Source organism: Chionomys nivalis, chromosome X (genome assembly GCF_950005125.1).
Source record: "Chionomys nivalis chromosome X, mChiNiv1.1, whole genome shotgun sequence".
NCBI classification, from domain to species: Eukaryota; Metazoa; Chordata; class Mammalia; order Rodentia; family Cricetidae; genus Chionomys; species Chionomys nivalis.
Window position 1 is genome coordinate 21,171,272 of NC_080112.1, and position 142,968 is coordinate 21,314,239.

Here is a 142,968-nt window from a genome sequence, read left to right on the forward strand (position 1 = left end):
CTCTAGTTCCATCATGTGGACCTTAGGGACCGAACTCAGGTCATCAAGCATGGCGGCAATTGATTTTATTCATTGAACCTCTAAAGGGCCCTCAACTGTAGATTCTCTCTCTTCCTCCCCCTTTCCTCCTCCCTTCAGTTCTCCCTATTTCTCTCTCCCTCTTTTTTTCGGCTATGCTCCCTAAGTCCTCGGCTCCAGGTTCAAATTTAATTATCAGGATTTACTGCGGTAAGTGGCGTCATCTTTCACTGACAGAATTTTCGACTGTTCTGGTCTTGCTGCCAGGTCAGCAGAAAACGAATCTGCGTTCCCAGAATTGGTTTTTGGCTCGTTCTGCCTGGCGACGTCTGCCGAGCGATTGGGCTGCCTGGGAGCCACGTGATCCAAACGGATGATGGCGGGCGAGGCAGAAGACATGCGAGAGCTCTTCGGAGCTGCTGTTCGAGCGGCTCTAGATGCTTGGCCTGCTTTGCAGGTGAGTGGGGCCACGGCGGGGGGTCACGATCAGGGCTGGGGCAGAACAGGAGCTGGCCGGGCGAGGCGCCAGAGCCTCGGCTGGGCGGCGTAGGCGGCAGCCTCCTAGGCCAGGGCAGACCACGCCACTCCGGTTTCCATGCCGTCATGGTTGGCTTGGGCCTGTGTTCACAGATCGCTGTGGAGAATGGCTTCGGGGGCGTGCACAGCCAGGAGAAGGCCGAGTGGCTGGGGGGTGCAGTGGAGGATTACTTCATCGCCAATGGTGAGTGAGTGAGACGTTGCTGTCTGTCTGTCTGTCTGTCTGTGGGGGTTTGGAGCGGTGAGGCCTCGTCCTAGAGAGCCCGCGCTTTCTCATGTCGAATGAATGGTGACTTTGGAATCAGAATCGTACGTTTTGAGAGTGCTTTACAGGCAATGACACTGAATAGTGCTATGTTCCTGGACAACACATTTTACCTTCCAGAAGGTTCCAGAGTTCCTAAAATGGTTGTGAAAATATCCGACTAATAGAAATGTGCGATGTTATGTGTTCCACCCATATCGTGTAACTTAAGATTGCTGATCAGGGGAGGGGAGAGTGGCTCCATGGGCAAAGATCGGCAAGCATAATGATCCGAATTTGATAGATGGGACCGCATGGAAAGAACTGAGTCACTTAAGATGGCTTCCTCTCCACAAGTAAACACCGTCATGAAATTGTGTGAGGAGTTGTAGCCCACTTTCTTAGCATGTGCATGATTCTGGGCTCTGTCCCTAGCACCACCAAACCTAAAAAGCAGTACCTCTGATAAAATAAAAGGCAGCCAGGCCATGTGGCGCAGTCCTGTAATCTCAGTTCCTCCTGAGGCGAAAGGACCCCAGTTCCATACTAGCCTGATCCACGACCTTGGCTCGTAATAAAAAATAAACAGTTGGGTATCTAGCTCTGTGGAGTGCTTACCTACTACTACATGTGAGACTCTAGGTCCAATCCCCCACTACTACGAATGAATGAATGAATAAATGAATGAAAGAAGCAAATATAGTAGTATTAAATTCACATCCAAAGCTTAGCATGTGGGCCATGTTTGTAATTCTAGCACTAGGCAGACTGAGTTAGGAAAACTGCTCTGAGTTTGAAGTCGGCCTTGGCTACATAACCGGAACTTGTCTTTAAAAGAAGGGGCTGGGCCTGGAGGGATGGCTCAGCCGTTAAAGGCTAGGCTCACAACCAAAAATATAAAAGAAGGGGCTGGAGAGATGCTTAGCTTCCTGCTCTTCCAGAGGACATGAATTAGGTTTCTAGCACCCATGTCTGGTAGCTCACAACCACCTGTAACTCCAGAGAATCCAAAGTCATCTTCATCTGCACACATGTGCATATACACATAATTAACAAGTAAAACACAGCTGGAAAGATGGCTCAGCATTTAAGAGCATTTGTTCTTACAGAGGACCTGAGTTCAGTTCCCAGTACCCACATGGTGACTCATAACTGTAATTCCAGTTCCAGGGGATCTGACACCATCTTGTGTCCTCTGTGGGCACCAGACACATACATAGTGAGTGCATAAGGCATGCATGCAAGAAAAACATCATATATATATATATATATATATATATATATATATATATATATGAAAAAAATTCTCATCCAAAATCTCGGTGTGTCATAGAATTAAGCATTTAAGCCGGGCAGTGGTGGTGCACGCCTTTAATCCCAGCACTCGGAAGGCAGAGACAAAGCAGATCTGTGAGTTTGAGGCCAGCCTGGTCTACAAGAGCTAGTTCTAGGACAGGCTCCAAAACCACAGAGAAACCCTGTCTCCAAAACAAAAAAGAATTAAACATTTAACACATTTTTAGAATTAAATTTTTACAATCTGGACTTTTAAAGGTCTTAATGGGCACTTCTTGAGTCTCGCAACATTTCAAGTGCCTGTACTTGGTAACTCCATATGGCTACTTCTACAGCAAAGATGTACAGCCTTCATTTTGCCTTGGTGGGGAATAAGAACAAGAGGACCTAGTAGGAGTATTATATGCTGTAGTTTTTATAAAACCCTCCATTAATAGCCTAGTTTTGAGGGGGTGTATCTAGTGGGTGGTTTCAGATAAGCAAGTGTATAGTTAAAAGTACTGGATGGTAAGCGTTGCGATAAGAAGTGCTCAGAATTCACAAGTTATCTGAGCCTGAGGAGAAGCCTCTTTTGTTTGTTTTTTGAGACAGGGTTTCTCTGTGTGGCCCTGGCTGTCCTTGAATTCAGTCTATAGACCAGGCTGGCAGCCCCGTTTTTTTTTTTTTTTTTTATTTTTATTTTTTTTGCCTTCGTAAGAGTAGTGATTAGGGGTGGGTATTAATAAAAAGGGTGAACTAGGTAAGGACATAATGCACACTTAAAGAAGTTGGGATAGCGTTGTTTTCTGAAAGGTCCCCTGTATTGTAGTAAGGGAATGGAAGAGTGGTAGAGCATGCATGTGCGTTTACAAAGACACCCTAACCCTAAAGGGTAAGAGATGGGAGGCCTTATGTGCCTTGACTGTAGCCTTTAGGCTAGTGTTGGTACAATTCAAGCTATAGACCTGTCCAGTTAGATGTCCAATGCAGAAAGTTTCACCGGTCAAATTACACATGCTTTTTCCAAGCTGATGTTTTTATTATTATTATTAATAGTAATTGAGAAGAGTATCTGCTTTTGTACTGCAGACTGTTTTGGAATTAATGTTCCTCCTGCTTTGTTTTCCTGGGTGCAGAGATTACAAGGTGTGTGCTTGATCCTGGCTTTGTTTTTCATGAAATCCTCGTTAAAACTCAGCGAAATTGAGCTGGAATGCGGCTCAGTTGCTAGAGTACTTGCCTGACATGTAAGAGACCCTGGTTTCAATCCCCAGAGCCGCATTAATCAGGCATGGTGGTTCATGCTTGTAATCTTAGCATTAAGGAGGTGAAGGCAGGGGGATTGCCAATCACCAGGAGTTCTAGGCTAGCCTTGGACTGCATAGTTTGATGCTAGCCTGGGCCTACATGATACCTGTAGCAAAAACAAAACAACCCCTTAAACTCAGTAGAATATTTATCAAAGGTGAACTTCACAATTGGTAATAAAATTCCTGAGCAGGTTCTAAGGTAAGTAATGGATGGTGTTTGCTAGCTAGAAAATTCAGAAAGTAGGTAGTGTAGAATATGAGAAGGAAACACTCATGAGAAGGCTGTTTTGGTCTAGAAAAGAAGGTCTAAAATAGGGCAGTGGGAGTGGTCAAGAAAAAGGGTACTTGTCCATAGAGCAGGTTGGGGAAAGAGACAGATTTGTGATGAGTGGCAGGGTAGATTAGGAAACTTCCATTAGATAGAGGGCTCTTGGAGGATAAGATGCTGGTGTGGAAGGCAGGATAATAAATGTGGCTTTGGATATGGGGACTTGAGGCACCTGTCTAACATCTGGCTAGATAATTAGCCTGACGGGAAGAGAGATGTGAACACAAGTGTGGAAGATTATGTCTGGAAGAGAAAGTTAGTCTTTTTCAGAAAAGGCAGAGCATGGGCCCGTAAGATAACAGGCCCAGTGAACAGGGCTTAGCCGGAGTCACGAAGTTTAAAGATGGTTATTACAGTTATGATGATTTCATTTTTTAAAGTAGCGGTGTAGTTCTGTGGTTGAGTGTTTGCTCAGCAGGTGCCGGACCCTGAGGTTGAGCCCCAGCACTGAAACAAACAAAGCAAACAATCACGTACCGTGTTTTTTCTTAACCAGCACCCTTGAGTCTCTGGACTCCTGTATTCGTGGAGCCCCAGCTGTGAAGGGTCTCTATATTTCAAATACTTCAACTCTGAAGTGATGCAAATTATTATTAGGGTCTCATCTCCCTCATGCCAAGCCAAGCTTGTGTTGGAGGAGTCCTCCTAACAGACCCCTAGGGGGTCCCATTTGCCTCTCTTTAGAAATGAGAAATTGGAGGCTCAAGGCTATTTCAAGGTCACCTAAGGCTGAGGTCGGTTAGGACAGGCAAGGTGAAAAGAGGGTGTTTTAGTGAATAACGGCTCACCATACCTTTACCTAGGAACCAGGTATAGCAGGCAAGTATCAAAGAATATAGCAGGCAGTGCTGATGATGTTGGTCTTTGACTAAAGGGGCCTATCGTTTCCTGTTTAGCTGACTTAGAGCTGGAAGAGGTGGAAGATTTCCTTGGGGAGCTGATGACCACTGAGTTTGATACAGTTGTGGAAGATGGGAGCTTGCCCCAGGTGAGCATATGAAGACAGCCGTCAACCCCCTGCCTGCTCGCTCTTCTGTTTGGGACAAGATTCTTGGTTGTAACCATTCTTTTCTTGAGGCATAGACAAGATTCCCTATTGCATTTTTAAATATTACCTTTATTTCTCTTTAGATCATTCTCAACCAGGTATTTTCCCCACATGCCACAAGCAGGGCCAGATCAAATTCCATTCCTATTCTGATTAACACTGCTCACCCTGGTGAGATTATCATTCATTTGCATCTTTTTTCCCTTTTTCTTTGAGACAGTGTATTACTCTCTAGCTATGTAGCCCAGGCCAACCTCAAATTCATAGCAGTCATCCTGCCTCAGCCTCCCAAGTACTCGGATTATAGGTGTGAAATTCTAGTACCTTCTCTTCCAGGAGGCCCTCACATCTTCACCCAAGCCCTTGATTTGTGGTTGCTCCACTAGACTTTGTTGTTGCTTTATTTTTTGAGACAGGGTTTTACTATGTTGCCCTGGCTGGCCTGAAACTTTCTATGTAGACCAGGCTGGCCTTGACCTCAAAGAACTCTGCTTGCCTCTGCGCTCTGAGTGCTGGGATTAGACACATACGCCACCACTCTCAGCTGTTACTTTATTTTGACAGTGTCTACCTCAAACTCACAATTGTGCCTCAGAGGCCTCCCCATTATATGCATTCACCACTCTGCCTAGCTGCCTGGATGAACTTCTTAGGGAATTTTTTTTCTGGAAAATTCCAACCCCCTCTCTACTCTGTTGTAAGCAGAGGCTGGTTTTATAGTAGATTGTCTGAAAGCTCCAAACTGATTGGATGTTTCCTTGGCAGGTGAGTCAGCAGCTACAGACCATGTTCTACCACTTCCAGAAGGGTGATGGAGCTGCTCTGCAGGAGCTGACCTCTGAGATCGACCAAAAGAAGTGCAAAGTCACTGCTACTCCAGGACAGACAGCCAGAGAAACTGATGTGGATGAAGATGAAGTAGACAGTGTGGAAGAAATGGAGGTAAAAGAGGTGCCTGTGTGTGGGTGCAAATGTTAAATGCTAAATTTTTGGAAGAGAACTAGATTCCCAGAGAAGTGGCGATAGTTATAGCTGCTAGTGGTGTTATTATCAAGAAAGATAGTTCACATAGACGTGGGAAAGTCGGGAGCAGAGCATGAGTAATTACTTAGTGCTCTCTCTTATATTTTCCTTCCAGGTGACAGCTACAAATGATGGGGCCACGATGGATGGGATCTGCCCCCAGCCTCAACCGCCTGAGCCAGACTCCCAGACTATTAAGGAAGAGGATATAGTGGAAGACGGTTGGACCATTGTCCGGAGAAAGAAATGAGTAGGGCAGTAAATGGCTTGGGTATTATGAGAGAGTTATAGGGGCTGTTTTGGAGGGTTATACACCTCTATCCTGATAACCATAATCCTACCTTGTTCCCCTGTCCTTCCCTCCAGGGGAAGAAAAGCCTTGGTTGTGTTGATGGGACCTATTCCAGTCCCTTGAACCTTAAGGTACCATATGAGAGATAAGACCAGGTTTCCCAGCACAGTGACTCGTAGGTGCTGTGAATGTCAAGATGGGTGATGAGTATGGCTGTGGTTGGAGTGGAAGCCAGACTTGTGGACAGTAGGCAGGTACATTTGTGGAAAGGACGAGTATCCACAGTGGGAGGCTGGCTGGATTGGGAATGGTAAGATAAACATATGGCTGGAAGAGTAAGTGTGGCACCTCCCCAGTATCCCCACCCCAGCCTCCCATGGAGCAGCTCTTTACCCTGCCCAGAACTTGCATCCTCCTGTGAATGCTCCCATCCTGAATACTGTTGAGTTTGGAGGGCTTGACTAAGTGGTGAACTTGAGAAAGTTGGGCTGTTTTAAGTCCAGGGATGAGGCTAAGACCTTAATAACATAACACCATCTTGTTTAATCCATGACTTAACCTTGGAATTGGTCTTCTGAGAGCTGAGCTTCAGAGTTCAGTGAGAGAATAGTTTCTGCATCCACCCCACCCCCAGTGACTTTGAACAAACGGAAGGACCATAGCAGTGCTCTGAAAGTTACTGTAAGCCTGAAATAAACTGTATTTTTCTTTAAAAAACAGTATCCATTGTCCTCCCCCCCTCCCATTCCCGTCCTGCCCAGTGGCCCTGCCATGGGTCTGGACGATAAAATACTGGATTGCTTTGGGGCTAGGTAGAAGCTATAAGCCATGGGAAAGGCAGGAAGGGCCTAGTCACCACCCCATGTAAAGTCATACATGTGAAGACACTGGCTGAGGGGACAAGGGTAGGTTGGGGTTCCAGGGTCAGTAGCAGAGCTGGGACTTGAATCCAGGTCTCCTGCCACTGGTACTTTTGGGGGGAACTGGGTGGAAGTAGGATCTGGGGTATTGGGAGGAAACAGCCTAATTCAAGTGAGTCTAGCAATTAGCTCCTGCCCTCCCTGGGGACAAGGATTTAAAAAATTAACAACAATGTAGGAATAGTTTTTTTAAAAGCCCACATTTTGTGAAAAGATGAATTAAAAAACCCAAGACCCAGCATTCGGGATTGAAAGTGCCCGTGATGGGAATTCAAGTATTGACTGCATTGGGAGTGGGCTGGAGCCCCCAATTGAACATGGGCATCTGGAGTGTGGGGCAGGAGTTTCCAGTTCCGCCCAAACCCTCTAGGTCTTGTCTCGGGTCTGGGAGGCTTCAGGAGGTTCAGCAGTGGCTCCTGAGGCTGCCACTGGTGTCTCCTCCATCTCCTTGTCCTCAGACAGTGTGGGCCCTGGGCAGAATGTGTCCCCACGGCCCGCCCTGCCAAGCACAGCCATCCAGCGCCGCTGGAGTTCTTCTGTCTCTGGGCTGAAGTACCAGCTTAGGTGGCTTTGTGTGATCTTGAAGACGTGCCTCCTGTCAGGACGTTCCCCTGCCTCAGGAGGCCCCACCTCAAAGCCAATGAGGGGCAGGCTGCGCTGGGCTTTCACGTCCTGGGGAGGAGGGACAGAACTAGTGTCATCCAGGGGCTGGACTGTGCCCTCTGCCCAATGAAACAACTCTGTTTTCTTGTTTCCTCGCTTTGAAGTGGCTGAACTAGGACTAGAAGGCAGGCTGGTTTCCATATCTGTTTCCTCCCATGCCCAAACCAACTGCTAGTCTTCACTATTATAGACTCAGGTCTATACTCTTGCCTTTGTCTGCACACTCTTCTCTAAAGTCAGGCCTAGAAGTGCTTGTCTCCCCTTCTGTTTTCTCCACAAAGCTAGACTTCTCACCCTACCCTCATTTTCCCTCCAGACCTTGGCCTCTAAACACTTGTCTCTACATACTCTATCACAAAAGGATAGGGGTTTGATTTTTCCCTTTGCTAGGCTCACTCTGTCCCTAGAGGACAAAGCACACAAAGGAGGGGCAGTGTGGCTTTGTCAGATGGGTGGGAAAAACTGAAGGAGTGGGATGCACACCTGAGGGGCTCCATAGATGTACAGCACCAAGGGTTCATTCTCGGGAACCACAAACCATGCCTTGTGCCATCCTTTCCCACCCTTCTCCATGTAGTGCAGGAAGCTGCAGATGACGCTGTTCTCAGCAGCCACCGAGGCCTGTTTCTGTGATCAGAGACACGGTACATCAGTGTTGACAGAAGGCTTTGCTCTTGGTTTAATCAGCCCCATAGCATATGGACTATGTCTCAGACAAAGGTAGCAAAGCATATGTAGCAGAAATGATTTAGCCTTTGTCACCCAGGTAAACAATGGCTACTGCCTCTTAACAGCTAGTGGAAGGGGTATGCAGACCTCAGTGGGGGCATGGAAATGCTGGCCAGACACTCTACAGACTAAGTGACATTCATAGCTAACCTTTTCATCTTTCATTATATACTCGTTACCTGCTCTGAGAAAGTCCTTCTAACATCGTGATTAAAGGGATGAGTTGGTGGTTAACACCATCTGTCCCAGAATCCTAACAATAGATGAACTGCAGGACTTGTGAGAAGAGCACAGAGGGTGTTTGAGATCTCAGCATAAACAAAGCATTTAAAATAGTCCTAGTACAGAGAAAGCTCCCTTATATTTGGAATACCTTGATTTATTTAAAAAACAGTCACCCTAAATTGTGTATATTCATGGTCCTAGAAAGATAAGAAACATCAATATTGACAGTGGCATCTTCTGGGTTAAGTAATACATCTTTTTTATGTTGTATTACTTATCCTAGTTCATAATTTAAGAAAAGTCAATTGAGTATTTAAAAAAAAATCCTATAGACTGAGGCAGAAGAATTGGAAATTCAAAGCCAGCCTAGGCTATGCAGTGAGATTTTTGTCTCAGATAGAACCTAGCAGTGTTTTTCTGGCTGTGCAGTCTAGCCAAATACCCTCTATGGGCTTCAGTTTTTCCTCATATGTAAATGAAGCATGAGTACGGGTTGACTAGTTACTGTGAAGGTTAAATGTGTAGAGTACTTTAATAAAAATCACTTTTAACCCTTATATTCATTTTCCTTGTCTCGAGCCTGGATCACCTGATTAGTGAGTGCACACAGCACCCTGTTGTCTAAGAGATGTTCAGACCTCAAGCAGCTGGGGTACACTTTTGTTATTGTGGTTAGGAACTCTTACCTCTAAGATGGACCTCCTGCGCTGCGGTGTATGCTGGCTACAGGCTGGACTGCTCCCAGGTGCTCCATGCAAGGCCACATAGCAATCAGTGCACACACGGTTGGAACGGTTGTTGTCATAGATGAGGCGGGCCCGAAACTCAGAGCATTTTCCACAGACCACCTGGGGCAGCAAGTGGGCAAGAACAGCCTAATTGCCTTTGGCTTTTCCCTTTTATCAAGTACCACAGCCAACCTGCAACCTCCTTCTCGGAGGGTACCCAATCAGAAGTGGGCTTTTAGGCTGTCAGCTGCCCCCACCTTAGCTCTGCCCCTGCCTCCCAACACTCACATGCCCACAGGCCTTGCAGTGGTGTCTGCGTTTGGTGATGGAATTGAAGGGCTCCTGGCAGCGCATGCACATGGTGACTTCCTTTTCCCGGATAGGCGTAGGTGCCCTCTTCCCAAGGTCCACGTTCTAGGGGGAGGGTTAGGTCCTGGGTCAGAGACAGCTCCTCAGCCCAGTTCAGCCACTGCTCCATGGCTTGAATTGTCACAGGGTTGGGGAGCACACATATATATGGAAGGTCTGGCTCTGCCCCACCACACTGGAGGCAAGTCAATTTACTTTCTGGGGTACAGTCTCTGCAGCCCTACCAGCAGAAGACTGCTTTTAGGGGCCTGCAATATCTCTCTAGTCCTTATTTTCTGAGAAAAGATCATCTCAAGGGAAGGTAGAACATGCAGCCTCAAAGGGATCCCAGTACTGGGGGGGGATAGTAGGGCTCTTACTGGAGAGTTAGGGGGAGTATCTTCATCATCCCTGTTTGTTGAGTTCAACAGTTTGAAAGTCTCCAGGGTCTGTTCGTGCTTCAGGAGGGTAGAGTTGATAGCCTGGTGAAGAGGCGTGAGGAATGAGAGGTCAGATCACGCCGCAAGATACCCATCTCCACCCTCACCACACCTTCCTAGCTATGCCTTAGTTCTAGACCCAGCTCTGCCCCAACATACTCATATGAGTGAGAAAATCCCTCCCTAAATCCAGGTCTACATCTGGTAATTATAAGATGTGGACAGGGGAGTGGTGGCTGGAAAACTCAGACGGCCTTCCCGGCTGCTGCTTAGGTGTAAGCTTTTATAAAGCCTGATGCAGAGGAGCTGGCTTTTTTCAAAGAATGTCTCTATCTGACCTCAGGACTTTAGCTGTCTGTCTGTAAGAGTGTGCTAATAGCATCTGCTGTCTAGGCCCATCTGCTTAGGTAGTTTGAAGGAAAAGTCTAAGAGCCCCTAAGGGACTTACTAATACCCTTCCATACCCCTCCCACAAAACCCTGGGTGTTACCTGGACCCAGTCTTTCTTCTCCTCTTCAGTCCTTGTAGGGGAGAAAAGAAAGGCATTGGGTTAGGCAGGTCAACAAAAGGCAACTGGGATGGTATTTTAGAGTTAGAGGACCTAGGTTTGATTCTACCTCTTCACTTAAGATTAGGTAACCTCAGACAAGTTGTGTAACCTTTTTCATTCAACAATGTCTTCCAGATGCCAGTACTAGGAACTTGGGCCTCAGAGAAATCCCTGCCCTCAAGGAGCTCATGGTGCACTAGAGGAGACACAGGGACCACGTCCAGGGGATCTGTGCTGAGACTAGATGAGAAAGACTGAGGAGTGCAGAGACGGGGACTGCCTCAGCCTGAGTTTGAGTGAGGCTTTTAAGAAAGATTTCCAGAGGGAAGAAATGGTGAACTGTATGTGAGTGTATGGGACATACATAAAAGAACTCTATCAATGACTGCTAACATGCCAACTTTGCAAAAGGCAGGTTATTTTTCCTTCCACAAAGATGGTGCTTATCACTCTGTTCTGAGCATCACTAACATGATTGGAAAGTGCCCAGCCAGCATGTGCTACAATACATGCTTTGACTTCCTCTGCTCTTCTTCCTTGGATCTTCCATAGCCTTATGTTCTCCAAGGCCTTTGCCCTGGTACAACCTTATCAACCACCCAATACGAATAGGACCTTCACTCTTTGCTCTCTCCCATCTGGACTCTTATTTTCCTTCCACATCTATAGTCTAAGCTTTAAATGTACCTTTCTAATAGGAAAATCTGACTGCATCATTAAGACCACTGCATGAAAAATTAAGGATGTGTAAAAGGATGTGAGTCAACACTGAGTGATGTGGGGATGTAAGTTAGTGGCTGAATGCTTATCTATCATGTGAGGTCCTGTCTCCAGCACTTTCAACACAAACAGACAGACAGACACACACCCTAATGGGTGTTCATTGTAATTAAATGTTGGTCAAAACTCAGCTATGATACACTTAAGACCTGTGCATTTTACTATGAAAACTTCACCAAGAAAAGGGTGTGGTGGTGGTACTGAAACAAGTACTAAACTCTAGTTAATGGTTTTCATGCCAAACTATTGAGGAGGGTGATGTATGGTAAAGCCTGCAACTTACCCTGGAATGTATTAAAAAGTCATTGAGTGGGCTCAGTGGTTAAGGGCATGTAGCCTCACAGAGGTCAGTTCCTAGCATCCACACAGAGCATCCCCTACCACCTGTAACTCCAGTTCCAAGGTGATCCAGTGCCTTTGAGCTCTGTGGGCAATTGCACTCAGATGCACAAAACTATACACAGATACACACTCATACACATAATTAAAAATAAGTTATTTTAAAGTCACTGGATATTCAGTTTCCTTGGCACCATCTGTTGAAGAAGCTGTCTTTTCTACAATGTATGTTTTTAGCATCTGTCAAAAATCAAGTGGCTGAGTAAAACATGATAGCACATCTATAAACCCAGCACTTAGGAGGTAGAGACAGGATCAGGAGTTCAGGGCTGACTTGTGCTAGCTGGGTATGGCTATGTGTATTTGCTTGTACATCCTATATCCTATTCCATCAATCTACATGTCTGTTTTTGTGTTAGCACCATGTTATTCAATTATGGCTGTATAGTATAAGTTGAAATCAGATATGGTGATACTTCAAATACTGACCCAGCTCCTAGGTATATACATGAAAGATTCTAGTCAGCATACCACAGAGACTACATGCCCATCTATGTTTATTACAGCACTATTCACAACAGCCATTATGAAATCAGCCCTGCGTTGTGTCAGCTGACTAGATAACAGTGTGTGTGTGTGTGTGTGTGTGTGTGTGTGTGTGTGTGTATGTGTGTATTATGGACTTTATGGAGTTTTTATTCCATAAGGAATAAAATTATGTAATTTGCCAGAAAATGGATGCAAATGCAGATCATTATATTAAGTGAACACATACTGCTTTTGGTTTTTAAGAATTATGGTGGAATTCATGGCCATACATGAAGTGTATAAAGATGAAGCTCATATTTGTTAGTCCCACTTACTTGGGAGACTAAGGCAGGAGGACCATTTGAACTCAGGATTCCAAGGATGCCTGGGGAAAAACGTCCCCAAACCAAAAAAGATCTATCTGGTAAAATGTCAATAGCTGTCTTCTGTATGTGAGAGAGGAGTGATTCTGGAGATGGAACCCAGGTCCTTACACATGCTAAGTAAGTTCTCCGCTATCCCTAGTTAATGGCTCTTAAATCAGTGATTCTGTGTCATGAAGTCACCTGAGGAGCCTTGTGGAGAATATATACAGACCAATTAAATCAGAATCTTTGGGGATGAAACCTAGACATCAGGATTTTTTTTAAAAGCTCTCAGCTGATTCTACAAGATCCCAAGATGAGAACCAGCTAAGCTATGCCTAAGAATATGGGTGTGTATTGTACTATTTTTGTATATTTAAAATCAGCCCTAGCCGGGCGGTGGTGACACACGCCTTTAATCCCAGCACTCGGGAGGCAGAGACAGGCGGATCTCTGTGAGTTTGAGGCCAGCCTGGTCTACAAGAGCTAGTTCCAGGCCAGGCTCCGTAGCTACAGAGAAACCCTGTCTCGAAAAACCAAATAAATAAATAAATAAATAAATAAATAAATAAATAAATAAATGAAAAATAAAAATAAAATCAGCCCTCCCCCTCATTTTTTTCAGACAAGGTCTCACACTGTATCCCAGTCTTGCCTTGAACTTCTGGCAGTCCCCCTACCTCAGCCTCTCAAGTGGTGGGATTACAGATAAGCCACCATACCAGACTGAAAGTTTTCTTAAAATTTTTTAAGTGGCTAGAGAGATGGCTCAGCAGTTAAAGAGCACTTGCTATTCTTCTAGAGGACCCTGATTCATTCTCTGCACCACTTCACAACCATCTCTAACTCCAATTTCAGGGTACCTGGCACCATCTTCTGGACTCCTCAGGCACCAGGCATGCACATATTGCCAGACATACATACAGGCAAAATACCCATAAAGATTCTGTAGCTTTGGTACCTGTCCTGGAACTAGCTCTTGTAGGCCAGGTTGGCCTCGAACTCACAGAGATCCGCCTGCCTCTGCCTCCCAAGTGCTGGGATTAAAGAAGTCCACCACCACCGCCTGGCTGTAGTGCACACTTTTAACCTCAGCACTCGGGAGGTAGAGGCAAGTGGATCTGTGAATTTGAGGCCAGCCTGTTCTACATAAGCAAGCCTGCCAGCCTATACAGTAAGACCCTGTCTCAAGAAAAATAAAGTTAGGTGGCTGGAGATGGCTCAGTATATGTTGCTCTTGCAGAAGACCCATGTTCAGTTCTCAGCACCCATGTCCTGCAGTTTATAACTTCCCTAAACTCCAGTTCCAGTGGACCTGCTTAAAGACTCCAGAGTCACCTGCATTCATTGCATATACCCCCGTAGACACACATACACATTTAAAAATAATCAAAAAGCCGGGCGGTGGTGGCGCACGCCTTTAATCCCAGCACTTGGGAGGCAGAGGCAGGCGGATCTCTGTGAGTTTGAGGTCAGCCTGGTCTACAAGAGCTAGTTCCAGGACAGGCTCCAAAACTACAGAGAAACCCTGTCTCGAAAAACAAAACAAAACAAAAAATCAAAATAGACCTTTAAAAAAAGCTGGGTAGTGGTGGCACATGCCTTTAATCCCATCACTCAGGAAGGCAGAGGTAGGCAGATCTCTGTGAGTTAGAGACCACTCTGATCTACAAAGCAAGTTCCAGGACAGCCAATGCTACAAAGAAATCCTGTCATGAAAAAACAAAAATGTGGCTGGGCGGTGGTGGCAAACGCCTTTAATCGGGAGGCAGAGGCAGGCAGATCTCTGTGAGTTCGAGGCCAGCCTGGTCTACAAGAGCTAGTTCCAGGACAGGCTCCAAAAGCTACAGAGAAACCCTGTTTCGAAAAAACCAAGAAAAGAAAAAGAAAAAACAAAAATGTTTAAGAAATTTGGTATGTGGCTCACACCAGTAATTTGAACACCTTGGAGACTTGGGCCTCAGCAAAGTTCTCTTGGTCTCTCAGAGCTTCAAGACCCAACTACTGTGTCTCTTTACCCTTCTCCCTTCTGCCTCCATGCAGTCCTCATCAGTCACCTCTCCCTCTGTGTAACCTATCAGAAAAGAGCCATGTACCGATGTGTATTCACCTCCAGCCCTGATCACGACCTTGTTACACACTTCACCTGGGCTCTCCGAAAGCTGTATGGACAGTGGTTAGGAGTCTATGTGCCAGGCTGAGGTAGCCTAAGCTCTAATTTCAGCTCTGATCCTTGCTAGCTAGATCTAGGGCAAGGTGCCTTAATTTCTTCAGCCTTAAAACGGACTGATGGTGTAGCCAGGTGTGGTGATAGCCATGTGCAATTTTGTTATTCATGATAGAGCTAAGTAACCCACTCTACGCTGCTTGTTCATTCTCCAAATGCTTTGTTAACAGAAGTGCAACCTTTTCCTATATCATGCATCTTGGTGTGTAGTCTTCAGGGACTCACGCATAGCTGAAGAGCAAGTCCACATCTCTGGGGAAAGGTGCTCACTCTTTCTCTGGAAAGCACTCTAGGTTTGGAATGGCTCAGCAGAACTGAAGTAAAGAGTGAGCTGGAGGGAAGGTATAGGCAAGGACAGGTACCTGGCCTGGAGTTCCAGAGAGCGCTGCTTTCCTGACACCAGGAAGGTCCGAGGCATGTTGAGGTTGGAGCTCTCCTTTAGCTGTACAGAAGAGGAAAGCATCATGGTGAAGCCTACAGAGCTCCACAAGGCCCTGCACACATACACACACAGACTGGGGTCAAAGTAAACATGGTCTTCCCAATGCCCTGCCCCCACATTTCCATTCCTCACTTCATGGCACTCACCTCCATGCCATCTACATCAATGCGTGCCCGCACGCTAAACTTCTGGCCAAGGAGCCGCAGCCTGGGCACGCAGTAAAGGAGGCGGTCGTTGAACTAGGAAGGAAAAGATTTGGGATGCATGTGCAGGGGCTTAGTGTGGATGGTGAGTCTCCCCACCCTCGTACAACTGCTAAGGATCTAATCTAAGGCAACAAATGGAGGATTTCGAGTAGGAAAAGTCATGGGAATCACTTCCTAGTGGGCAATCTTGGCCAAATCACATCTAAATTGTAGTTACAGAATCTATAAAAACAAACAAAAAAAAATCTAGCTCACATAGAATTCAATGGAAGAAAGGATAGCCGGCTAGAGGCTTTTTTTTTTTTTTTTTTTTTTGAGACAGGGTTTCTCTGTAGTTTTGCAGCCTGTCCTAGAACTCGCTCTGTAGACAAGGTTGGCCTCACAGAGATCCGCCTGCCTCTGCCTCCCTAGTGTTGGGATTAAAGGTGTGCACCACCACCACCCGGCTAGAGGTCTATTCTTGAATGACTACCAGGGCATCTATGTATTAACAGAGAACATGCCCACCCACAAGCCCACACCTGGCACTTACTAATATGAGGTATCGGTCTTGAGTGGTCCCATTCTTTGCTGACAGCTTAAGTATATGGCCTTCTTTTATGAGCTCTTTGGTGGGACTGACAATGTCCTCCTCACCCCCTAGCAGCTCATAGACCTTCAGCAGCTTGTGCATTCGTTCCTGGCAATGAGTAAGAGGTAAAGCTTGGGGTGGACAACACCTCCCCTTCAGTGTGATCAAGTCACAAACTCACCGTACCACCCCCCCATCCCAGGACAGAGCTACCACAGGGGGATGGACAAGGAAGGACAGGGCTAGAGGGGCCACTTACCATTTTTCGGATGGCAGCATTGGAGTGCTCCGCTGCTGTGGCTATCAGCTCCAAAGACTCTAAGGCACAGAGAAGCATGGTCAGCGGGGAGGCAGTAGAGAGGGAGCTCTGGGGGACTTCACCTCTCCATGAATATCTCCTCCGGCCTGACTACACTCTCCCTTTCCCAGCAAATGCTAGCCTCAAAAGACACGCCATACAGCCACGCCATTTCAAATCAGAAACTGTCCAGACTAACATTACAATAGTAGAAATATTGAATAGTTGGCAGCCAATAAAATGTAAGTTTGGTAAAATTATTATGACCATTAGCTGGCAGGAAACCTGGTCGTGTTTGGACAGTTGTTTCTGGCTATTGGGACTACGGATAGTTCTTGTTTGTTTTATCTGCTTTTTTTTTTTTTTTGAGACAGAATCTTGCCATATTCCCCTGGGTGATCTCAAAACAAAACAACCACAGCAGCAGCAGCAGCAGCAGCAACCAAAGATTAAAATAAAGAGGGCTGGGGATGCAGTTCAGTTGGTGGAGTATGTGCCTAGCTTGGGCAAGACCCTGGGTCCAGCCTTAGCACCACATAAACTGGGTGTGCTGGTACCTGCCTGTCATCTTAGCACCCAAGAGGCAGAGGCAGTAGGATCAGAAATTCAAGGTCATCCTTAGGTACACAGCGAGTGTGAGGTCTGCCTACCTCTCTCTGTCTCTTTCTCTCTCTCTCTCACACACACACACACACACACACAGAGAGAGAGAGAGAGAGAGAGAGAGTAGACATATGTTCTATGCTCAAATATACTCTCACTGCAGTGGTGTTTTAACAACACCAAACCTAAAACAAAAATGTCCAAGCATAGGCGCCCAGTTACATGACTTACGGCACTCTCATACACTAGACCACCAGTCTTTCCTGATGATACTTGTGTAGTTTTTAATAAGGGAAATGTTCAGAGTGCTTTAAGACTACAAACTTGAATATTAGAAAATGATCTAATTCTTGCAAATACATCTAAAAAGAATGTATGCCTAAACAGTCATTATGGGGCTCAGGTCAGAGCTAGCTTCTTGGCCCCCTCTTGTTGTCTTCTTTTTTGTAATTTCCATATTTCCTATCGTGACCAGGTGCTATCATGAAAAAAATAAGATGAATCTCCATAAGCCTCCACAAGTTAAACAAATCCTGCCTCAGCTTACGGTCTGGCTGCAGCTTCATGGTCCCCACTCTACATAGTCGATTTCCTACTCAGAAATTTATGCCTGGACTGGAGAAGCACATGTCCACATGGATGGCAAACCAAGCCCTGTTTCCTAAGATGAGCACATTCTGGTACTTAAGCGGATCTGTGGCCAGTGCTCTAGTTCAGGTCTCCATATGCCTTTCAGGTGCTAGGCCTTTCTCCAACTCTTCTTCAACCCTGGCAGCCATAAGGAGCTTTTTAGCACACAGTTTACGGTTTCCCCTCTGCTTAAATATGTCCATGCTTCACTCTGTGCCAGCACTGAGAAGACCCAGTGATTCTGTTTAGCCTTCAAAGCCCTTGGCGGCTGCTTCTATTGACCGCCGTGGCTTCCTCCCTACACATGCACCTCCCTCAACATGTCCTATCTTGCTTTATCTGGTCAACAGCCAGTCTTCTGGATTCAGCTCACCATATCTAGCAGCCTTCCGTAAGTTCCGAGGATGAGTTAGGACACTGTCGGCTCCTTCTGTCTCACTAGCATACCGTGCTCATCGCTCACTGCATCTGGTCCCTCAGTACACAAGACACTTCCGAGGACAGGGCTGAGAGTTCCCACTACCTTCCTCAGGGATTCCAAACAGGTGTTTAGTATAAATTAGTTCCTCCAAGACAGAGAACCTCAGAAGACAGGTGTTACTATGCTCCATTTAGCCGAGGACGGAACTGAGACTCAGAGAGGTAGTTGTCTAACTGGGAGGGCAGTTGCCACCAAAGCTGCTTTTCTCCTATATATGCTGCACCTTTCATACCCTAGTAGAACCCAAAAGGATGAGAAGTGGCTGGGCTGAGATCGTGTTTGCTGTCAGGACATGTCTAATGATATACCATACAGGAAACAGATCAGCCTTACTGGGAGTCCCATGTGTCTGCCACTGTCTGGGAGTTTAATATGGGGATGTTAGTCTAAAGTTAGAAGCTTTAGTGGGGCCCAGGCTGGGCTTGGCAGTCTGGAGTCTCACTCAGTGTAGAGTTCAGTCTTGGGATTAGTGTAAGTAGGTAGCCCAGGGCAGCAGTCCCAAGCAGGCAGTTTGGGAATTGAGTCCAGGCTCTGGAGTTTAGTCTGGGATTTAAAAGTAGGTGAGTCAATCAGCAGAACCAGAAAGATGATTCAGTGGGGCTCAGCTTATGGGTTTTACTTTGACACATAAAATATAAGGGAGTTCAGCATAGGATCTTGGGCTGGGGAGGACAAATCTTACCTGGCTCTCAGTCAGAGGCCCTCACTCAAAGCAGCTCTGAAAACCAACCTACGAAGCTTGTTTCTGTGTGTCGTGGGAGGGGAGAGGCTCACATTTGCAGCTAATATAGGGAACACTGAGATTTGTTCTAGAGACTCAGACAAGGTTGAGGCTGTACAAAACAGGGAAATGAAGTCAATACACTCAACCTGGTGGCTAATGCAGTACAGATGACATTAACCATAAAAAATCGCTAATGTTTATTGAGTCTCTGCCTTGTGCCACGGACTGTGCTCAAAGTTTTAACTCGATGATCTCATTTAGCAATTCTATGGAGGTAGGCAACCTTATCATTCCTATTGTGAGAAAATCTGCCTACCTCTGCCTCCTAAGTACTGGGACTAAAGGCATGTGCCACCACGTCCAGCTGGGTTTAGGGTTTTTTGTTTGAAGTATTAGAGATTAAACCTGGGGCCTCACACATGCTAGGCAAATGCTCCACTGCCAAGTTACAGGCTTACCCCTACTTTTTTCCTTACTAAGTTTAAGCTCCCCAGGTTGGCTTTGGATTTACCTTGCAGCCTAGGTAGTCAATCCTCCTGCCTTGCCTTCCAGAGTAGCTAAGATTACAGACATGTGCCACTGTGGTACCTGGCCTAGAAGGCACGTTTTTTGGTTGTTTGTTTGTTTTGTTTTTCAAGACAGGGTTTCTCTGTGTAACTGCTCTGGTTGTCCTGTAACTCTCTTTGTGGACCAAGCAAACTCACACCTGCCTATACCTCCCAAGTATCAGGATTAAATGCATGTACCACCACTGCCCAGCTGGAAAGCACTTTCTTGGGGTTTAGGGGATTTTTAAAATAAAAATAAATAAATTTATTTTTATTTTATGTGCATTCATGTTTTGCTTGCACATATGTCTATGTGTGAGTGTTAGATCTTGGAGTTACAGACAGTTTTTAGCTGCCATGTGGTTGCTGGGAATTGAACCCAGATCCTCTGGAAGAGCAGTCAATGCTCTTAACTGCTAAGCCATCTCTCCAGCCCTGAGGTTTAGGTTTTATGGCTTACTATGGCACCTCAGTGTTGCTCTTGAGAGAAGAGTATGGTATTTTAGTACGCAGCTATCTATTTGCAGAGCTTAGTTACCAAGCTTTCTATTCAGAGGTCCAGCCTGGGTAGCAAAGTACCCTCATCTGGTTGGGTAAAGGGTCTGGGAAGTGTACATAGCACAGAACACAACTGTTGTCTCCTGATCCCTGTGACATGTCTATTTTCTGTTTTCTTGCTCCCTTTCAGGCTGCTTCTTCATCTCCTTTGTTGATCCCACCTCCCTGAGCTTTGAAGCTTGGCCTCCCATTTTCCCTTCAATTTATATTCCATTCCCTTTGGCAAGTCCCACTTGCACCATGGCTTTGAATACTAACTATGGACCAATGGTATTCAAATCCTTCCATGGCCTTCTAGACTCATCTGACTAACCTGGCAGCTCACCAAACAGTCTATCTCAAGAACTATCTATCATTCAGACAGCTCTCATGATGCAGCCTAAGTTGGCCTCAAACTCACAATCCTCCTGCCTCTGCTTCCCAGTTAGATCAACACACTCAGCAAGAACTATCACTCTTTTTTATGATTTATTTTTTAATTTTGTGTGCATGTGTATATGTAAGTGCCCATGGAGCCCAGAAGAGGGCATCTCATCCGCCTGGAGCTAGAGTTACCAGTGCTTGTGAGTTTCCTGGGTGTGGGCGCTAGAAATTGATCTTGGGTATATAAGGCGGTATATGCTCTTAACCACAAAGCTATCTCTCTAGCACCAAGGACCATCACTCTCAACTCTGCCAATTTCCATATCCATGGTATCCTAGACTTTTTAGCGCCTCTTCCAAATAGAATATATCCCAAATGGAGCCACTTCTCATTACTTCTGCTGCTACTATCTTCATCCAAGCTCTTTTTATAGATTTCCTGGCTCCTCTTACTCTTCAGTTAATCCTAACCATGACCTGCGCATGACTAGCCACTATACTCAGAAGAAACCATCCACCTCATCTCAGCCTCCAAAGCTCTGTGACACCAACCTCTTATAACTATTATTTTGCCCTCCCTTGTCATGCTCAGGTCACACTGGCCCTCTTGTTGTCACAGAGATACACCTACCTCTAGCAGCTTGCCCATCTCCCCCTGCTTTGGGAACTCTACATTGCTACTGCAGCTGCCTGGAACATTCCCCTCCCTTTGGCCCGTGGCAACTTTCTTGTTATTCAGGTTTGGGTTCAAGCATCTTCCCTGCACAGAAGTCACTCATTTAAAGTAGACTGCCCAGCTGCTCTTACATCACTCTCTTCCCCAAGTCACACTCAGCGCCTGGCAAATATATTCCTGCATACTTGTCAATTTTGTTTATTGCCATTTATTCAACTAGAATATACACTCCCTAAATCAAGGACCTCATCTCTTTGGCTCAGCTTCCCATTTCCAGTGCCTAAAACAGTACACAAACACTTAGCTGTCATGTTAATGGTATATAAACGAAAATTTGAGTTTAAGAAAGAAAAAGTGGGCTAGACTCAAGAGCTCTCTGTGGGGGTCTGGCCCTGTACAGATGGGGTGAAAGGAATCTAATGGTTCAGTGAATGAAGACTGACTCTGAGGAAGATCCAAACCTGAGAGGCAGAAAATCCGGGGACGCCAAGTCTGGAACAATCAGACTAGAAAGACAATTATTGGGCTTCTGGTCAGCCTTGAAATTCCTTAAGGAGGTTCATTCTTGGGAATGGCCAGTGGGCCAGCAGTGGAGTGCTATCTCTGGCAGATGGAACAATAGAAGTCTCACTCGATGGGGCTTTGACTGGGGAGCTGACACACGGAGAATTTAAACGGGCTTGGCTTGAAGGAGTCGGGCTAGGCTCTTTCATTATTCCAATACAACTTCATTCTGAGATGAATCTTGAGTTTAGTCTCAGGAATGCATGGCCTCCTGAAGGATCGTACTGAACATGCCCCTTAAGACTATATAGTTCTAGTCAGAAGCTTCCTAACTGGAGTTTTTCTAGGTAACAAGGGAGGGTAATGAACTTGTAGGTTCTTGGGGGTTGAAATCTTCCCACAGAGCCTCAATGTAGGCCCTTCAGTTTAGAGATTCTATTCTAGGATTGAATTATACAACCTTGGAAGTCCAACCCTGTGAATGAAACGTGGAGTCCAGCCTCAGATGTCTGGCCAGCTGCCAGTGTGGGGAAGCAGGGAAGGCTTAGGCCACACACTCACTCTGGGCATCCTTGCTGTCCGGGGAGCCATGAGGCAGCTTCAACAGATAGTCCTTGAGAAGAAGCTCATAGCGGGGGATGCGTTGCACGGGCTCCAGCATGTGGTGCTGCAAGGTCAGGTTGCCGCAGGCTTCCTCCTTCTGTGACAGAAGCACGAAAGCTCAGGGCTGGCTAAAGGCCTCCCCCAGGTCCCTGTGGACCTTTTCTCCTGTAGCTTCAACTCTTACCTGCACTTCATGGATGATGACTTTAAACTGTGTGGAGCGCTCTGTCCATGTGTTGACCAGCTCTACTGCCCGGTCAAAGTTCTTCACATACTCGCCATACATCTTGAGAAAGGGTGCCAACTTCTGCAGGATGTCACCAATGCGTGGGTAGCGGTCCCTAGAGTAGAAGCAGGGGCTGACATGGTCCTGCTGATCCTCCCACAAGTCTCCAGCCTCAGGAAGAAAGCCATTTTTCAACTGGCTTACTTCTCTGGAAATGCTGCTTATATTACAGGCCAGTGAGGCTGAGAGTCTCAGTTTGATCCTTAGCCTAATTGTCCTGCCTAAGCACCAGAAACTATACCACCCTGGAACACTTACTCTTGCCATACTGTAAGGCCACTGATCATTGATTTGTGCCCAGTCTTGAGCTGGGTAGTGCCAGGGACACGGTGCTGAGCCATACCCAGTAAAACCCTGAGAACTTTACTGTCTTGTAGGGTAACAAGGTCTTGTTGAACTCTTGTTGGCCACAGTGCGATGTGGCAGACAAAGCAGATTTCAGGTCACAGGATGGATGGTAAGGGATGTGTGGGAATTAGGCTTTATGCTAGCCCTCTGCAGTCACAGTTTTGTAAGAGAGGCATACTTTATCCTGTGAGTGGAGGGAACGTGGAAACTATTTTAAGCAGACGGTGGCACGGCCTGCTTGTTGCTGGGAAGACCATTCAAGCAGGTGGTGCAGACACTATAGTCTAGATTGGAAGAGGAGAACCTGAAGGTCAGTCAGTCCCTAAACCTTGCTCTTCTCCCTTGGACATTCACTTCTCCTCAATTCATTACTTTACTCCTAGGCTAGGGTCCATCCATGTGTCTGCATCCCTAGTCTCCCATTCTCACCTTTACCATGGCACTGATAAGAACAGCAGCTCAGGCCAGACATGGTACCCACACCTTTAATCCTAGCACTTGGAAGACAAAGGCAGGTGGATCTTTGTGAGATCTATGCCAGCCTGATCTACTTAGTGAAACCCTGTCTCAAAACAGAACAAAAGAACAGCAGCTCATAATACTTAAACACTTACATGCCAATATTTTTTAATCTCTCAACATGTATTATTAAGACATTTAATTCTTAAAAATAATCCTACAAGGTAGGCCATTATTATTGTCCCCATTTTAAAGATGAGGTGAACTTGAGTACAGCTCAGTGGTGAAGCACTTGCCTAGCCTGTGTAAGGCCTTCAGTTTAATCCTTAACACTACAAAAAAAAAATACATATATGAATAAAGATGAGGAAATCAAGGTATAACAACTTAAGAAACTTGCTTAAATTTAGCAAGTAACAGAGGCACAATTTGAACCTAGTCATTTTATCTTTTATTTGTTTGTTTTTTTCAAGACAGGGTTTCTCTGTGTAGCCCTGGCTGTCCTGGAACTCACTCTGTAGACCAGGCTGGCTTTGAACTCAGAAATCCACCTGCCTCTATCTCCCAAGTGCTGGGACTAAAGGCTTACACCACCATGCATGGCTCATTATAGCTCTTAAACTCACTTTTTTTTTTTAAGATGGAGTCTCACTATGTAGTCTAGGTTGGCCTCAAATTCACAGATCTGACAAAGATTCCCTAGTGCTAGAATTATAGGCATACAACACCATAACAACTAAATCCCAACACTCATTTTTGTCTTAAATTTCATGATGATGATGATGATGAGTGTGTGTATATGTGAGAGAGAGAGAAACAATGTGGGCACACACAGCATGTGTGTGGGTGTCAAAGGACAACTTGATGGAGTCATTTCTTTCTTTCCATCTTTACATGGGTTCCAGGGATTGAGCTCAGGTTGCCAGCAGCAAGTACTTCTACCAATTGAGCCATATCATACTCTTAAGGGCCCTGCTATTCTGTTGTAGCATTCTAGGTCCTGACCTATGTTCCACATTAGATTGTGAGGGCCTAGAAGGCAAGAGGCTGGGCCTCTTGCACAGAAAAGAAGGTAGGTAAGAATGAACTTATTTTCCCAGGGTGGGGGTAGCATATGCCTTTAATGCCAGCACTTGGGAGGCAGAAGCAGGAAGATCTCTGTGAGTTCAAGGCCAGCCTGATCTACAGAGTGAGTTCCAGGACAGCCAGGGTTATGCAGAGAAACCCTGTCTTGAAAAAACAAACAAAAGATAAAATGACTAGGTTCAAATTCTGCCTGTTCCAGGACATTCAGGCCTACACACTGAGAAACTCTATATAAAAACATGCCCACACCAAAAAACCTTATTTTCATGATGTCGGGGATGGAATTCATGGCCTTGCATAGTCTAGGCAAGAATTCTGCCACTGAGCTACATCCCAGGCCAGGAATGAAATCCTATGTATACATCTGGGCTTAGCATGCAAGTTGATGCCAGAATAAGCAAACTGGCTCTGGAGCCCTCACCATTCCTCCATACGCTTCTCTAGCTCAGGCAGCAGGAACTGCTGGTGGAAGCAATAGATGGAGCAGATGTTAGAGAAGATGCCGTGGACAACATCAGCAGGAAAGGAACTGCGATTCCGAGCCTCTTCCAGCAGCCGGGCACAAAACACCTGTGGAGAACGGCAGCCGTGCTCAGCCCACCTGAAACTAGAGCTCAGCTGGAAAGGGCAGCTTGCAGGTAAGGGCAGGATTTGTGGGCAGCTTTGTGCATTTCTGAGATCAGTACTGGTCTTGAGATGGAGAAGAATGGGAATGGAGAGAAGTGCAGGTCACCAAGATTAGGACCTGGAGTTAGGGACTGAAACGATGCCAGGTTAGGACCTGGAGGAAGGTCAGAAGCCAATCCAGGTTCAGAGAGAGAGGTGGAAATAGATCCCTTTATTTCAACAAATATTTATGGTGTCTAGTGTGTAAAGCACTGTCCTGGAGGCTAGGACAGAACTGTGGGGGAAAAAAGACCCGTACCCTCAGGGATTCTAGTGGATGCGGGGTCAAGAAGAGAGTCAAGAGTTAAAATGAGGTCCATGGGGAGGGGGTAAATTCAAGATGCGGGCAAGAGTAAGCAGGGTCAGAGTCACAATCACAGGGCTGGTACACATCTGTTAAGAGTTAGGAGTGAGGATTAAACTTGTGAACAGAATCAAAACTGGCTTCAAGGTCAGCCAGACCTTGCCACTTCTGGATCTGATCCTTATGGTGAAGTTAAATGCCCTACCATTTCCTCAGTGGAAGCTACCTCCTACCACATCCTGGGGCCCTGGAACCCCAGAGGGATCATTCACCTGGTCCAGGAGATGGAGCCTGGAAACATAGGCCTTCTCGGTTTGTAGAAGCTCATTGGCAATATGGAAGACCTTCTGCTGCACTGTCAGCTGAAAAGGAGAAGTGACCCTTGAAACATCATCTTTGCCCTAATCCCAGCTCCTTCTATCCATTTTTCTTCCCTCCTGCCTTCCCTTCCCCCCACTTATCTCACTCACTTAGCAGGTTATTGCTATGTACCTCAGGGTGCCCTCAAACTCTTGAACTGAAGTGACCCTCCCACGTCAGTTCCTCAGTAGCTGGACTATAGGCAATGCCATTATGCCTGGCTCCCCTTACAGAGTACACATGATGCTCTTACCTTAGCACCACACCCTGAGATAACCCCAAACTGATTCATAAAGCTTCCTGTAGCTTCATCCCTGACTCCTAGTCACTCAATTCTGAAGACATGAAGTCCCGCACATACCCATTCATTTGCTTTCTCCACTCACTGAGCATAGTTTGGTGGTTAAACAGAGAACTAGAAAGTCCAACTTCCTGGATTCAAATCCCAGTCTACCATTCACTTGCATGCGTAAGTTGTCTGATTACTTCTGATTTAGGAGTCCCATTACAAGGACAGATAATAACAAAGCCTATGTCCATTTGTAATGGAGACGATTTCATTTATTTTAATTTAATTATTACAATATTAGGGATTAAACCTGGGGCCTCATGAATGCTAGGCAAATGCTCTACACTAAGCTACACTCCCAATCCTAAAAATTTCCTATAAATAAAAACAGAACAGACTGCAGATTCCAGTCTCTAAATATCAGCTATTTATTCGCTCATTGAGTTCGCTGTCAGCAAAGGCTTGCTGAGTATGTGGGCTGTGAAAAAGGCACAGAAATACAAAAATGGCTAAGATTATGCCTGTTGGCTCACTTTCTTGTTTGCAGGCTACACGCTTGCTGAGCATTGTTTCATCTCAGCACTCCCTGGCCCCATACTTGAGCTTGGTTCTGGCAAAGCAGGTATTCTGGTTGAGATTTTCCTTGCATGCAAGGACACCTTCTGAAGCAGCATTAGAGAGACAGGGCGTGGAAAGGGTTCCTAACTACCAAGTGCTGCAGGCCCCACTAGGCTCTGGCTCTGTGCCCCTCCTCCAGTTGCTAAGGAGTCTCTCTGGTATGAGAGAGTTTCTGTCATACAAACAAGGAAATTGAGGCTTGTAGTGAAGAGTGGAAAGGGAAGAAGAGACGCCCCCAAGTGTCACATAGCTATGGGTCATGAAAAAAACTGAGGTCCATTAGTGGTTCTCTGATGAAAGTGAAACCACCTTCCTAACGAGCATTGAGAATGAGGCATGGCCATTTTGGTGGTCACAGTCATTTGGAAGAGGAGCAGGGTTTTGCTGCTGGTCCTCCACACTGGGAAAGCATGGGTGCCAAGTAGACTAAATGGAAGCAATGCCCTGTTTTGAGAAATACCAGGCTGGGGGAAGAACTAAGCACAGATGCCAGGCTCTTGCTTTCTCTGCATAGTCCTCCCTCTTGAATAACATTAGGTCAGTACCTCCACAGACTCCTGTCTCTCCAGTGGGGGCACTGGAATTTCTCTTTCCTTCTCCTCCTCCTCTTCTTCCTCTTCGTCTTCCTCTTCCAGGTCACTGTCAACTTCCTGGGAGCCAGGCCGGTGGGGGTCGGCCAAAGCAACTGGCATACTAGCCAGGGCAGGGGGCCCAGGACAGAGGCTGTGGCTGGAGGGCCCGTCATCACTGACGAAGCAGGTCTCTTCGCTGTTGGATGGCGAGCTGATGCTGTCAATGCCGCTGTCCCGGTTAGGTACCTTCTCACCATCCCGGGGCCCAGGAGCCAGCAGGAACAGGCAGCGAGAAGCCTCACCCTCAGGGAGCTGGGACACTGTTGGCTGCGGGGGTGGCTGTGGCAACATGGCTGGCTCTGGGGGAACTGGGCAGGGGCCAGGGGCTGGCCTATCCGAGGCGACAATCACAGGCTCTCTGAGGTGGGTGATGGACACACATGGAGGCAGGGTATGAGCTTGACCAAGAAGCCTCTCCTACAACTATCCCTTCCTGTCCCAGATCCACCCTTTGTTCAGAGGGTCCTCTAGGGATCGGACTCACCTTTCAAACTTCTCAATCAATGAGGACACTGCCGCAGAACTGCTGCTGGCCTCAGTTCTTGGGGCTAGACCCTTGGCCACTCTAGGGTCTGCAGGCAGAGGGCGTGACGGTGGCGGAGGAATGGGCTCAGGTGGAGGAAGCATCCGGGGCATCTGCAAGTAGCTGGGCTTTGGGGGGACTGGAGTGGTAGATGGGAAAGAAAGGAGAGAGATCATAGGGCTGGTTAGCATAGCCAGGCTATACCTAATTTCACAAACCACAGAATCTTCTGTTCTGTGCTAGAGATCAAACCCATGGCCCTGTGCATGCCAGGTGAACACTTTTCCATTGAGCTACATCCTCTGCCAATTTTGATTTGTTTAGCTGATCTTTTGAGACACTCTTACTATACAGCATTGCTTACCTGGTACTAATGGCACTAATAACAGCCCTGACTGCAATGATCGTGTCTCAACCTCCTAAGTGCTAGGAGTACAGGCAACTGCTGCCATCGCCCCCTCCCCCTTTGGCCTGAAGTAGGCAGAGCTGGACAAGGTGAAATCCCAGTAGGGTGTGTCAGCCACAGGCAACACCTTTCTGCCCATTAGATAGGTATCACTTGCTGCCCCTCGAGATAAGGGTACTTCCCTATTCTGCCATCTGTTAATTTCTCCTTTCCTTTTGTACACCTCTCTGGTGCATTTCTCTCCTCTTAATGGAAGCACTTACCCTGTGGCTTTGGGCCTGGTGCCCGCTTCAATGGTGAAGGACGTGGGCCAGGGGTTTCAGTGGGAGGGCCTGGATCTGAACGAAGCCGTTGGGGGCCTTCTGGATGAGGCTCAAGACTCTGGCCAGGGTCAAGGGACAAACTTTTAACCAGGATCCGGTTTCCCTGGTGCAGGCCTGTAGAAAGGGAGAAACTGGACGTGAAGTGACTGCTTTTACCCCAAGGGAAAATAGGAAGTAGCGTATTTTAGCAGGTATCTACGGTTAGGCTCCACTGAGCACTTTACTGGCCACAGTTTTGCCAGGAAGTCCTTCTCCCAGGCCTTAGAGAACCAGGCACAGGGTGGAGACTGCTATTTCATCAAGAAATAATAGTTCACTGGGATTAGCATATTGACTCCGTGGATGTTGATAGATAATTAAGGACTTAAACCAAACTCAGGAATTTAACCAGTTTGAGAGTAGAAGTAAGTACCCTGAAGTTTGTGTACATGCCCATGGCTCTGGTTTATTCAGCCATTCTTCATTCTGTTAGTTATTTTATTATTTTTGTTGTTTTGTTTTGTTTAGTTTTTTTTTTTCAAGACAGGGTTTCTCTGTGGTTTTGGAGCCTGTCCTGGAACTAGCTCTTGTAGACCAGGCTGGTCTCGAACTCCCAGAGATCCGCCTGCCTCTGCCTCCCGAGTGCTGGGATTAAAGGCGTGCGCCACCACCACCCGGTCAATTATTTTATTATTTTTGTTTGTTTTTGAGACATAGTCTCACTATGTAGTAATGCAGGCTGGATGCAAACTCATGACAATCTTGCTTCAGTCTCCCAAGTGCCAGAATTATAGGCATAAACTACCATTCTTGTCTTCTTAATCCCATTTCTTTTGTTTTGTTTTGTTTTTCGAGACAGGGTTTCACTGTAGCTTTGGAGCCTGTCCTGTAACTAGCTCTTGTAGACCAGACTGGCCTTGAACTCACAGAGATCTGCCTACCTTTGCCCCCCAAGTGCTGGGATTAAAGGTGTGCATCACCACCACCTGGATCTTCATCCCATTTCTGAAAGCCCTGAGAATATCTGAACTTTCTTGTCTAAAATTTTGTAGAGGTAAGTGTCTTTAAAATGATAAAACTGGTGCTGGGTGGTGGCGGCACACAATTTTAATCCCAGTACCCAGGAGGCAGAGGCAGGAGGATCTCTGTGAGTTTGAGGCCAGCCTGGTCTACAAGAGTGAGTTCCAGGACAGGTAGGGCTACATAGGGAAACCCTGTCTCGAAAAAAAAAAAAATGATAAAACTGGGAACTAGGGAATCAGCTCAGTGATGGACCATTTGTTTAGCATTTGCAAGGCCTGGGTTCCAGACCCATTGCACATGCGTGTCATAAGCAAATATTTTGCTTCTTTAAAATCTCAGAGTCCAACCAATTTGTTTTACTTTCCTCTACTTCCACATCCACCTCACCCAACCCACCTCCAGTATCCAGGATGCAGGTACAAGAACAGCTTTAAAGCAGCCAAGTAGTTAGCTGGGCGTGGTGGTGCACACTTTTAATCCCAGCACTCAGGAGGCAGAGGCAAGGCAGATCTCTGTGAGTTCGAGGTCAGCCTGGTCTACAGAATGAGTTCCAGGACAGCTAGGACTACACAGAGAAACCCTGTCTTGAAAAAACAAACACAAAAAAGTAAGAAAGAAAAGCAGTAAGTAGCATATTCAGAAAAAGAGGAATCATTTTTTTACTTTCTCCTTCCTTAGCATAGGACCCCTAAGCTTATGGGGTTTGTTTGGGGCCCTGGAGAATATGATGATCACATTTATAAAGAAAGACTTAGGCTTGGGATACAATGATTGTATCTCACAAGTCACATGTCCCAAGCCAAAGAGTATAGGATTTGTATGGTTGTGGCTAGTAGGAGGCTGTGGGGTTGCCTTAGAGATGATAGGTAGGGATACAGAGGAGTGGGAAAGCCTTAGATGCCGGAATGAAGAGCTGCCCATCGTTTCTGCGGTGAAGGGGGACATGAAAAGCGCTGTGTGGGGAGAGATGCATGTGATCAGGAGCGAGGACTAGGGAGTGAGCACGAGGCGAGAGCTCCTGGAGCACCAGGCACAGTAGCACATGCCTAGTAAGCCCAGTACTTGGGAAGATGAAGAAGCTGAACAAGGACGGTGAGTTCAATGCCAGCCTGGGATACATACTGAAAACCCAACTGACACCAATCAAACAAGAGGCCCCACAGTACAAGTAGCACACATCTCAAGGATTTACCCTATGTCAGTCTCATGAGTGGGTCCACTAAGTCACAAAAGCACATGAAATTTACAGTGCTTTACACAACTGCCAGGTCACACAAACAAACATCCAAAACACATGTCTTCACTCTCCTGAAAGCTTGGGCCCACACTATTACATGGCCTAGCAGCTACACAGTCCTATGGAGTCGTCAATGATAAGGTCAAGCACAGTCAAAAGGCACACAACAAAGACACAATAGCAGTCCTATCATCTCACAGATCGCTTAACCACATGCCATCATATAACTTTATATAGCACTTTATATTACTCAAGCACAGTTTCACCAAGTTACAAAGGTGTGCCATTTACATTGCAGGATCTTGAAGTTTCGTATATATCATTACCGTGCCTTTAAATACCTACAAACATAGTTACAAGTATCATAGTTACCACATAGATCCATTATACCAGGTCAGAAAAAAAACACACATACAACATCAAAACAGCCTAAGGTCATAAGCCACTACATACCCAGAAACATGGACACAAGTCATATATACATTCCATAATTTACAAGGTCACATTCTTACAACAAACATGTCCACGGTATCTGAGGGTCCTAGCTCAGAGTTATACACAAATATAGTCACAAACACAGGACACTTGTCTCTTCCTGCTCTAAACAAAGGGTCACATGCTGTCTTCACACTGAGACACCCATACCCTTCCTTTCAAGGTCACACAGGCAGACAGTTGCAGGGGATTTTAGGTCTCTTAGTGTTGGAGGGACGCCAAGGGTTCTAGAGCAGCTTCCCTGAGCTCCTGGCCTCATCCTGGCTACAGACCGGCCAGGGGGCCATGGAACCTTCCCAGCCTGAGAGAACATGCGCTTTAGATCCTGGTCCCAGTGGGTTCCTTCTACCCTGTACCTGGCTTTGGGTGGTTTCCTCCTGTGCCTTCCCACCTGAGCAGGCAGGGCCGAGCCTGAGCAGAAAGAGTGTTCTTCTAACCTCTGGCCCAGTAGAGTGGCGTATCCTGCCCAGCTCAGCACATCTTGCTTGGCCCTGCCCTGTCCTCTCTCTGGGCATAGGGCTGAGGAGGATGAATCACCTGGAGGGTGGCACAGGTGTAGACACAGTTGCAAAGACACATGGCCAGAGAAAAAAATGATGATGGCCAGAGACCTACTGAACAAAGCCAAACATACTGCCATGGTGTGGGATATTGGATCACACTGTATGAAAGGTGCCTTCTGATTGGTTTAATAAAGAACTGAATGACCAATAGCTAGGGAGAGAATAGGCAAAACTTTTGGGGAGAGGAAGGGGAGATCAATCTAGGCAAGCAGGAGGCACCAGTGAGCCCTGAAGAAGTCAGATGTGCCATACTGTGGAAAAGTAAAGAGCCACATGGCAGAATTAAAAAAATATGGCCTAATTAAGTTCTGAGAGCTAGTTGGGGACAAGCCTAAGCTAAGGCCTAGCTTTCATAATTAATAATGAATCTCAGTGTTGTTATTTGTGAGCTGGGGGTCAAAGAGAAGACCAACTACACTGCCTCTGTAGATGTGCACAGGTGCCAGGGTCCCAGGGGCTCTCCAGCTGCTTCCCAGATCTCAAGGCCTCAAAGCAGGTAAGCTGCCGTGGGCAAGCCCTTCCCATCAGGTCAACAGCTGGGTGGCAGGGCTCTTGTGGGGCTTGTGTCCTTCTGTTCCCCTGCTGTTTCTCAGAGTGGGGTGGCCTATAAATCTCCATGGCTCTGCCCTGGCCATTCTCTCTCATGACCCGCCTGACCCTCACATGGGAGCTGCATTGGCTGCTTCTCCACTCTGTGCCTCCTCGTGGGCAGGCCTATAGAAGAGACAGCTGAATGAAATTTAGACTTAGGGATACCCTGGAGTCCTAGGTAAGGAAGGCAGTGATTTTCTGCCCAATTTCTTGTGCAGAGATGAAGACAAAGAAAGACGTGGTGACTAGCCCAAGGCCACACAACAAGGTAATAGCTGACTTTCATGAAGATGGCTTCTGGCCTGGGTTCTTTTCCTAACCCTGCTCTCCAAGCCCTAGGAGACATGAGAAAAGTATTAAGAAAAGCAGTGTGGCTACTGAAAGGGATACCCCTAACCCTGCCCTCAAGACAGCAGGGTTTCGGTTTAGGAGTCTGGGTATGGCCAAGGTAAGGTACCACCGAGGGCAAAAAGATTCAAGATCCCTGGGCTGGAGAGATGGCTCAGTGGTTAAGAGCATTGCCTGCTCTTCCAAAGGTCCTGAGTTCAATTCCCAGCAACCACATGGTGGCTCACAAACATCTGTAAAGAGGTCTGGCGCCCTCTTCTGGCCTGCAGACATACACACAGATAGAATATTGTATACATAATAAATATTTAAAAAAATATTCAAGATCCCTGTCTCCTACTTCCATAGACTTCTTCTCAGTTTCTCCGGTTTTCCCTCAGTGGTTCCCTTCATCCCAGGGTTAGCTCTTCTTGGTGGCCTCTTCTTACACAACCTAGTGGCAGAACTTTCCATAACTCCTTTCTACCCATGGGAAAATATAAACATCTTCACTAGGTCTCTGCGGCCCTTTATGGCCCTACTGAACTCTCTGGCATCCCTCAGTTTGCTTGAGTAAGCTGTTTCACGGCTGCTAGACTCTGCTGCTAGACTCTGCCCAGACAGAGAAAATCTCATTCCTGCCCTCAAGGGAGCTACTAGAGTAGGCCCACTTCCTCCTTTCTTAAAACCACAGTGTTTCCTACTTCCCCATCCGTCCCACCCACTGGTTTTCTCCAGACTAGTTTTCTTATGGTTGATAATTTACATTTGCTAACACACTCATGCCCACATCCACATCCCTATTAAGGCTCTCGACCAGCGCTGCTCCTTCCACCTTTGGTTCTACCAGAGACCCCACTGTTTCTCACACACATAAAGTTCTCATAAACCTTACAACACCCCATACCATATGCCAACCATGTACAGTCATCTAAGACTCAGAGAGAACCAGAGTCACCCCATGTATCCTAGCAGTGTGCAGTATGCTCGCACAACAAGCATTGTACAGCCATTACTGTACTCCCGTATCCCTTAGTAACAACAGGAAGCATACCATGAGCATCCTAGGAGTTGCCCACACACTCCCAAGCTCAGCTGTGAAAGTGGGGTAGATACTCTCTTGACCTCTTACGACCTCTAGGCCCTCAACTGGCTATAAGGGCAATGACTTTTTTTTTGCTGGTTTTTTTTTTGGTGCACATACATACGTGTATGTGTGTGTGTGCAACACACACTAGGAAAGAACTTTACCACTGAGATCTAGCTCCAAGAAATAGCAATACTGACCCTTACCCTTCAAGTTATACAACAAAAGAATAGTAATAAAAACAGCATGGTACTGGCATTGAGAACCCACATAAAAACCCACACTCCTACAGGTACCTGAATTTTTGACAAAGAGGCCAACAATAAACACTGGAGAAAAGACAAAATAGTCAGACTGGATAGAGTCATGTAGAAGAATGAAACCGGAACCTTATCTGCTGGCATGGATGTGAGGAAAGGGGAATATACTTATTCACTGATGGTGGGAGAGCAAACTAGTGAGGCCACTATGGAAATTACTATGGAGGTTCCTCGAAAACCTAAAAATAGATCAACCACATGATCCAGCTATACCACTCTTGGACACAGACCCAAAGGACTGCATAGCCTACTATATGCACCTGCTCACCCATGCTCATTGTTGCTGTAGTCACAATATCCAGGAAATGGAAGAAGCCTGGGTGTCCATCAACTGGTGAGTGAATAAAGAAAATGTAGTATATATTCCAGCTGTTAAGGAAAGTTTAATTCACGGATCAATGAATGGAGCTAGAAACAAACATTCTGAGTGAGATAACCCAGAACCAAAGACAAACATTAATGCTTTCTCTCACTTCTGAGTGTTTGCTTTGAATCTTCAGATATGTCTTATCTCATTTGGAGATGGTGGTCAGGAAATTAGTAAGAGGCGATGCAGCGGGCTTTCAATGGGAGACAGAACTCAGTGATATAAAGGGTTAAAGGGGGCTGGGCAGTGGTGGCACACACCTTTAATCCCAAAAGTTGAGAGGTAGAGGCAGGTTGGCAGGGCATGGGAGGGAATAATTCGACATGATATTGAACTGATTCCTAAATCCTTGTTGATATACCCACAGATTATTGTACCTATCAACCCTCATCAAAGAAGCATACACACACAGAGAGACAGATACAGAGATATTGTTGCAGTCCTGGAACTCACTCTGTAGACCAGGCTGGCCTCGAACCCACAGAGATCCACCTCCCTCTGCCTCCCGAGTGCTGGGATTAAAGGCGTGCGCCACCACCGCCTGGCAATGAATGTGACATATATATCACAACCCTTCCTCCCAAGGCTTAGGAACATTGTAATGTGGGGGGGGGGGAAAATATTTTAAGAGCTAGAGAAGAGCTGGGTGGTGGCGCATGCCTTTAATCCCAGCCACTAGGGAGGCAGAGGCAAGCGGATCTCTGTGAGTTTGAGGCCAGCCTGGTCTAAGGAGCTAGTTCCAGGACAGCCAGGGCTGTTTCACAGAGAAACCTTATCTCGAAAACAAAACAACAGAAGAAAACAAGAAAACAAGAAACAAGAAAAAAGAGCCAGAGGTAGTGAATAATGATAAGAAAACACTATTCCGAACACAGAAGGAAAGTTCTACTGTCTGCAAAAGACCTGCACAAGGTCAAGTCAGAAGTCAGATAAAATCCCAGCACGGGAGGGGAGGTGGGCACTAAGTCCCAGGTCCCACCTCAGGTGAATAGCTATCAGCAACTGATAGCTACCAGGAAAAGGAGAGTCTGTTTTCTTTTAGAGTGTAGTCACTGGTTGATCAACCAACCATGCTCCAGTGGAAGGCCACATAGCCAAGAATATATGGGCAGCACAAATTGGACTTGATGGGGTTAACCAAAAAGGACAGAAAGCTGGGTGAATAGGGAAGGAGGGTGGCTCTGGGAGGAGTCAGGGGAGAGGGGGGAGTATGAACAAAACACATTGTATAAAATCTGCAAAGAACAGAAAAAAATACCAAAATATTCAAAATATTGGTTTTGATTTAGGCATGTGCCTGTTTGGCAGGTGCCCTCAGGACATGTTTCTGGGTTTACATGGCATGGCAGTTCCAGCTTCTAGCTGAATTTGAGGACAAAGACTCCTCCTCTGGGCCATTCTCACTGGAACCTGACCCTGCTTCTCCCGCATCTCTTTCTGGAAAGTTCAGCTGCCAGCTCTCCCTCCTTCCCTGGCCAGCAGCATCCTGTCTCCCTTCTCCCAGCTGTAGCCTTGGCTTACTCTCAAGACAACTATTAGAGCTGCAGACTGGGCCTTGCTGTTAACTCTCTGATAACCTGGGACAAACAGCTCCACAGCTCTGGACTCATTTCCCCATACGTGAACTGGGGACGATACGTGTGCGCTGTTCCTGGTGAGAAACTGCTGAGAACTAGGGAGAGCAACAGACAGGTCCAGCAGTTGGTTCTCCTCAAGGATGATGCAAACACCTCTTAGTAGCTCCCCAAATTTTGTCTTTCCCAGCTAAGGGGTGCTGCCAGGGAACAGCTGGAATTTCTGAGGTTGGAGCTGGGCAGCAAAGAGAACAGAGGGAGTGGAGGAGAAAGAACAGCAAAAGGGAAACCAGGTCTGCAGAAGGAAGAGAGGCTCAGCTTGAGGGAGAAGGGAGAGGCTGAAGGCACAGCTGCCCCCAACTCCCCCCCCCCCCCGCTTCCCTCCCACCATGAATGGGCCTCAGCTCCACTGTCTCGAGCCACCTTCAAAGTAACACCGCATCCAGACCTTGCTTGGTCTAGCAGATGTTCACTTGGAAAAATGCAAGTACACGGCTCTATGAAATGTGTTCTCTACAGGAACCCCAAGGGGAATCCAGCAGTTCCTTCTCATTAGTCTACTTGTCTCCTGACTATAAGGTCCTGTAAAAAGTGGGGTGATTTCAATAGTGCAAAGATACTTTGAGAAAGTGGGAGCTTGTCTGGCAAGCAACGAGCTTCCTAAGGGCTGCACCCTCCTGCCAAACAGGTTTCTGTAAAAGGTCTCTTTGATTTTTTTTATTTTTGGTTTGTTTTTATGAGACAGGGTCTCATTAATATAGTCCAGGCTGGTTTAGAACTCATTGGGTACCCTTCGCTGACCTCAAACTCATGATAATTCCTCTGCCTCAGGCTTGCAAACACTGGGTTTAGAGTTGTATACAACCACCCTCCTTCAACTTTTTTATTTTTGAAGCAGGGTCTCATGTACCCCAGGCTAGCCTCAAACTTAAACAAGAACAAACTTGAACTCCTGATCTTCCCGCTTCTACCTCCTTGTTATTGTTTTTAAGGTTCCTCTGTAAAAGGAAGAATTTTGGTAAAATAGAAGAGATTTCTTCAAAGTGGAGGGATATTTTGTAAGTGAGTAGAGTTCTACAGAAGCCCGCTATAGAAGCCGGGTGGTGGTGCACTCCTTTAATCCCAGCACTCGGGAGACAGAGGCAGGCAGATCTCTGTGAGTTCGAGACCAGCCTGGTCTACAAGAGCTAGTTCCAGGACAGGCTCCAAAGCTACAGAGAAACCCTGTCTCAAAAAACAAAACAAAACAGAAACCTCTCAGTAAGTAAAAGACTGACAATGGAGAGAGCTTGTCCACAAAACACAGGAACTTCTTTCTCATAAAGGGAAGGGGATTTCTGTATTGTGGGTAGCCTTGTGTGGAGTGAGAGGCTTCTGCAGAGTAAGAGAGCATAAACTCAGAGGGACCAGTGGGAACGAGGTAACCCACCCACTACATGCCTCACAACGCTACAGACAAAATGCGCCCCTTCATTTTTACAGGAATAGTGCCCAGTATTTCAGAGCTTCCAATATTTCAAGAGTTCTATGTGGAATCCCGAATTTTAAGAGTGAGCGGGCTGCTAGGCAGTGTTGGCACACGCCTTTAATCCCAGCACTCGGGAGGCAGAGGCAGGCGGATCTCTGTTGAGTTTGAGGGCAGCCTGGTCTACAGAGTGAGTTCAAGAACAGCCAGCGCCATTACACAGAGAAACCCTGTCTTGGAAAAAAAGAAAAAAGCAAAAGAAGCGAGCAGGACAATTAAAACAAAAAGAGTGAAGGGCCAACTTGTGGGTTCTCCTATTAAGTAGTTATTTAGGCCTCTTATACTTTGCTGTTTATCTTTTTTAAAATTTGTTAATCTATCATCATCATCAGAGAGAGGGATCAAAGGACAACTCTGTGAAATAGTTCTCTCTTTCCACCGTTACATGGGTCCTTAGGCTTGAACTCACGTCAGCAGTGTTTACACAACAAGCTTTCAAGGCAGGTGTCTTTACCCACTAGAACACCTTGCCAGGCCTGCTGTTTACCCTATATTGATATGCTCTGGCCCTTGGGCAGCAGCTCTGAAGGCCCCTTTTCCTGTCCCTTGAAAGGGCCCAGCCTCTTCTGGGATGTAGAATGTCAAGGAAGCTATTTCATATATTTGTCAGGCAGTCCCTGAATTGAAATCTGCCTTTGAGAACTGAAATTCTTCATATAGAAATTATTCATATAGAATTCTCTAGAACATAAGCTGTCATTTTTTTTAAAGACAGGGTCTCTAACCTAGACTGACCTCAAAATCCTTATGTAGTCTGGAATCCCCTTAAATTTATGATCTTTCTGTCTCCATCAACAGAGTATATGTCTGACCTTGCAGCAGGGGCCTCTTCTTCCTCGGCCTTCTCAGCCTCTTCCTCCTCTTCCTCCTCCTCCTCCTGTTCTAGCAAGGTCTCAATTTGTAGCCTAGGCTAGCCTAGAACTCACTATATAGTGCCAGACTGGTCTGAGAATCCTAGTGATTCGACCTCCAGAGTGCTGGGATTACGGATATGACCAGCACGTGTGGTTTATGCTAGTCAAGTACACTAAGGAAACACACCACCAACGGAGGCACTCCCCACACACTAAGCTGTTGCTTTTCAATAGATGACATGAGGTATGGAAATCCAACTGCTTATTGAAGATTTATTCTAGGTCAGGCATTTTGGGTTGACACTTTCTTGTGGCATGCTCCATGAGCTATTAATTCCATTTTGTACATAATCAAACAGGTACAGCCAGGTGTGGTGGTGACACATGCCTTTAATCCCAACACTCAGAGAGGCAGAGGCAGGTGGCTGTGAGTTGAAGGCCAGCCTGTTCTATATAATGAGTACCAGGCCAGTCAAGGCTACACAGTGAGAACACGTCACAATTAAAAAAAATAACAGAAAAGGAAAAGGAAGGGAGAAAGGAAGAAGGGACGGAGGAAAGGAAGGAAGGAAGGAAACAAAAGGGAGGCATAAAGCAGCGAAGTAACTGACTTGAGCCTACACGGCTAGAATAACTGAGCTGCAATTGACTCTGAGCCTGTCTGCGTGTAGTCACAGGGCAGGTTCTGGGTGAAGTTGCTGAGCTGGGGAAGAAATCATACTTTGAAGGAGAAAGAAAACAACTTTGTAAAGGAGGTGCTTTTAAGTTGAGCTGTCCCCAATAGGATGTGTATTTCTTCCACACATAGATGGATAGTCGTACCAGCAAGGGAAGAAAAGTAGGCAAAAGTGCAGATACCTGGAAAGGTGCGTGGATGAAGCATGTGATTAAAGGTCAGAGTGGGCTGGGTTTGCAAGAAGGTTCTAAAATAGGAAGAACTGGTATGAAGTGCCAAAGATGCTACCCCAGCCACCGCTCCTAGAACACTGACTTAGGAGGGCAGAGTGACAGACACAGAAACAGATGAAACAGGCAGACCCATACAGAGAAGCGGCTAGAAATTTCCAGGGCTAAAACTGAGCCAAATGACCTAATCTACAGCATACAACACACAGTGATGTGAAGACACACATGCTTATATACAGACGCACAAACAAACTTACACACAAGCATCCACAAAGAAGAGTAAGACACAAAACAACCCATGGAGACACAGGCAGACAGACATAGGCGAGAGAGAGAGAGAGAGAGAGAGAGAGAGAGAGAGAGACAGAGAGAGAGACCCCTGCCACTGAAGAGCACAAGTGGCCTGTCCCTTCTATCTGCTTAATTGCTACGAAGGGCCTGGCCACCTCCTCTGGTCTTCTCTGGACCAGAGGCCAGAAAGGGACAGAGGGTGGTAGCTCCACCCCTGGGAGGAGCTGGGGACTTGAGAGGACAGGAAGGGAAGGGAGTGGGGCTGCAGCTGGGAGCACTGGGGACAGTAATTACCCAGTGCAGTGCTGGGGCTGCCACGCTGGCTAGAATCACCCTCCCAATGAGGACAAAGCCAGTGGATGGATGATCCCTCTGACCCCTGTCTTGACCCCAGTTTGTCCCCCCAAAACCAATGCATCTACCCTCCCAGCCACTAGAAGTCTGGTTAAATCTGAGAACTGCATACACAGAGGAATTATGAGAGGAGAGGGAGTTTTAGAGAAAGCTGGACATGGTGGTACATGGAAGTCATCCTAGAACTTGGGAGACAAGAGGCAGAAGGACCAAGGCCAGCCCAACTACACAGTAAGTTTAAGGCTGGCCTGCACACATGAAACAGTGTCTCCAAAAACAAACAAACAAACCTCAATCAAAAAAATTCTGGGACAAAGGCAAGGAAGCACAAGGCAGGAAACCTTCAGAAACCCAGAGAGATATAAGAGGAAAGACAGAAAATGGGATGAGTCAGATGGAGACGGAGACAAAGTGGTTTGCATGGGGCCTGGAAGTTACTGAGGGATGCAGGCAAAATGGCAGGCCAGGGCCATCTGTTGAACATGGCTACAATGGGCCTCTGGGCTTTGCCTGTGGCATTTAATCCTTACAATAGCCCTAAAGGGGTGGGGATTACAAGGCATTTTATAGTTAAGAAAATTGAGGCACAAAGTAGCAAGACCACGTGACACTTTCCAAGGTGGCAGGCATGGGTCTGGGAGGGGGCCTCTCCCCATCACTGCAAGAGACGTGACTCAAAGATCCCGGAAGAAAATTCTCCAGAGAGAGACTGGGAAACTCACCCTAAAAGACACAGCAAAAGAGACTTCCACCTTCCCTAGCCCCCTCCCCTGCTGGCCTGCAGTGTGAGAGGGGCTGCACCTCCACCTGGAACGGATTAGGTAGGGAGGCCCAGACTAGGGGAGCCGGGAAGACGCTGGAGGGGGGAGCAGGGAAGGTGAAGGCAAAGCAAAGGAGGCAGCGTGGGCGGCTGCAGCGGCGGCGCTGGCCTTACGGGCTAGCGGAAGGGCTTCTATGCCAGCTGCAGCTCCCATGGGCCAGCCTTGCCAGTCCCGCCTTTCCCACTTTCCAGAGCAGACTTCGGCTCAGCAACTTAACCCTTTCCCTTTCAGGGCCGCTGAAGAGCAGAACACAGGAAGCGGGGCAGACAGCTATAAAGGGAAAGGCAGCAGGATAGCCCACTGTGTTCTGGCAGCTCTTGTCACACACCTGTGACCTCACCATCCTGTCCTGACTTTGGGGCCCAGGAAGATACATCTGGCGCCTAATGTGCACTGCTCTAGATGTCTTACGTTGGGGCTTCTAAGACACAGTGTATCCTAAAAATAACAAACATCCATACCCCAGCCAACAGTTAGCTCCTCCTCTTGCCTTCCCCACTCCAGGAACAGCAAGCACCTCCATTCACCCAAGCTGTCCAAGTCACAGACTGGCCTTTCTCCACCATTCCTTTCGACCTTAACTCACACAACCAACTCCCAAGTCCTGCAGGCAGGCCCTTTAGGAGCTCTAGAATCCATACAGGGTCTGCTTCCAGTTTCTAACTGTTTCCCTCCATCCTCAGGGCCCTCTCCAACGCCCTCTCCACAGCCCAGCCAGGCTTATTCTAGCTTTGGGGTGAACTCTGAACTCCGGAGAATAGGAACAAGAAAGCCCTAAGCTCATGAATACTGCCCCACACCCATCCTTGAGCCACAATGGCCTCTTGTCTATTCCTCGAAAGTGCTTTCTTCCGCCTGGGGCTTTGGCACATGTCGTTCCTGCAGCCTGAACTCTTTTCCCACATCTCCTTACCTCTGGCCATCTAGTTATCCTTCAGGACTTAACATAAATGTCTGCTCTGCCTCCTCTCCATGCGTCCCTGAAACATCTATGCTGGGAATGACTTGCAATGTAGCTTTCCTGCTAGATGTGAGCTCCATGAGGACAGGGCACATCTCAGCACAGATCACGAAGCGGAACACACTGTAGGCACTCAGAAGACATGGTAAGAAAATAGCCTCCTTTCCCCACCTTTCTCTCCTACAGGTTCACAAAGTATTTCTGGTTGTCAGATTGTATCCCAGGCAAATAGCATAAGAAATATTGGAAATGGGGAACCTGAAGCCCTGAATTGGGAAGTGAGGCCTGGGAGTACAATGAACGGCGGATCCAGGAGTGCTGAGGTTCCTCAGTGGATGCCCTATAACCTTGACTCCAGTTCTGCTGGAGGTATGCCTTCCAGGTTCAAGGAACTGGATACTAGAGTCCTGAAGGACTGGATTTGTGACTTCAGGGGTGTCTGTTCTCTCTGCATTAAGGAACTTAAATCCATGTGGCTAGCCAATGACAGGCTGCGCTTCCTGCCCTTATTCCAGACAGGTCCTAGCCCCACCCAGCCAGCGTCTGGCCAGCACCACATCTGCCTAAGGCATTTAGCGAACTGGCTGCAGAAAGCCACTGCTTCTGTCTGTGTAGGGTACAGTTAGCTGTCACTCACTCTTGAGGGAGGAGGGAGCCCTAGCTGGGCCCTCCTCGGGACAGGGCATCTGAAAGGGCTGAAGAGTGGAGTGCCATCAGCTACATTTGAAACTTTCAATTCCTTTAATGGGGAAAGCCCTTCTGTCCACCTACCCAGTCTTGATTATTTTATTGTTTGATTAAAAAGCTCCAGCTGACTAGAAAACAAATCTAAGATGTTTCCTGAACCTACTTGACTCTCCAAATATTCTCCAAATCTCACCACTTAGCTCAGCCTGAGACCCCTCTGTTTTCCTCCAAGAAATAAGACAAAAAATCTCCTGAGCTCTCAGATGCACTCACCATGGAAAATAAGGAAGGAGCCACACAAATATTTTGATGGCAATATTTGATTTGCCTTTCAGTTCTTTGCAAAAGCCAGCTATCCCCAATGTGTGTGTAATAGGCCTCAGCTCCGTGCAAATGTTTTTCAAGTTGCCACACACAAAGAGACTTATCAGAATATGGCTTTACTGACCTCGGCATATGCCTTCAAGGATGCAACAGATCCTCTGGACCACACATACCCTGCATAAGAGCTACCTGGAGGTCTATGGTATATGTTGGTGGTGAACACTCCCAAACATCTCTCACATAGAAATCTTTCTGGAGATTTATAATGCTAAATCCAAATGTCTGCTAACCATCACTACCTTGCTATCTTTCTAGGCCTCAAACTCAGCGAGTCTCAAACACAACTCATCACATTCTCCTAAACCCCCTCTTGTGTAGACGGCTCCACTATCAACCACTAGGTCACTTAGCTGGTTTCAGAAAACTATCCAAAACCGTCCTGGATTCTCCCTCCTTTCTTGGCCTCTCCAGCCATCACCAAGGCTTATTTATGTTGGCACTTAAATATTCTTCTGATACACTTGTTACAATTTAACCTAAGCTACCATTACCTTTCACAAAATATATGACACCCACAAGTTTGTCCCCTTCATGCACTTCCACGTTTTTAGTTTGTTTTGTTTTTTGAGACAGGGCCTCCTTGTGTAGCCTTGGTTGTCCTAGAACTGGCTCTGTAGACCAGGCTGCCCGCAAACTCACAGTCCCGGAGTGCCGGGACTAAATGCATGCGCCACTACCATTTGACTCAATGCGTGTCGTCCTTGCGCAGGGGCCATGCCAATCTTCTCTGTATACATGCTACTGAAGCGAGCATAGGCTTCTGCTCTTTAATCCCTTCCATCCATTTTCCATGTGCACCCATGAAACTTTTAAATCCTAGCACCTAGCACATCATTTCCCCATGAATAAGCCCTGGATGGATCCTGCTTGCCCTCAGGACCAAGTCCCTTTGCTAGTCTTTTCCCTCCACTCTTGCCTAGTACTGGTCCCCTAATCAGTGTTTGCGTGTCTTTGCTGACACCAGACCTTCTAGCTGAACTGACCCCCCACGTTTTCTAGGTCTATGAGCCTTAGGACATATACTTCAAAGTCACTTCCCACGGGACAGGCCAGGGCCTTTCATTGGGCACTGCTGATACCAAATTTCCTATGCTTAGAGTTCCAGAATCTTTTTTTTTTTTTTTTTTTTTTTTTTGTTTTTCGAGACAGGGTTTCTCTGTGGCTTTGGAGCCTGTCCTGGAACTAGCTCTGTAGACCAGGCTGGTCTCGAACTCACAGAGATCCACCTGCTTCTGCCTCCCGAGTGCTGGGATTAAAGGTGTATGCCACCACCGCCCGGCTAGAGTTCCAGAATCTTAACTGTCTTAACTCACTTTCTTACAACCTATGCTTCCCTTCTGGGCTTGGAGTTAAGGGACATTCATCTATGACTCTGGGAGGAAGACTTCAGAGACAATGCTCATTCACTATAGGACCATGGCTGAATCACTGCCTCTCTGGGTCTCCTTTGACTCAACTGGAAAAATGAGCCCTAGGCTATACACCAAAACCGTCTGAGAATCTTTTGTTGCTGCTGTTGAGACAGGGTCTCACTATGTAACCCTGGCTGGCCTGGAACCCAGAGATCCTACTGCCTCTGCCTCGAATTAAAGGTGTGTGCCACTATATCTGTCCCTTTCTGAAAATCTTTCTTGAAACCAGATTTCCTGGATTCTAACTCCAAGGCTCTGAAGCTGAGAAGACATTTATTCTTCAAGGTCAACAAAAGATTCTTAGGCTTACTGAGGGTAAGAAACCCAGAATCAGCCAGTGTCTAGGGACCTCTGCAGCATTTAACTCTTTGGTCTCTGAAGATGTGACCAAATAAGAACAAACTAGCCCTTTCTGCTACTTTCATTGGTTGTTCTCTCACTCCCCACAAAACAGCTGATCCCAGCGCTCAGGAGGCAGAGGCAGGTGGATCTCTGTGAGTTCAAGGCCAGCCTTGTCTACAGAGCGAGTTTCAGGACAGCCTGGGCAACACAGAGAAGCCCTGTCTCAACAAACCAAAATTCAAACCAAATAAACAAACAGCACTAACATCAAATCCAACTTCTTTGGCTCCAAACTCTCTCCAAGCTCCAGCATGTGGGAAGATATTCTAGGCCTCAGCCATGAGGATTACAGTAGGACTTCCAAATCCCTATATGCATAAACTTTCACCTGGAACCCTCCCGACACCACCTCTGGTATTTCACCGGGTTATCCCAGTGACCCAAGGAAACCTTGGGCTTTATCAGCCTAGAAAATGAGCAGGAACTAGACAGAGGAACAAAAAGAAAGGGCCCGGAGGTAACTCAGCCCTTCACATGGATAAGACATAATTATTATTTTCACACCATCCACCCCCTGCTGCTCTGGGATATGCCACTGGGACCAAAGGCTGGTGATTCAATAAAATCTTCAGGAGTCTGAAGGAGGAAATCAGAAGGCACATGAATATCTTAACATGTGGGCTGAAGCGTCTCTAGTCCTTTAATTGAAGTTCACATCTCTGTCTCTCTCTGTGTATCTCTGTCTTTCTCCCCCTCCTTCCTGCTCTCCCTCTTATACACACACCCTCCCACCACCAATTCTGCCCATTTTGAGCCAATTATAGGCAAGTCCTGTGGAGAGAGAAGCAAGTCACTTGTGCCTACCCCTGGGCTGACTGTGAAGAGGAGGAGGCGGGCCTTTCACAACCCATGCTACTGTGAATCACATGGCCCACTGCCCGCCTTGTCAGGACTTGAGAAATTCCTCGGCCTCTTCTTCAAAAGGGTTTTCTCTCTTCATGCTTTATTCTTTAAGTCCTCAGTGGGTGAGGACTTTGCAAACAAGAATCTTACAGATTCCTAGATATCATTCTCTAGATGAGGGCACCAAGAACTGAACCCATTCATCCAGGGCCACATAGTGAGTAAGTTAGGAATGACTAGATGGGAGGCCAAGTCTTTCCCTGACACCCTTTTTAATCCCAATCTTTACTTTTTACTAAAATAAAAGACTCCCGCTGGGCATTGGTGGCACATGCCTTTAATCCCAGCACTTGGGAGGCAGAAGCAGGCAGATCTCTGTGAGGTCAGTCTGGTCTACAGAGTGAGTTCCAGGATAGCCAGGGCTACACTGAGAAACCCTGTCTCAAAAAAAAAGAGTGAAAAAAAAAGACACTCACCGTGCCATTGTAGAGCCAAAGATATAACTGGGGAAAAGGATCCTGAGAACCCTGTATTGATGTGGAGAGAAGAGGGGAATGGTTTGGGAAGAGTACTCTGCTTTGGAATTCAGAGGAACTGGCGGAATAGAAAAGCAAGCTCAGTATCAACCCCGTGTTGACTAGAGAGGGGGCAGAGAGCAAGGGTCAAGACCTTCCTAGCTACTGAGTCCCAGATCAAGAGTATTTGCTGGGTGGGAACTCACTGTTAGGCAATAGTTACAGAGGGCCTACTGTGTGGTCCCTTACCATCTAGTCAGACATTTGTTGAAGAAGGATTTATTGAGTACCTGTTATGTACTAGCTACTAAACTAGTCCCTTAGGTATACAGTACAGAACAAAGCAACAGACACGACCCCCTTGCCCTCAAGGAGCTCACATTCTGGCGGCATTAAAAGCAGCAATAACCAAGTAGACACAAACAAGAGGGCACTTTCAGACTGTATTAAATGTAAGGATAGACACACACTGGCAGCTGTGATGGAGAGTCACAAGAGGGGCCCTACTTAAAAGTGGTCAGGGAAGGTCTCTCAGAGGGGACATTTGAGCTGAGACCAGAAAGATGAGGAGCAAGCCAGGTGGAGGGCTGAGTGAAGGGCTTGCAAGCAGAAGGCAAAGCAAATGCAAAGGCTCTGCACTGGGAGAGTTGTGGGTGTCTGGGGATCTGAAGGGAGGAGCTAAAAGAAAGTGTGGATGGGTAGCCCCCTCTCCACAGCATGTGTCCAGGGGAGTTTGGAAAGCCAGCAGAAGCAACAAGCAGAGCAGGGCATTAAAGGGTTGTGAGCTGGCTACCTCCAGCTCACAAGGGTGTGTGTGTGTGTGTGTGTGTGTGTGTGTGTGTGCTGAACTCTCCCAGAGGCTCCATAACTATCCAGAGAACAGACAGCAGCGAGAGGCACATCCTGTCCGTGTTTTATGCTTCACTAACTGTTACTGCTACCTGGTACTGAGCCATCCACAGTCCTTGTGACCTGTGGAAACTGAGATGTAAGCCCTGGAAGCAGTGAGCCTCTCACCACCTCCTTCAGTCCCAGGGAAGACAGGGCAGGTAGGCACTGCTCTTCCTTCAAGGCTCCTAGACTCAGGCCCACGTGAGAATATCCTAGAGGCTCTACTAGGCTGCTCAGGTACTCAGGGCTATGAAAAGGGCCAGCCAGATCTGTGGCCCCAGCCTGACCTAGACTTGTTCACCACTGCAAACCCAAGCAACCATCCTGATTATCTGTCCAAACAATCTGCTGGCCCTGCAGCTGTCCCTTCTGACCTTTCAACTCTCTTTCTACCTGCCAGCCCCTTCAGGCTCATCTCTACCTTTCTCTCTCATCAGCACCTCCTACCTTTTCTCGCCACTGTGTACTCTGATCACACACACCTAGCAAAAGCACAATCTAGGATCAGCCCACCATCTCCCTCCCTCTCTCTCGTCCTCATACTTCAGGGCTACTGAAAACTATAGGGGGTAATCACATAAGTAGAAAGCTTGGCATTACTCTCCAGACTCAGTTTAGGGGAGCAGAAAGACCACGGATTTTGGACTCTACTCTGGTTTTGAATCCAGGCTCCATAATGACAGTGTGACCTTGGACAAGTTACTTCTCAGAGCCTTGGTTTGCACCCCAAAAAATGTGGTTGATGATATCCACTTCAGATGGCTCCTGAAGCTGAAACAAGAAGCCTTGTAAAAGTACCCAGTTCAGAGTCACACACAAATGTAGGCACTTAGCTAATGGGAGACTTCTTTTCTCCTATTCCTCAACCGCATCCCCATTGCTGCCTTGAAATCCTGCCCCCTTTTCTTGGGAGTGCTTCCTCTCCTGTTAGCCTCAGCAGTTAGAAGAGAAAGGAGTCTTAAGGACTGAGGGCGCAAGGGAAAGAGAAGAGCAAGGAGCAAAGGCTGAAAGAACTGGACAGAAGGCTGCGGGAGGGGGAGGAATAGGGTTTTAGGAGACCCAAGGGGCTACAGTAAGCATGTCGGCCCCAACCCCTATAACAAGAACCCGTTCCCAGTACCAGGCCTTGGCCCAGGTTCCCATGCTGTCTGGATCACTCACCAGGCCGAGGCTGCGAGCCCTCCAGGTGGTAGGAGAAGCGCAGGGCCCGGTGGTGCTGTGGACTAGGGCCGCAGGGCAAGACCCGGGAGCTTGGAGGGGCCCCCAAGCTGGCGTCAGAGGGTCCGACAAACTGAGGATCCAAAGGGCCTCCAAGAGCCGAGCCTGAGCCCCTGCGCACCGGCAGACCGGGTTCCAAGACTCCAGGGTCCGAGTCGGCACAGGCCAGTGGAGCCGCGCCAGGGGTATTCGTCGCCGAGCGTTCGGGATCCGAAGGCCCAGGGCCCCCCGGGACTCGGTGGCCATGCATGGTCCGGGCCTGGGCGCGGGGCCCGGGCTCCCCGCTTGGCTCCAGTTCCTGGGGCGGAGGCGCGGGCGGAGAAGGCCCGGCGCCCGGCGGAGCAGCGGCCTCAGGCTCGGGGGGCGGGGCTGCGGGCTCAGCCCCACTGCGGAGATTCGAGCCCCCGACCCGGGCTCCGGCCAGCAGCCGTGGCGGCAGCAGCAGCAGCAGCAGCAGCCGCGGCTACCGCCGTTGCCGCGCCAGGCATCGCCGGCCCTGGCCCCAAGCGGGGAGTGGGCTCGGCGGGGCCGGGGGCCCACTGGGGAGCGCTGTCTATGCGGCTGCGGCTGGGCGGAGGGTCGGGGGCTGCGCTAGGAGCGGGCTCTCCCGATGGACGGCCGGTCACTTCCGTGGCCGGGGGCGAGCGGCCAGCCGGATCCCGGCGCGGGGGTCTCTCCTTTCTCCCGGAATGAGAATCGACCTGGGTTCTCTGGGCTGGTCGGGAAGGGTTCTTCCTCCCGCCGCAGCGGAGGCTGGGGGCGGAGGAGAGGGGAGGGGAGAGAGGAGAGGAAGGAGGGAAGAGAGGACGGCCGTGGCCGGGAGGCGCGCGTGTGCCGCGCTCCCCTTCTGCTAGGCTTGCCTTCAGGCAGTGTTCCAGGACGATGCTCCAGCCGCGCGGGCAGAGGAACGGGCCGGACCAAGCTTCTCCGCCTTCGGTCTGGGTCTCCGCCGCGGCGGGCGGGAAGAGCCCTGGGAACTGGGGGCGGGGGTGGGGGGGTGGGGAGGCGCGAGCCGTTGCTGAGACAGCCGCAGCCACCGCGGCGCTGGGACCCAGTTACTAGAGTCCCGCCCCCTCGTCGGGATTTGAGCTTAGCCACGCCCCCTCGCTTGGGCCAGTTTCACCTCTAGCAGGAGTTTAAGGCCCTCCTTCTGCTGGCCCTGAACTTCCCTTCAGCTTTCCTTCCCAGCTTTCCGTGGTCCCCTAGATGCAAATCTCCCGGCTCAATTTCCAAAAGCGACCCTTCCGTTGCATCTCATATCTTCTTCCGCTCTCCCATCACTCTGTTTCCCAGAAGCCTTTCCACGTATTTCAGAGTTATTAAGCTAGGCTTGGCTCATAGTGATCCTTTACTACTCTTCATTCCTCAGACCAGATCTCGTCGTCCTTTACTTTCCCACTCTTTTAGACTTTATTCCTTGTTTTGTCCGTTATCCGACTGGCAATAACTCAATCCTGAATGAGTCCACCTGTTTGCCTTATTTTCCCCATCCTTGTGCCCAGGCAGCTGAACATTACTGAATAACACTATACCGTTTTTCTAGATTTGCCTCATGATAAACCCTCATTTCCCAGCTTCTATGAGTCCCTCAGAACTGACCCATTTCCCTATTAGTAGTCAATTTTCTCTTCCATTTCCCCACCATTCCCTAGTTAACGCTCACCCACAGTGGCCATTTCAAATATAGTCTCCCCAACATCTTGGTTTGCCCCTTAGTATTCAGCAGATAGAGCCTACCTCTTACGGCGTGGAGGAAACAGAAGACATCAGAGCAGAGGCCTTGAGTTCTTGCCACAAACCTCTGAAGTTGTCCCGTGTTCCTACTCAACGACTTTAAATACACTCAGGTATCTTTCATCTAAAAAACAAGCACCAAAAATTCTCTTTTCTCCTTACAAATGACTCAAGACTTGCTCACACTCAGCTACCTCATTTCCTACCTCCCACTTACCTTTAACCCTGCTCCAACTCACCTCTGCTACCCCCCCCACACAACTGCTTTTTTTTTTTTTTATCAAGGTCTGCCACAGTTTATGTCACGAAATAACAAAAGAATCTTTCAGAGGTCATCCTACTTGGCTTTTGGGTAGCATTTAGGTAGCGCTAGTGACCACTCCCTCCTCCTGAAATTGCTTCCCTATGACATAATGCCATGTTTATTTTTCTCCTTTCTTCCTTTTCAGGTTATCCCTAGTCTCTTGGGATCTTTGACCTGAGCTCTCTTGTCTTCTCTTGTGCTATCTTTCTGGTCTTTCCCTCAATATCTCATTTGCTTCCACGGCTTTGATTATCAGTTCTCGACTGATTACTCTTAAATACGTCAAATCCAGACATTTCTCCTGCCCGACATTCAGCTGTTTATAAGACAGTGTTGCTTGCATATCATAGAGAAACCTAAAATCTCAGTTCTTCCCTAACTCAAGACATCCTCAATGAGTTTGTGTTTTTGTACCTCACCTAAGTGAAGGAGCTAGGTCAAAGTAGAAACCTGGGCTATATCCTGGCTCCTCTCTCTCTCTCTCTCTCTCTCTCTCTCTCTCTCTCTCTCTCTCCTATACACCCATGCAATTACCAAGTGCTGTCATTTACAGGACTATCTCCAAAGTCTATTTATACAATCTCTTGATTTCCATTGCCACTGCCCTGGTGTAGGCCAGCACAATTTCTAATCTGCATTACCTTCATAGTTTCCCTATTTCACTCTTGGTCTTAATTATTTTTCATCTCTGGGCATCAAACCCAGGGTCTCATGCAAGCTAGGCAAAATGCGCTCACTTGGAAGGCAAGTAGTCCTAGAATCTATTCTTTATACTGTATGCAGTCTATATTATTATTATTATTATTTGGGTTTTCAAGACAGGGTTTCTCTGTGTAGCTTTGGAGACTGCCCTGGAACAACTTGCTTTGTAAACTGGGTTGGCCCAGAACTCTCAGAGATCCCACCTGCCTCTGCCTCCAAGTGCTGGGATTAAAGGCGTGCCCCACCACCACCTGGCTTGCAATCTCTATTTTTTAAAAAAGAGTTGTTTATTCATGCATTTTATGTATATGAGCGCTCTATTTGCATGTATGCTTGCATGACAAAAGAGAGCATCAGAGAGATCCATTATAAATGGTTGTGAGCCAGCACGTGGTTGCTGGGAATTGAACCTGGGTCCTGTGAGAGAGCAGCCAGCCCTCTTAACCACTAAGCCATCTCTCCAGCCCCCACCGCCCATTTGAGACAAGGTATTCCAGGCAGGCCTTGAACTTGTGATCCTTCTGTGACTGTTTCTTGAGTGCCAAGCATGTGCCACCACACCTGGCCAGTCTATATCTTGGGAAATTGAATCATATCTTTCACATGTTTAGAATCTTTCAAGTCCCCATGGGTTCAAAAGAAAGTTTACCTTCTTTAACATGGAAGTTCAGCGGGGCTCTTTATGATCTGTCTCTGTGCTAGCCTTTCTAACCTCAGTGCTTGAGTTAAAGTTGAAAACATTGTAAGACTGTTGGCTTGGTCCATTGAGCCTCTGGAGGTTTTTTGTTTTGTTTTGTTTTTCCTTTAAAAAAATTCTTTGATAATTTCCTACATGTCTGAAGGTTTTGGGTTTTGATTTGCTTCTCTGGTGTTTGGAGCCAGAGCCTCACTCCAGTCCAGGCTGACCTGGGGCTTGCATCAGTCCTCTTGCTTCAGGCTCCTGAGTGTGTTGGGCTCACAGCTGAGTTTCTGCACGTTTTATGGCCTTTGTGTGAAACTCTCTTCACTTTTCCCTAATTCCATCTCATTTATCTAAGTTTCAGCTGACTCCACGAATGTCTCTTGAGCATGTAGTCAGGGCTCCATGTGAGACACTAGCTATGCAGCCGGAAGAATCCCAAACCAGAGAGCGCATAGCGAACTCCACCCTCACAAGAAACAGTTCAGCCCTGGAGATGATATGACATCAATGAACACAGGATTACATCACAAACATGCACAATTATAAACTGCAGAAGGCTATGACTGCACAGAACAGAGTGACAGGAAAAGAATGTGGGGATTGGTGGCGTTTAGCTTTAGGGGTCTGACAAAGCTTGAAATGGAAGGTAAGATTGAAAGAATGAAAATCAGCAAATGAAGAAAGATGAAAATGTTCCAGGGAAAGGGTTCAGTAAGTAGAAAGATCCTTTGGAGAATTGGCATTTGCTGACTCAACCAACCTCAAGTCAAAAAGAGTTGGGAAAAGGCTGGGTGTGGTGGCATACTCCTAGTCCTTGGGAGGAGGAGGCAAGCAGATCTCTGCATTTGAGGCCAGCCTGGTCAACAGAGCAAGTTCCAGGACAGCCAGAGCTACATGGAGAAACCTTGTGTCAAACAAAACGAAAACCAAAACAAAAGCCCTGTACTGAATATGCACAGATGTTTCTTCTTGTCAGCATTCCCTAATCAACACACTATAACAAGTATTTGCAGAGCATCATGTTGTATTGGGTATTGTAAGTCATCTAGGATGAAAAAGCATATAGGATATGTATGGTTTAGTTAACTAATGTTAGGACACTTTTGCTTTTTGGAGATAGATTCATGCTATGTTGTACAGACTATGCCATTTTATATAAGGGACTTGAATATCTACAGAGTTTACTGTTCATTGGATGGGTGTCCTGTATTCAATTTCCCAAGGATAGCAACAGACAACTTTAGTTAGGAGCGAGAGGAAGGCTGCATACTGACAGCATAGTGAGTCAAAGGGAGAGTATTGGGATATGAGGTCAAAGTAGACAGAACTGAAGGATCTAGGACTAAGGGCAATGAATTCTAGTCTAAAAACAATGGAAACGTATTAAGATAGTACTTTTATTTTTAATTAATTTTTAAAACCCATTTTTAATTATTTACTTTTATTTCATGTTCATTGGTGTCTTTGCCTGCAGGTATGTCTGTATGAGGGTGTCAGATCCCCTGAAAGTGGAGTTACAGACAGTTGTGAGCTGCCCTGTGGGTGCTGGAAATTGAACCTGGGTCCTCTAGAAGAGTAACCAGTGCTTGTAACCACTGAGTCATCTCCTCAGCCCCTAATTATTATTATTATTTTTTTTGGTTTTGTTTTTTGACCAGACTGACCTTGAACTCACAAACCTTTTTTTTTTTTTTTTTTTTTTTGAGACGGGATTTCTCAATTAGCTCTGTAAACCATGCTGGCCTTGATACAACTAATATTTTAACAGTAGTAATGTTATCATAGCTGTGTGTATGGTAGGGGGCATGCTCCACAATACATACATGTCAGGGGACAACTTGTGAGAGTTGGTCTCCTCCTATTTTTCTGTGAGTTCTAGGGGTCAAACTGAGTTCATCATCAGGCTTTTGTAGCATGTACTTTTACCAATGGAGCCATCTCCCTGGCCCATGAAGTAGTAATTTTTTTTGTGGATCAAATTTGCAAAATGCTAAAACCGATTTGAGAAAGAAGAAGAAAATATCATCGTGGATATAGGCATGATGGCACAGGCCTGTAACTTCAACTTCTGGGGAAGCTGAGGTAGAAGTATCACAAGTTCAAGGCCTGCCTGGGTTATGTTCAGTTGAAGACCAGCTTGTACTATTTAGTAAAATCTTGTCTCAAAATAAAAAAAAAGTAAAAATAAGTGGTAGTGGCTGCCTAGAATGTCCAAGATCCTGAATTCAATCCTCAGTACCAAGAAACAAACAACCCCCCCCCCAAATGAAGTAGTAGATTATAGTTTTTATTGCAAAATTAGTTTTTGCTGGGCATAGTGGCACATGATCCCAGCACTTAGGAGGCAGAAGCAGGTAGAGTTCTGTGAGTTCAAGGTCTACAGAGTGAATTCCAGAACAACCAAAGATACACAGAAAAACCCTGTCTTGAAGAACAAAAAACAAAAAAAAAAAAGAAAGAAAAAGAAGTCTTACTATTTGCCTTCATTTATTACTTTGTTTTGTTGACACAGGGTCTTACTATGTAGCCCTGACTGGCCTAGAACTATGTAGATCAGACTGGAATTGAACTCACAGAGATCCACCTTGCCTCTGTCTCCCCTGAGCTAGGATTAAACCCATGTGCCACCATATCCAGCTGGATTATTATTATTATTATTATTATTATTATTATTATTTTTTTTTTTTTGGTTTTTCGAGACAGGGTTTCTCTGTGGTTTTGGAGCCTGTCCTGGAACTAGCTCTTGTAGACCAGGCTGGTCTCGAACTCACAGAGATCCACCTGCCTCTGCCTCCCAAGTGCTGGGATTAAAGGCGTGTGCCACCACCGCCCGGCCAGCTGGATTATTATTATTATTATTTTACCCAGCTGGCTTTTTATTAGTATTAGTATTATTTTGTCTTTGAAATAAAATAGAAAGAGGAACAGGTTTTCAAGGGGAGATCAATAGCTTAGCTGTGGTAGAGGCAGGTGGATCTCTGAGTTTGAAGCCAGCCTCAAACTGGTCTACAGAGTAAGTGAGTTCCAGGACAGCTAGGGCTGTTACACAGAGAAACCTTATCTCAAAAATAAAAAGAAAAATTAAAAATGTAAACCAGGATACTGGAGAGATAGCTCAGCAATTATGAGTGTTTGCTGCTCTTTCAGGGGACCTGAGTTCAGTTCCTAGCTCTCAATTCCATTCTCTTGGACGGCTCACAACTGCCTGTAACTCCAGTTTCAGAAGATCCAATACCTCCAGCCTCCATGAGCACCTTCTCTCATGTGGCACACACACAAATACACATATGCATACAAACAAACAAATATAAATCTTTTAAAAATGCAAAAAAGGCATGGTGGTACACAATAGTGTTCTAGCTATCTAGAGACAGGCAGATCAGTGGAGCCCAGGAATTTCATGCCCACTTGGACAGTAGAGCAAAACCATGTCTCAAAAATGGGAAGTGAGCCTAGGGACCAAGAGAGAACTGTCCCCTAGAGTAGTACTCCTTGCACACACACATGCTGAGAGTACATAACTGGGTTCACAAAAGCCTATTTATAACAGCAAGAAACTGGAAAGGTAAGAACGAGATGAATAAATGAGACACTTTTATATATTAGGGCACGGAAAGGAAATAAAAAATAATGAAGTGTTAGGTACATGTACCAACATCAGCAAGATTTGGAAATTAATGCTGGCTGGGCGGTGGTGGCGCATGCCTTTAATCCCAGCACTTGGGGTGCAGAGGCAGGTGGATCTCTGTGAGTTCGAGGCCAGCCTGCTCTACAAGAGCTAATTCCAGAACAGACTCCAAAGCTACAGAGAAATCCTGTTTCAAAAAATTAAACAATAACAACAACAAAAATCTAATGCTGATTTAAAAACAGTTACCGGAAATATATTTAAAGAAATACATGCAAATTAAACCATACATGAATATGTTCTAAAAGCATACAAAAGAGCAAGGAAAAAGAAAAATTCCAAGCCAGTAGTTACCTTTCAAGTAGGAGAAAGAGATGCAATTGGGGAAGGTTCCAAAGGGTGTTTTGTCATTAGTAAATAATTTGTTTTTGAAACTTGCTGGGAAGGGTGCATAGGTAACTGTTTTATTGTGTATTCAAACTATACGTATAATAGTAGTCTAAACTATATAATGAATATCTTGAAAAACAAATGTAGCCTTGGCTGGCCTGGAACTCACTATGTAGATCAGGCTGGCCTTGAATTGATAGAGATCTGTCTGCTTTTGCTTCTCAAGTACTAGAATTAAACCACCACACCCAGTTTAATATGTATTATATTTTAACAAGCGGGACTAGTGGATTAGAGTGCTTGTTGGCATGAAATTTGACACGGAACTCTCAGTGAGGTCAAAGAAACAGAACCCCTTCCCTCCTCCTCCCTGAAATGGGACTAGGTATGTAGAGAACCCCCTGAGAATCTATCTATGTATCTATCTATGTATCTATGTCTCTGTGTCTCTATCTATGTATCTATCTGTCTGTCTGTCTGTCTTTTTGAGACCCAGTCTCACTATGTAACCTTGGCTGTCCTGGAACTCAATGTAGACAAGGCTGGCCTCAAACTTACTTCTGCCTTGCTCTGACAGCCTGCATGCTTTTGCCCCCTGAGTGCTAGGATTAAAGGCATGAGCAATCATGCTCACCAAAAATGATTTTTTTTTCCTAAGACAGGAAATGCTAGATTGGTTTATGCTGGGAATGATCCATTAAAAAAAAAAAGCGAAATGGGGCTGGGGATGTAACTCACTTGGGAGAGTATTTGCCTAGTGTGCACATTGTCCTGGGTTTGAGCCCCAGCTGTGCATTAGTTGGGTATGGTTGCACATGCTTGTACTCTGCACTAAGGAGGTAGAGACAGTTCAGGGTTGTGCTCAGCTATATAGAGAGCTTGAGGCCAGACCAGACTGCTTGACACTCTGTGGGGGTGTGTGTGGGAGAAAGGGTGGAGACTGGGATCTGGGGCATTGGGCTTGACGTGGGGGGTGCTGGGATTTGGGGCACTGAGCCTAACAAAGGAGAACCGCCCTGTCTTTCTTGCCCTACTTGCCCTAGTCCCAGAAAAGGATACACATACAAATGAATGGAGTCGGCAGGTGCTTGTAGACTCACTGCTAAGCTTGCCTGCTTTCTGAGTTCGAACAGAGCTTTATCTCCCATCAGACAGACACTGAGATCCTCACTCTCCTTGTCAGGGCATCCTCACTCTCTCTGAAGACACCCCATCTATGCAGCAACTCTCTGTCTGCAGCTGCGGCTGCGGAGCCTGACTGCTTTCCTGATGTCCAGTTTCAAAAGCATAACTGTGTCTCTTTTCTTTTCATCGTCCTCCTCCTGGGCAGCCGCAGATGTCTTGAGCTTCAGGAAGAAACAAGATTTTCTCTTCCATCTGTTGCCATGCTAAGAATTCGGTGTTCAAGAGACCAGCTTGCGAAGAGAGAGCAGACCTTTACCCACCAACCAAGCGGTCTTATTTTATCCTGGACTTCCTAGCCTCCCGGAACTGAATGCTAAAGCCTGTGGAGCCCAGTTCTGCCACACACCCGTGGGGTTTCCAACCCTGTCTCAAAGAAAGTGGTGAAAGGCTTATGGAGAGGGGCAGCCGCGGTCCAGCGCTAGAGTCAAGGTCATACAGAATAATACAAGACATTTTGGGAGGCAGCATGTGGTTAAAGGTCATCTTCAAGTCATCTTCCTCACCCCCAAATTCCAAAGCACTTTATCCCTTGGGATATCTTTGCTTCCTCTCAGATAGGACTGACCTTTCTTCCTTTCTCCCAAATACAAGAGCCCTTGAGGGCAACTCCATATCTGATTTTTTTAAAATATTTATTTATTATGTATACAATATTCTGTCTGTGTGTATGTCTGTAGGCCAGAAGAGGGCACCAGACCCCATTACAGATGGTTGTGAGCCACCATGTGGTTGCTGGGAATTGAACTCAGGACCTTTGGAAGAGCAGGCAATGCTCTTAACCGTTGAGACATCTCTCCAGCCCCATATCTGATTTTTTTGTGGCCCTCAATGGGACAAGAAAATGCTTACTACTGGAATCCAGAGAGGACCCCAGAGAATAAGTTTCAGGTGTGAAGAGGATGAGATGTGTGTTTCTATGAGAATTATCACTTTGAGCAAAAGGATTTAAAGCAAGCAAAGAATGTGAGGTGGAGATAGTTTCAAAAAAACAAGCAAGCAAACAGGAGATGGTAGGAAGATGAAGGTCCTGTAACCATTTTGCTTGAGAGGTCTCTATGTAGTCCTGGCTGTCCTGAAACTCTTTAAGTAGGTCTAGCTGGCCTTGAACTCACAGTGATCTTCCTGCTTCTGTTTCTGAAATGCTGGGATTAAAGGGGGAGTACTACCACACCCAGCTCTTAGGATCTGGCTGATGGCATCTGGTTTGCCACTGAAGGTTGAGACAATGTCATTTTCTATAGAAAGAATAAAAATAGTAATCAGGCTAGGCAGTGGTGGCATACGCCTTTAATCCCAGCACTTGGGAGGTAGACAGGAGGATCTCAGTGAGTTCGAGGCCAGCCTGGTCTACAAAGTGAATTCCGGAACAGTCAGGGATACATTTTGTCTTGGATATATATATATATATATATATATATATATATATATATATATATATATATTCTTCAGCCCTTAATACTATAGTTGACAGAAATTTGATTTTGAATTTATTTTTAAACTTTCCTTTTGTGAGGAAGGGGCGGTCGGGTCTGCCATGGTTCATGAGTAGAGGTCAGGGAATGCATTGCTGGAGTCAGGAGTCAGTTCTTTCCTTCCACCACATGGGGCCCGGGGATCTAACTTGGATCCTCAGACTTGGTGGCTGGTGTGTTGTTGGGCCCTTAAAGTCCCACCGAGGAGGAGGTCGCCCCAAGAGACACTCTCACCACAGTTGATGTAATAGCAAGAGGAATTTTTATTTTGTTGCTGTGGCAGAGGTCCTCAGCCTCGAGAGAAAGACCCCTGCTTTGTCTACTACAGGCTCCTTTAAAGGAGGTAGTACAGAATCAAAAGGGAGAGTCAAGAAATCATTTGTCAACTATTTTGACTAGTTCATTTAACGGTCAGCTAACTCTACTTAATCAATGTTATAACAGTTGCAAGGAGGAACCTTGATCAATGTTATGGCGGTTACAAGGTTGTCTCACCCCAGTTCCAGGGTCCGGGTCTATTGAAGAAAGACTACAAAGGGGATGGAAAATACTCAAAGCTCCAGTGCACGCGTGGTTGGTTACCAGGGTCCTGGTTCCCAGGAAGGGGGGGGGTACAGTAATGCTGAGGTGCCCCAAAGTTTTTCAGTGTGACCTGCCGAACCCCCTCACTGGCCCCAGAAATTGTGTTTGTTTAACATTGGTAGTTTAAAAAGCTTCACTTTCACCAGGCAGTGGTAGTTTCTGCCCTTAACTCCAGCACTCAGGAGGCAGAGGCAGGTAGATCTCAGAGTTCGAGGCCAGCCTGGGCTACAGAGCTAGTTCCCTGTCTCAAAACAAAACAAACAAAGCAAAACAAGAAGGGGAGTGGGGAAAATATAACTCAATTAAAAACAATGAAGTATAAAACAACAGAAGCAAAACAAAATAAAATTATTTCAGTTGTACAATAGTAATCTGTTCATTTTAGAACACGCCTTTAACCTTAGCACTCAGGAGGCAGAGGCAGGCAGATCTCTGTGAGTTCAAGGCCAGCCTGGTCTACAGGAGCTAGTTCCAAGACAGGCTCCAAAAGCTACAGAGAAACTCTGTCTCAACTCCTCCCCCCCAAAAAAAGAAAGAAACAAACAAAGAAAGAACTTGTTGTTTTGTTTCTTTTATATAAGAGGTGTCAGATTTGGGGGAATTTCAATCTATTTTTGAGACAGGATCTTACTTGCTATGTACCCAAGGCTGAGCTTGAACTTGTAGAGATCCTCCTTCCTCAGTCTCCCAGGTGCTGGGATTATAGATTTGCACTCTTGTGACCAGCTGAGATTTCTCTTTTTAATTACCTTCTTATCTTTTATGTTATGTATATGTGGGTGAGCTCATGCCCCACATGCATATACAGGATCCTGTCAAACAGAAGAGTGCATCAGATCCCCTGGAGCTAGAGTTACAGACAATTGAGAGCTGCCATGTGGGTGCTGGGAATTGAACCCGGGACCTCCGGAAGAGGTAGCAAGGCTCTTAACCCCTGAGCTACCTCTGTAACCCCGAGATTTCTCTTTTCTTGTAAAATAAGTTAGTAGTCTAGGTGGGGTGGTGGCGTACGCCTTTAATCACAGCACTCAGGAGGCGCAGAGGCAGGCAGATCTCTGTGAGTTCAAGGACAGCCTAGTCAACAAGAGCTAGTTCCCGGACAGGCTCCTAAGGTACAGAGAAACCCTGTTTCGAAAAAAACAAAATAAATAAATAAATGTTAGTACTCTAGATTTTCACTGTTCATTAATCAAAGCCCTAAAGCGATCCAAGAAAACAAGCGGTCACTAACTTTCATGTAAATCTGCCTCTCAACTTGAGGAAGCTTTCTTTGTTTTCGCTAGGTCAACTTTATCTCAGAGTCGGTTATTTCTGCAATTCATAGAACTTTCCCACTCTGACATAGCTAGTTCTGTCTCTCTAGTAGATGGTGGAAACTCCAGAGGACCAAGACCACTCGTCCTGGAGTCCCTGCAGTGCCCAACATATCTTCACTGCAACAGAATGCCCTGGTCAAACATGCAGGCCTTAGAAGCAGGCTGCTGGAGTCTGGCTCTTTTGTCTGTTTGTTTGTTTTGTTTTGTTTTGTTTTTATTTATTATGTATACAACATTCTGCCTTGATGTATGCCCGCATGCCAGAGGAGGGAGCCAGATCTCAGTACAGATCGTTGTGAGTCACCATGTGGTTGCTGGGAATTGAACTCAGGACCTCTGGAAGAGCAACCAGTGCTCTTAACCTCTGAGCCATCTCTCCAGCCCCTTGGTGTTTTTTTTTTGAGATAGGGTTTTTCTGTGCAACAGTCCTGGCTGTCTTAGAACTCATTATGTAGACCAGGCTGACCTCAAGCTCATAGAGATCTGCCTCTGCCTCCCGAGTGCTGAATCTGGCTTTTTGTACCTTGTGACCTTTGACACTTATTCATCATTTGGAATGTCAGTTTCTGCATCTGCATCTTATCAGTTATGAAAATTTGATGACTGTAGTGGTTTGAAAGAAAAGTGCCCCATAGGCCCATAGGGAGTGGCACTATTAGGAGGCGTGGCCTTGTTGGAATAGGTGTGGCTTTATCAGAGGAGGTTGTCACTGAGGGTGGGCTTTGAGGTTTTCTGATGCTCAAGCCAGGCCCAGTCTCTCTCTCTCTTCCAGTTGCTTGTGGATCCAGATGTAGAACTCTCAGCTGTTTCTCCAACATCATGTCAGCTTGCTTGCCACCATACTTCCAGCCGTAAGGATAATGGACTAAACCTCTGAACTGTAAGTGAGCTCCAATTAAATGTTTATCATCCTAAGAGTTGCCATGATCATAATGTCTTTCCACAGCAATAGAAAAAAAATATGATGACATAATAAGAATGAATGCATGCACAGTCCCCAATTCTAATAATTGAGAGCTCTTCCCATAACTGGTATTCTATATGGGTGGAGGACACGGCCATGAGTAACAGGCCCCGCCCCTGCCTTTTTGACCTAATACAACAGTGGGCTCCATGCAGACCAATGTCAGCCGTGATACAGCCAACAGACTTGTAAATGGTTGTTTGATTGAAATGATTTCATCCTTTTGAAGCAGTGTTTTGCTATGCAGTCCAGACTGGCTTAGAATCCTGCTTTAGCCTCTGGAGAGCAGGGATTAAAGGTGTGCTCCATAATCCTGCTTATTTTTTTTGGGGGGGGGTGTACAGGCTTGTCCCAAATTCTCCATGTAGCTGAGGATGGCATAAATTTCTGATGTTTCTGCCTCCACCTCTGGAATGCTAGGATTACAGGCTTTTATGAAGAGGTAGGCCTCGGGCGGTGGTGGCGCACGCCTTTAATCCCAGCACTTGGGAGGCAGAGGCAGGCGGATCTCTGTGAGTTCGAGGCCAGCCTGGTCTACAAGAGCTAGTTCCAGGACAGGAACCAAAAGCTATGGAGAAACCCTGTCTCGAAAAAAAAAAAAATATTAAATGAAAAAAGAAAAGAAAAAAAAAAAGAGGTAGGCATCAACCAAACCCAAGTCACGTGAACTAGATTTGACCTTGACCTCTTTTGTCTCTATTTCTCCTCCCAGTTGGTCTCAGCCTCCCACTCCACCATGACTGCCACCACCTTAGAGGCATGCTGCATCTCTCTTTTTATTTTTGTCTGCATATGTCTGTCTGCTTCTGTTTTATGCTTCTCCTATTCTGTTTCATTGCCCCTCTCCTCTCTCTTTCTTGAGCTGGGGATAGAGCCTTGCTCTCTTGATAAGAAAGTATGCTAGTAAGCTGTAGGTACAACTCTCTCTTGGTTCTCTCTCTCTCTCTCTCTCTCTCTCTCTCTCTCTCTCTCTCTCTCTCTCTCTCTCTCTTCTTCCTTCCCTCCCTCCCTCTCTTAAAATTTTGTTTCTCCCCACAGCACAAGGCAGAGTTTCTCTGTGTAGCCCAGACTGTCCTAGAACTCACTCTATAGAGTTCTGGCCAAGAACTCAAGAACTCCTCCTGCCTCTGCCTTCTGAGTGCTGGGACCAAAGACGTGTGCCACTACCACGGCCTGACAAATTTAGATCTCTTTATTTTATTTTGTGTGTGGAGGTGTTTTGCCTACATGTATGTCTGTGTGCTATGTGCATGTTTGTTGCCCAGGGAGGCCAGAAGAAAGTGTTGGATCCCCTAGGACTGGAGTTACAGACAGTTGTGAGCTGCCACACATGTGCTGGGAATTGAACCCGGGTCCTCTGGAATAGCAGACAGAGCTCTTTTACCTCAGGGTCATCTCTCCAGCCCCTCTGCTCCTACTCCAAGATTCTTTCCCCATCTCATTCTTTCTCTCTTGCTTTCTCCAGCTGTGATTTGGGCCACTTGCCTGTGCCCTGTCCCTAATACATGGTCTTCATCTAGGTTCGCCTCTGTCCTTATACCCAGACTACATTGCTATCCCTCATCTGCACCCCACAATTTCTGTCTTGTTTCTCTTTCAGTTTCCGTTGGTTCCTTGACTTCTTTCACATCCTATCCCTGCCGTTTGTCCTCATTTATCTCCACCTCACCTTCCTAACTGTGGGCTTGCATTCATCCATTTATTTCTTCCGTTCTTTCTCTCTTTTTTCCTTTTTTTTCTTTTTTTCTCTTGTGTTCTTCCTGTCTTTCTCTAGTCTAACTTTTCTGTTCCAACTTCCATATCTGTCTTCGCCTCCGCCCTCCCCCATTCACATTCTTTGTCCCTATCAACACGTTCATGTCATGAACATATCAGAACAGTTAAATGCATGTTCACACTGCTAGATTGCTTGGATTCAATCTTAGCAGTGCCGCTACCTTGCTGTGGTGTTCCTATCTCTAGAACAAGATAACAATAACATGTGTTCCTGTGGAGCTAATGAACTAATATATGGATAACTGGTGGAATAATACCTCAGAAAGAGCAAATGCTCTACAAATCTATGGCCATCACCCCATATCCATCTTTGTTCAATTCTACCTATTCCCTCCCAGCTTACATTTCTTTCTTTCTTTTTTTGTTTGTTTTTTGAGACAAGGTTTCTTTTTTTTTCACTTTCAGATAGAAGTCATTTAATTGATCTTTACTAAGAAAATGAGCAATTTTTTTTCTTTCCCAAAGTTTAACAATTTCAAAACAAACTCGATGCTTCACAATATTCTGAAAATATTTGAAAGTTTTCTATTTCTTTTCATTTCTTTTTTTATTGAAAACAACTTTATTGTAAAGAACTTACTAAAGATAGAAAGGAAGAAAGAAAAAGTGAGCAAAAAAAGAAATATAAGTAGATAGATAGATGGATACATACGTACATAATGATGGAACTAGCTAGATTAATGTAGCTACTCAAGCAAGTGCTTACCCAGATCCAAATTCCATATACTTTAATGCAATTCTATACAGATACAATAGCCATCCTGAAGTTGTGAAGCTTTGTTTTACTTTTTTCTTTTTTAAAATTACTTTATAAATAATATCAATCAAAATTTTCACTTCCTCCCCTCCTCCACTTCCCTCCCGTTCCCCTCCTCCTCCCCCTCCTCCTCCAGTCCTAAGAGAGGTCAGGGTACCCTGCCCTGTGGGAAGTCCAAGGCCCTCCTCCCTCCATCTAGACTTAGGAAATTATGCATCCAAACAGACTAAGATCCCAAAAGACCAGTACATGCAGTACAGACAAATCCCAGTGCCATTATCATTAGCTTTTCAGTCTGCCCCAGTTGTCAGCCAAATTCAGAGGGTTCAGTTTGATCCCATACTCCATCAGTCCCAGACCACCTGGATTTGGTGAGCTCCCATTAGATCAGTCCTGCCGTCTCAGTGGGTGGACGCACCGCTCGTGGTCCTGACTTCCTTGCTCATATTCTCCTCCTTCTGCTCTTCAGCTGGACCTTGGAAGCTCAGTTCAGTGCTCTGATGTGGGTCTCTGAGACAGGGTTTCTCTGTGTAGCTTTTGAGCCTGTCCTGGAATTCTCTCTGTAGACCAGGCTGGCCTCGAGCTCACAGAGATCCACCAGCCTATGCCTCATGGGTGCTGGGATTAAAGGCATGCATCACTGCTGCCCGGCACCAACATACATTTCTTATCTTTCATTTCTTTCCTTTGAAATGATTTATTTTTATTTTGTGTGTATGAATGTTTTGTATGTATGAGCACCACATGTATGCAGTACACAAGAAGGCCCAGAAGAGATCACCAGATCACCTTGGAACTGGAATTACAGATGGTTATGAGCTGCCCTGTGGATGTTTGGAACCAAACCTGGGTCCTTTTGCAAAAGCAGCAAGTGCTTTTAATCACTTGGCCTTGTCTCCAGCCCTCTCTTATTTCTCTTTAGACAAGGCCTTACACTGTAGCTCAGGCTGTACTGCAACCCACCATGTAGTCTAGTCTAGGCTGACCTCAAACTCACGCTAATCATCCTGCCTCAGCCTCTTGAATGTCGGGATTGTAGGTAACCATGTCCAGCTGCTTCTTCTTCTTCTTCTTCTTCTTCTTCTTCTTCTTCTTCTTCTTCTTCTTCTTCTTCTTCTTCTTCTTCTTCTTCTTCTTCTTCTTCTTCTTCTTCTTCTTCTTCTTCTTCTTCTTCCTCTTCCTCTCCTTCTCCTCCTCTTCCTCCTCCTCTTCCTCCTCTTCTTCTTTTAGATAGGGTCTCACTGTGTAGTCCAGGCTGTCCTCAGAGCTGCCACTCGCTTGAGCCTTCTGAGTGCTGGGATTACAGGCGTGCACCCTTATACCTGGCCTCTGCCCTCCTCTCATTTTACTATTATTTTTGATACAAGATCTTACTATGTAGCCCCGGCGGCCCTGGAACAGCTACAAAGAACAGGCTGGCCTCAGCCTCAAAGATCCTGCTTATTCCTCCAAAGTGCTTGGATTAAAGGTGTGCCCCCTCACACCTAGCCTTTCTGCTCTCACTCTAATGTAGCTGCTCTCTCTTCTGACTGCATTTTCTGTGTTCATCCCTTGAATGTGTCTCTTCTTTCTTTCAGTCTCTGCTAAGCTAGGTCCTCTTTCACACAAACTGAACTTCATTTCTCTGTATCTCCTTTTCCACCTGTCTATTGTTTTGCTCTCCATCTCTGAGTGTCTGCTCTAATCTTTCAAACCCCATTTCTTGGTCTCTGTTTCATATCTCTCTAATCTGTCTCTTGTCCCCCTCTATTGAGATGTACTTACTAGAAACAAAAATCCAAACAAGACCCTGGTTCTGTTTGTTTGTCCCGTCTTCCTGGGTCTTTGTCTGGCCACTCGGAAGAGTTTAGACTGGAATTAGTCTGGTAGATAACGTGAAGCTATAAAAGGGCTCAGGAGGAAGAAGTAGGCCTGGCAAGAGGCAAGTGGCAGGGTGTGGAATTTCATGGTTCTGCCAAAAACCTCCTGAAAGGCATGGACTCTGAGGTCAAGGTTAGCATAAACCCCCTCAACGCAGCCTCGAAAAAAGACAAAGAATGCTGCATTTATTGAGAGGACTGGGAAGGGGTATTTTTCAGAGTGAAATTCCATCCGGAAGCTGGAATCTAGAGTATTTCCTGTTGTAATGTTTCTTCCAGACATGGAGAGTCTAAACTTGCCACGTAACACGTGCACCCCTTCCGTGTGTGTGTGTGTGTGTGTGTGTGTGTGTAACTCAGTGAAAATTCAGAGTTGCATTCGGAACCCACCATTATTAGCGACCTACCCACATGCAGAGACATGACAATACTCAGAATCACTAATTTTCAGAGATGCAGATACTCGTTTGCTGGCAGAGGTTCAAGAATACAGAGACATTGAAAACTCCTGGAACTGCCCCTTCCCACTCAGAGACCTGTGCAAACTGATACAGAAGAATAGCTAGCTACGCGGAGGCATCCCACCGGCTTCCCTTTGAAAACTTTTAGTCTTATATTGCTGTATACTCAGAAGAACAGCAGGACATCATGTATAAACACACACATTCATAGATGAGTATGTGAAATCATGGAGTCACAACTATTCAAAGTCCTGGGGTTACACATAGCCAATTTTTGGAAGTGCAAGGGAGCCAAACCCCCTCCAGTCCCCACATGATAGGTAGACTGTCCCCTGCTGCCCCCACCGTGCTTTTGTGAAGGCACCGCCGAACATTCCAGCCAGAAATCCTGACTTTTAGGAACTAGACAAAAATAATTTGAAAATTTGGGTAAGATAGAGGAATGTAAAATAATTAAAATGTTATAATGTATTATAAAAAGAACTCGAGCAGATCACTATGAATTTAAAAAACTTGAAATGTAACTCACGAGCTAGAGACCTAACTCAGTTGCCCAACATGGGCAAAGGTTTGGGTTTATGGTTCGCACCTATGACCTTAGTGTTTGGGAGGTGGAGGCAGGAGAATCAGGAGTTCAAGGACATCCTTGGATACATAGGGAGTTCAAGGTCAGTCTAAGCTATGTAAGAGACTATCTCAAAAAATCAAATCTAAAATGGTAGTCAGGAACCTCCCTTCTCCATCAACCCAGGTTTGGATGGTTTTACAGGTGCCTTTCATAGACTTTCAAGAAACACTTTCCTAAACCAGGAGGTGGTGGCACACACCTTTAATCCCAGCACTCAGGAGGTAGAGGCAGGCGGATCTCTAAGTTCGAGGCCAGCTTGGGCTACACAGCGAGTACCAGGACTGACTCCATAGCTACTGAGGAACCTTGTCTTGAAAAAACCATTGATGGCCTCATATGCAGGGCCTCATGCACATTAGGTTACTAGGCAATAATGTCCTCGCTGTGTTATACTCTTGGCCAATTCTCTTAATTTTTAGTTAATTAATGTTTGGGGTATATGTGTGAACTGTGTATATGTGAGTGTGGGGGCATGTGGGCCACCAAATTCATGTAGCCAGCGCTTAGGAGCCAGAGGCAGGTGGATCTCTATAAGTTTGAGATCATTCTGGGCCACATAGTGAGTTCTAGGCTAGCCAGTGTTACATGATGAGACCTTGTCTCAAAACAAAATAAATCAAACAAACGAAAGCCAACTTGATCAAATGGTTCCAACAGAATTTTGGTTCCAGTAGTGCAAATGGTCACTCAGTTTAGGGCAACAATTGCTAGCTGTGGACGAGGATTGCAACAGATGGGATTCCTCACTAGTTCCACTGTGTAGTAGTTAAAAGAGTTCATCCAATTAAAGGTTGGATTGGAGGCCATTTAGTCAAGCCTCTTTCTGGGAGTAGTGTGCTGGCTAGTTTTATTTCAACTTAACAAAAGGTAGAGTCATCAGAGACCAGGTAGCCTCAATTGAAAAAGAAATGCCTCCATAGGATCCAGCTGTTGGCAAGCCTGTAGGACATTTTCTCAATTAGTGATTGATGTGGGAAGGCCCAGTCCATTGAGGATGGTGCCATCCCTGGGCTGGTGGTCCTGGGTTCTATAGAAAAGCAGATGGAGCAAGCCATAAGGAGAAACCCAGTAAGCAGCACCCCCCATGGCCTCTGCACCAGCTCCTGCCTCCAGGTTCCTGACTTGTTTGAATTCCTGCTCTCACTGCTTTCGATGGTGCACTGTTCCACGGAACTGTGAGCGAAATCAACCCTTTCCTCCCCAAGTTGGTTTTGGTGTTTCATCACAGCAATGGTAACCCAAAGACAGGTGGCACAGAACTAAGCTATGCAAAGGTGGCATGCATGTGTATAACAACTGAAGTGTGGTGTGTCTGCAAACCCTGTCACCAATGCCATGCAGACTGTGCTGAAATCAGTGTCATTTCAAGACACCAAGCCCTCTCCAATAACTGAACCAATAGCTAAGGCTGCTAAAATTTTGGAAGGGATGTCACACAGTCCTGTCTTCTATATAGATAGATAGTATAAGTAGGGGTACTAGCAGGACTGGGGTGTTGTGGTGGTATGGATGAGAAATGGTCCAAATAGGCTCAATATTTCAATACTTGGTCACCAGTTAGTCGGGCTGTTTGCGGAGGCTTTGTAAAATTTGGGAGGTTGAGTCATGCTCGATGAAGTACATATGTCACTGAGAACAGGCTGTGAGAGTTTGAGCCTTGACCAACTCTCTACCCCCATTTCCTGTGTGTGGCTGAATCCTGTTCCAGATAGCATGCCATAACTTTCCTGCTACAATAGATTCCAAGTAGACAATATCTTCTGACGATAGCTTCACAGAAGGAGGCCCTGATGGGACAAGCGCATAAATCAACCTATCCTGTATGGGTGGGCATCATAGGATCTGTGCCTGTCAGTGAAGGATGGGGATATGCCCTCGTTTGTGCAGCTACTGCCACAAGTTTTTCAGTGTGCCAGCTGCCTTTAAGTCATCCATATTCCTGGAAGTAACCTTGATAAACTCATTGGTTCACTAAGCTAGACTTGAGTGTAATTGTTTCTTTGGTTTCTTGGTGGTGTCCTATCTGGTGTACAATAGTTATTGTTCATGCCCTTCTAGGAAAAGTCACATGACAACAGAAATACACAAAACCTAAACCACAAATCAATACTAACCCATAAGACAATCTCAGTGAGCTCTAAAAAGCAACACTAAGACAGACAATTTTCTCTGCTCACAACTGGATAAAACAAGCAATCAATATTAAATGTATCGGGGCTGGAGAGATGGCTCAGAGGTTAAGAGCACTGACTGCTCTTCCTGAGGTCCTGAGTTCAATTCCCAGCAACCACATGGTGGCTCACAGCCATCTGTAATGAGATCTGGTGCCCTCTCTGGCAAGTAGGCATATATGCAGACAGAACACTGTATACATAATAAATAAAAACCTTAAAAAAAGATTTAAATAACCTTAATAAACCATCTAAAAAATATTAAATGTATCTTCCATTTGAATACACAAAAAAACTCAATTCTTGGGCCAAAGGAGAACACCCACTAAACTGCTGAATTTCTAGACAATGATAGGGAAACACTGTGAAACACAGAGGGGAAAAAAGAAAACAAAAAAGAAAAGTAAAAGTTTATTTAATTCTTCCTTCCTTCTTTCCTCACTTCCTTTCTTTTTCTTTTTTTCTTTTTTTTCCCGAGACAGGTTTTCTCTGTGTAACAGCTCTGGCTGTCCTAGAACTTCCTCTGTAGATCAGACTGGCCTTGGACTCACCTGCTTCTGCCTCCTGAGTGCTGCTGGGATTAAAAGCACGTGCTGCCACTGCCTGCCTGCCTTCCTTCCTTCCTTCCTTCCTTCCTTCCTTCCTTCCTTCCTTCCTTCCTTCCTTCCTTCCTTCCTTCTTCCTTCTTTTTTTTGACAGGATCTCATATAGCACAGGGTGACTTCCAACTTGTTATGTACTCCAGGTGAGCCTTCCATTTCTGATTCTCTTGCCTCTACTTCCCAAGTGCTGGGATTATGGGCAGGTATTACACTGGACAACAAAAGTAAGAGGGTAAATGAAGTCTTAGATAACAATGGTACTAATAAACAAAGAAGTAAATACATGAGCTGATTCTGTTTAAGTTATTAAATTAAGAAAACTATTAAATAAAACAGCATATATATTCAAGAAGAGAAAAAAGCACAAATATACAAAATAAAAAGTGAAAAGTTTTGATATAACTATAGAAAGAGGATGTTTTAAACATCAGGGTTTTTTTTTTTTTTTTTTTTTTTTTTTTTTTTTTTTTTTTTTTAGAAAGTCTTCGTATGGCTGACTTTAGATTTCCTATGTCAGCCATGCTGGTTTGAACAAGCTGAGATTTTCCCAGTCTCAGACTCCTGAGTTCTGGGATCACTGAAATGTAGCACTATACCCAACCATAAAAGCCTTTATTTTATATAACTCTGTGCAAAGGGTTTTAAAGGCCAGGAAAAAATGGATAATGTCACAGGAAAATGTCACTTACCAAAACTGGTCCTAAAAAGACAAAAATTCCACATGGGACAATGTCCTTGCAAGACACAGAGATGTTATAAGGAGCTGTCTGTCACCCCAAAATACTAGTCCAATATGTTTTCACAGTGGTGGGGGGACATTAACACCAAAACCCAAATAGTCCGAATGCTTATTTGATTTTTTTTTTTTTTTTTTTGGTTTTTCGAGACAGGGTTTCTCTGTGGTTTTGGATACTGTCCTGGAACTAGCTCTTGTAGACCAGGCTGGTCTCGAACTCACAGAGATCCGCCTGCCTCTGCCTCCCGAGTGCTGGGATTAAAGGCGTGCGCCACCACCGCCCGGCTTGATTTTTTTTTTTTTTTTTTTTAGCCTAAAGAAGGAATCGATTTTCTTCTACTGGGATTTTGCTTTGTAGAAGATCAAACCCTGGCCTTCATTCATTGTTGGAAAATACTTTGCCATTAACCATAACCCCAGTCCAAGGAACAGTTTTAAATCTTTTGTTTGTTTATTTGTTTCTTACTGTGTACCTCTGGCTGTCCAGGAACTCACTCTGTAGACCAGGCTGGCCATGAATTCACAGAGATCCACCTGCCTCTGCCTCCTGGAGTGCTAGGATTAAAGGCATGCTCCACCACTGTCCACAAACTTTTAAAATCATTTTATGAAGTAAATATATCACTGATAACAAGATCTGACAAAGATGTCACAAGTAAAAGCAATCATGTGGACCTAGCCTCGCTTGGTATTACTGGTACAGAATCCTAAATAATGGAATCTACGATTGTGTGGTGTTTATTCCAGGAATGTAAGAATCATTTCAATACTATGAAATCTACTAATAGAATCTGAGATATTATTTAATTCAAGTAGTGTTGTTGGAGGCTGTTCATTCATTTCCTGACAGCCCTGACTCGAAATAATCACACAGAAACTATATTATTTAAAACATTGTTTGTTCAATAGTTTAAGCATATTTCTGGCTAGCTCTTATATCTTAAATTAACCCATTTCTATTAATCTGTGTATCACCATGTGGCTGTGACTTACTGGCAAGGTTTTAGCACATTTGTGGCTGGCAGAGGCTACATGGCTTCTCTCTGACTCCACCTTTTTTCCTTCAGCATTTAGTTTAGTTTTCCCTGCCTAGCTCTGTTCCTCCCTATCACAGGTCCAAGCAGCTTTTTTATTTATTAACCATTAGAAGCAACACATACAGAAGGGCTTCCCATACCGTTTCCCCTTTTCTGTTCAAATAAAAAGGAAGGTTATTATTTTAACATAGTAAAATTACATATAACAAAAGAGGTATCAAGCAAGAATTACAGTTACAATATTTATTCTACTTTATCTTTTATCATAACTAATAAAAACTATAATTATAACTATTTATTCTTCAACTCCATCAAAGAGCTCAGAAGGATATAATATTACCTAAGTTAACAGGAAGTGCATTGTGAGCAACTTCCAAAACTCTAGAATTCACAGAGACATCTCACTGCCTGGACAGTCACCCAAAGTTCTTCTGTACTAATGGGGCACCCATCTTCAGCACACTGGCCCATAGTATCTGGCAGACTTTTCCATGAAGCAGGCAATTTCAAAGACAGTTCCACCTATATTGGCAGTTTGTCAGTCACTTTCTTCTGTGTCCTGAGACACAGAGTAAAAGCTAAATCTGTCATACAGTGCACTGCACAGCGTGGAAATGTCTCTGTGTATGGTGGTGGGAATCTGCCATGCTCTCCTGCCTGTGCACTCCTAACAGACCAGATTGGCCACTTGCTCAGGTGCGGTGCTGAGCAGCGGGCATGCTTTCAGCTACTTTCCTCCTAACCCTGAGTGGGCATACAATCACCCAGACCCGAAGTATGTGACTGGCCATGTGGGTAAGCCCCAGTCATTTGGGTGCCAATTTGTTGGCTCCCCATCTAGCTCTCTTCTGCCCTATCACAGGCCCAAGCAACTTCTCTATTCATTAACCGATAAAAGCAGCACATATACAGAAGGGCTTCCCACACCAAAGTAGAATGATTATATTATCACCTCCAGAGTATGAAAAGTCATTTGAAAACAAAAACCAAAAACCTAATCCCTCCCCTTGGGTAGCTGAGTGAGTGTGTGAAGTTCAAGGAAGGAATAGGTTACATAATAAGACCTCGTGTTCTCCAAACCTCGAATAAAATATTCAATGAAAGGCCTTGAAGAGATGTGATGGTGGTTAAGAGTTCTTGCTGCTCTTGAGGAGCTGGGTTCAGTTGCCAGCACCCACATGGTGGCTCACAACCATCCTTAACTACAGTTCCAAAGGACCTGACACCCTCTATGACCTCCATGGCACCAGACATGTATGTGGCACACACACATACATGCGGATATAACACTAACATGCATAAAACAAGAATAGTTAAGTCTAAAAATTTAACAAAAGAGGAATATATGGCTTCTTCCTTTTAAAACTTTATTATTAAAAATAAAACGCCAAACAAACAGACCCAAAGTCTATATAACTCAATGAATTTATAAATGGTTAGAATAAGCATCTGGAAGGAACTGGAGAGTTAGCTCAGAGGTTAAGAGCACCGGCTGCTCTTCCAGAGGACCCAAGTTCAATTCCCAGCACCCACATGGCAGCTCAACTGTCTGTAACTCCAGTTCTAGGGGATCCAAAACCCTCACACAGACATACATGCAAGCAAAACACCAATGAAAACAAAATTTAAAAAGAAATAGAAACTATGAAAAATATTATTTAAAAAGGATAGGCATTTGAAATAGAAGCTGTAGAGTTTCATGTTAAATTTTATATCCCCAGTATCAAATATATTTTATACACTCATCTACCACTTAAACAAACAAACAAAAAATCCACAACAGAAAAACAGCCAGGTGGTGGTGGCACACACCTTTAATCCTAGCATTTGGTAGGCAGGGGTAGGCCTTGAGAGTTCGAGATCAGCCTGGTCTTCAGAATTTCGGGACAATCAGGGCTATATAGTAAAACCCTATCTGAAAAAAATCAAAACAACAACAAAAAAACACTAGAAAACCAGTTAGCTTTATATTATCTTTCATAACATTGTCCATTATCTGCACTCAAGCCTTCATCATACCCTGTTTTAGGGAGGCGGGCCCGCTTGTTCATTCTGGCTGCCCAGCTTGCTTCGCCCCAAAATAACCACACAGAAACTGTATTAATTAAATTACTGCTTGGCCCATTAGCTCTAGTTTCTTATTGGCTAACTCTTACATCTTGATTTAACTCATTTCTATTAATCTGTATATCACCACATGGCAGTGGCTTACTGGGAAAGATTCAGCATGTCTGACTCTGGCAGCTCCATGGCGGCTCTCTTACTCTGCTCTCTTTCTCCGAGAATTCAGTTCTCTCTTCCCAGCCTACCTAAGTTCTGCACTATCAGGCCAAGGCAGTTTATTAACCAATGAAAGCAACACATAGAAAGAAGGACCTCCTACACCAATACCGTAATTAGCTTTTTTTTCTGGTTTTTCAAGACTGGGTTTCTCAGTAGCTATAGAGCCTGTTCTGGAACTTGCTCTTTAGAGCAGGCTGACCTCAAACTCACAGAGATCCACCTGCCTCTGCCTCACAAGTGTTGGGATTATAGGCTTGCACCACTACTGCCCAGTTCCTAATTAGCTTTTCTTATACATTTTCATGTTATACTCTACCCAGGTAAGCATTTCTTTACAGATACACAGACATACTGACTATTGACTAAATTCCACATATGAGACAGAAAATGTAGGGTTTTTTTCTGAGTCTGCATAATCTCACTTAAAATTATGCACTTTTTTTTTTTTTGGATTTTTGAAACAGGGTTTCTCTGTGTAGCCCTGGCTGTCCTGGAACTAGTTCTTGTACACCAGGCTGACCTTAAACTCACAGAGATCCACGTGCCTCTGCCTCCCAAGTGCTGGGATTAAAGGTGTGCACCACCACCGCCAGGCTAAAATTATACATTTTAAGTCTATCCATTTTCCTGAAATTAAAAAAAAAATTCAAGACAGGATTTCTCTGTATATCCCTGGCTGTCCTAGAACTTACTCTGTAGATCAGGCTGGCCTCGAACTCAGAGATCTGCCTGCCTCCTGAGTGCTGGGATTAAAGGTGTGTGCTACTACTGCCCAGATTTTCCTGCAAATTTTAAAATTTCATTTCCCTTTAGACATGAACAGTCATAGTCCATCTTATACATATACCAAGTCCTCATTATCCATTCATTTATTGGTGGGCAAGTAGGTTAATGTCAATTCTTTGCTAAGTGAATAAAGCAGCAACCAATATGAGGGTACAAATATCTCTACAATAGGGAATAGAGTTCTCTGAGTATATATCTTAGATGAATATATCTATATTCATATATATATCTTAGATGAATATATAGCTGTGGGCTATGTTGTGGTATTCATAGTCTACATTGATTACTCCAGTCTTGAATTCCAGGATCCACATTAGCCTGGATTACAGATATATATATATTTCTTCCTTGATATAATGCTTTTTCTCTGTATATAGATCAATAGATTGTGCAAATCCTACATTTTACTTAATCAGAAACTACCAAACAGCACTCATGTGTTAAAAAGCACAAACAAGGTAAAGCGATCTACTTTCTCCACTATAATTTACCATTTGATTAGAGCTAGCAATCATTACAATTAGAAAAGAGACATCAAAAGCTAGGCATGGAATCCCAGTACTTGGGGCTCTGGGACAGAAACAATGCCACGAGTTCAAGGCTAACATGAGCTACATGGCTTTAGGCTAGCCTGTATGGCAGATTGAGACCATGCCTCAAAAACACAAACAAAAGCCAGGCAGTGGTGGTGCATGCTTTTGATCCCAGCACATGGAAGACAGAGGCAGGCATATCTCTGTTAGTTCGAGGCCAGCCTGGTCTACAAGAGCTAGCTAGTTCCAGGACAGGCTCCAAAGCTACAGAGAAACCATGTCTCAAAACCACCCCCCAAAAAACAAAACCAACACAAAACCCCACAAACAAAAATGTATGTGGCAGGGAGCTGAAGAGATGGCTCAACTGTTAAGAGCACTGGCTGTTCTTCCAGAGGATCCTGGTTCAATTCCCTGGCAATGCATATACATTTACACCAATGCATATAAAATAAATTATAAAAAAGAAACAAAAGTAGGGGCTGAATAGATGAATGAGTGGTTAAGAACATTTGTTGCTCTTGCAGAGGACCTGGGTTTGATTTCGTGAACCCATGCCAGCTTGCTTACCACCATCTATAATTCCAACTCCAGGGAATTCTTGTCTCTGGCATCTGCAGGACCTGCATTCAGGTGCGTATAACCACATGTTCTCATGCATGCACACACACACTGAAAAATAATCAAAATAAATATTTCAAAGAACCAAAAAATGAACAAGAAAGAAGAAAAATAAAAACTTAAAATTGGGATACAGGAAGTAAAGCTATCACTATTTATAGATTATAAGATTATATGGTCATAAAGTATGACCAAATCAATAGACTATTAAAATCAGAAAATTCAGTAAGATGTTATGATTAAAAATTTTATGTAAATCATTTAGTTAGGAGATAAATTGCCATTTATTATGGCAATAGAAACATAAACTACCTAGAAACAACTTTAGGTTTTTGAGATTTTATTTTTTAATTGTTTTTATTGAGCTATCTATTTTTCTCTGTTAGCTCATTAAAAACAATCTATTTTTCTCTGTTGCTGTTCTCTTTGGAGTGATTCCTTGCTCAGCTCAGATATAGTGGGGAGGGCGTTGGTCCTGCCTCAGTGTGATGTGACAGACTTTGTTGACTCCCCATGGGAGGTCTCACCCTTTCTGAGGAGTGGATGGGGGTGGGGTGGGGGTACATTGGGGGGAATGTGAGGAGGGGAAGGAAAGGGAACTGGGATTGATTTGTAAAATGAAAAAAACTTTTAAATAAAAAACATGACCAAAATCTTTATGAAAGACATTCATTCAATACCTCAAAGGAACAAACAGAAATGTGTCCTGTGTTCTTAGACAGGACTTAGCTTTGGTTCCTGTCCTGGAACTAGCTCTTGTAGACCAGGCTGGCCTCGAACTCACAGAGATCCGCCTGCCTCTGCCTCCCGAGTGCTGGGATTAAAGGCGTGTGCCACCACCGCCCGGCAGATCTTGTCTTTTTCTACTTTCTACTTCCCATGTAGATTAGATCTATGTAAGTCTTCTTAGTGTCCTCATTGTTGTCTAAGTTCTCTGGGATTGTGGTTTGTAGGCTGGCTTTCTTTGCTTTATGTTTAAAAACCACCTATGAGTGAGTACATGTGCTAATTGTCTTTCTGTGTCTGGGTTACCTCACTCAATATGATGTTTTCTAGTTTCGTCCATTTTCCTGCAAAATTCAAGCTGCTGTTATTTTTTTTTCTGCTGTGTAGTGGTTTTCTTTCATATTTTGAGGCAGAGATTAGTGCACTCAGGCTTGGCCTGGAACTTGCTAAGTAGATAAAAATGACATTGAAAATCCCAATGCTCCTGCCTCTACCTCCCAAATGCTGTTTTTACTGGTGTCCATATTTTTTGGTTGTCTTTACTTTGCTAATGGCTGTTTGCAATCAATTTTCCTTTTTTATAATTTATTTATTTATTTTTATTTTATGTTCATTGATATTTTGCCTGCATATGTGTCTAATCTTGGAATTATAGATAGTTGTGAGCTGTGCTGCAAATTGAAGCTGGGTCCTCTGGAAGAGCAGTCAGTGCTCGTAACCACTGAACCATCTCTTCAGCCCATGCAATTAATTTTCTTTCTTTTTTTTTCCTTTTTTCTCTGCTCCCCTCTCTGTCTCTCCCCTCCCCACTTCAACCCTCCTGCAAGGTCCCCATGCTCTCAATTTACTCAGGAGATCTTGTGTTTTTATACTTTCTACTTCCCATGTAGATTAGATCTATGCAAGTCTCTCTTAGTGTCCGCATTGTTGTCTAAATTATCTGGGATTGTGGTTTGTAGGCTGGCTTTCTTTTCTTTATCTTTAAAATCCACCTATGAGTGAGTACATGTGATAATTGTCTTTCTGGGTCTGGGTTACCTCACTCAAAATAATGTTTTCTAGTTCCATCCATTTTCCTGCAAAATTCAAGCTGTTGTTATCTTTTCTGCTGTGTAGTACTCCATTATGCAAATGTACCACATTTCCCTTATCCATTCTTTGGTCGAAGGGCATTTAGGTTGTTTCCAGGTTCTGGATATGACAAACCAAGCTGCTATGAACATACTTGAGCACATGTCTTTTTGGCACGATTAAGCATCCTTTGGATATATACCCAAAAGTGGTATTATTGGGTCTTGAGGAAGGTTGTTTCCTAATTTTCTGAGAAATCACCATACTGACATCCAAAGGGGTTGTACCAGCTTGTATTCCCACCAGCAATGCAGGAGTGTTCCCTTTTCCCCACAATCTCTCCTGCATACGTTGTCTTGGCCATTCTTACAGGTGTAAGATGGAATCTCAGAGTTGTTTTGATTTGCGTTTCTCTGGTGACTAAGGATGTTGAACATTTCCTTAAGTGTCTTTCAGCCATTTTAGATTCCTCTGTTGAGAGTTCTCTGTTTAGGTCTGTCCTCCATTTTTTATTGGATCATGTGATCTTTTGGTGTCCAATTTCTTGAGTTCTTTGTATATTTTGGAGATCAGACCTCTGTCTGATGTGAGGTTAGTGAAGATCTTTTCCCATTCTGTAGGCTGTCGTTTTGTCTTGTTGACCGTGTCCTTTGCTTTACAGAAGCTTTTCAGTTTCAGGATGTCCCATTTATTAATTGTTTCTCTCAGTGTCTGTGCTGCTGTGGTTCTATTTAGGAAGTGGTTCCCTGTGCCAGTGTGTTCAAGTGTACTTCCCACTTTCTCTCTCTCTCTCTTTTTTTTTTAAAGATTTTTATTTATTATGTATATAGGTTTTTTCCTTCATGTATCCTGCAGTACAGAAGAGGGCACCAGATCTCATTACAGATGGTTGTGAGCCACCATGTGGTTGCTGGGAATTGAACTCAGGACCTCTGGAAGAGCAGCCAGTGCTCTATTCCTCTGAGCCATCTCTCCAGCCACCCCACTTTCTCTTCTATAAGGTTCAGTGTGGCTGGCTTTATGTTGAGGTCTTTGATCCATTTGGACTTGAGTTTTGTGCATGGTGATAGATATGGGTCTATTTTCATTCTTCTACATGTTGATATCCAGTTATGCCAGCACCACTTGTTAAATATGCTTTCTTTTTTACATTTGATATTTTTTGCTTCTTTATCAAAGATCAGGTGTTTGAAGCTGTGTGGATTGATATCCGGGTCTTCTATTCAGTTCCATTGGTCCTCCTGTCTGTTCTTATGCCAATACCAGGCTGTTTTCAGTACTGTAGCTCTGTAGTAGAGTTTGAAGTCAGGGATTGTGATGCCTCCAGAAGTTCTTTTATTGTACAGGATTGTTTTGTCTATCCTGGGTTTTTTGCTTTTTCATATGAAGTTGAGTACTGTGCTTTCGAGGTCTTTGAAGAATTTTGCTGGGCATTGCGTTGAATCTGTGCAATCAATTTTCTTAAGATTTGACTTTTTTTTTGTGCTTTTTTGAAACAGGGTTTCTCTGTAGCTTTGTTGCCTGTCCTGGAACTAGCTCTTGTAGACCAGCCTGGCCTCGAACTCACAGAGATCCGCCTGCCTCTGCCTCTTGAGTGCTGGGATTAAAGGCATGCGCCACCACCACCCGGCTCAGATTTGACTTTTAATCTTATATGTATGAGTGTTATTATATGTGTACTATGTGCATGCCTTTGCACAGAGAGTAGAGAAGTCATAGGATCCCCTGGAACTGGTGCTGGGAATTGAACCGTGGTCTTCTACAAGAGCAGCATGTGCTCTAAACTACTTAGCCATTGCTCTAGACACAGATTTATTTGTATTTTTAAGTGTGCATGTGTCTATGTATATACCCCTGTGTGCGGGTGCCTTAGGAGGCCAAACTCCCTTGGGCTGGAGTTACAGACAGTTGTGACTTCCCAAAATCTATCTGGTCCTCTGCAAGAGTAGTAGACACGCTTATCCATTGAGCAATTTCTGAGTCAATTTTTTGTATTTATGAAAGTAATTTATTTTAAACTTTCTTATCTGTTTTTCTTTTCTTTTTCTGAGACAAGGTTTCTCTGTGTAACAGCCCTACGTATGCTGGAACCTGCTCTAGACCAGGCTGGCCTCAAACTCACAAAAACCTGCCTATCTCTGCCTCCCAAGTACTGGGATTAAAGGTATGTGCCACCACTGCCCAGTCTTTTCCTTTCCTTTCCTTTCCTTTCCTTTCCTTTCCTTTCCTTTCCTTTCCTTTCCTTTCCTTTCCTTTCTTCCTTCCTTCTTTTCTTTCTTTTTTTTTTTTTCTTTTTTTGGTTTTTTGAGACAGGGTTTCTCTGTGGTTTTGGAGCCTGTCCTGGAACTAGCTCTTGTAGACCAGGCTGGTCTCGAACTCACAGAGATCCGCCTGTCTCTGCATCCCAAGTGCTGGGATTAAAGGCTTGCACCACCATTGTTCAGCTCCTTGCCCATTTCTTGCCAGTTTCTTTCCTATCTCCAGTAGTCCCTTGTTGTGGTTTGGATGAGAATGGCCCCTATAGCCTCATATATGTGAACACTTGTTCCCCATATGGTAGAATTGTTAGGGATTAGGAGGAGATCACTGGGGGGGGGGTGGAGTTTGAGGTTTTATATTATTATTTTTTTTTGTTTTTTTTCTTTTTTCTTTCTTTCTTTTTTTTTTTTTTTTTTTTTTGGTTTTTCGAGACAGGGTTTCTCTGTGGTTTTGGAGCCTGTCCTGGAACTAGCTCTTGTAGACCAGGCTGGTCTCGAACTCACAGAGATCCGCCTGTCTCTGCATCCCAAGTGCTGGGATTAAAGGCTTGCACCACCATTGTTCAGCTCCTTGCCCATTTCTTGCCAGTTTCTTTCCTATCTCCAGTAGTCCCTTGTTGTGGTTTGGATGAGAATGGCCCCTATAGCCTCATATATGTGAACACTTGTTCCCCATATGGTAGAATTGTTAGGGATTAGGAGGAGATCACTGGGGGGGGGGGTGGAGTTTGAGGTTTTATATTATTATTTTTTTTTGTTTTTTTTCTTTTTTCTTTCTTTCTTTTTTTTTTTTTTTTTTTGGTTTTTCGAGACAGGGTTTCTCTGTGGTTTTGGAGCCTGTCCTGGAACTACCTCTTGTAGACCAGGCTGGTCTCGAACTCACAGAGATCCGCCTGCCTCTGCCTCCCGAGTGCTGGGATTAAAGGTGTGCACCACCACCGCCCGTCGACTTTGAGGTTTTAAAAAGGCCACATGACCAGCCTGGTCTACAAGAGCTAGTTCCAGGACAGGCTCCAAAGCCACAGAGAAACCCTGTCTCGAAAAACCAAAAGAAAAAAAAAAAGGGGCTGGAGAGATGGCTCAGAGGTTAAGAGCACTGCCTGCTCTTCCAAAGGTCCTGAGTTCAATTCCCATCAACCACATGGTGGCTCACAACCATCTGTAGAGGGGTCTGGTGCCCTCTTCTGGCCTGCAGGCATACACACAGACTGAATATTGTATACATAATAAATAAATAAATAAATAAATAAAAAATAAAAATAAAAAAAAGAAAAATAAATAAATAAAAAAGAATAAATAAATAAAATAAAAAGGCCACACCATTCCAACGCTATAGAGAAACCCTGCCTCAAAAAACAAACAAACAAATAAATAAATAAGTAAGTAAATAAATAAATAAATGCCCCATCATTCCCAGTTATCTCATTATGCGCCATGCTTGTGGATCAGATGGAAGCTCTCAACTACTGCTCCAGCATCATGCCACTTGCTTGCTGCCATGCTTCCCCCCCCCCCCGTGATGGTCATGGACTCTTTGTGAAACTGTTAGCCCCTAATAAATGCTTCCTTTAATAAGTTACCATGGTCACGGTATTTTGTTATAGCCATTGAAAAGCAACTAAGACACCCCCTCTTCTGCTTTCATAAATGATCCCCATTTTCATCTATCTATGAAAACTGAGTTTAGTCATGTGATTTGCTATATCAGTTGAATAGTAGTAGTAAACAACATAAAAAGACATTTCAAAAAGCTTTCTGATTATTTTCTTTTCTCCGTAGGACATCAGCCAAAGCTGTGAGAACATAGCTAGGCTAGCCCACTACAGGGTTGCAGAAATAAGTGTAGACATTCCACTCAGTTTACGTGTTCCATAAGACCCAACCTCCAGTACACCCAATGGAATGCAGACATGAGTTAGCCTAGTTGAGATTAACAGAGTCTCAGCCAAATCGTAGAAACTTCCCACTGACCCATAGACATAAATATTCATTTCAGCTTTATTTATTATTCATTTATTTTTGAGACAGAGTTTTTCTACATAACCCTAGCTATCCTGAACTTTCTGTATAGATAGACCAGGCTGGTCTTGAATTCAGAGATCCACCTGCTTGCTTCTGCTTTCCCAAGTATTGGGATTAAAGGTGTATGCCACCACTGTGCTGCTCTTCATTTTTTAGGGTTTATTTTTAAGTATGTGTATGTGTGTGGGCCTGTGTTTGGGGGTATAAACACCTGAGTGCTGGGACCTCCAGAGGCCAGAGGCATTGGATCCCCTGGGGTTGGAGTTACAGGCGGTTGTTGAGACATCTCATATGGGTGCTGGAAATTGAAGTCTGGTCTTCTACAATAACAGTATGCATTCTTAACCACTAAGCCATTTTTCCTGTCCTTGTTTTCAGATTTACAAAGCATTATAGTGACAGGAATTGCTTTTCATTCTTTTCAGAGTTATCCTGCCTGTACTTTCTTATTTTTCATATGAACTTAGGGTTAGCTTGTCTGCTTTCAGAAGAAGACAGATTGGTATCTCTTTCTTTTTAAGATAGATTATTACATTTATATTTATTATTAATGTGTGTGAGAGAGAAAATGCAGGCATGTGTGTACCATGGCGCATGTGTGGAGTGAGAGAATTACTTTAGGAGCCATTTCCTCTTCTCCTACTTTTATATGGGTTCTGGGGACCCCACTCAAGTCACCAGGCTTTCAAGGCAACTGTGTTTGCCTGCCCCAAATTGGTGTTTCGAACAGACTTCCTCTAAACTCATGAATCAATACAAAAGCCAAGCTCAGTGGTTCATGTCTGTAATCTCAGCTAATCTGAAGGCAGGGGTGGCATTGCTTGAATCTTGGAGTTTAAGGCCGGAGTGTTAAACGTAATTAGATTTAAAAAATGAATTTTTATCACCAACATGACAGACAACCTAAGCAGAGCTGAACAAAAACAATAGTAATAGACATGCCCAAGTGGGTGGGAAACCCCCCAAGGTCTCAAGCCTACACAAAGAACTACAGGCAACTAGGGGATACTGAGAGTGGGAGAGTCTTCCTTAGGGAAGAGCACACCAGTTGTTTTTTAATACTAAATGGTCAGCCCTGAAAGCATGCATGTAACATTACACAGACTAAGAATGTTGCATTTACGTTTATATATGTATATGCGCAGACACGTATACATGCAATAACAATGACAAAAGAGACCACGTGAAAAAGAACATAATTTATTTCCTGTTCATCCAGTACTTCTATTTTGTTTGGTTATGTTTTAAGGTAGTTCTCACTGTGTAGCCCTGGCTGGCCCGATTCTCACTATGTAGCCCAGGGTGGCCTGGAACACACAGTGATTCTCCCCAAAGTATAACTTTAAAATAACGTTGATATTTAAAAATGTGGATTATACATAAAAAACAAAATACAGCAATGATGAAAACTCTAATGCAATTATAAGTCATTATATAAAAGGTTTTTTTATTTTTGATTTTTTTGAGACAGGGTTTCTCTGTAGCTTTGGAACCTTCCTGGAACTTGCTCTGTAGACCACACTGGCCTCGAACTCACAGAGATCCATCTGCCTCTGCCTCCCGAGTGCTGGGATTAAAGGCGTGCACCACCACCACCCATCCTTTGTCGTTTTCAAGGCAGGGTTTCTCTGTGTAGCAGCCCTGGCTGTCCTAGACCAGGTTGGCTTTAGATTCACAGAGATCCACCTGCCTCTGCCTCTCAAGTGATGGGATTAAAGATATTCGCCACACCTGCCTGGCTAGTTTTAGTTTTTTGATGAACTTCTATACAAATTTCTGTCTTGTTTGTTTTTTTTTAGACGGGATTTCTCTGGGCAGTCTTGGCTGTCCTGGAATTTGCTCTGAAGACCGGGTTGGCCTTGAACTCAGGGATCTGCCTGCCTCTGCCTCCAGAGTGCTGGGATTAAAGGTAAGCGCCACCACTGCCAAAGGAATCTAAGTTGCCACAGAACAGAGATACCTGCACATCCATGTTTAGTTTAGTACAGCAATAGTCACGACCAGCTTGGACTACAGTCTGAATGAACCCTGTCTCAAAAAAAGCTTTTATATAATGATTTATAATTGCATTAGAGTTTTCATCATTGTTGTATTTTGCTTTTTTATATATAATCCACATTTTTAATGTCAAAACTACTTTAAAATTATACTTTGGGGAGAATCACTGTGTGTTCCAGGCCACCCTGAGCTACATAGTGAGAATCAGGTCATTCTTTGCTACATAGTGAGAATCGGGCCAGCCAGGGCTACACAGTGAGAGCCTGCCTCACTGGGTGAACTGGAAACACTGGATGAACATGAAATACATTATGCTCTTTTTCAAATGGCCTCTTTAAAACTGCCCAGTCTCACACTAGACACTGGTTGTGCATGCCTTTAATTCCAGCAGAGGCACACGGATCTCTGTGAGTTCAAGACCAGTCTGGCCTACAGGTTTAGTTCTAGGACGGCCAAGGATAGACAAAGAAACTCTGTCTTGAAAAATCTAAAAAAAGAAAAAGTGCACTGCCATGTCCAGCTCCATAGTGATTTTCATATAAATTAGTGGTTGGACTAATATTTTATAAAGAGAAAAATGTTAAAGTCTAATAAAGAACAGTTAGGTAAAAGTTATTGAACAGTTCATAGTCATTTGGGGTGTGTGTGTGTGTGTGTCTGTGTAGCAGAGGTCAACATCAGGAAGCTTCCTCTATTGCTCCCCACCTTATTTTTTGATACAGAGTCTTCCACTGAATCTGGAGTGCACAGATTCAGCCAGACTGGCTGGCAGTGAGCCCCAGCAAGGCCATAGATACATGTAGCTTTGACATGGGTACTAGGGATCCAGACTCTGGTCTTTATACTTACACAGCAACCAACTGAGTCATTTCTCCAGCCTTAATCCTAGTAAAATAATTTTAAAAATTCAGCAAAACTCCCCTAAAAATCCCAATTGTAGTTTTGAAATTGTGGTAATATAAAGAGAAGGAACTGCTCTATCAGACATTAAGTTACACTACAAACATTAAAATCAAAATGGCATTAGTGCAACAATATAGACCTCTATATGTATATCACAGTTTATATACGTGTATGTATACACATACACATGTATGTATGTAGGAATGAATGATATAATGGTGGCATGGTAAGTTAATGGAAAAAAGTAGAAATTGTTTTGTATTTGACGGCAAGAAATCTGGCTCATTATATGAAAAGAAAGAAAATTGCATCCCTACCTATTACTACTTATAAGAATCACTATACCAGACATGGTGGCACAGGCTTTTAATCCCAACATTTGGGAGGCAGAGGCAAGCAAATCTTTCTGAGTTCCAAGCCACTCTGGCTTACATGCTGAGTTCTGGGATAAACAGAGAGCTACATAGTGAGACCGCGTCTCAAAACAAAAATGTGGATCCTAAATAGATAGAAATATAGGGGAGGGGCCAAAAGAGAACTCTCTTGTGGTCTCTGCTTCAATTCCCACCTCCAGTGATAAAGCAAACCGGGATGAAGTGTGGAGTGTATTGCTGAGACGGGAGGATTGTGCGAGCATCTGGATGGAACTTGCGGCTGAAAGTGTCTAGAGTTTAGTGACTGGCTGTGGGAACTTGGATGACAAGAATGTGACAACAATGAGGGACAGGCAGATGATGGAGCCCTGGCTTGTGACGTTTCCGAGCCTAGGATGAAGAAGCAACTACTGTGGAGACAGAAGAAGGTGCATGGAGAAGCCAAGTGATTCTAGCCATTCTCCACGGATTGACTGATTCCTCCTGCTGCGGTTGTGGAAATCCTTTATTTTGCTTTTTTGGGCCTCCACCCGTGAGGGTAATTTCTTCTGTTATATCCATGCCAATCTAACTTGGGTGTTTGTATGCAAAAGAAAGGCGGTGACTGTCCATATTTAATTTGTGCGAAGCTGGCATCTCATGGGGACTTCATGTCCTGGGACAGTATGGGCTCATTTAGCCTGGAGCTGAGTTCATTCCAGGCAGGAAGTAACCAAGGGACTTTGTTGACATTATCAGACTAGAGGTTACATCAGATCTTTATGGTGGATTCCTCGGATTTTGACACATTGTATTTCCTGATTTATTTGCCGGATCATAAGAAGGACTTCTGAGTTTTCCCAGCCGTGTACCCCCCAACACTGGCCTAATGACAACGGAGCTAACAATGAGATTTGCAGTAGCCCAGGGCCAAATACTGGGGAAGCACAGATCCCAACATGGACCCCAGGATAAACCGCCAGGTGTGGGGGGGGGGAAACGCCATTGCTGCGGACTTGTGCTTCAGCCAGGCTGTGCCAATGCAGGCAGGACGCAGCGAATCAGCGAATGCCAGCTCCTCTGGGTCCTAATGTCTGCTCTTTCTGGGTGGTTGTTTTCTGGTTGGTTGTTCTTTTCCGCTGCCTCCATCACTCCACATTTGTCTGGTTTTGTTTCTGCCCTACCATGCCCTGAACACCTTTGCTTTCACTTTTCAGTTACAGTAACACTGAAAGGTTAAGAAAAGCAAGAGTATCAACAAACTGCGTCATATCAAGTTGCAATTAGACTAAGCATCTCCCCTTGTATTAAGGCTGGGCAAGGTGGCCCAGTATGAGGACTAGGTTCCCCAAAAGCCAGTAAGAGTCAGAGACAGCCCCTGTTCCTGCTGTTAGAAGTCCCACAGGAGGACCAAACTATACAGCTGTCACATATATGCAGAGTGCCTAGGTCAGTCCCACGTAGTCTCCCTGGTTGTCAGTTCAGTCACCCACAATGAGCTGCTATATGCCCTGCTCTCTCCTAAACAAAAATGAAGAAGTGGATTGGGGTGTGAGAAGAAAGGGGAGATGGCGGAGGGACTGGGAGGAGAGGAGGGAGGGGAAACTGCGCCCAGGATGTAATACAATAAATACATTTTTTTTTTTTTTTGGTTTTTCGAGACAGGGTTTCTCTGTGGTTTTGGAGCCTATCCTGGAACTAGCTCTTGTAGACCAGGCTAATAAATACATTTTTTAAAGAAAAAAAAAAGAAATATAAATTTAACCACTAAAACCATATTAACAGAAAAAAGGGAGAATGCCTTTGCAACCTACAAGGGAGCTACTTTAAAAATAAAATTTGCAAACTAAATCTGCAAAGAAAATGCAGTGAAGGTTTACTGTAGTTGCCAACAGCAGTTAGCTGTAGAGGATATTTCTTTATGCTCCTATGTATTAACTTGCTGAAAATATTTAAAACTAATATAATCACATAGAACAAGAAGATACATCTAGAACTTGAGACATACTGTAAGACAAGTAACCTGGACTCTTCGAAACTATCGATCTATTCATCTATTCAAAACAACAACTGGGCATGGTGACACACAACTGTAATTCCAGCAGTGAGGAAGCAGAGGCAGAAGACTCATGAATTCAAGCAGAGCAGTGGTGGCGCACGCCTTTAATCCCAACACTCAGGAGGCAGAAGTAGGCGGATCTCTGGGAGTTCGAGGCCAGCCTGGTCTACAGAGAGAGTTCCAGGACAGCCAGGGCTACACAAAGAAACCCTGTTTTGAAAAACAAACAAACAAACAAACGAAAAATTTCAACAACAAAAACCAAACCAACCAACCAAGCAAACATGACCAGGTTAAATGTAATACATGCATCTTGATGAGATACTGGGATCAAAAAATGAAGTAGTTTTTTTTTTTAAGATTTTATTTATTATGTACACAACTTTCTGCCTCCATGTATACCCACACGCCAGAGAGGGGTGCCAGATCTCATTACAGATGGTTTGGAGTCACCATGTGGTTGCTGGGAATTGAACTCAGGACCTCTGGAAGAGCAGACAGTGCTCTTAACCTCTGAGCCATCTCTCCAGCCCAGTAGTTTTAAAAACATTTTGAAGGGCCAGGTGGTGGTGGCACATGCCTTTAATCCTAGCACTTGGGAGGCAGTGGCAGGTGGATCTCTGTGAGTTCAAGGCCAGCCTGGTCTACAGAGTTCCAGGACAGGCCCCAAAATTACAGAGGAACCCTGTCTTGACAAACCAAAACCAAACAAATAAAATAAAACAAACCACTTTGAGGATAATTGGGTAATTTAAGAATATGACATATATATATTTGTATACTGAAAAAAATCCATTTATACATTAGATATATACATTAATCTGCACTAAGTTTTTAAAAACTGAATTGGGAATGGAACCAGGGCCTTGTACGTGCTAGGCAAATATCCTGCAACTGAGTTACAACTCTAGCCCTGGACCATTTTTAACTGTATTATTAAATTACTGGGCTTCTTTGTAGTATGAGGGATTGGACTCAGGCTTTACACATGCTAGACAAGTGCTCTCTCATTGAGCTGTATCATCAGTCTGCTTTTTGACTTTTTACTATTTGAGGCAGGGTCTCATTTAGTTGCCCAGGCTGGTCTTGAACACATTCTGTAGCTCAGACTGCAGGACTACGAGTGAGGTAAGCTCAGTGGTAAAATGCTTGTAAACATGCATTAAGATCAAAATTCAACCCTAGTACTAAGAAATACTACAAGAGGCAGAAGATTTAGCTCACCAGTAAAGAGTATTGGTAGTTTTTTTTTTTTTTTTTTTTTTTTTTTTTTTTAGAATTGGGATTTAATTTCTAGAACTCACAAGGTGGTTTACAACGGAATAACTCCAGTTCCAGGGGATCTGACCCTCGCCTCTTCTGGCCTCTCTGGGCACAAGGCACATGGTGCACAGACATACATTAAGGCAAAACCCTTAAAAAAAAGAGAGAGAGAAGCAGCTAGGCATGGTGGCACATGAATTTAATCTTAGCAGAGGCAGGTAGATCTCAATGAGTTCAAGGTCAGAGTGATTTCCAGGACAGCCAGGGCTGCACAGAAAAACCTGTAGGCAAAGGCAAAACACTTACATACATAAAATAAATAAAATAAAAATACTTTTAATTATAGTGGCTCATAAGTGTTGTAGTAGGATAGAACTGTTTGTTTCCCTTTGTTGTTAGCTTGTATAGTATTTTCTATACTTTAATCCCAGCACTCGGGAGGCAGAGGCAGGCAGAGCTCTGTGAGTTCGAGGCCAGCCTGGTCTACAAGAGCTAGTTCTAGGACAGGCTCCAAAGAAACCCTGTCTCGAAAAACAACAACAAAAAAACCCCAAAAAACCTCTGTATCAAAATCAAGAATTTCATTTTTAAGATATTCTGGCTGTGCAAAGCAGGCTGATCTTGAATCCCTGAGCCTCCTGCCTTAGACTCTGTGTGTAGTCCTGGGGATTATGGGTATGCACTAACATAGCTGGCATTCATTTTTCTCTTTATCTACTAAATTGTTCAGTCTCCACTGCTTTGTGGTACAGGGATTAAAGGCATGCGCCACCACTGCCTGGCAACAGGTCTTATTTTCATTTAACAAATTTGCTTGAAGCTGAAGCTTGAAGCTGAGCAGTGGTGGTCCATACGTTTAATCCCAGCACTCGGGAGACGGAAGCAGGTGGATCTCTGTGAGTTTTTTTTTTTTGGTTTTTTTTTTTTTTTTTTTTTTTTGTTTTTCGAGACAGGGTTTCTCTATAGCTTTGGTGCCCGTCCCGGAACTAGCTCTTGTAGACCAGGCTGGCCTCGAACTCCCAGAGATCCGCCTGCCTCTGCCTCCCGAGTGCTGGGATTAAAGGCGTGCGCCACCACCGCCCGGCTATTTTTTTTGGTTTTTTGATGTAGACCAGGCTGGTCTCGAACTCACAGAGATTCACCTGCCTCTGCCTCCCAAGTGTTGGGATTAAAGGCGTGCGCCACCGAGTTTGAGGCCAGCCTGGTCTACAGAGCGAGTTCCAGGAAGGCTCCAAAGCTACAGAGAAAATCTGTCTCAAAAAACCAAACCAAAACAAAAACCCAACCAACCAACAAAACAAACAAAAAACCAAATTTGCTTGAAGCCAGTCTTGTATTGGATCTCCTTGAAGTTCAAAGACAAATTGTCGCTGCTCTGAGTCCCTTCTCCTGTGGTGATGAAGCCACATTAAGAACTACAGTATAGGGACTGGAGAGATGGCTCACTGGTTAGGAGCGATTATTCTTGCCCTTGCTGAGGACCTGGACTGCAAGTATTCCTATGGCGGCTCACAACCATCTGCAACTCCAGCTTCAGGGGATCCAATGCTTTCTTATCTCCTCAGGCATCAAGCACATATGTGGTGCGCATACAAACATAAAGGCAAAACACTCATACACATAAAATAATTCTATAAAGACAATTTTAATAATAAAATAACTACAGTATAATATTGTGATAAATCCCAGACACGTAAAGGCAAACACTGCTGTGATTCTTACTCAACTGGGAGTCAGGGAAAGTGCCATAAAAACAATTGCATAGAAACTTCATCTAAGGGACAGGAGTTAGGCTTTAGAAAATAGAACCTACAAATGTTGTGACTACTTTGGGGGTCCAGAGGAATCTGGTGTCTAGGGTGAAACATAAAAGTAATCCCTATATTGTAAGGGAAGGAGGACAAAAGGATTTATTTTCGGCAGGGATGGGTTGGAAGTGAAGAAATACTCCTTCAGGGGTTGCCTTACCTAGCCCAACCCCATCGCTAAGGTTTAGGCGTGAGGAGGGAGAAAGGACTGGAATTAAATGATTAGGAAAGATCTAAATTCAAAGTTACGTTTTTGGAGAGGCATCTCACTCCCCAAGCCAGGAGTCTTTCTTGAAATGCTTTTTAAAGACATCCTTACCTACCCTCGCTTTAGAGACATGTTTATTTTCTGCAGACACAGGAATCACACATGGGGGAGAAGGGAGGTCAAACCGGTGAATGAAAATCTCGATAGTTTCGGGTCCTGCTCCAGGTGAGCCTGTGAGACTAGAATGGCGCTGAGAACAGCTAAGTCCCTTCAGGTGGGAAATACTCGTCCAGGCAGACACGTGATTCCGGCAGCCATTTTCCCGCACCCGGCTTGTCGCCATCGCCATCTTCCAGGAGGACAAACGATTGCCCCCTACCCTCTTCAAACGATGCCAGTGAATACTTTAGTGACTGAGACTGGATAATATGTATCCTAAAAAGAGTCCTTTTTACAAATAGCTTTTGTGGCCACACGAGTACATACACACACACACACATACACCCACACCCCGCCATCGCCGGGCACACACACGCATTCCACCCCCTCCCCCCCCAATTCCCCGCCTTCACCATTGCCCGGCTCCCGCCCCTCTCTTCGCTATTTCTTTACCCACGGGCAGCCAGGAGGCGGGGCCAGCGTGGGAGACGGAGCGGGACTGCGCGGAGCAGCAATGATCTCGAAACTCCGCCTCCATGCAGTAAGCAAAGCAGGCGGAGTAACGCGCTGGGCTGAGATCCGGAAATCCGGGCGGATCCTTGCTGCGTGGTCCTTGTCTGGCGTCGTTGTTCTTCCAGCAGCTCTCGGAGGCTCTGCCAGAAGTGCAGGTAAGAGACTACTCTCTCTTTTTTTCCGTGGCGAGCGCTCACCTAGCCAGTAGTGCAGTGAGGATGGTTTTTTAAAGATGAAACCAGAGATGCTCGCCATTCTGGAATAGAGAGGTGGAATAGAAGCTGGCTTGCTTCTGGGGTTGAAGGGCCCGGAAAAGGGCTATGGATAGCTCCATGTGTGGAGATGCGCTGAATTGCATTCTGGCGGCCACAGAGAGGCTACCAAGATGCATCCTGCTCATGTAGAGAGGCAGATCATACGCATGAGACAAAATGTCGGTTGCCTTCTTCCTTTCAGGATATTTGGCGTCATTTCGCATTACTGCCATTACTTTCCTGTAGACAGACGCCCCCTTCCATGTTGGAGCAGATCTGTTACGTTCATATTTGGATTGCGTAATTTGTAGATAGGTGTCAATCTATCAAATGGTGGTGGTGACGTCATCCCTGCCCTATAAGAAAATAATTTCCAATACAAGGCTGAACAGTACAGATTCTCCTGGCTTATTAAAGCACAGATCTTCATCGAGGCATCTCCTTGACCACCTCCATACTGATATAGAGGAGCTCAGAAATGTGTACTGTCTAGAGGGAGAGATCTGATGTAGAGACTTGCCCTTCCCCTGCAGAGTGACCAATCGACACCGTCAGCCTGAATATCAAAATGGTTAGAGACGCAAGCCGATGGACAACCACACAGACTTGCCCCTCCCCCATGGCACTGGACACTCCTCAGACCCCATACCTACCCCATAAAGAATGGCTATTTTATTGATTTTTGTAAAGGCCCACCCCCAAACTGGCTCAGTACATGGGAACAGACTTTAGTCCATTGAGAGGATGTTGTGCCTCTTAAGGAGACCTCAGCATGAGAGACTCAGATTTATTCTCCCTCCTTTTGAGGTAGATAGACTCCACCCTCCAAATGATTTATAATCACCAAATTGACCAAGAGGGAGACATTTGAGCAGCAGAGGTGCAGATCACACCCCCATTTAGCCTTGACAGATAGTGACGTCACTGATTGGCCTACAGTGCAGTCATCTGAACTCTCCTTATCTAAAGTATAGGAGCTTAGATTCTTCTCACCTAGGGTAAAATGATGGATGCACACTTCCCAAGGTAGGAGCAAAATCATTGAGTTTATAATGGCATGGGCTTATGCCTTCCTATTTCTTAACCATATAGAGAACCAGAGGCCCTATTCCTTTCATTACTAATGCATACTGCTGACTTTAGCCCACATGAAATGTACAGACACCATTCCGGTCCACCACCTATGGAAGGATTCAAAATAGCCTCCATGGGGCAAAGGTGTGCGAACCCTGCTCATTCAGAGCTGCAGGAAATAAGCATAGCAGCAGCCTCGCTCCTCATTGACTAATGAGAAAAGAGACCTAGGCTCTACCTTTTCCCACAGTTCGGCGCCTGGACCAGTGCTCTCCCATGTAGCAGCGACACACATGGCCACTGTACTGGTTTCTTTGTTCAGTGACCCAAGAAGAGAGGTACTTTCTATTGCCAGGGTGCAGACCCCAGCCACATATGGAGCTGAGATCCTCCACCCCACATCCTGAGATTTGGCATTGACCTCAACCTATGCAGACATAAGTAAGAATTCTGAGAACCTATTTCTCTAGGGATTTGTTTTTTTTTCTACCTCTCTAACGGTAGGTGACACACAGAAGCCCCCTTTGAAAAAACACACTAGCATGTCTCTTCATGAAAAAGCAAGTATTTGCTCTTCTCCCCAGTGTGGAGGGGTTTAGCACTAGTCTTTTACCTAGGATATGACACTACAGGTATCCCATTCAACGTATTGGAGGCATGAACTCCATCCAGAAAGAGAGGTTCTGATCTGCTTCTCTTAGAGTCGTACAATACAATACCCCTTCCTCAGGTGTACTCAGCTGTATCAGGCCCTAGGTCCAGTATAGCCCATTCTCCTGACTTTCCAGTTGGTAGGGCTTCCTGATTATGTTCTGTGGCATTTTATTTTGCCTTTAAAGGTCTTAAAAGGGAATTAATTGTTTCCTAGGTCTACCTTCCTCAAGTTGCTGCCTTTATTCCAAGCTCATCTTATCACCATGATGAAGCTTAGACACAGTGAGTCTCCTCTGCCACCCTCTCCCAAGCCTGTGCATTCAGTATTTGTGGTATTTTGCAAGAATTTTGCCCTTTTTACTTGTTTATGTATTTTGAAGTTGGCCTTGAATTTGCTGTGTAGCTGAGGCTGGTTTTGAACTCTTGATCCTCCTGCCTGTACCTCCCAAATGCTCAAATTACATGTTCCACCACATATGGGTTTTTTTTGGTTTTGGTTTTGGTTTTGTGGTTTTTTCTTTTTCTTTTTTTTTTTTTTTTTTGAGACTAGCCTCAAGCTCCTTTGTCATCCTGCATCAGCCTCACAAGTATTGGGGCTGTAGGAATGTGATGTGTTGCCATGCTCAGCTCACAACTTAAAAATTACTCGGTATGACCCTGCTCGCCAGTCTGAGTCTTTTGTAGATGGTACCTATGGCATTCTCATAATTTCTTGGAAGGTAGTTTTTCCTTTTTCCTCATTGTCATTTTATAGATGATAACATGGAGGCTCAGCAAGGTAAGTGACTGAATCTGAGGTAAACAGCAGTAATTGTTCTATGATGCTGCATAATAGGCCCCAGCATCTGTCTTCATAGCTTCTGTCTTTTACTTGACATCGTAAGTTGTACTGGTTGTGTGCAGAAGCCCCATTGAGTTTCAGTCTCCTTTTTTATTAGCTGTATAGTTTTGGCCAAGTCACTTAATTCCACTTTCCGTATTTGCAACACAGTGGTCATTAAGTATAATGTCTATATATATATATTATATATATATAATTCATATATATACATATATAATTCATATTGTTTTGGGCATTTTATTTGTTTTGACATATAGGGTCTTTCCAGGTAGCCTGTGCTGGCTTTGAATTTGTCATCTTTCTGCCTGGCTCCATCCCTGAATTGCTGTCAGGAGGCACCACACCAGTCACGGAGATCAAACTGGCCTCAAACTCACTAACATAGTTAAGGATGACCTTGAGCCCCCCCCCCTCCTCTAAACAGGGTTTCTTTGTTTAACAGCCCCCAAGGCTGCCCTGGAACTCTCTTTGTATAGACCTGGCTGGCCTTGAACTCACAGAAATCACTTATCTAAGCCTCTAGAGTGCTGCTTTGAAAGGTGTGTGCTGCCACTACCCGGCAACCTTGAATTTCTTTTTTTTTTTTAATTAAAAAAGAACAGTCCTAGTTCCTAATCCCTCCCCTCCTCCCATTCCCTCCACACACCTTCCCACCCCACCCTCATCTAATCCACAGAGAAGGTAAGGCTCATTGCTTTGTGGGAGGTTCAAGGCCCTCCCTACTATATCTAGACTGATCAAGGTATCCATCCAAAGAGAATAGGTTCCCAAAAAGCCAGTACACGCAGTAGGTTCCACTGCCAGTGGCCCCTCAGTCTGCCCCAGCCATACAACTGTCATCCACATTCAGAGAGACTAGTTTGGTCCTATGCTTCCCAGTCTACCCATTAGCTCAGGTAGACTGTTTCAGTGGGTGCCCCCATCATAGTCTTGACCTCTTTGCTCATATTCTCATTCCTCTCATTCCTCATCTGGACTTTGGGAGCTCAGTCCAGTGCTCTGATGCCGGTCTCTGCCTCTGTTTCCATCAGTGGCTGAATGAAGGTTCTGTGGTGACATTTAAGGTATTCATCAGTCTGAGTACAGGGCAAGTCAAGATGGGCCCCCTCTATTGCTTAGGGCCTTAGGCGGGGTAGTTTTTGTGGATTGGGGGAGCGACCTAGAATTTCTAATCTTCCTGTTTCCATTTCCTTAGTCCTACGGTTATAGATTTATGAAATCATGCTCAGAATAGGATTAAAAACTTTATTCATCTGTTTATTGTGTATATATGTATATATACATGTATGTGTGCACTTCTGTGGCTTGGGATATGTGTGGAGGTCAGAGACAACTTGTGCGAGTCAGTTCTCTCCCTGTTAACCAAGGGGATTGAATTTAAGTCGTCAGGCTTGAGGATAAGCATCCTTTTACCCACTGAACCCAAGAGTGTGCCTTGCAGTATTTCTCAGAATGGCCTCAAATACTCGGCCCAAGGTATCCTGTTATCCTAGTCTCCTGAGGGTCTGGAATTATGAAGAATTAATGTATTTAAAGAGATGAAATGGGAGGCTGGAGAGATGGCTCAGTGGTTAAGAACATTGCCTGCTCTTCCAAAGGTCCTGAGTTCAATTCCTGGCAACCACATGGTGGCTCACAACCATCTGTAATGAGGTCTGGTGCCCTCTTCTGGCCTGCAGACATACACACAGACAGACTATTGTATACATAATAAATAAATAAATATTAAAAAAATAAATATAGAGTCGAAATGGTTAGAACAGTGCCTGGCCCTTTGTTCTCCTGAGGATCTGGAATTAGGAAGAATTAATGAATTTTAAGAGACAAAATGGTTAGAACAGTGCCTGGCCCTTTGTAAGCACTCTCTGTAAGTACAATCATTTCTCCATTTCCATAGGAGACTATTTTCAAGGTCTCTGGCAGATAGAAAATCAGTGAATGTTCAAGCCCCTTCTGTAACACAGCATAGTATTTGCATCTAATCTACACATATCTTCGCCTGTATTTTAAAACATTTCCAGGTTATCGTAATAATCTAATACCATGCAAATCATATGTAGATGGTTATTAGACTTGTTTAGGAAATGATGACAAATAATACCCAGTACAGAAACAGTTTCTTTAAAAATTGGAATCATTCATTTATGTCCGTTTGTGCATGTGCATGGCATGGTACATGTGTGAAGATCAGAGGACAACTTTCAGGAGTGAGTTCCTTCCTTTCACCATGTGGGCCCCAGGGATCGAACTCAAATCATCAAGCGTAGTGGCAAGTTTCTTTACCCACTGAGCCATCTTGCTGGCCCCTAGACGCAGTTACTGTTTCACAGTTAATTGAGTCTGTAGATGTATCACCCATAGGTATACAGAGCCAACTGTATAACAAGTATTGGATTAGAAATTTTACACCTTTAATCTCAGCAGAGAGAGAGAGAGAGAGAGAGAGAGAGAGAGAGAGAGAGAGAGAGAGAGAGAGAGATCTGAATTCTAGGCCAGCCTTATTGGTTATGATTATGCATACTTAAATACTTAAATTCCTAGCACTCAGGAGACAAAAATAGGAGAAATTTGCAAATTCAAGGCCAGTCTTAATTACATAGGCGATTTAAGCCATTTTAGATTATATAGCATTCTGCCAACATTCAGACTCTTGATCCTTGGAGTTTAACTCCTTAAAACATGCTGCCACCACACTGCCTGATATCTAAATGTTAGATTTTTTTGAACTGAAACAGACCGTGTGGACACTTTGCTGGTCCTTTAGCCTTCAGGCCTTGTTCCTCTCCTCTCCCCTATTTTATTCTATTTTCTTCGATGCAGGTTTTCTCTGTGTAGCCCTGGCTGCAGGGATTAAAGGCATGCATCACTACTGCCCAGCTTCTTTTTTTTTAATTTTCAATGTTTTTATTGAGGTAGGACTTCACTCTGTAGCTCAGTCAGCCCCAACTCACAATGTAAATAGCTTGGGACTTGGAGCAGTTCTCCTGTCCCTGCCTCTCTAGGGCTGAGATTACAGGCGTGAGCTACCACACCCTGCTGGGGGAGTTTTATAGAATATTTAGGTACATTTTCTGTGGTTTTGGGTATCAAAACTTAGGACCTTGTGTGTGCTAGGTAAGTGATCTATAACTGAGTCTACCATCACATATTTTAGTTGAACAGTTTAGAATGGTTATTTAAAGGGGGTTGTGTTTTATAATTTAAAAAGTTTACAGTAACAAGGCCTGGTGATTCTCACCTTTGATCCAGCTTGCTGGAGACAGAAGCAGGATTTCTGCAAGTTTTAGGTCAACCTGAGTTGCATATTGAGATGCTTCTCACAAAAGAAAAAAAAAATCTAGACTGGAGGGATGGCTTATTGGATAAAGTATGTTCCGTGTAAGCATGGAATCTAGGGACCCACGTAGAAGCTGGGTAGGCATGGCAGCCCCTTGTTATCCCTGAACTCCAGAGGCAGAGACAGCAGTCCCCAGGGGCAAGCTGGTTAGGTAAGGCTAGCCAAATTAGTGAGCTCTGGGCTCAGTGGAGAGACCCTTCGAGAGCAATTGAAGAAGACACGTGTTGTGAACTTTGGGCCTCCACAGCCACATGTGCCCCACACTTGCAGACACACATCTGCAGCACATGCGTCCCATCCACACCTTCATGCAAAATGAAAAGGCAAAGTATTAGCTGGCTATGGAGTTTAATATCTGTAATCCTACTACTTGGGATGCTGAAACAGGAGGATTGCTGGGAGTTCGACTCCAGTCTGGGATAAGAAGTGAGACCCTATCTCAGAAACTCAAAGTCCCAAACCCAAAAATTTAAAATTGCAAATGTTGGTGGCCGAGGTTTATAAACTTGAAGTAGCCTGCTTGCTGGGCAGTTGATTAATAAGCACCAGCAGAGGTATCCTGGTTGCGCAAAACGGGAAAGGAGCCGGACAGGATGTGGCTGGATGAATAGCAATGAGTAAAAGGTTTGTGTATCTGGGAGATTGGACACATAAACCTGCAGATGGGAAAGTGCTGTCTGAGGTTACTTTCCAAAGTCCAGGGCACTGTAGATGGTGTCCCCTTCAGTGGAGTGACATGAATGGATGAGATGGAGTGGGGATCCTTAGCGGTGAGGATATCAAGGAAGTGGGAAACCCGGGTTATTGGAAGGGCTACCTGGTGACCTCCAAGTGAATGGTGACTGAAATTGTTCGGAGAGCAAAGCTATGACCTGTGCATTTCAGTAAATGAAGAACAGACCCAGCGGAATGATAGGGACCCTGGAAGAGTGGCAGGGATTTTATTCTATTTTTTCCTTTTTAACGAGAGGGCACATATGATTCCAGTCTGACAAGGGTGAGTGAGGGACATCTATCTGTACCTTCTGGCTTTAAGATTAATGTGCCAGAAAGAGCATCATCTTTTGAAAAATCTTAAAAGTAAAGCTTTGTGATTGGGAGAGTCGAGACCAAGGGCAGGAGGCTGAGCAGTTGTGCCTGAGCAGAGGCTCAAGGCATCTTAGAGTGCTGGTCCCCTCTGTACAGGTGTTCAGAGGCCATCAAGGTAAGTTAGATGCCAGGGAAGAGGAGGGAGCGCACAAATGAAGTCACTGCAGCTATGTGTGTATCAGGGCCATTTGGGTGGGGAGGACTATGGGAGGTGAGAGGTAAATTATGGGGTGATGGGAGAGTTGATGATTTCAGGCCTAGATGTTAGTAGATGCAGGCAGTGGGCCTTAGAAACTTAAATTTTTTTAAATCATGCAGCTCCAGTTACTGGGTAGAGCCTGCCTCTGCCTCCCAAGTGCTGGGATCAAAGGCGTGTGCCACCACTGCCCAGCACGACTCCCCTCTGTAAAACAAAAACAGGTCTTCAACATTCAGAATAAGAACTTTGACCTGCCTGCCAGCTACAAAGTGGTAGATGCTCTTCCTTAGGAACTGTAGTAAAGCCAGTGAGTGACCAGAGGCTCCCGAGTGTCGTAGTGCTGAGGAGTGACTGACTGTATCTCTTCCCAGTCTTCTCTTCTTTGAAGAAGATGCTGTCCTTTTTGAGCGATGTCTTTTCTTTCATTGCATGCCGGCATCAGTGCCAGGGCTCTGCCACTAAGGCAGTTAGGGAGATGGAAATTGTTGGGTAAAGATACCGAGACCTAGTTCATTCTAGCTGTCACATTCCTTTTGTTGCAACTAAGTGCTTTAGAATGAGGGAGACCTGAGTTCTAGTTTGTTGTTTTCAGACAGGGAAATTGCCTGGGCTTGGTAACTCACTCCTGTATTCCCACCACTTGGGAGGCTGAGGCAGGAAGATTGCTACAAGTTCATGACCAGCCTGGGCTACATTATGAAACTCTGTGTTTTCATCCCCTCCCCCCAGGGAAATTTGCTACATTCACATTTGTTATGGCAACTATATTCTGGTCAAACATCTTCAATCACATGCATTTATTATTTTCTCTTACTCCCTACTTTTTGCTAAACTAATAGCATGATTAAACTTGTCTTTCTCCATTGTGTTACCAAAGTTAAATAATACCTTTTTTAATCCTACCCATTCAGAGTGAGACTTGTAGCACTTTTTCCCCCCAAGACAGGGTTTCTCTGTGGTTTTGGAGCCTGTCCTGGAACTAGCTCTGTAGACCAGGCTGGCCTCTAACTCACAGAGATCCGCCTGCCTCTGCCTCCGAGTGCTGGGATTAAAGGCGTGCGCCACCACCGCCCGGTTTGTAGCACATTTTATGCATTTGGTTTTCCAGTGTCCATCTCTTGATTCTTGGAGTTTGTTGAAATTGATGTCTTAGATCTGCACTAGTTCCTTAGGTTATTCCTCTTGGTTTTACGTTATAGTTCTAAGCTACATCACCAATTTTCTTAGGTCTATTAATAAGTTTTAAGCAATTTCCTGTTTAACTGTATTTTGTTTTCTTTGCGTTGCAGCCTTTATTCTGATTTAATTTTGGTTTTTATCTTCTACTCCTCCCCTTTTCCTGCTCTTCCTCCCCCACCCTCACTTGGGCCTTGAACACATTGAATACATTTTCTGCCATAGCCTGTTAGGTTTAATTTTTGGCAGTAGTTTTGCCAGAAAGGAAATACTTTCACATAACAGTGATCAGATAGAGGATTTTGGCTTGGGACATGGTCAGTTCCTTTCCCAGGACTTATTGAATATCCTAATCTAATGCTTTAACCTTGAAACTTTTGGCGTCTCAAGTAAGAAATTCTATACTTTGAAATTTTGTTATGTGTACAGAATTATTGAAAATTAACTTTGGTTTTTGTGTTTAAGGTATATGTGAAACATAAATTAATTTCTTTTTTTTTGCTTTTTCGAGACAGGGTTTCTCTTGGCTTTGGAGCCTGGAACTAGCTCTTTTTTTTAAAATATTTATTTATTTATTTATTTATTTATTTATTTATTTATTAAGTATACAGTATTCTGTCTGCATGTATGCCCTGCAGGCCAGAAGAGGGCACCAGATCTCATTACAGATGGTTGTGAGCCACCATGTGGTTGCTGGGAATTGAACTCAGGACCTTTGGAAGAGCAGGCAGTGCTCTTAACCTCTGAGCCATCTCTCAGCCCCCTGGAACTAGCTCTTGTAGACCAGGCTGGTCTCGAACTCACAGAGCTTCACCTGCCTCTGCCTCCCAAGTGCTGGGATTAAAGGCGTGCGCCACCACCGCCTGGCAACATAAATTAATTTTATAGTTTAACTTGGCTCACTTCCCCAAAGATTAGCCCAGACTGGTTTTGAGCTTACTGTATTAGCCAATGAGTACCGTTGAATTTCTACTTCTTCTGCCTCCACCTCCCGAGCGCTGATATTACAGATGTGCATCAGCTTACTGGTTATTTTTGTGGTGTTAGATAAAGAACCCAGGGCTTTGTGCAAGTGTTTATCAACTGAGCCACGTCTGCAACTCTTCTCTCAATGATATCTCATTGTTTGTATGTAAACATTCCAAACTTGAAAAATCAAAATCTGAGACTCTTGTGATGAAAAGTGTTTTGGATGAGAGATATAACTCCTCAACCATGGTGGCTTCTCTGTTAACCGTACTGGCTTCTCTGTCAACCATACTGGCTTCTCTGTCAATATACTGACTTCTTTGTCAACTGTATTGGTTTTTCTGTTGTGTTCAGAGCCTTCTTTTGTTTGTTGGGAAATTTTATTTGGGTACTTGTAAAGCTTTTCTCTTTCTTTCTTTCTTTCTTTCTTTCTTTCTTTCTTTCTTTCTTTCTTTCTTTCTTTTTTTTTTTTTTGGTTTGTTGAGACAAGGGTTTCTTAGTGTAGTCCTAGCTGTCCTGGAACTTGCTCTGTAGACTAGGCTGGTTCAAACTCAAAACATTGGGTAGGTGGGTGATAACTCTTGTTTCTCTTCTCTCTCTTCTTACAGAGAACAAAAAACCAGGTAAAGGTTCCAAAGGCTGTAAGAAGGTAAGTGGGCCTTACCTTCAGGTGAAGTATGTGCATTGTTGGGGGTCAGGTCAGTAGTTATCGGGTGAGTCTGGACAAAGCCCCCCTCATTGGGATTGAACACATCTGGCTTTATCTCCCACTCATGGCTGCAGCTGTCACCTGCATATATGAAGTTCCTTCCAAAAGCTATCTACTGCTTTGTGCTTGGGTTACGCATTAGGAGTTATTGCCATCCCTGTGTATTTTGGTATCAAATTCAGGGCCTTGAGCATACCAGATAAGTGATCTACCACTGAGCCACATATCCTCAGCCCCCAAGTTCTCAGCTCTTGGTACTCTGGGCCCCAAGACTTCATTTTGGTTTCTATTTGTCAGGAAAGGGTTCCCTTTGGCATTGAGCAATCGTCTTGGCTGCTTCTGTCCCCTCCATTTCCTGCCAGTCCTTACCTGGCTAGTGGAGAAGCTTCTTGCCCTTGCTAGATAAGCAGATTTCTGGAGAGGACCCCCATCCCGACAATATTCCCTGCTCCTTGGATGAAAGTGTTTTCCGTGGATTCATTAACTGCTCAATTTTTTTTTCTTGTTTGCTAACTGGCCTGCACGGCAGAATGGAAAGAAAGCAGCACCCCGACCATCCTCTGCTCCCCAGGTTGTTCACGGTAATGATCATGCCAGCCGGGAGGCCGAATTAAAGAAGAAAAGGGTGAGCCTTTTGTCTTGGTGATGGCCTGGTTTGAGTGTCCGATCTGCATGAGTGTTGTGCGGAAGGGCGGGGCTTCTTGATGCTCTTGTGGTTGGGCTTGGGGAAGTGAGGCCAGTTACATTGATGGTGCTTTTAAGTTTTCCGTTTGCTCGCCTTGTTCTCCCTCCCAGTTCATTGCTGCCTGGCTGATGTTCTCAGTGTTCCACTCAAACCTCTGCTGCTGGCCTCTCTCTGTACGCCCTCTGTCACATTTGAGACCGTGCTTTCCTTAAAGCCCTCTCATTTGGACTTTGTCCTCTCCCCTTCTTGGCTGTGGCCTTCCTCTGTGATTAGTCCTGTGCAGTTTCTTGCTGCTTTTGTTCTGTTTTGTTGGTTGGTTGAGGCAGGGTCTTGCATTGTTGCCCAGGCTGGTCTTGAATGCCTAGGCTCATGATCCTTCCCCCTCCAACCCTGAGGAGCTGGGCTACAGGTGTTTGCCAGTGTAGCAGCTGGTACAGCCTATGACCTTGTCCTTGTTTGGACTTAAGTGTTTTCCTTTTTAGAATGCTTCTCTCTCTGCTTCCCAGGTAATCTTTTTATTTTTCTTTTATTCTTTTCTATTTTTAGTAGTTTAAAACATATGCCTTTTATCTTTTTTTATTTGTGGTGGAGGGAGCGGTGGGAGTGGTCAAGTGCAGGCTGCCCCTCCCACCAGCATGGCGAGATCTGTAGCGATCAGAGGACAGCTTTTGGCAGTCAGTTTTCTCCATCACCATATGTTCTAGAGATTGAACTCAGGGGGTCAGGCTTGCGTAGCAAGACTTTTTACCCAAGGAGCTACCTTGTTAGCCCCCCTTTTTGTTTTTTAGACTGGTTTGCTGTATAGTTCTGGTGGCCTAGAGTTCACTGTGTTGTCCTGGTTGGCCTTGACCTAATGGCAATTCTCCTGCCTCAATCTCTCAAGTTGCTGGATTTACAGCTGTGTGCCACTACACCCAGCTCTTCTTTTAATTTTTTTTCCACTCTCCTTTCCTTAGTTTCTCTGTCTTTTTTTCTCAAATATTCTTGTTCTCCTGACTGTCCTGTTCTTGTATCCCCACTCCTTCCTGCCTCTGGACAGCAGACCTACTCAGCCTCGGTCACAGTATGTGTTTGTTTCTCAGGTTGACGAGATGAGGGAGAAGCAACAGGTTGCCCGGGAGCAAGAGCGACAAAGGCACAGGACCATGGAGAGCTATTGTAAGGATGTCCAGAAACGTCAGGAGGAGTTTGAACATAAGGTAAGAGAGCAGCTCTTGCTGGCGTGTGGGATTGGAGTGGAGGAAGAAATGGCTGTATAGTGAGACCCTGTCTCAAGAACAAAAGAGAAGAAGAGTATAAGGTCAGTAGCGGAAAGGGATGAGTGCAGAGAAGGAGAACTGGGAAAGAGGTAAGGTAAGAGGGAGGAAAGGGGGCCTTCTGTAGCATGCCTATGACCATACATGTGGGCAGTGCTGTTGTATTAAGAGCAGCGGGGCTGCGTCCCCGGCATCCGGCCGCCCGCATGGCTTATGCCCCGAAATAATTACACGGAAACTGTATTCTTTTAAGCACTGCCTGGCCCATTAGTTCCAGCCTCTTATTGGCTAGATCTTACATATTGATCTAACCCATTTTTAATATTCTGTGTAGTACCACGAGCTGGCTTACCAGGAAAGATCTTAACCTGTGTCTGTAAACTATATTCTTTTAAGCACTGCCTGGCCCATTAGTTCCAGCCTCTTATTGGCTAGCTCTTACATATTGATCTAACCCATTTCTAATATTCTGTGTAGTACCATGAGCTGGCTTACCAGGAAAGATCTTAACCTGCGTCTGTCTGGAGTGGGAGAATCATGGCGACTCCTGACTCGGCTTCTTTCTCCCAACATTCTCTCTGTTTACTCCACCCACCTAAGGGCTGGCCTATAAATGGGCCAAGGCAGTTTCTTTATTAAATAAAAGTAACTCCTACATCACAGTGCCTCTCCCAAACTTGAACCTAAAGATGGAGCGGCCGTGGGGTAGGGACCTGGAGAGGTGTGACTAGGGAATGTGGCAGGAGGGACATACGAAGGGGAGACTGAGAGACAGAGAGTGGATGCAGAGATCTGGCCTTCCTGGGGTGGCCTTTCCCCCTTTCTGGCCTTCATTGTCCCACAAACACGATGTACACATGCAGTTCCAACACCTCTGCTGACTTCCACTCAAGGTTTGGTTTCCTGCTCCCATGTGCCTCATGGATTGTTTTTTTCACACCTTACTCTTATCCTGCCTTTTCCACACTCTTGTGACCAAGCAGGCCTTTTGACTGCTGTTCAAATGCACATGCGCACATAGGTGTACACACAGATCCCATAATCTGTGTACTTTTGTTCTAGTTTCCCGGCATTTTTGGTTGTTGGCAGTGCTACTTTAAAAAATTAAAATTTATTATAGTGTGTGTGTGTGTGAGAGAGAGAATCTGGATATGAGAGAGAGAATCTGCATGTGTGTGTGTGTGTGTGTGTGTGTGAGAGAGAGAGAGAGAGAGAGAGAATCTGGATATGAGAGAGAGAATCTGCATGTGTGTGTTTGAGAGAGAGAATGTGTGTGTGTTTGAGAGAGAGAGAGAGGGAGAGAATATGCATATGAGAGAGAATGTGTGTGTGAGAGAGAGAATCTGCGTCTGAGAGAGAGAATCTGTGTGTGAGAGAGAGAATGCATGTGGAGAGAGAGAGAATCTGCATGTGAGGGAGAATTTGCGTGTGTGTGTGTGTGTGTGTGTGTGTGTGAGAGAGAGAGAGAAGGGGAGAGGGAGAGTGTATGTATGCACCACACATGTGTATGGAGGTCTTTATGGAGTTAGGTGTATTGTTCCACCATGGTTCCAGGAACTGAACTCAGATTAACAGACTTCACAGCAAGCGCTCCCATTCAGGGCTACTTTTAGGTGTTCTGGGACTCACAAGTATCCTTTAGCTTCCTGTGGTTTTCAAAAGCCTTGTTGGTTTTCATGTCTCTTCCTTCCTTCCTTCTCTTCTTTTCTTTGTCCCCTTCCTTTTTGCATCTACTTGCCCCTTATCCCCCTAGACTATTATTCTCATTTTTTCTTCTTCAGGAGGAAGTTTTGCAGCAACTAAATATGTTTCCTCAGTTGGATGATGAGGCCACACGGAGGGCCTATTACAAGGAGTTTCGTAAGGTAGGAGGGCTCATTTCTTCTTTTTTCTTTGTTTTGTTTTTAGATAAGGAATTGTTCTTTATCCTAGGCTAACCCAGAACTCAGTGTGTACCCCAGGTTGGCACTGAGCTCCGTGCAGTCCTCTTGTCTCACCATCACAAGTATTAAGATGATAGACTGAGCTACAGAACAAGTATCCGTTTCTTAAAGCCCTTTGCCGAGGACCCCATTGCATTTTCGTTTCTTCGTCTCTGTTTTTTCTGACCGAAATGGAGACCATTACATGTCTGTTGTCAGCCTTCATCTGCATCTTCTGTCCTGCAGGTGGTAGAGTACTCTGATGTGATTCTGGAAGTTCTGGATGCTAGAGATCCGCTGGGCTGCCGCTGTTTCCAGATGGAGGAGACTGTCCTTCGGGCAGAAGGCAACAAGAAGCTGGTGTTGGTTTTGAATAAGATTGGTAGGTTTTGGAAGGGTTGGCTAAGGCAGGGAAGGGGTTAAACTAAGGCTAGCTCAGATTAGTCACTGAGACCCAGCAACTTAGCGGCATTCAGAATAGTCATTCATAGGAATTCTTGCACAAGTTTCCAAAGCCAGAAGTATTGTCTGGTATATACAGGATGTAGCAAGGGTTGGGGATAGAGTTTGAGCCTGTTTGCCTTTCAGTCCCCTTTCCTTGCAATTTTGAGCCTGTTCAATGTCTGGTCATTCTTGGAGATCTGTCCCCACAAACTGGAACTCAAAGATTGGGACAAGAGAGAACACATGGCTTGGGACTCATTGAGGTGTTTGTCTTATCCCACTTTTGCTATTTTCTTCTTGATATCAGATAGGTCATGTCACTTGTGAGAACTTCTATTTCTCTAATAGTAAACAGGGGCATGACCATCTTGGTCTCACAGGTTTATTGCGAGAATTAATGAAGAACTTGGTGTTTAATCAGCACTTCACAAATCCCAGCCATTCTTAGTGATGCTTTTTCTTGACACTTAGCCCAGCCTAGAATGATTAGGAAAGAGAATGGGAGTAAGATATTCGGGCACCTTAACATGGAAGGAGGATATCTGGGGCAAAACTACTTCTTTACATAGTTTCTTCAAGAGAGTAAGCCTTCTCAGGGAAGGCCAATTGGCCCTGTGGATCAAGTTGTCCTTTGTAACTCCATCTCGGGGACTAGGCAGGGACAGTGAGGGCAAGAGGAGAGATCTGTTGGTAGGAGGTAGGCCTAGACATGGGTATGTGGCTTGAGGGAAGCCATGGAATAATGGTCTTTTTTTCTTTTTGAAGGAATAATGTTCTTACAAGCCCCATCTGTTTCTGTCTTTCCCAGACCTGGTTCCCAAGGAGATTGTGGAAAAATGGCTGGATTACCTTCGAAATGAGCTGCCAACTGTGGCTTTCAAGGCCAGCACCCAACATCAGTTCAAAAACTTGGTAAGCTTGGAGTCAGGGTATCTAGCCTCTTTCATGTGGTTTGGGACCAAGGCTGCAGGTGGTAAGATTTCGATTGGGCTTTCGACTTTGTGGTGTTTTCTCTAGTGGGTGACTTGTTAATGTTTATGTTACTTTACTACTTCCTATATTACCTCTCTTCACAGGATACAATGTTTTTTTTCCAGCTGTGAGGATACAATAATATATATTGTCTATAGGCAATCTGGGAAATAGAGTTAGCTGCTTGTTAACTCTTCAAAATACTATTCATTTTCCCCTCTTTAAAGGCATAGAAGACTGGGTAGATGATGGCTCAGTGGTTAAGAGCACTTGCTTCCAGAGGATCCAGATTCAGTACCCAGCACCTACATGGTGACTCAGTCATCTGTAACTCCAGTTCCAGGGGATTGGACACCCTCTTCTGACCTATCCAGATAATAGGTGCACAGACATACATACAGGCAAAGCACTCATACACATAAAAATAAATAAATCTTTTTGTTTTGTTTTTTTTTCTCTGTGTAGCCCTGACTATCCTAGAACTCACTCTGTAGACCAGGCTGACCTCAAACGCAGATAGTCCACCTGCCTTTGCATCCTGAGTGTTGGGATTAAAGGCATGTGCCCCACCATGGCTGTAATAAATAAATAAATAAATAAATAAATAAATAAATAAATAAATAAATAAATCTTATATAAATTTTTAAAAAGAAACTCAAATAAGGCACAATACTTTCTATTGATATCAACATAGAAATACTTGTAAAATATTAAAGTAAGGCAGTAATAATTGTTTGGGGGAGGTAAATTGGTCACTGGGGGACAAGTTTTCAGTTTTGCACTACTTTTTACTGTGCTGGGAATGGAACATGGAACATCTTGCCTATGTAGCCAGGCATTCTAGCACTGAGCCCCTATTTTCCAGTTCTTTTTTTATTATTATTTAAGCAGCATTTATGTTAATCTACTTTCATGCATCTCCTTGACAAATGTTGGTGTGGCTCAGTACTGAGCGGTGGTGTGGCTGTGTCATGCATAGGCCTATGCTTTTGCTATTTTCCTAGACACTGACAAATTTGATGGAGGTGGGTCTTTATCCTTTATAATAGCTGTGCCAAGTAACCCTCTTCCCCCTTGAGTAGATGAATGTATGAAGAGGACCTCTTTCCCTTCACTCTTGCCAACATAATAAGTCTAACTTATAATTTTATCGCTCTCGCCATAGCAAAAATTAAAGTAGGGAGGTTGGGATGGATGGCCTTATCCTGTGTGAGGGGTCAAGGGAAGATGAGCTTTGGGCCGGGCACCCTCTCTGTACCGGTGGAGAGCTAAGGCTTCCCGTTTGCGTATCTACGACCCCAAGGCCCTAGGAAGGAAATAGGCTTTTCCTCATAATCCTGTGAATGAGAGAGCTAGAAATGAAGCCTAGCGTGCTTCAAGCTGGGATATCTTCACGGCTCTGCGTGAAAAAGACACAACTTAATCCCAGCACTTAGAAGGCAGAGGTGTGCGGATCTCTGTGAGTTCTGGCCCAGTCTGGTCTACAGAGTTAGTTCCAGGCAGCCCGGACTGTCACACAGAGCAATCCTGTCTCAAAAAACAAAACCAAACCAAAAAAGACACAACAACTGGGAGCAAGAAAGAGCTGGGATGTAGTTGCTGTGAGAAGCCTGTGAGATTAGTGATCCCAGGGTAGTTCTGAATATTCCACTGTAGCCTGGAAATTTGGGTTTAGCGTCTTTTTCCCAGCGGATGCCCATTTGGTAATATACCTCATTTTTCAGACTCAGTGTAAAGTTCCAGTGGACCAGGCTTCTGATTCGCTGTTGAAAAAAAGCAGAGCCTGCTTTGGAGCTGAAAACCTCATGAGGGTCTTGGGAAACTATTGCCGCCTGGGGGAAGTGCGCACCCACATTCGAGTCGGGGTTGTAGGTAAGGCCACACAAATAAGCTTGGGGCACACGCCTTCATTGGGCAAGGAAGGAGGGAAAGGGTTTGGAATTTTGTGGTGTTTCTTTGGGGAAGAGAGGAGGGGTTTAGGAGTGGTTTTGCAATTTGCAGTTTGGCTAGTGGGCATGGGAAGGCATATTCAGGTTCACCACCGTTAGAAGCAAATACAATGCCAAAACACTCCAGACTGTTGGAGCTATGGGAGGGAGAACACCGAGACCCACAGAAGGAAACAAGGCGGGGCTGAGGCTTAAGCGTGGTGGGTCTTTCTGAAAGCCGCAGTACTGTTGAAGGGGATGAAAGGGGAGTGGGGAAATTAAGAGGCAGGGAAAATCGGGGAGGGGAAGTGTCTCAGCTTGAGATACTGAAGAGAACTCGACAGAAAATGTATAAACACCACACACCTGAATAGACAACAAGACAAAAAGAACAGGGAGGCTGATGAGTAATGGAAAAGACAAATTGAAGTGACAGGCACAAAGAGAGTGAAGGACACAGCAGCTCAGAGAATGCCCAAAGGGGCAGTAAAGATGATTACGTGGCCAGACCTGGTGACCCAGACCTGCAGTGGTAGCTGCTTTGGAAGATGGAAAGTTTGAGTTCAAGGCCAGCCTTAGGTAACTTAGTGAGACCCTGATTCATAGAAAAGTAAAAGCAGCTGAGAGTGTTGCTCAATGGTGGAAGGCCTCCCTAGTTTGTGTGAGACCCCGGGCTCAGGGTAATAGGAAATAGCTAAAGTGTGTAGAAGGGCGCTTCACAACAGACGCTTGGGATCGGCACTTGCGTAGATATGCATCACCGCAAAAGAACATTGCAGGAATGGAGACAGTTTGAAAGGAAGCTTGATGTACACACCGAGGAACATTCAATACAGGCCTATGCACACAGACAAATCTTAAGAACATGTAAATCCCTATGCATGGAGTCATGTGCAGACCTGGAAGGGCCACATCTGCAGGCCCAGACAGGCTCAGGCAGCATGTGCGGACCAGCTTCTTCTGCACTCACACTGTCTCTGTTTCCCCAGAGCAGATAAAGCCTCGGGGACACCACATGTGCCCAGATAACTGTAACCCTCTGAAATCAGGGAGAAACAGGCATCCTTGTGACGAGGCAGAAATGTCTGTAGAGAGAGAATTAAAGACATAGTTAGGGAGGCACACAAAGCCAGCCAAGGCCATAATGAAAGACACATGAGCACATTTCTGTAGACAAACTCCAGAGAGAAGGAGCATAGTAACCATGTAGTCAGGAGTGGAATGGTGGGGTGGAGAGAATCAGAACGAAAAAGAGCTTTTTAGATGCATAGACAGAGCTGTGGGGCCAGTTCAGTGAGAGGGCCAACGAAAGGGAAGAGCAGTCCAGGAGACACACAGGCGTGTGTAGCCTCCCAGGTCAGTACCACGGATCTTCCCAGGCACACATAGTGGTAAACTTTAGTACACTAGAGGACAGTAAGAATGACGTCGGGGAGAGAGACTCGCAGCCGCAGCCTGACAGTGGTGCACAGGTGCTCAGATACAAAGATTCCACAGGCAAAGACAGCTGTGTGGAGAGAGGGGCATCTGGAGAGTAACCCCGTCTCCCCAGCGGAGTTACATGTCAGAACAGGTGGTCTGTTTCAACACTTGACCACCTTCTGTTGGGTCATGTCTGTGAGGCCTTATGTGGTGCGCCTGTCCCGGCTGCTTGTGGCTGGAGGTGCACTGCACATCTCAAGAGAGGGCCCTGGATGCTAAGAATGCCAACAAAAGGAGAGAACTGGAAGTACCCTGTAGAGGCTTGGCCAGGGCCTGGGGTGGGAAGACAAGAGGCCAGGCTCTACTTCTGGCTTGCCCGTGACCTGGTTACGGCCTCTGCCAGGCCCTTTCTGAAGCAGGCTGGCCTGAATTTTGGAGTATTTCCTGCCCTGAGTACTTTGCTCCTACATTGCAGGCCTTCCCAATGTGGGGAAGAGCAGCCTGATCAATAGCCTGAAGCGCAGCCGTGCGTGCAGCGTGGGAGCTGTTCCTGGTGTCACAAAGTAAGATCTGCGAGCTTCCCGCTGCTTCACAAGTCCTTGCCATTACCCATCCATCAACGCCCACATGCCTTCAGCCCTTGCCTCTTTCCTAATTGTGGACTAGCCTCTGATCCATACCCTGGGTTTAGGAACCCTACTAATAGCGCTCATTCACCTGACTGGCCCATCCCAGGTGTGGGCTGTTGAGTCCTTCATAACAACTGCAAAAAGCGCTGTTGCTCAGCTGAAGCAACAGAGAGAGTCATAACCTTGCCTGACATCCTGCAGCTAAGCCCACAGTGAAAGGGACTGGGACTGTAGCACCTCAGATCCCCCCTGGTCCACATCTTTCCACTTCACCTAAGATCCCCCTTCCCCTCTCTTCCTTTACCTCCCTCCAGCCTTTCCAGGCCCAACATTTGTGACTAAGTACCAGGTACATCTGGGCCTTGTTTTTCTTCAGATTCATGCAGGAGGTCTGCTTAGACAAGTTCATCAGGCTGCTGGATGCTCCGGGCATTGTCCCAGGACCCAATTCAGAGGTGGGCACCATCCTGCGGAATTGCATCCATGTGCAGAAGCTGGCAGACCCTGTGACCCCAGTGGAGACCATCCTTCAGCGCTGCAACCTGGAGGAGGTAAAGAGCAGGGTCCCCAGTGGGTGGCCTAGCCCCTACTTCAACAGCTGGTCCCTCACTCACTCTCATGACTCTTTTCCTTCAATTCTGCTAGATTTCCAGCTATTATGGTGTCTCAGGATTCCAGACTACTGAGCACTTTCTGACCGCAGTGGCCCACCGCTTGGGAAAGAAGAAGAAGGGAGGCATATACAGTCGTGAGGAGGCTGCCAAAGCTGTCCTGGCTGACTGGGTGAGGTGAGGAAGGGGTTGAGTAGGAGGTGACATTCGTTCATTGATGCCGATGGGACAGCCTGACTTCCTGGGTCTCAAGGTAGGAGACAGCCGAAGAACTAGTACTCTGTGCCTAGTGGTTATTGAGCAGTTCAACACATTGCTCGGTGTTCTCGTCCTACGTCCTCTTCTGGTAGGCTATTTGTTCTCAGTGATGTCACCGCTGACCTGCCCTTCTCTCCCAATACAGTGGGAAGATCAGCTTCTATACACCACCGCCACCTACTCACACTCTGCCCGCCCATCTCAGTGCTGAGATTGTGAAGGAGATGACTGAGGTCTTTGATATCGAAGATACTGAGCATGCCAATGAAGACACCATGGAATGTACGTGCGGATGGGTGGGACCGCTGGTTTTGTTCTAACGGAGCCCAGACCTGATGTCAGATCACACATTTCATTTCTCCTTTCCTGGGGCTACTTGGGTCCTGATATTAAATTTTATTCATTGTCCTTCAAGGTAGAAAAATTCTAGTTTGGGCAATGAGAGTAGTGGTGGTGGTGAACATCTGGTAGATTGGCTGACTAACTAGTACCCCTTTAGGTTCTTTGGAAGTGAGACTCTTTCTTTCTTTTGGGTTGAAGTAACCCTTTAAAAAGTCCTTTATGTGTGGGGTGTTTTTTGTTTGTTTTTTCGAGACAGGGTTTCTCTGTAGCTTTGGAGCCTCTCCTGGAACTCACTCTGTAGACCAGGCTGGTCTCGAACTCACAGAGATCCTCCTGCCTCTGCCCCCCTCCCCGAGTGCTGGGATTAAAGGCGTGCACCACCACTGCTCGGCAAGAGTGTGTGTGTGTGTGTGTGTGTGTGTGTGTGTGTGAGTGTCGGATTAAAAGCTCAAAAACTCTTTCTCGGCTGTGTATGTTTGCACAGGTCTGTAATCCCAGCCAAATCAAATGACCAAATGGTCCTTCTCCTTATTCTTCTTATTGCCCTAGGCTTTAAAAAAAGCAATGTTGAGGATTAAACCTAGGGCCTTGTGCTAGGCAAGTGCTCAGTAGGTTTCTGCCTTTGATACTGCATGTAGCCCTGGCCTGTGGTTCCTCCTCCACTCTCTCCTCTGCCCAGGGCCCTCTAGTCATACGCTTAAGAACAGCTGAGAACACTCTGTTTGGCCTAAAGTCTTACTTCTGTTTCTCCTGGAGGCCAGTCATTTCCTCCTCTGGGTCCTCTGAAGTCCTGGATTACAAATGAGGACAAGAAGACTTGCCTACTTTCTAGTTTATTTTATGTGTGACTTCAGGCAAGTCAGCCCTCTTGCTGAGCTTTCATTTCTGGTTCTGTCAAGTGGGCAGTTGAGAGGGATTTGAACTCATGTTCTACTGGTGACGCTTGACCCTGGCTGGATTCGCATGAGGGCAAGAGGAGCTGAGATGAGGGTGGGGAAGAGGTGAGGATCAAAAGCGTTTGGAGGAGTTGGTCCTGGTGTTGGATCTTGAAGTGTGAGCAGGAATTTGGACAGTCAGTGAAGTGGCTAGGATAAAGTTGGTAGAAGTAGATAGGAGGGTAGGCATGCAATAGGCATGTCTGAGGGTTGTGGTGGAGGCCAGTTTTAAGCAAGGAGCGGGAGGGAGGAGGCAAGAAGCCTGGTTCTAGGAAGGGAATTCTCATGGCTCTCTTCATCACATTTGAACCAGAATATGGTAGGTGCCTTCTGCTGGATTTCACCTTAATCCTATGAATAAGAGTTTTGGAATTCCCTTTTCTCGTATGAGCAAGCCGAAGCTTTAAGGCTAAGTCCCAGCAGGTGATGGTCCTATAAAGTCATAGTTTTATTTTGTTTTTTATTTTGAGACAGGGTCTCGACACAGAGCCCAGGCTGACCTTGAACTCATGATCCTCTTGTTTTACCCTCCTAAGTGCTGGTATTACAGGTATGGATTAGATTCATGCTTTTAAATCTTTGTCATGGCCGGGCGGTGGTGGCACACGCCTTTAATCCCAGCACTTGGGAGGCAGAGGCAGGCGGATCTCTGTGAGTTTGAGGCCAGCCTGGTCTAGAAGAGCTAGTTCCAGGACAGGAACCAAAAAGCTACGGAGAAACCCTGTCTCGAAAAATCCAAAAAAATAAAGTAAAATAAATCTTTGTCATGTAGCCTCTCAGCAGAAACAACTTCACTCACCCCCATTCCCCTGGTGGTATCCTCATGTCGTTTCTGCTCAGGCCTGATCAGAGGACTGGCAGGCAGCAAGGGAGATCCAGGGTCCTAACAGTGGTGTTTGTGTTAAAGGCTTGGCCGTGGGAGAAGCCGATGAGCTGTTGGGTGACACGGACCCAGAAGAAATGGACTTCAAGTGGCTCCATTCTCCGTTGGTGAAAATAGCAAATGCCATTGAAAATAGAGCCACCGAATATAAGGTACCTCTTCACATCCTCACGGTAGCCGTCTCCTGCACAGGCTTCTGGGAGGCAGGCACTTCCTTCTGTGTCTCTCCTAGGGTAGTGAGGTCTGAGTGGCTCACACACTTCCTTTGGACTTGTGAATGCTTGACCTGGTGTGTTCTTTGCCAGACAGTGACATGTCCAAGCAGCTTTCCCAGTTCTGGTTCCAGTCCATAGAACAGGTGTTGTCATCTTAATCACCCAATTGTTCAATTAGCAGATGACTCTCCTCTTGACTAGTATCCAGGATCCCATTCACTGTTAGTAACCAAATCCCATAGCTATTCCTTACCATATGGATGGTAAGGAATTCCTGAGATGTCAAAATTTCTTATCTCTGATTCGTCTGTAATCCTAGAGTATGCTTCTAGTCCTCAACTTACTTGGATATGTGCTTCATGGTTTCTTTTGTTGTTGTTTGAGACAGGATCTCATGTAGCCAAGGCTGACTTTGAACACCCGATCCTCCTGCCTTCCAACTGCCCAGTGCTGAGATGACGGAGTATGCGTCACCATACCTGGCTATTCTGTGGTTCCTAATAGCCTCGTCTGACCCTGTCACTTTCCCTGCTTAAACGCTTCCATGGTTTGCTATACAAGATCTTCCTGGCATCTTTTTTTCAGTCAGTCCATCTCTGTTCTCCAGAGTTTTCATTTTAGACACATAGGAGTGATTAGAGATGGCTGATTATAAAAGAACAATCTATCTAAGGGCCCTAAACTATACTAGTAGTTAGTTGGTCAGGGAACCTTTAAGCTGCTTTTTTTTCCAGGGTTTCTCTGTAGCTTTGGAGCCCATACTGGAACTAGCTCTTGTAGACCAGCCTGGCCTCGAACTCACAGAGATCCGTCTGCCTCTGCCTCCCAAGTGCTGGGATTAAAGGCGTGCGCCTCCATCGCCCGGCTTAAGCTGCTTCTTGAAGGCTGAGTTCACTGGGCAAAGGCACATATGCTGGGCAAGCCCTTTACCACTGAGTCCCATCTAGCCCCAAGTAACTATTTTAATTAAAATGAGGATATTTTTCCTATCATTCTGTACTTATTTCACTTGCAAATTTGTTTAGAGATTGTCACATTCTTCAAGAGCTGTGCTTTATTTTTCATGGTGATGTAATGTCTGGAAAGATTTATTAACAAAAATGTCTTGTTGCCATGCTAATAAAGAGTATAGTCATTCAGAAAGAAAGTGGTTCAGGTTGACTGGGGAGGAAACTCGCCTTTAGTCAATCCATAGTAGAAGGTAAGGTCTGAACTTGCGCGTGGCAGGAGTCAACCCTTCCCATCTTCACTTAGCACTAGACGTTTCCTGTTGCCTAAAGAAAAAAATCTGTAAACTTGGCTGTTTAAGGCTACCTTCCCAAATAATATTTTTCACTGAGCCATAAGCCCCTGAACATAGTAGATTTCTTAGAAACTGACAGTAGTCCCCCATTTTTGTGCTACAAGTTTCAGGCTCAATCCAGGGCCCTTAGCCGGCCACCTTGTCACAACTCCCCAGAAATACTGTACTGCGTACTGTGTAGTGAATAGTATCTTTGTCACTAACCTTAGTAGCTTTGTTCAAACCCTTTTCCCTACTATAGGACAGTGGGTGGTTATAGTCACAAACTATAGAACCAGGCTGTTGGGCTCTTAATTTACCCCACTTCTTACTTTCTAGCCCTGTGACTTCAGGTGCATCTTCTTATAGGAATTAAATTAGTTAGTATGTGCAAATGGAGTCAATACAGTCACAGCAAGGCTATGTCTTAAGAAGTACACTGCTTTAGGATATTTGAAACAGTCTTATGGAGCCTAGCTACCTTCAAACTCAATATGTCACTGAGATTGGCTTTGAACTCCTGTTCTCCCTGCCTCTACCTCCTGAGTGCTGAGATTACGAGTCTGCTGCCATGCCTACCTTGATAGGATCTTCATTGTGGAAATAGACTAGAGTGTATGTACTTACATAAACTAAGATGTTTGTGGCAGGCCACCATCACATATGTGGGCCATTTTGTCTGAACCATGTTTATATCGATACCTGTTTCCTTAGGTATGTGTATATTTGTATGTTAGATTGGTACATGATACACAGTAAATGCTCTGTTAATATTTGCTTTTACTACTCACATATACCTGCCACAGAGATTCCCTTTGTAATGCCCCCATAGGTAGACAACACGCTCTGAGTTAGGTTTCGCCTGGGTCCTTACTAAAGGTGGGCCTAAGTCTGACTTACTTTTTTGTTCCCAGGATTGTCCCACATAGTGGGGCATGAAGTGGGTGTTAAAAATGCTAGCTATAGCTGACCTCTGGTGGCGCACGCCTTTAATCCTAGCACTCAGGAAGCATAAGCAGGTAGATCTCTGAGTTCGAGATCAGCCTAGTCTACAGAACTAGTTCCAGGACGGCCAGGGCTATTACAAAAAGAAATCCTGTCTGGGAAAAGAAATACTAGTCCAGTAAGGCCTTGAAGGGTTGTTTCAACAAAGGATCATTAGAATATGAATTGTCACTAATAAAGTAACTCCTTTTTTCTGTTCTTTTGAGACAGAGTCTTACTCTGTAGCCCAAACTAACCTAGAACTCAACCGTGTAGTCCAGACTGATCTTACGGTTGCAACAATCCTGCCTTACCCTCTTGACTGCTGGATTATAGGTGTAAGCTACTACTGCTTCCTTTCCTTTTTCAAATTATTATAAAACCTTGCAAGCTACCCGGAGCTCATCCCCTGACACATGAACAAATTAAGTCTTGTCGGCTAACTAAACACCAGTTAGGATATGATGGAGCTATGACTGGCTCTAGATTCCTTCTTACTCAAGCCTATCGTTGGCTTCTCTGCAGGAGTGTTTGGAGATCAAGACTCCATCATTATTCTTTTTCTCTCCAGATTGGAGACCACACTGGGTATTGTACCATTCCAAGCCGCCAACAGATGGGGTGGCCTAAACGCAATGTGGACCACTATTGCCCCCAAAACGATGATCCAGTGGATGTCGTCTCAGTGGACCGCCGCCCAATGTTGCAGAGGATCCTGGAGACAGACCCACTTCAGCAAGGCCAGGCTCTGGCATCTGCCTTGAAGAATAAGAAAAAATTACAGAAGCGTTCAGGTACGGGTACCTGACTTTGCTCTGAAAATTCCTATGCTCCAAAAATGCCTGATAGGGGCCAGGGTTCAGGTATTTTTGAATAAGCATTGCTACATGTGTCTACCTCTATGGAAGGCTTGAAGGGATGGGGCTAGGAGGCTCACAGACTGGCAAGTGGTTCTCAAGATTCTAGCTTGGATTGATGTCATCGGCAGGGTTTGTTAAAGCAGATTTCTGGGGCCCACACTGGTAGGACCACTGACCTGGCCTGTGCATCATGTCCCACATTTCTTGGGTGTTTTCTGTGTGTTGGGTAGAATGCATATTATCATTTGTACTGTATCAGTAGGAAGTGCATTTGAAACCCCAGAGGATACAAAGTAAAATCTCTAAAAGCTTTCTACCTTAGGCAGCTGGCTAGTGAATTGCCACCTGTTTTTTGAGACACAGTTTCACTCTGTAGCCCTGACTGTCCTAGAATTCATCAACTGCTCTGTAAACCAGGCTGGCCTTGAACTCACAGAGGTCTGCCTGTCTCTGCCTCCGGAGTGCTGGAATTAAAGGTGTGTGCCACCATCACCCAGCTAATTTCTTGCCCTTCTTAAGAAATATATGCAGAAGCCTTGCATTCTTTGTCTTCTTTTCCACACCAGTTCTTATCACTGAGCATATAGTTTTGCTTCATAATTTCTCATTCTTTGTCTTAGGGATATCTCCACATCAGGACACACAAAAGTATTTCTTCTCTGTGTAAATGGTGGTCCTTGGTGCAGCTGACTCATTCAGGTTTTTAGGATATGTATAGTTGGTCCTCCATATCTGTGGCTTCTGTCCTACAGATCCAGTCAGGTGGAAATAAGAATACTCGAAAGGAACTGCATCTCTAGGTGCTGGAAAGATGACCCTTTCCGTCTTAAGAGCTCTTGTCTTTGCTGAGGACACAGGTTTGCTTCCCAGCACCCACACAATGACTCACAACTGTCTGACTCTAGTCTTAGGTCATCCAACGCCTCTTCTGACCTTTACAGGCACTTAGCTTGCAAGTGGTGTGCACGCATACTCTCAGGCACGCATACATATACATAAAGTTAAGGTTTTGGTTGTTTTTTCAATACAGGGTCTCATTGTGTACCTCTGGCTGGCCTGGAACTCACTTTATAAAGCAAGTCAGCCTTCAACTACAGAGATCCACTTGCCTCTGCCTCCCAATTGCTAGGATTAAACAACACAGTATGGCAGCTGTTTTATAGCATGTGTATCAGATTGGATATTAGCAATCTCAGCACGCAGGAGGATGTGTGCAGGTCATGTGAAGATACTAACTACATCATTGTTAGTAAAGCTGTGGGCTCCTTGTCCCTGTGGATATTGAGGAGTGAGAAAACAGTTTTCAGTGAATTAATAAAGGTAAGAATGCTCGCGCTTCAGTATCTGTGGTTACAAAATACAAATGTATCAGGTGGTGGTAGCACATGCCTTTAATCCCAGCACTTGGGAAGCAGAGGCAGGTAGATCTCTGTGAGTTCGAGGCCAGCCTGGTCTACAGAGCAAGATCCAGGACTGGCTCCAAAGCTATTGAGAAACCCTGTCTCGATACAAAACAAAATAAAACAAAAAACACCAACAAAATACAAATGTAGGTAGGGTTGATTGACTCTGTGATGTCTATTCTTTTTAGCTAGGCCGTATTTTATAGCCACCTTACTGTGGCTCTATACTGAGTCCTGGGAACCCAGGGGTGGATTTGAACTCCAAATCTTGTTAGGGAGTAGGGAGGAGAAAAAGCAGACACTGACAGTGTAGAATGATCACACTGACGGCATGTACAGCAAGCACTTGGAGGGACGGAGCTTAACCCAGCTTGGAGACGGGTAGTCAGCAGAGGCTTCCTGGAGAGGAGCACGTGTATCTGGAGGCTGGAGCTGAGCGTGCTAAGCGCTCAGGCTCAACGCCAGCACTACTGTGCACTCCTTTGCTGGGAATGCTTGTTTGGGGGTGGCTAGGGTAATGGAGGAGTGCTAAGTTCATACAGTAGAAGTTACTATTTTGGTACATAGAATTTACAAAAATACTTGGAATCCTGTGAGTCTGAAACCCTGAGATGAAACTGCTGGGGTTGATCACTTCACAGTGAGTGAATTTACCTGGGAGGTTGAGTGACAGTTGTAATGGCACATCTTTTTTTTTGCTGAATGATTAGGTGGGTAACCGAGCCAGTTGGAAGGTTAGAATGGGCCAAGCTAGCTAGCTGTGACAGGCCTTTCGTTAGCCAAGCCAGCCACTCACAGGTTGCCTGTATTTCCCCATCTACAGATAAAATCGCCAATAAGTTGTCTGACTCCATGATGTCGATGCTCGACCTCTCTGGCAACTGTGACGACACTGCTGGCGACGACACTGCTGGCAATGACACTGCTGGCGACTGATGAGCTGACTTTCCCCTCCTGCTGCAAACACTGTTTCCTATGGGATGGGAGAATACGGATGGCGTTTGATTCTCCCTGATGTACCTACATAGTAGAAGAACACCCCCACACCATCTGTCTTCTGCCACGGTGCCCTCCATTCTCATCAGTTAAGAGTCTCAAAGATCTGGAGCTGCCAGACCCTAATACCCTCTACTTAGTTCTCATGTCCTTGGAAATGACATTTTGTTTGTTTTTGTGGTGCCAAGGATTGAACCTAATAGGTCCTCACACATATTAGACAAACATCTATTACCAAGCTGTATTATTATTATTATCATCATCCGTTATTATCATTGGAGAAAGATTCTTGCTACGGATCCCATTCTGCTTACTCAGCCTCTCAAGTAGTAGGATTATAGGCTTTTGCCACCACTCCCGGCTCCCACTGTGTTTTACAAGATAATATCGACAGAGTCTTGGCATGGTAGCTACATACCTATAAACCTGACTCTTGGGAGACCGAAGCTAGGAGGATTGCCTAAGTTAAAGGAGAGCCTGGACTATCTGGCAGAACCTTTTCCTAACCTACAACCCTAAACAAATAGTAGAGTTTGGGCTGTGCTGGCGCACACCTTTAATCCAACCACTCGGGAGGCAGAGGCAGGCGGATCTCTGAGTTCTAGACCAACCTGATCCAGGACTACACAGTGAAACTCTGTCTTGAGAAACCAATAAGTCAGTAAATAAAATCGTAGTATTAAAAATACAAATAAGCCAAGTCCAAGTGCTAGCAATGTACCCAGTACTCCCAATTGCTGTGTTCCACCTTGTGGGTTAGGCTGATAAGGTTTGAACTCTTGGGCAGGTGAATGTTGTAAAGGATGGACTGCTGAGAAATTGGTGGCGGGGTGTCCCTGGACAGGTGATCCTTTGTGATTTTATCACCCCACAAGATCTCAGTGCCTAGGCATTCCGAAGGCTCTTGGCTGTACATTTTCTAAATCACTAGGTGGGTCCTCATCTGGTAGTAGAGGAGCGCAGTGGTAAGCCTTCTATGTCTCTGCAGCTGTCTAGGGATAGGGAAGAGGGTGAAGATTCCAGAAGAGATATACCTATCGTAGTAAGTTGGAAAGCCATTGACTGTAGGATGTTCAGGGAATGTAGACCATACCTGTGTTTTCGAGACAGAGTTAGGTACTGGCTGAGCCCAGACTACCAAACTCTGAGAATTAGTTAGCTCCTTTAACCTTCAATATGTCCCTGTCAGGAAGAGGTAGGGCTCAGAGAATGTGTTTACAATGTTAAGTGGCGGTATACTAGGTTTAAAATGAGTGTAATTAAAATCATGCTAGCCTTCTGTTCTGTATTGTATTGCCTTCTCCACACAGGAGCAGTGGTCCAGGCATCCACCCTGTGGTGGTTTCTGGTATCAACCCTTCTCAGTGCATTTTCGCTACCCTGGTTTTAAAAACAGGTAGCATTTTATGACAACTATGCTTTCCAGGTCTCTTTAAATCATGTTCAACTTAGTTCACTGATTTCAGTGAAGTTTTGGTAGATAATAATATATTAGAAATAAAAGCATCTAGACCCTAGCTAAAATAAAATGGAACTAAAATAATCATGTCAGAATAAGAATTTCAGACTCCAACCAGGTGGGTGACTCACACCAGTATCCTAGCACTCAGGATGCTGAGGCTGTGAAACTGAGTCCAGCCTGGACTGCAGAGTATCAGGGGTGGTCTGCCACCTTTATCACGATACAGAATTTTTAGTTGGGCAGTGTTGGTATATGTCTTTAATCCCAGCACTTGGGAGATAGAGGCAGGTGGGTGTCTCTGGGTTCCTGGACAGCCAGAACTGTTAACACAAAGGAACCTTGTCTTAGAAAACAATCAAGCAAAACACAGCAATGTTAGAAAAAATGTATACAGATTTTTTGTGGCATTCTCCCCAAACTTACCATGTCACCTTGTAATATAGCCCTGTTCCTGTCCTCAGATCCTGGCAAGCACTGATCTTTTTCTCGTTCCTTATTGTGGATGTTGTAAATCACACAGGGGCTTATTTTATGCCATTAAGCTTTTAGCTTTGTACCGTGAAACTTTACGTTCATGTAAAATACAGTTGCATAAGCCCTGCTAAGTGGATGAACACAATAACGGAAGGATTCTGTTAGCCTCCCTCACCGTCTCCTGCTGTGACAGTGAAATCTAGTCCTCTGAACCTACCCATGGCAATCTCTGATGTGTCTTTGACTTTCTGCCTTGTCTCTTGAAAAGAATTGTAAGTGGAATTTAAGAGTATAACTTTTGAGAATAACTTGCTGTGAGTTATAGATTCGAGATCTGTATCACTGGGTGTATCAATAGTTCTGATTGCTATTTCATACTCCATTGTGTAGATGTACTACTGCTTATTCAATCCCAAGTTGGAAGACGTTCTTTACAGTTGAGGAGGAAGTAATGAATAAAGCTGCTAAAAGAGCTTCTGTGAGACTGTTTTCATTTCTTTGGCGTCACAACCTAGACTTGGATTGCCCGAATAGATGGTAAGCATATGGTTAACATTCCAGGAACTGCTAAACTTCTTTGTTCATTAAAAAACTTTATTTTGCCTGCATGTATGCCTGTGTACCACATGCATGGCTTGGTGCCTACAGAGGCCAGAAAGGGGGCGTCAGATCCCATGGAACTGAAATTATAGGCAGTTGGTTGTAAGCCACTGTATGGGTGCTGGGAACTTGGGTCCTCTGCTGAGCCATCTCTCTGACTCTGGTGTACATTTTAAGTTCACTTTTTAAATTCATTGTTTTCATTTTGATACACACACACACACACACACACTCTTCCATCTGTTGATGGATATCTAGGCTGGTCCCTTAACTTGTCTGTTGTAAACATTATAGCAATAAACATGTATGTCCTGCTGTCCCTGTGCCATGCTGATTGGATCCCTTCAGGTATGTGTCCAAGAGTTAGTGTAGCTGTTCTGTATGATAGTTGTACTTTTTGAAGGTTTATGCTTTTTTTTTTTTTTTTTTTTTTTTTTTTTTTTTTTTTTTTTTTTTTTTTTGGTTTTTCGAGACAGGGTTTCTCTGTGGCTTTGGAGCCTGTCCTGGAACTAGCTCTGTAGACCAGGCTGGTCTCGAACTCACAGAGATCCGCCTGCCTCTGCCTCCCAAGTGCTGGGATTAAAGGCGTGCGCCACCACCGCCCGGCCTGAAGGTTTATGCTTTGAGAGAAGAAATTGTTTGAGCGTGAATGCACGTGTGTTCCACAGGGGTGCCTGAGGAGGCCGGAAAACAACAGATGCCTTGGAACTGGAGTTCAAGGTTGTGACATAGCTGCCAGGAACCAAACTCTGGACTTTTTGAGACAGCAGCTAGTCTTTGTCATTACTGAGCTGCCTCTCCAGTCCCAATAGTTGAATTTTTAGCTTTTCACTGAATCTCCCTGCTGCTTTCCACAGCAGCGACAGCAGTTCCTGATTCCACCAGCAGGGTTTCCCTTTTCCCGCATCACCAGCATTATGGTTGCTTGATTTCTTGATGATGGTCACTCCTCTGACTGGGTTAAGATGGACCTCTCAAAGCAGATTTAAGAGGCCTTTTCCCTGGTGGCTAAGAATGATGATGAGCATTAAAAAATGTACTGACTGTTTCTATTTCTTTTAAAAATATTTTCATTTTTTTTGTAGGAATTTCCCAGTGCATTGTCAGCTGTGTGCATTCTGTGGGCTTTGCTTTGCTCTGCAGAATCCTTTGAATTTTGTGTGATCCCATCTGTCAGTTTTGGGGCTTTCTCCTGTGATCTCGGAGTCCTTTCCAGAAAGTCCTTGTCTGTGCCTGTACTTTGTTTCCCCCATGTCTCTAGCGCTTTCAGTTGCAGCTCTCACTTTAAAGTCCGACCCATCTTGAATTGATTTTTGTTCAGGGTGAGAGAGATGGGTCGTGGTTCATTCTGCAGGCTACTGTCAGTACCATGTTTTGAAAAGACTGTCTTTTCTCCAGTGTATATTTCGACAGCTTTGTTAGAGATTAGGCACGTGGGTTTATTTCTGGACCCTCTATTCTATCCTATCTTTCTGTGTGTCTTTGCTAAACCGTTTCCAGCATGGCACTACCATTCCTCTCCCATCAGGACATGAAGGGTTCAGTTCTGCATCCTCTAGCACTTGACTGCTTGTCCCTCCCAAGCTGTGGATAGGACCTAACACCTTACACATGCGAGGCAAATGCTTTACCACTTGAGCAGTCATCTCTAGTTCTATTGTTGGTATCCTGATAGGTATTCACTAGTATCTCATTGTGGTTTTAATTTGTATTTCCTAACAACTAATGGTTTGATCCTGTTTTCATCTATACATTTTCCATCCATTTATTCTCTTTGTCAAAGTGTTCAGATCTGTTGTTTGATTATTTATTTGTAGTGCTGAGTATCAAACCTTGGCTGTTCTTGCATGCTACCCAAATACTCTACCATTAACCATACCCCAGACCTCCCTTGTACATCTTGTATTTGTTTATTATTTGGAAGAGTTCACACTGGATACAAATTATCAGATACATGCCTTGTAAAGAAAAAAATTTCCAGTATGTGGTTTATCTTTTCATTCTTTATAAGCAGTGTTTATACAATTAACTCAGAGGAAAAACCCTATTGACAGATTTAGTTTAAAAGTTGTAGTAAAAGCCGGGCGGTGGTGGCGCACGCCTTTAATCCCAGCACTCGGGAGGCAGAGGCAGGCGGATCTCTGTGGAGTTCGAGACCAGCCTGGTCTACAAGAGCTAGTTCCAGGACAGGCTCCAAAACCACAGAGAAACCCTGTCTCGAAAAACAAACAAACAAAAAACAAACAAACAAACAAAAAAAGTTGTAGTAAAATAAACATAAAAATCACTATCTTAATCATTTTAAGTATACACTTCAGTAGCTCACATTGTAAAATTATCACCAGTCAATTTTAGAGTTCTCTTCATATCATACACCCAGAACTCTGCACCTGTTATTACACAGTGATCTTGTGTTTCTTCCCTGCAGCCACAGTTCTAGTTTTTTCTGTAAATCTGAATTATAACCTCACATATGCAGAACCATGTGACATTTGTGCTTATGTGACTTGCCTATTTTACTTCACTTAATATAATGTCTTTAAAGTTTATCCATATTGCTTGCAAATTTTTTAAAACTTTTTATTTTTTGAGACAGGGTCTCCCTATGTACCCCTGGCTGCCTGGAACTGACTAGGCGAGTCTAGCCTCAAACTCAGTGATCTGCCTACATTTCCCTCCTAAGAGCTTGAATTAAAGGCATGCATATGCTACTGTATGCAGCCTGTCATTTCTTTCTAAGGTGCTATATGTATGTTTCAGCATTTTGAAGGATAATAATAAAAATAATATGTTTAAGGTACTTTTGTTTACTTTTTTTGAGACAAGATCTCATGTAACTCAAGTTGGCCTTGAATTTATTTCCCTTTTTTTTTTTTTTTTTTTTTTGGTTTTTCGAGACAGGGTTTCTCTGTGGTTTTGGAGCCTGTCCAGGAACTAGCTCTTGTAGACCAGGCTGGTCTTGAACTCACAGAGATCCGCCTGCCTCTGCCTCCCAAGTGCTGGCCTTGAATTTAATGATAGTATATCTTTTGGACAAACACCACCCAAGAGGGATTGAGTCCTCTCACGAGAGCTCTATTTTTAATTTTGAGGCAACTACTATACTGTTTCTGTAATGGCTGTACTAATTAATATCCCCACTAATAGTGTGTAAGAGATCCTCTTGGGTTGGGTGGTGGTGGCACATGCCTTTAATCTGAGCTCTAGGAGGCAAAGGCGGGCGGATCTTTGAGTTGAGGCCAGCTTGGCGGTCTACAGAGCGAGTTCCAGGACAGCCAGGGCTATAAAGAAAAACACTGTCTGGAAAAAACAAAAATAAGATAAAACAAAGAAGCCTTCTTGGGCTGGAGAAATGGTTCAACAGTTAAGAGATCTTTATTTTTTTTAAAAAAAAAGAAAACAGAATTTTTTATTTTGCATACTAATCACAGTACCCTCTCCCTCCCCTCCTCTCAATCCCTCTACCCCCATTCATTCCTCAGAGAGGGTAAGGCACATGGCTTTGAGGAAGGACCAAGGCCCTCTCTACTCTATCTAGGCTGAACAAGGTATCTATTCAAATAGAAAAGGTTCCCAAAATGCCAGTACATGCAATAGGGATAAGTCCTGGTGCCACTGCCAGTGGCCCCTCAGTCTGCCCCAGTCATGCAACTGTCACCTACATTCAGAGGATTCAGTTTGGTCCTATGCTGGTTCCTTCCCTGTCCTGCTGGAGTTGGTGTACTCCCATTAGCTCAGGTAAACTGTTTCAGTGGGTGAACCCATCATGGTCTTGACCTCTTTGCTCATATTCTCATTCCTCCCACTCTTCAACTGAACTTTGGGAGCTCAGTCCAGTGCTCCGATGCCGGTCTCTGCCTCTGTTTCCATCAGTTGCTGGATGAAGGTTCTATGGTGACATTTAAGGTATTCATCAGTCTGACTACAGGGCAAGTCAAGATCGGCCCCCTCTCCTCTATTTCTTAGAAGGCCTTAGATTTATTCCCAGAATTTCCACTACTGCTCCAGGGGATCTGATGCCCTTTTCTGGCCTCCTCGGGCACCTGCAATCATGTGGACTCGCCCCAACACAACAAAATGTTAAAAATAAGAATAAATCTTAGTTTGCAAAAGAGTTCCTCTGTCTCTGTATCCTTTCTAAAACTTGTCTTTTTACTTTGTTTTCATTCTTGGTTTTGAGATAGGGTCTTGCTGTGTCAGCCAGGTTGATCTCAATCTCCTAAGAATCCTAACTCTGCTCGGATCACATGGGTATGCCACTATGTCTGATTTCTCTTGCTGTTTTTATAGTACACACCCTAATGTGTGATGTGATATGCCATTGTGATTTTGACTTGACATGTCTTCATTAGAAATATTATTAATATATTTGGCAAATTTTATTTCTTTTTCTTCAACAGAAAATTATTGAGCAACAAATATATTCCTTAGCATAGAGTTCGGCGTGAAAAGGCAAGTTTCATCCCCCACGTTCCTGGTCTACAGTGAAAATACCAATATGGTTGTTGCTACAACAGAGGCTTTTGCAGAGAGTCTTTGTAGCCTGGGATACGGAGGGCCTAATTTGGCAAGGAGAGGGTTCACGGAGGAGTGAGCTTTTGAGCCAGGACTTGAAGGGTGAGGGAAAGTTTGCTAGGCAAATGAAGAGAAGGTACAGGTCAATAGTTCATGTCTTGAGTGAGAAATACCAGTTTTCAAAGAAACGGTCTGTTCCTCCTTGTTTGTTCTTAACCATTTTGTTCAGAATGGGGCTAGATGTGTGGATTTATGCCAGCACCAGGCTGTCTTTTAATTAGGCATGTAATAAAGTTTGAAACTAACAAGTCTGATGCTTCCAGCTTTATTAAGGAGTGTTTTGAATTTTAGAATTTTTTAATAGAACTTTGATAGTGATTACATCGAACTTGTAGATTACTCTGGGTACTATGAACATGGTAACAATACTAATTTCTGTGCTGCCTGAACATGGGTGTCTTTCCATTTATTTGTTTTTTTAAGATTTATTTATTATGTATACAATAGCCTGCATGTATGCCTGAAGGCCAGAAGAAGGCACCAGATCTCATTTTGAAATGGTTGTGAGCCACCATGTAGTTGCTGGGAATTGAACTCAGGACCTCTAGAAGAGCAGTCAGTGCTCTTAACTGCTGAGTCATCTCTCCAGCCCCCTTTCCACTTATTTGTATCTTTGTTTTCTTTTCCCTTGTCTTTCATTTCCCCTTTCTCTTTCTTATGCATTTATTTTGTTATTGTTATGACCATTTAAATGTTTTTAAGAGAATTTTTAAATTTTAGGCATACGAGTGTTTTGCCTGGATGAATGCATGTACACCACACGTGCACATTGTGCCTGGTGCTCACACATGTCAGAAGAAGGTGTTGGATCCTCTGACCTGGAGTTATGGATGGCTGCAAACCATCATGTTTGTGCTGGGAACTGAACTCTTGTCCTCTGCAAGAGCAGCCAGAGGTCTTAAATGAATAAGCCATTTCCCCACTCCCTATGTTGTTATTATTACATTTAGTTTATGTTATTTTATGTGTATGAGTGCTCTGCTTGCATGTATATTTGTGTACTAATGTTCTTGGTGCCTGTGGAGACCAGAAGAGGGTGTCAGGTCCCCTGGAGTTATAGATGGTTGTCAGTCACTATGGTTGTTAGGGACCAAACCTGGGTCCTCTGGAAGAGTAGCCAGTGCTCTTAACTTCTGAGCCATCTTTCTAGTTCTCCTTATTTTATTATTTTTAAACAATACACACACACACACACACACATACACACATCTTTGTTTTTTGAGACAGGGTTTCTTTGTGTAGCCCTGGCTGTCATGGAACTTGCTCTGTAGACCAGGCTGGCCTCAGACTCACAGAGCACTGGGACTGAAGGTGTGTGCCACTACTGCCTGGCCTTTTAAACAATAATTTACTTTAAAAATTAAATTAATAGTTTTATTTTATTATCGTTGTATGTGTTTGGGTGTTTCACCTGCATGTATGTCTGTGCAGTGCCCATGGAGGCCAGAAGACGTCATTGGGTCCCATCGACCTGGAGTTACAGAAGGTTGTGAGCCACCGAGTGGGTGCTGGGAATCAAACCCAGGTCCTCTAGAAAAGTCTTGCTCTTAACCCCAGTCCATTCAACAACATATACTTTTTTTTTCAGTTCAAACTCATTTCTCTTTATTAGAATTCAAGTTACTATTACACAGTTTGAAACTCAAAGGAAAAAATGTTCAAATAAAACATTTCTAGGCAACTGTTTAAATCAAGCAGCAATAACAGCAAGTCCTTGGAACCATCAAGAGGAGTTTACAGTTTGCGGAGGTCCAGTTCCTTTGGAATGGAGTTTTCCAGTACATTTAAAGTTGGTCTAAGTTCCTGGATGGCACAGGGGTGTGTTTCCTTATTAGCTCCTGCTTTGTCCTTAACAACCTCCAGTAAATGAACCATACTAGCAAAATCCCTTACTGGTCTGCATACCTGCAAGCATCATTAACGCTTTTGGGCTCAGGAACCAGATCATAGCTAACAAGGGTGTGCATCCCTTTATGTAATTCCCAGGTATCTATGTCTGGCTTATTGAAGTAAATCGCTCATTGAGGATCAAACTCCTCACCTGTCCCATGTGACCCGTGAGAATACCAGCATGGGGACTGTAGGTGGAGGCAGGGCTGTGGGTCAAGGCCGTACAGGGTGCAGGAGGCCTTGGGTGGTTGTAGCTACTGTGTAGCATTGGAGGGGAGCAGTGAGCAGGAAGGTTACCAAGGTCCAAGGGGCTGAGGCTGAAGATAAGCCCTTGTGAGCTCCTGGGCAGTTTAGAGCTCATGAGTTCTGGGCTCACGCACCCTTAACAATATTTGAATTATTTTTTTGAGAATTTTATGCGATGTATGTTGAACATTTTCTTCTCCCCTCCCCCAGTTCTTCCCATGACCACGTTCTGCACTCTCCCTTCCCTTCCCACCCACATTTGAAATGTCTTCTTTTCTTTTTCCTCTCGCTATTGAGTTCAGTTTGTGTTGGCAGTCTTGGAAGCAATGCCTGCTCTGGCATGTGGTCAACCTACCAGAGGTCACATAGTTAAACAAAACTGACTCTCCCCCAGCAGCTTCCAAATACATGCCAATAGCTCCCCAGCTAGTGGTGGGATTTTGTCCCTGCCTCTGCATCCCCATTCTGGGATTTTATCTGGCTTACGCTTGGGCAGGTCTTATGCACGCTGTAATAGTCACTCTGAGGTCAAATGTGCAATTGCCTTGTTGTGTCTGGAACACACTGTTTCCTTTGATGTTATCCATTCAACACCTATGGCTCTTAGAGTCTTTCTGCTTCCTCTTCCTCCAAGATCCATGAGACTTGGGGACAGGGGGTATAGTGTGATATGTATGCATGTCCTGTTTAAGGCTAGTTACTCCAGTCTCTTAGTGTCTCCATGGTGACCACTTGACGGTCCCTGTGTTAATTATCGTCTGCTGCAGGAAGGAACTTCTCTGATGAGGCTTAAGATGCTCTGGTGTATGGTGCGATGGCTTTTCTTGGTTGTCAACTTGACTACATCTGTAATTAACCCAAATCATCTGGGTATACCTGTGGGGAGGGATTTTTTTTCTTAATTATATCATTTGAAGTGGAAAGATCCACTTTTAATCCAGATCTTTTGAGGTGGGAGGATACATCTTCTGATGTCTTCTTAATTTCTTTCTTCAGCTGGGCAGTGGTGGTGCAGGCCTTTAATCCCAGCACTCAGAAGGCAGAGGCAGGCGGAGTAGAGCGAGTTCCAGGATAGTAAGGGCTGCACAGAGAAAGCTTGCCTCAGCCGGGTGGTGGTGGCGCACACCTTTAATCCCAGCACTCGGGAGGCAGAGGCAGGCGGATCTCTGTGAGTTCGAGAGAAACCCTGTCTCGAAAAATCAAAAAAAAAAAAAAAAGAAAGAAAGAAAGCTTGCCTCATAAAACAACAACAAATTTATTTCTTCAGTGCCTTAAAGTTTTTATTATACAAGTCTTTCATTTGTTTGGTTAAAGTTACCCCCAAGATATTTGAGGCTATTCTGAAAGGTGTCTCCCCAGTGCTGGAATAAAAGGTGTGTGGTACCACTGCCTGGTTTATTGGCTGTCCTAGAATTCACTTTGTTTTTTCTTTTTTCTTTTTGGTTTTTCGAGGCAGGGTTTCTCTGTGGTTTTGGAGCCTGTCCTGGAACTAGCTCTGTAGACCAGGCTGGTCTCGAACTCACAGAGATCCGCCTGCCTCTGCCTCCCGAGTGCTGGGATTAAAGGTGTGCGCCACCACTGCCCGCACTTTGTTTTTTCGAGACAGGCTTTCTCTGTGGTTTTGGAGCCTGTCCTGGATCCGTCTGCCTCTGTCTCTCTGGTCTCTTCGACTGCTGAAACTATTTGCTTTGGGGGGGGGGTCAAGACAGGGTTTCTCTGTGTAGCCCTGACTGTCCTGGAACTCACTCTGTAGACCAGGCTAGCCTTGAATTCAGAGATTCACTTGCCTCTGCCTCCTGAGGGCTGGGATTAAAGGTCACTACCTTCTGGATTTTGAACTAATTTTTGTAAATTCTTTATTTGTCATGCATGGCCATTGAAAGTTTTTCTTGGTGAGCTTAATGGTCAGTTAATGGCTGCCCATAGATTTCCTTAAATGCCTGGAACCAGTGACTGCAGTTTCCAAACCCACCAGTCTCTTATCGGGGGCACACCTTCCTCCTTGAAATGCCGTTTACAGCTCTGCCTCAGCTTATGTTTCCTTGGTGTCAGTCATAGGTGAGGGCTTATGGTGCCTTCATTGTTCTCATCAGTGTGCATATCCCTCTGTGTGAACACAGCCCTGCATAGTGTGGAACATTCTAGAAAGCTGGAAATATGTTGTAGTCTTTCAACGATCCTATGGACATCTCATTTATCCGCATTTCACATACATTTTGAAATAAATCGGCTTACTTGCTTCCTGAAAAATCTTACCAGGCATTTCAGCTTTGAGTAGAAATAACACTAAATAAATGTAGTTGTTTTGGGTTGGTTCAGACCCAAGATTCTCCGCACTGCCACAGCCTCAGCTGTTGGTTTTGTAGGTCAGTGCTTCCCAAGCCTTCCTGTCCACCAGTTTGCCTCCTCCAGCCGAATTTAGTCTGAGAAGATGGAGGATTGTGACAACTGGTGCAGAAAGCCTGCCTGAGCAGGCGACAAAGACACGGGTGTGTCTTCACGCTTCCCTGCAAGAGTACTGAGCGCCAGCTGTTGCCTTTTGTCTGGATCCAGACTCCTGCCTGCTTCCTACTCTTTCCCCACTCCCACAGGAAAGTGAGGGACTTGTATCCATAGCAACCCAGTGATAGCACACACAGTGAGACAGAGGACAATGGGCTTAAGGTCTGGTAGGATTATAGATGACATTCGTCTAAGGTGATGTCGAAATTAGCTGATAAGCCAGGGACAATGGAACATTTCATCTTCTACCAGGTGACAATTAGTCCCCAAATTACAAGTTTCATTTCCCTTTAGAGATGCAGTGACCTCTAAATGTGCCTTACATGCCTGTATTCTAGATGTCTTACAGATAGCTTACATTTTAAGCAGTTATCAATTTTATTTTCTTTTATTTTGAGACAGGGTTTCACTAAGTAGCCCTGGCTGTCCTGGAACTCCCTATGTAGACCAGGTTGGCTTTGAATTCACAGAGGTCCGTCTGCTTCTGCCTCCCAAGTGCTGGGATTAGAGGCGTGCACCACCACTGCCAGTCTGTTTTTTTTTTTTCCTTTATTGAGAGATCTCAGTAAATTTCCTAGGCAGTTTGTACTTTACTGTCTCAGTTTCTTGAGGCATTGGGCTTATAGGCCTAAACCATCAGGTCTGCTTAGTTTGTAATTTTAAAATATGGTTTATTTTTGTTTTTTAAAGATTTATTTATTTATTACATATACAATGTTAGAAGAGGCCATGGGATCCCATTATAGATGGTTGTGAACCAACATGTGGTTGCTGGGAATGGAACTCAGGACCTTGGGGAGAGCAGTCAATGCTCTTAACCTCTGAGCTATTTCTCCAGCCCCTACTTTTGTCTTTTAAGACCAGATCTCGCTATATAGCCTAGGGTGTCCTGAGACTAACTCACTGTCCTGCTCATGGTAGTCTTAAACTTGTGATCCCTCAGACTCAACCTCTTTTTTTTGTTTTTTTTTTTTTTGGGGGGGGGAACGACAGAATTTCTCTGTCTCTGTGTAGCTCTGGTTGTCCTGGAACTTGCTTTGTAGACCAGGCTGGTCTCGAACTCGCAGAGATCTACCTGCCTCTGCCTCCCAAGTGCTGGATTTAAAGGCGTTCGCCACCACCGCAACCCAACTCATTTTGTAGTTTAAAGCATACAAACCCTGTACATGTTTTTTTGGATTTATTTCTAAGTAATTTCTTTGAGCTGAAATAAAGATTATGCTTAAATTTAGTTTCCATTTTTCACTGCTGGCATATAGAAATAGAATTAATTTTTGCATATGGTTTTACTGAGTCTTGATACGGCCTGTTTTGTTAGTTGCTCCTTTAGTACTTGACAATAATGCATATTTTACTCTTATTGGATGGAGTAGCCTACATTCATTCTTTCTTGTTGATTGACAGTAGGGTACTGGGTTCGTCTATAGCGCATATAGCATATATATAAATGTGTGATTCTTTGTAATTGTTTTATTATTTTAGCAATTGTTAAAGGAGGGTACTAGAATAGTCCACTCTGGCTGGTGAGAGAGCTCAGCAGTAAAGACGCCTGAGGTCAGGCCGCCGACTTGAGAACGTGTAGTGGAGGGAGAGAAGCCATACTTCCAGGAAGTTGTCCTTCATGCACAAGTCCTGGTGTGTGTGTACACATAATGAATGTAAAAAAGAATGTTCCAGTCTAACTGTAGATTTCTGCAGATTTGTATAATTTTCTTTTTAATTCTTTCAGTTTTCAGTCCATATATTTTACAGTTCTGTTGCTTGGTGCATACATTTGTAGGACTGTTATATCTATGAATTGATGTTTGTGAGATCTAAGTTTTTTTTAAATGACGTTTTATTTTATGTGTGTGTGCGTGCGTGCATGCACATGCGTGCACACACACACATGTGGAGGCCAGAGGTCAGTCACCTTGCTCATTGCTCAGGAGCCATCCATCCATCTGGCTTTTCCAGACAGGATCTCTCACTAGGGCCTGGGGCTCATCAGTTAGGTTAAGCTGGCTGGCCAGAGAGATCCAGTCCATAAGAGATACGTTTTCTATTTTCTTTTTGAAAACCTTTAGACGCATAGAAAAGTTGCAGAGAGAGGGCAGCGTTCCCATGTACTCCATACCCTGTTCCTTGTGGAAGGTCCCTGGTATGAGTGAGAACTAAGGAAGTGACATTAGTAGCATCACTACATTCCAGGCTTTCCTCAGCTTTCCCCAGCTGTCTTCATCGATGTCCCCATTCCCCTCAGGATCTAACATTACACTGATGAAGCCTCTCACCTTGAAGGGCCAACCAAGTCTCGGTAGCCTTAGTCTTGTGGTGCCTTATTTTCCTTATAATTTGATAAGGGGTTTGGGCTTCAAAGAGAAAGTCACAGAATCATGGGCCTGCATCTGTAGTCACCAAATTTGCCCTGAACATGTCACATATGATCCATCTCCAAAGCTTTTTCTGTGCTGCCACCAAGCCTGAGCCTTTTTTTACTACCCACTTTTGGTTTTTGAGACAGGGTTTCTCTCTGTAGCCCTGGCTGTCCTGGAACTAGCTATGTAGATCAGGGTAGCCTCAAACTCACAGAGATCTGCTTGCCTCTGCTTCCCAAGTGTAAAATCACTTCTCTTCCCTTCTCTCTATTCTTTCCCAGCTACTCTCCTTCAAACCCTTCCTGCATACCTCTCAAGTTGAGAGCCTCTTTTTCCTTGAATATATTTATTATATACACACATATATGTATATGTGAAAAATATATTCAGGTTTTCTGAGAGAGAGTCACAGACGGAGGAGTTGTGACGTAGATGTATCCATAGGGGCTGTGGTCCGCACACTCCTTTGCTCTCTCCCTTCTGTCCAGTTGTAGTTTTCTGTGATGGTCTCTCTTTGTTGTGAAGTGAGGCTTTGATGAGAGGTGGTGGCTACACTTACCTAGGAAATGTAGTTCCTTCACCCAGAACACATACTCTTGATCACCGTCTGCCCATCTTGTCCCAGAGCCCAGTGTCCCCAGTGCTTACTGAGCCGGAGCCGGTACCAAGGTGGAGGTTTAGCCCTTTACCCATAGTTCCTCATGATTAACCCACTGAATAGATGGGGAAATTGAAGCCAGGACGAGTGGCGTGGTTTGCTTGTGAGAGCCAGGTATGCCTTCTGGCCACTGGCGGAACGACCGCCTGGTTTCTGTCCTACTGTGCAGGTGCCATTCTACTGGCTCTCACAAGCAAACCATAGCCCAGTCTCTTGATTCCTCTTCCGCCGCCGTACCTGCCTGTTGTGCAGCCCCAGGAGAAAGTGGACCCAGGACATATTCACTTTACTCCCCATGGCACAACTGCAGGTGTCGCTGGCGGCCATGGAAGAATGCAGCTACAGCTGCTGGAGAAGGGGCCTGGACTCCAGGGCACAGGGAGATTTTATTTTAAATGAAGCCCAAGTCATCAACTCAAACAGAAAAAAATTAAATCAAACATTCTAACACAACATAATTCTCACTTGCACACACACACACACATATATTTATTAATTTGTAACCTATTGAAGAATGACAGTAGGACTATATTAAGTTTTTGTTTCCTGCACTTAAACCGTTATGTTTCTATAAGAGCAAACCATTTTTTTCTTTTTTTAAAATTTATTTTAACTTTATTTTATGGGCATTGGTGTAAATGTATCAGCTTCCAGGGAGCTAAAGCTACAGGCAGTTGTGAGCTACCATGTAGGTGCTGGGAATTGAACCCAGGTCCTCTGGAAGAACAGCAATGCTCTTAACCATTGAGCCATCTCTCCAGCCCTCCACCATTTTTCTTCGAGACAGGGTCTCTCCATGTAGACCAGGCTGGCGTCGAACTCACAGAGATCCACCTGCCTCTGCCCCCCCGAGTGCTGGGATTAAAGGTGTGTGCCACCACCGCCCGGCAGCAAACAACTTTTTATGGACGGTAGAAACCCTGAAGTTTGTGATACACGATGGTCTTCAGACTGGACTGGAGTGTTGCAGGCAGTGCTCATTGGTGTGTGCTATGAGGGCCTATGCAGTGCAAAATGCACATGTTAGTGTTAAGTGCAACATGTGTGAGCACGGCCAGAAGCACTTTGAATTCATTGCATGTTTAATTTTTTAAAAAATTTTTTTTATCTTTTGAGACTAATATAATGACATCATTTTCCCCTTCCCTTCCTCCCTTCAAGCCCTCACATACATCCTTCCTTGCTCTTTTTCAAATTCATGACCTCTTTTTCATGAATTGTTACACACATGTATGTATATACACGCATTCCTAAATGCATCAATACAACCTGCTCAGTCTGTATAACGGTGCTTATATGTATGTTTTGGGGCTGACCTTGGTGTTGGATACTCCAACTTTCAGTCTTTTTTTTTGTCTGTAGTTCTCTGTGTAGGATTGAGACCTCCTGGGTTTGCTCCTGTTCCTGTTAGCATGTCTATAGTCCTTGTTCATCTCAAAGCCATAAGCCACAGTGTAAGAGGGCTTCTTAATGAGGCCTATATGCCTGTTTGTCTCTCCAGAAAAGTCTCTAAGGGAATTCTTGTAAACTGCCAAGGCAGGAAGACTATCAACAATCTTACCCAGCTATTAAGACTATAACAGTAACAATGAGCAGCATGGCAAGACAGACTCAAGGGTACAATAGTGGCACTTGTGTCTTGGGGGTAATTAACAGACATCTAATTGGTCTTTTTGTTTGTTTGTTTTTTGAGACAGGATTTCTCTGTAGCTTTGAAGCCTGTCCTGGAACTAGCTCTTGTAGACCAGGCTGGCCTCGAACTCACAGAGATCCGCCTGCCTCCACCTCCCGAGTGCTGGGATTAAAGGTGTGCACCACCACAGCCCGGCCATCTAATTGGTCTTAAGACCCGCTCAGTAGGAGGGAATTCGTGCCTGGTACTGTAAACCTAGTCAATGGCCTGTGACTTGTAAACTCATGAACCTAGAGTGGAGCCAGCTGCAGCCATTTTCCTAAGTCAGTATAAATCTCAGCTGTATTCTAAATATTTATCTTATAGCCTCAGGTAAGGGCAGCTCTTGCTCCTCATCAAGGAAGCTTCCTTGGCAACAGATGTAGACCATTATAGAAACCAACGACTGGTGAAATTCAGAGTACTGATCATGAGGTATCCAACCCAGGTGATATAGCTACAATACAACGTATGTGTGTGTGTGTGTGTGTACACACATGTACATATAGGTAGTAACAATTAAAGAGATCATGAGTTAGGGAGGTAGTGGGGGCATTTGAGGAGTTGGAGGGAGGAAAGCGGGTGGAAATGATGTAAATGTCATACTCATGAAGTCCCCAAAGAGCAAACTGCTTCTCTTTGGCTTATCATCCCAGATTTTTTTTTAAATCCCATCTCTTGAGCTTCACGTGTAGCAGATAACTTTTGGTTAGCTCTGCTAACATAGGGGACTCATATGAAGATGATACCACAAATTCACAAAGATCTGCTTCCTCTGTGTTGAAAATGTTACAGGTTGCAGAAGCATTTCTGCCCCCACGGGTCTGCTTCCGAGTTCCAACTGCGCATGTGCAGCCACTGCTCAGTGCTGCTTGCTAGTGTGGCCCGGCAATATGTCACACTTACAGATGAAACTCCTGCGCAAGGAGATCAAGAAGTGGAATGTCAAGCTGCGGCAGCGGAACCTGAAACTGCAAGACGCATCAGATACAAGCCTATTGCAACCTCAAAATAGAGATGTGTTCAAAGAAGGGAAAGTTGGAAAAGTTACAGAAAGTCATAAAGCATTCTGTGAGCGTGGGTTCAGCAGAAGCACAAAGTGGAGGTGTGTAAATGGAGATTACTCACTCATTTCCCAGTCACCCAGACCTGAATAATCATACAGAAACTATATTAATTGCAACATTGTTTGGCCAATGGCTCAAGCGTATTCTTAGCTAGCTCTTATATCTTGAATTAACCCATTTTTATTAATCTGTGTATTGCCAGGATTCTGGTGTCCTTTTCCTTCGGCAGCTATGTGGCATCTTCCTGATTTCTGCTTACTCTCTCTATATATCCCTGTTCAGATTTCCTGCCTGACCTTTACTCTGCTAAGCCATTGGCCAAAACAGCTTTATTCTTTAACCAACAAAAGCAACACATATACAAAGGACATCCCTCATCAGAGGTGTTCCTGAAGAGACAGTGGAAAACTCAAAAGGTTAAAAATTACCCCCCAAACCTACCACTTTAACCAGTGGAGAAACAGCAGCAATGCCATCTCCTGATTCAGAACCAAAAAAGAAAAAGAAGATAAAGAGGAAAATGACGGCTCATGAGGAAGCAGAAGATGGTGTGGAGAAGCCAAGTGACAGGGGTGGGGTGAGGTGGGGCAGCCAGGCCCCTAGGACTGACAGGGACTTTTGAGGACCCCTCATTTGCTTCCTTGTCTGACCTTATCACTGAAAACACTCTGAAGACTGCAGAAGACATGGGCTTCAAGTGCTTGACTGAAATCTAAGAAAGTATCAGGTCACTTCTGGAAGGCAGGGATCTTCTGGTAGCCATAAAAACAGGCAGTGGCAAAACCCTCTCTTTCCTTATTCCTATGACTGAGCTCATTGTCAAGTTGAAGTTCATGCGCAGGGAAGGAACAGGAGTCCTGCTTCTCTCTCCTACCAGAGAACTGGCCATGAAGACCTTTGGGGTTCTTAAGAAACTGATGACACACCATGTTCTCACATATGGGCTGATCGTGGGTGTAGTAACAGGTCTGCTGAAGCCCAGGAGCTCATCAATGACATCATCATCACCATGGCATCAACATCACCATGGCATCAATATCACCATGGCATCAACATCACCATGGCATCAATATAATCATGGCCACCCCAGGCCTGCTTCTAGACCACATTCAGAATACTCCAGGGTTTATGTACAAGAACCTCCAGTGTCTAGTTATTGATTAGACTGATTGTATCTTGGATGTTGGATTTGAAGAAGCATTAAAGCAAATTATCAAACTTTTGCCAGTACATCAAGCCATGCTCTTTTCTGCCACACAAACTTGAAAAGTTGAAGACTTCGCAAGAATTTATTTCTCTGAAAAAGTCATTTTATGTGGGTGTTGATGACGATAAAGATGTTGTCATGGTGGATGGACTTGAGCAGGGATATGTTGTGTGTCCCTCTGAGAAGAGGTTCCTTCTGCTCTTCACATTCCTTAAGAAGAACCTGAAGGGGGCTGGAGAGATGGCTCAGAGGTTAAGAGCACTGACTGCTCTTCCGGAGGTCCTGAGTTCAATTCCCAGCAACCACGTGGTGGCTCACAACCATCTGTAATGAGATCTGGTGCCCTCTTCTGGCCTGTAGGCAAAACATGGAGGCTGAACACTGTGTACATAATAAATAAAATCGAAGAACCGGAAGAGGAAAGCGGTGGTGTTCTTTTCCTCGTGTATGTCTGTGAAGTCCCACTATGGGCTACTGAACTACATTGACTTGCCTGTCTTGGCCATCCACGGAAGGCAACAGCAAAACAAGCAAGCAACCACGTTCTTCCAGTTCTGTAACACAGATCCAGGGATACTGCTACACACAGATGTGACAGCCAGAGGGCTGCCCTGAAGTGTACTGGATTGCTCATTATGACCCTCGCAGTGACCCCAAGGAATACATTCGTCATGTGGATAGAACAGCTAGGGGCTGGGTGGAAGAGGGCTCTGCTCATCCTGTGCCCTGAGGAGTTAGGTTGCCTTCATTACTTGATGTAATCTAAGGTTCCATTGAATCAATTTGATTTTTCCTGGTCTAAAGTTTCTGATGTTCTGTCTCAGCTGGAAAAGCTAATTGAAAAGAACTACTTTCTCCATAAGCCTGCCCAGGAAGCATACACATCCTACATATGAGCCTACGACTCCCATTCTCTCAAGCAGATCTTCAGTGTGAACATTTGGCCTCAGGTGGCTCTGTCTTTTGGTTTTAAGGTCCTCCTTTCATTGATCTGAACATGAGCAGCCATAATGGCAAGCTTAACAAGAGAGGAGGTGGCAGTGGATTTGGCTACCAGAAAACAAAGAACGTGGAGAAGTCCAAGGTCTTTAAACACATCAGCAAGAGGACAGCGGACTGCGGGCAGTTCTTTCATGGAAGGGAATGGCTTCCCATCTGGACCGACTTTACCCTAATTTCCCCTTTCTCTTTCAAAAGGGAACTTTTTAAAATCACCTTTAGAATCTTTTTATCTTTACTATGATGATAATGTTTTATTTTTAAATACTCCCATAACACAAATCATGTTTTTTTGTTTTTTTTTTGTTTTTTCGAAACAGGAGTTCTCTGTAGCTTTGGAGCCTGTTCTGGAACTAAACTCTGTAGACCAGTCTGGCCTCGAACTCACAGAGATCCACCTGCTTCTGCCTCCCAAGTGCTGGGATTAAAGGCGTGCGCCACCACCGCCCGGCCGCAATGGTATACTTTTATTGAAACTATGGCCCCACAGTGAAAGTTCTGCAAACTGTCTGAAAAAAGTTCTGAAGATTGTTGGGTTCATTTGCTTTTCCCTTTCTTTATGCATATTGTACGTTTCTTGTCATCAGTTGAAGGAAACTTGTCCTAAAGCCCTGGGTCTAGGAATGTGGTGTGGGCAAGGAAAAAAAAAACATAACCAGGCTTAGTGCATCCTTATAAACTCAACACTCAAGAAATGAAGAAAGGAGCCGGGCGGTGGTGGCGCACGCCTTTAATCCCAGCACTTGGGAGGCAGAGGCAGGCGGATCTCTGTGAGTTCGAGACCAGCCTGGTCTACAAGAGCTAGTTCCAGGACAGGCTCCAAAACCACAGAGAAACCCTGTCTCGAAAAACCAAAAAAAAAAAAAAAAAAAAAAAAAAAGAAATGAAGAAAGGAAGGTCAGGAGTTCAAGGTCATCTTCTGCTACACAGCGAATTGAGTTTCAGGCCAGCCTGGGCTACATGAGACACTGTCTTAACTACCACCCCTTCAAAAACATTGCAGGGAAATTATCTGTGAACATAACAGGTTTTGTCATGTGTACGTTAATTAGACAATCTGCCTGGGCTAAGATGATTGGAATCTTGTAGGAAATTCTTGTCTGGTTTCTTTCCCAACAGTTCCTCTTGTGGATATGTGTGTGTGTGTGTGTGTGTGTGTGTGTGTACATATACATATATATTTCAAATGATGGTATTTTAATACAAGAAACATAAAATGAGAGCTGGAGCTGGAGAGATGACTCAGTGGTTAAGATCTCTTGTTTCTCTTGCGGAGGATCAGGTTTGATTCCCAGTAATGGCAGCTGGCAACCATCCATAGCTCCAGTTTCAGGAGACCTGAAGCCCTCTTCTGACTTTCAAAGGCATCAAGCATGCGCATAGTGCTCATACCTACATGCAGGCAAAATACTCAAACATGTGGAAGAAAATTAAAAACTAAAACAAAAGGAGGGCTGGGAGTGTAGCTCGGTGCCAGCACGTTTGCATCGCGAGTTTAGTGGCCTGGATTCCGTTCTAAATACCTTCTAAGTACCACCGCCACTAATAAATCCAGATGTTCTGTTTTGTTTTGAGACAGTATCTCCTGCCCGCCCCCCCTCCCCGCAGCAGTCCAAAAAATCTTTTATGAGGCCCGAAGAAATAAACATTAGCACATGCAGAGAAAAGGCCCTTGGCAAATTAGGGGGTGAGCCTTGGGAAGCTAAAGCGAAGCATCTCATTGGACTGTTTTTTTTTTTTTTTTTTTTTTTTTTTGCTCTTGGTGTTGTAATTTAAAAAAAAAATGCCAGAGAAAGATGCCGGTCATGCAACAGAGTTCATGTGGAAGGATTTTAATTAGGGGAAAGAGAACATAAAAAAGAGGGAAAGGGAGCGGGGAGATGGGGCCTCTGGAGACAGGAGCAGCAGGAGAGAAGAAAGGGGGCGGGACGACACAAGAACACGGGACAGGACAGAGACACAGAAAAGCAGAGAGGGAGAGAGAGGGAGAGAGGGAGAGAGAGGATGAGGAACAAACAGACACGAAGAAAGACCATGAGATGAGAGGTGGGCAGGGCCCTTTTTAAAGGGAACGGAACATAGTGAATGTACAGAGGAGGTGCTCTTAGTGGCTACAGCTGAGGAGGTATCCTGTCAGGACTCCAAGGACAGGCCAGTACACATGCCTGAATACTAACACCTGGAAGGTCTTTGTCCCCAAATTTAGGGTTGGCGAGTTTGAAGAAAAACAGGATGTCCGATTGGCCCACAACCGCTGTGTAAACATGTCTTGATCTGGCCTAGAACTCTTGAGAGCAGGAGGAAAGCCCACAGGCCTTTGCTTTAAGTTGTCAGGCTTTTGTATCAGGTAAAGAGGAAGCCAGCCATCTTTATTAACTAGCCATGGCCCCTCTCCCTATCTGTCTGCCTACTAGGGGGTCTGTGTAACTTCTAGTCTCTCATTCCCCACTCCTAGAGGTCAGCCTAGCTGCTGTTAGTGGTTTTGGGCACAGACTCCTAACTGCTTCCAAGCTGGCAAAAGGGACAATGTAGAAGAGGTAGCAGTTCTAATGCCTCAGAAAAGGGTCAGGATAAAGGGCCATGATAAAATGTACCAGATAGCAAAGATGTGGAACATAAGAAAGCTCTGTGATGCTAACGTGACCTTGGCATGTGATGTGCATGAGACAGCAACTAAAACAAAGGGGAGACTGTTAGTACCACTCTAATTGCTAGAAAAACAGCTGGGGCAGTTTTACCCTTATTAGACAGAGCAAGAGAATGGGCAATGAAATCATCCAAGGAAATCTTGGCAGTTTCTGTCACAGGCATTTGCAAGATTGGTGATGTTTTTCTCACCACTGTGCACTACAAGATGCACGCCATGGGGTAGGCCATTGGTTTGGAATAAGAGCTCAAGGTGCTTTTTACTGGCTAGTGTAAATTCAGAAGTCAGCCACTGGGTCTCTTTGATTACAACCTCATGGGAAACACTGAGATAAAATTAATGAGGAAAATTCTTGAACATTATTATTATCCTAACTCCTGTTTAGTAAGGTGAAGCGTAATTGTGCAGCATGCTCTTCTGTGTAGCAGAGTCTTGTAGAAGGATAACGTCAGAGAAACGCTTTTCTCTTTAATCTAGATGGACATAAGGTGTGTTGGAACTGTACAATCAGCGATTTGATACAAAAGACTCCTGCAAAAAAATGCCTGAAAACTTGCTAAGTTAGTTAAATAGCTGTTCCTTAACAGTCAGATCCTCTGCGTGCGTACAGATCACATGTCTGCTCCTGTGCCTGCGTACAGATGTAATGTCTGCTCCTCTACTGTGTACAGATGTAATGTCTGCTCCTCTACTGTGTACAAATGTAGTGTCTGCTCCTGTGCCTGTGTACAGCTGTAATGTCTGTTTCTCTGCCTGTGTACAGATATAATGTCTGCTCCTCTGCTGCGTACAGATGTAACGTCTGTTCCTTTCATGTACAGAAGTAATATCCACTGTATGTGGACACTACCGGCCAAATCTGAGTGAAATTCAGATTCCTGCTCTACAGGAGGATCACAGGTTCAAAGCCTGTTTAACCTAGAGAGTGAATTCAAGTCCAGCCTATACAAGTTGGCAAGACCCTCTCTCAAAAGAAAAAACATAAAAAAGTCTGACTAGGGCTGGAGAGATGGCTCAGTCGTTAAGAGCATTTCCAGAGGTCCTAAATTCATTTCTGAACAATCACATGGTGGCTCACAACTATCTATGATTAAATCTGGTACCCTCTTCTGGCATGTGTGTACATAATAAATAAGTAAATCTTTAAAAATGACCACGCAGATGGTCATAATTAATCACTTATTTTTCCGTTGAGACAGAAAAAAATCTTACCATGAACACCAGGCTGCCCTCATAGTTTCAGTGATCATCTTCCTCTGCCTCTGAAGTGCTGGCTGTCAGCTACCACACCTGAGATTTTCATTCCAGCTTGCTCTCAGAATGCTTCCCTAGGTTGGGATGGAATGACGCTGGGTGATGCCGAGTGTGCTGTTGCATGCCTGTAATCCCACTTGGGAGATGGTGGCAGGAGGATCATGAGTTCCAGGCCACCTTCAACTATATAGCAAGTTTGAGGTTAGTGTGGGTTGTGTGAGACCCTGCCCCCCCCCCCCCCCCCCCCCCCCCCGCGAAACAAAACAAAAACCAAACAGAGTGACTTGTTGGCTTGCATTAGTTACTTAAGTGACACTTAAGTAACTTAGTTACTTAGACACTCAGAGGTGTCACAAATAATCTTCAGCTCCTCATGTGGTTTCCCCAAGGCCATCTCTGGTCTTCCTACATTTTAGACACTCTGCTGT

At 44.9% G+C, this 142,968-nt stretch overlaps 3 protein-coding genes, 1 non-coding gene and 1 pseudogene across 5 annotated transcripts; 3 read left to right on the top strand and 2 right to left on the bottom strand.

Moving 5' to 3' along the window:
- Positions 1–363: 363 nt before the first annotated feature.
- Positions 364–7,320, top strand: Tsr2 (TSR2 ribosome maturation factor). Its single transcript, XM_057759210.1, has 5 exons — positions 364–475; positions 649–739; positions 4,609–4,700; positions 5,526–5,702; positions 5,899–7,320. Exons 1-5 carry the CDS (start codon positions 392–394, stop codon positions 6,031–6,033), a joined length of 579 nt encoding a protein of 192 aa, XP_057615193.1. The 5' UTR covers positions 364–391; the 3' UTR covers positions 6,034–7,320.
- Positions 7,321–7,356: 36 nt separating this feature from the next.
- Fgd1 (FYVE, RhoGEF and PH domain containing 1) lies at positions 7,357–48,331 on the bottom strand. 2 transcript variants are annotated; one of them, XM_057759208.1, is made up of 18 exons: positions 47,995–48,331; positions 28,365–28,538; positions 27,657–27,834; positions 27,086–27,530; positions 25,546–25,635; positions 24,725–24,873; positions 22,309–22,465; positions 22,083–22,221; positions 16,396–16,454; positions 16,098–16,244; positions 15,506–15,598; positions 15,280–15,359; positions 10,619–10,649; positions 10,069–10,170; positions 9,629–9,754; positions 9,299–9,460; positions 8,142–8,285; positions 7,357–7,667 (listed from the first exon to the last, which is right to left on the bottom strand). In XM_057759208.1, exons 1-18 carry the CDS (start codon positions 48,299–48,301, stop codon positions 7,362–7,364), a joined length of 2,889 nt encoding a protein of 962 aa, XP_057615191.1. In that variant the 5' UTR covers positions 48,302–48,331; the 3' UTR covers positions 7,357–7,361. The 2 variants fall into 2 exon arrangements, with proteins under 2 accessions (XP_057615191.1, XP_057615192.1); XM_057759209.1 differs by lacking the exon at positions 9,629–9,754.
- On the bottom strand, positions 43,430–43,531 carry LOC130868706 (U6 spliceosomal RNA). The gene has a single exon (XR_009056533.1). It is a non-coding gene; the product is annotated as a U6 spliceosomal RNA (small nuclear RNA).
- A 42,278-nt stretch (positions 48,332–90,609) lies between the features above and the next one.
- On the top strand, positions 90,610–121,340 carry Gnl3l (G protein nucleolar 3 like). The gene is made up of 16 exons (XM_057759991.1): positions 90,610–90,756; positions 92,798–92,865; positions 100,803–100,843; positions 101,433–101,528; positions 102,671–102,787; positions 104,626–104,709; positions 105,013–105,148; positions 106,019–106,122; positions 107,907–108,054; positions 110,008–110,095; positions 110,538–110,712; positions 110,807–110,949; positions 111,176–111,312; positions 113,215–113,342; positions 116,243–116,465; positions 118,758–121,340. Exons 2-16 carry the CDS (start codon positions 92,847–92,849, stop codon positions 118,868–118,870), a joined length of 1,752 nt encoding a protein of 583 aa, XP_057615974.1. The 5' UTR covers positions 90,610–90,756; positions 92,798–92,846; the 3' UTR covers positions 118,871–121,340.
- Positions 121,341–136,259: 14,919 nt separating this feature from the next.
- LOC130867543 (ATP-dependent RNA helicase DDX18-like) lies at positions 136,260–138,883 on the top strand (annotated as a pseudogene).
- The last annotated feature ends 4,085 nt before the right edge of the window (positions 138,884–142,968 follow it).

Bases quoted from the DNA above. Each gene is read 5' to 3' on its own strand.
- Fgd1 (XM_057759208.1), bottom strand. From the start codon at position 48,301: ATGCATGGCCACCGAGTCCCGGGGGGCCCTGGGCCTTCGGATCCCGAA. The intron at 15,360-15,505 runs GTGAGTGCCATG...TCTTCTGTACAG, and splicing joins TTGATGTAGATGGCATGGAG to CTAAAGGAGAGCTCCAACCT. The intron at 10,650-15,279 runs GTACCTGTCCTT...CTCCCCTACAAG, and splicing joins TCTCTGGAACTCCAGGCCAG to GACTGAAGAGGAGAAGAAAG.
- Tsr2 (XM_057759210.1), top strand. From the start codon at position 392: ATGATGGCGGGCGAGGCAGAAGACATGCGAGAGCTCTTCGGAGCTGCT. The intron at 4,701-5,525 runs GTGAGCATATGA...TTTCCTTGGCAG, and splicing joins AAGATGGGAGCTTGCCCCAG to GTGAGTCAGCAGCTACAGAC. The intron at 5,703-5,898 runs GTAAAAGAGGTG...TTTTCCTTCCAG, and splicing joins ACAGTGTGGAAGAAATGGAG to GTGACAGCTACAAATGATGG.
- Gnl3l (XM_057759991.1), top strand. The intron at 110,713-110,806 runs GTAAAGAGCAGG...CAATTCTGCTAG, and splicing joins AGCGCTGCAACCTGGAGGAG to ATTTCCAGCTATTATGGTGT. The intron at 116,466-118,757 runs GTACGGGTACCT...CCCCATCTACAG, and splicing joins AAAATTACAGAAGCGTTCAG to ATAAAATCGCCAATAAGTTG.